At 40.5% G+C, this 143,577-nt stretch overlaps 13 protein-coding genes, 1 long non-coding RNA gene and 1 other non-coding gene across 17 annotated transcripts; 8 read left to right on the top strand and 7 right to left on the bottom strand.

Moving 5' to 3' along the window:
* The first annotated feature begins 33,023 nt into the window (after window positions 1–33,023).
* LOC102718137 (chitinase CLP-like) lies at window positions 33,024–33,464 on the top strand. The gene has a single exon (XM_006664539.2). The coding sequence runs from the start codon at window positions 33,024–33,026 to the stop codon at window positions 33,462–33,464; it is 441 nt and encodes a 146-aa protein (XP_006664602.2).
* Window positions 33,465–62,563: 29,099 nt separating this feature from the next.
* LOC102711487 (peroxidase 3-like) lies at window positions 62,564–69,276 on the top strand. The gene is made up of 4 exons (XM_040529513.1): window positions 62,564–62,982; window positions 63,067–63,258; window positions 63,371–63,536; window positions 68,740–69,276. The coding sequence occupies exons 1-4, from the start codon at window positions 62,740–62,742 to the stop codon at window positions 69,153–69,155; spliced, it is 1,017 nt and encodes a 338-aa protein (XP_040385447.1). The 5' UTR covers window positions 62,564–62,739; the 3' UTR covers window positions 69,156–69,276.
* Window positions 69,277–69,993: 717 nt separating this feature from the next.
* LOC102711210 (probable histone H2AXb) lies at window positions 69,994–70,867 on the top strand. The gene is made up of 2 exons (XM_006664008.2): window positions 69,994–70,272; window positions 70,389–70,867. Exons 1-2 carry the CDS (start codon window positions 70,081–70,083, stop codon window positions 70,608–70,610), a joined length of 414 nt encoding a protein of 137 aa, XP_006664071.1. The 5' UTR covers window positions 69,994–70,080; the 3' UTR covers window positions 70,611–70,867.
* A 1,459-nt stretch (window positions 70,868–72,326) lies between these two features.
* LOC102717860 (myosin-16-like) lies at window positions 72,327–74,042 on the bottom strand. Its single transcript, XM_006664538.3, has one exon. It carries the CDS (start codon window positions 74,021–74,023, stop codon window positions 72,479–72,481), a length of 1,545 nt encoding a protein of 514 aa, XP_006664601.2. The 5' UTR covers window positions 74,024–74,042; the 3' UTR covers window positions 72,327–72,478.
* Window positions 74,043–81,656: 7,614 nt separating this feature from the next.
* On the bottom strand, window positions 81,657–83,833 carry LOC102717580 (auxin-binding protein 4). Its single transcript, XM_006664537.3, has 5 exons — window positions 83,668–83,833; window positions 83,283–83,389; window positions 82,889–83,089; window positions 82,640–82,707; window positions 81,657–81,969 (listed from the first exon to the last, which is right to left on the bottom strand). Exons 1-5 carry the CDS (start codon window positions 83,786–83,788, stop codon window positions 81,867–81,869), a joined length of 600 nt encoding a protein of 199 aa, XP_006664600.1. The 5' UTR covers window positions 83,789–83,833; the 3' UTR covers window positions 81,657–81,866.
* Window positions 83,834–86,395: 2,562 nt separating this feature from the next.
* Window positions 86,396–91,084, bottom strand: LOC102710932 (glutathione synthetase, chloroplastic). Its single transcript, XM_006664007.3, has 12 exons — window positions 90,929–91,084; window positions 90,075–90,244; window positions 89,724–89,799; window positions 89,518–89,648; window positions 88,378–88,500; window positions 88,213–88,293; window positions 88,036–88,116; window positions 87,863–87,932; window positions 87,468–87,589; window positions 87,168–87,307; window positions 86,874–87,066; window positions 86,396–86,773 (listed from the first exon to the last, which is right to left on the bottom strand). The coding sequence occupies exons 1-12, from the start codon at window positions 91,049–91,051 to the stop codon at window positions 86,638–86,640; spliced, it is 1,446 nt and encodes a 481-aa protein (XP_006664070.1). The 5' UTR covers window positions 91,052–91,084; the 3' UTR covers window positions 86,396–86,637.
* Window positions 91,085–93,372: 2,288 nt separating this feature from the next.
* LOC102717309 (AP-5 complex subunit mu) lies at window positions 93,373–98,096 on the bottom strand. 2 transcript variants are annotated; one of them, XM_006664536.3, is made up of 8 exons: window positions 97,946–98,096; window positions 97,687–97,827; window positions 97,086–97,394; window positions 96,603–96,886; window positions 95,592–96,484; window positions 95,250–95,306; window positions 94,503–94,550; window positions 93,373–93,851 (listed from the first exon to the last, which is right to left on the bottom strand). In XM_006664536.3, the coding sequence occupies exons 1-8, from the start codon at window positions 98,014–98,016 to the stop codon at window positions 93,777–93,779; spliced, it is 1,878 nt and encodes a 625-aa protein (XP_006664599.1). In that variant the 5' UTR covers window positions 98,017–98,096; the 3' UTR covers window positions 93,373–93,776. The 2 variants fall into 2 exon arrangements, 1 of the variants encoding a protein (XP_006664599.1); XR_001551664.2 differs by having other exon boundaries at window positions 93,805–93,851; window positions 94,503–94,754.
* An 82-nt stretch (window positions 98,097–98,178) lies between these two features.
* Window positions 98,179–98,261, top strand: TRNAL-UAA. Its single transcript has one exon. It is a non-coding gene; the product is annotated as a tRNA-Leu (tRNA).
* Window positions 98,262–100,036: 1,775 nt separating this feature from the next.
* On the bottom strand, window positions 100,037–102,733 carry LOC121056026. Its single transcript, XM_040529713.1, has one exon. It carries the CDS (start codon window positions 102,712–102,714, stop codon window positions 100,255–100,257), a length of 2,460 nt encoding a protein of 819 aa, XP_040385647.1. The 5' UTR covers window positions 102,715–102,733; the 3' UTR covers window positions 100,037–100,254.
* A 7,430-nt stretch (window positions 102,734–110,163) lies between these two features.
* Window positions 110,164–114,874, top strand: LOC102710648. Of its 2 annotated transcripts, none has more exons than XM_015842948.2 (5): window positions 110,164–110,289; window positions 110,418–110,685; window positions 111,185–112,151; window positions 113,195–113,413; window positions 114,517–114,874. In XM_015842948.2, the coding sequence occupies exons 2-5, from the start codon at window positions 110,477–110,479 to the stop codon at window positions 114,571–114,573; spliced, it is 1,452 nt and encodes a 483-aa protein (XP_015698434.1). In that variant the 5' UTR covers window positions 110,164–110,289; window positions 110,418–110,476; the 3' UTR covers window positions 114,574–114,874. The 2 variants fall into 2 exon arrangements, with proteins under 2 accessions (XP_015698434.1, XP_006664069.1); XM_006664006.3 differs by having other exon boundaries at window positions 110,167–110,289; window positions 113,195–113,328.
* Window positions 114,875–115,482: 608 nt separating this feature from the next.
* LOC102710358 (pentatricopeptide repeat-containing protein At4g02820, mitochondrial) lies at window positions 115,483–117,426 on the bottom strand. Its single transcript, XM_006664005.2, has 2 exons — window positions 117,147–117,426; window positions 115,483–117,033 (listed from the first exon to the last, which is right to left on the bottom strand). The coding sequence occupies exons 1-2, from the start codon at window positions 117,420–117,422 to the stop codon at window positions 115,777–115,779; spliced, it is 1,533 nt and encodes a 510-aa protein (XP_006664068.1). The 5' UTR covers window positions 117,423–117,426; the 3' UTR covers window positions 115,483–115,776.
* Window positions 117,427–118,415: 989 nt separating this feature from the next.
* On the top strand, window positions 118,416–126,204 carry LOC102710077. The gene is made up of 12 exons (XM_006664004.3): window positions 118,416–118,635; window positions 118,747–119,065; window positions 120,749–120,932; window positions 121,016–121,065; window positions 121,388–121,480; window positions 121,558–121,646; window positions 121,755–121,833; window positions 122,120–122,202; window positions 122,375–122,453; window positions 122,529–123,252; window positions 124,472–125,081; window positions 125,449–126,204. The coding sequence occupies exons 1-12, from the start codon at window positions 118,604–118,606 to the stop codon at window positions 125,582–125,584; spliced, it is 2,478 nt and encodes an 825-aa protein (XP_006664067.2). The 5' UTR covers window positions 118,416–118,603; the 3' UTR covers window positions 125,585–126,204.
* Window positions 126,205–127,265: 1,061 nt separating this feature from the next.
* On the top strand, window positions 127,266–128,472 carry LOC107305406. The gene is made up of 3 exons (XR_001551556.2): window positions 127,266–127,528; window positions 127,616–127,654; window positions 128,273–128,472. It is a non-coding gene; the product is annotated as an uncharacterized LOC107305406 (long non-coding RNA).
* Window positions 128,473–128,804: 332 nt separating this feature from the next.
* LOC102717032 lies at window positions 128,805–131,620 on the bottom strand. The gene is made up of 3 exons (XM_015842832.2): window positions 130,444–131,620; window positions 130,186–130,350; window positions 128,805–129,383 (listed from the first exon to the last, which is right to left on the bottom strand). The coding sequence occupies exons 1-3, from the start codon at window positions 131,581–131,583 to the stop codon at window positions 129,039–129,041; spliced, it is 1,650 nt and encodes a 549-aa protein (XP_015698318.2). The 5' UTR covers window positions 131,584–131,620; the 3' UTR covers window positions 128,805–129,038.
* Window positions 131,621–137,055: 5,435 nt separating this feature from the next.
* Window positions 137,056–138,433, top strand: LOC107305447. Its single transcript, XM_015843127.1, has 3 exons — window positions 137,056–137,099; window positions 137,399–137,592; window positions 137,972–138,433. The coding sequence occupies exons 1-3, from the start codon at window positions 137,087–137,089 to the stop codon at window positions 138,281–138,283; spliced, it is 519 nt and encodes a 172-aa protein (XP_015698613.1). The 5' UTR covers window positions 137,056–137,086; the 3' UTR covers window positions 138,284–138,433.
* Window positions 138,434–143,577: the final 5,144 nt, after the last annotated feature.

The raw sequence follows: 143,577 nt of genomic DNA, 5'->3' as shown, positions 1-143,577 counted from the left end.
GTGATGCCTGTAATTACTGTCGTTATGGCATCACAAAATTGGCACGTACATACCACATTTTTCCCCCTATTGTTTCTTGAATCATTTTTTTCAATTCTTTGTTGAGTACCTACTGTGCAAAGCCCTCTTCACAATATAAATGTGATAGCTGCTTTCATCTAACTTTCGAATATATATCCATGCTTAAGCATTTATATATCTGGTCGAATATAGATGTAAAAGTATCAGAATGATATTCCATTGTAAAATTATATTATAGAGAAATATAATGAGCCCCATGATGGCCATGAAATTTAATCAACTGGGAAGGAAAATTCCATGACTTTTAGCTAGAGAACATACATGCATATAGGATTGGAAGGTATCGGGAGTATGATGTACTGGACTTGAGAAATTTATTGAGAATTCAATCGATCACCGAACCACACAAATGTTGATCAGTTCTGCAGCATGATGCAGAGTTTACACAGAATTAAAATAATTTTCTGTATTTGGGATTTGAATTACATGGACAAACAAACAATAAAGTAGATAGCATGTACTTTGATTTGGTGGAGTTTGAGAATGAAGATCAATTATGGTTGTATATTGTTATGGCATGACATTTGTTATCATGTTGTTATTTTTTAATTCCTAAATCATTATAGGTTGTGCATATCCTATCTATCTAGATGCGATGACGGAAGTGGTCTTAGAGTAATTATATCATCTTGATATAATAGTCTAAGATTAATAAAGCTTTCTTTATCTTAAAATTTCCTCATGGCTAAACAACCAAATAAAGGTATTACTAACAAATAAGATGTTTTATTTTACAAATAAAATATAAATGTATAGCATTCTATGTTGTGATTGTGCAGAATAATATAATAACATTTCTAACATACATGACAGGTATGAATGATGTAACCGCATAACGCACATATGGTCGGCGGCAAATGAACTATGAATTTCTTATCTTCTTGTTCCTCTCCTTTTAATTCAATCCAACGAACAAAAACATGATCAAATCATTGATATATGTGTGCTTGCGTTATTCTTCCAGGTAGTTTCTTCTAAAGCATCATCCCACAAGGATGAGCCATCCTATTGTTTCCACATTGCATCAACAAGCATGATTGTGACAACATAATTTTGAGCGATCAAGGATGGACAAGCATCATTGAACTCCAATACAATTACAGTTAGTTCCTTGGATAATTTTCATGTATACTAATAAATTTGGATGCAAGTGATAGATTCAACAAGAAGCAGATATAGCAGTTAGCAACATTCCCCTTCCAGTTGAGTTCGTCTGTTCATGTCATCAAGGAGACGATCCCATGGACACACCGCCATTGCAGCAGGAAGAGCTCGCATGCAGGCAATGGTCGTTCTACCGCATCCGTTTATCTCCAATTCAGAGGCATCAGAGTAGACGAATTGGTGAATGGACCAATCCTGAAACCTCCCACGCCAACAACCATGTTACACCAAAGCATGCATGTGTCTCCACTGATTAATTTCATCTGTATCGCAGCCTGTCAAATGTCTTGCTCCTTCGTCCGGTTTTTCATATATGTACAACATTTTCAGTTATTCATCTCGATCATCTCATGATATGTAGTTCAATGCATCACTTCTAAGGTGCAAAAACAAAATTCATACATGTTTTTTTTATCTGACCCAACAAAAAAGCATAGACTCAACATATATATAAGGGTAATCAAATACAAGGGCCAATCATATGGTGCAGTACTGGAGATATGTATATTTATGTGCTTAATTACTTGATCGGTTGTTCAGCTCAGTTAAATATATTCACTGGCGTCCAGTTAACCGCCATAGCTGTGTGACGGTTGTGGCCTCGCAAAGTGTCGCATATACCACAACTCTGCGTTCTTTCAATATTTCTCAACTGTTTAGGCTATGAAGTATGATAGACATAGCTCATAGACTTATCTCCAAGTTAATGTACATGGCCGCGTTCAGCAGTTGGCGTAGAAACCAGCGCGAAAGACGTAGCAGCATATTAATATATAATTATTTAATTTTTAGCTATAAACAACTTAAAAAATCAATTAATATGGTTTTTAAAACAACTACTGATTTTTATTAAAAAAAAACCTGGTTAGTACTTCAAAAGCACCACAAGTTCATGCTCCATTTAATAGTCAGAAAGGAAGATTGTGTGATTCTTGGAACTTGTATGCGCTTGAATCACTACAAGTTCATGCTCCATGATTGGTTGCGTTCTTTTTTCTAGCACGCTTCCTAAATTGCTAAATGATATATTTTTAAAAAAAATTATATATAGAAGATGATCATCTTATATTTCTAAAGTTATTTTTTTAAGAAAAAAATTGTACTGGTTTATTCCATCGTTTACACTGTAAAATAACTCTCATATAAATAATATAATCTTTCATCTAACAAAAGAATATAGTCATAATGGTCAAAAGAAAGAAATATAAAGAAATATCATGCCCAAATTTCAAAGCTAGCTATCAATATTCTCTTGTATAAAGAGTGTTCGACCAAACCACGAATAGAGGATGAAGTACATAAGAGTGAGTAGAGAGCTATCAATATTCTCTTGTACAATAGAGTGTTCGACCAAACCACGAATAGAGGATGAAGTACATAAGAGTGAGTAGAGAGATAGGAGAGTCTATGGATCTATTTCCATAGACATTCTGATACCAACTCATTTCTTGCCGTGTGTGCAGCGTAGGGGATGTGTATCGAAATCCAGTAAAACTGGCGGTGGTCGCTATGACACGGGTGTAGATTCTAGAGTTGAAGGTCAGGGTGGCGACAAAGAAGTCAAATGATAGCTCCTGATGCCTCCTAAGCCAACAACGTGACAATGCATAGCAAAATAATTAACAATCTTCTATGCATGATGTTGCATTGTTCATCTCTCTCTATCTAAACTTGTAGTGTTTCATGTTGCTTTGTCTTATCTCTTATTTATTGATCATTTTAAGCTCTGTGATCACAGCAACTCAATGCAGCACGCTCAGGATGCATGCTGTCACCCGTATATATGGACCAACTCAGTAAGGCCGCGTCCATTCCCTCTGGCTAATAAGCCAAATTACATTTTTTTTTTCGCGCACACACTTTTCAAACTGTTAAACGGTATGTTTTTTAAAGAAAATTTATATAAGAAAGTTGCTTAAAAAAATTATATTAATTTATTTTTAAGTTTTTTATGCATAATAATTAATTAATCATGTACTAATTTATTAGTGTGTTTCAGCGCGGGCTAACTATCCTGGCTGCTGAATGCAGCCTAATTAGAGGATCATACAGGGAAATTGCTAATTGTCTGACAATAGGAAATTCAGTGAAAACATACAATTCTTTGGAATTTCCTGTCGAACGTTGTGTAGATAATTCCCATAGACAATAATTATGCGGCTAAACATTAGTATCGCGGTTAATCAAAGGCATATATATCCTTCACCTTCAGCAATTCGAAAGTATTTTGTTTAGAAAACAAGAATAGCATTACCTAGCTATCAGTTACTCTTATTGAACGACCCTCTGCTTTGACTATAGCTACCAACAATAGCACGCGCAGTTCAAGGTTGGCCACTGTTTCGTTTTAGCTTCATTTTTCCCAAGTCAATTTTGAATTTTTAACCTTAAATTTGAATTTAATTTTAAGGTTTTTATCATAGTTTCATTTTTTTATCTGTGCTTTTAGGTCGCTAAAAACACATATATAAACGTCTTATTTATAACTTATTTTTTATTTGTAAATATGATGTTTTTCCTTTTCCTGAAAAAGTCAAACGATGACAGACTTTGTCTAAAGAGAAAATCTAACAAATGCCATTGACAAACATTTAACTATAAAAAATACCATCGACGAGTGTGACTTTTATAAAATGTCATACAAACGAATTTGTCTAAGAAATGCCATCGTTGTTAGGATACCGTTAACTTTTTCTGTTAAGTGCTATAGTATGAACAATGTATTTAATGGCAAAAAATATATGGAAACCTAATGGCAATGAAATTTCTCAGACAAATTCGTTTGTACGATGATATATTTACAACTCGTATTTGTCCCTAACATTTCTTATACTCAGACGTTCGTCAATAGCGTTTTTTAGATTTTCTGTTGTTTGAACCTCATCTTGATCTATCTTCTTCTCTGCAAGGATACTGATCTGTTTATAAACTAGTAGAAGCTCATTAGTTGTGCTACAAAGAATCAGCTAAATTAAATCAACTGCAGAACTCTAACTCTGAAATCGAGATACTGAATGCACGAGATTTATCCTGTCGTGTTCTTTATGACAGAAATTAAAGAGAGTTAGGGACTATATATCATTTTCTCTATCAGTCCAATTGATTATTTTCTTGCACGCTAAAAACTCGCACCAAGATTAAGACTGGATGGAGCTTGCAATCGCATGATCGGTTTTCTAGTACGGAGGGTATACAAAAGCTCAAATTCGCTAGAGGATTTGATCAAACTACATGACGTTAGTGTTTAGTGGTTCACAAACACTATGATACGATCTGCCAATAGTATTATGCTATCAGTAAAATTGATCTAGTTTGTCGGTCTATAAGGGTGTATTTGTGTTTTACTAATTTAGTGATCAACGGTAATGTTGGTATTATGATTTTATCAATTCATAAGTGGTTTTTATTCATTGATCGGATCAGGTTGCTACCATGTTTCACTCTACACTGACTTCCCTATGCTTCCCAAACCGAAGCATGAACCTTGTGACCATGTCACTGGACACAAACTGTCATGGTAACTTTCACCTATGGTACAATTTCGATTAATAGATCCTAGTCTATATATACTGGTTCTAACAAATAGATGTACAGTTAATATTTGAAGTTGATGTGGATTTCTTAATTTCGGTTCATTTCTCTAAATTTTCAGATTTACTAATGGTTCCCAATATGGAGTACTTATGGCTAAAGTAAAATTTTGAGTGTTTTTGGAATTAAATGAAATCTTTTTCATGGTGCTATAACTCACTGATACATCATCGAAAAGAAGATTTGGATCTAACAAAGTATGTTGTAAAGGCACACAAAATCCCTTTGAGATTTACAGCATGTGCACCAAGCACCACGGATCGTCGGATGGCACGAACCCGAGGCTTGGTTTGGTTAAATAGGTTTGCTTTGTATGCCGTTTGAGTTTCTGAGTTTGAGGACGAGAAAAAGAAAAATGCCCCAACACTGCAGTTTTATATGCACTCTGTTTTTGCTCTGTTTTTTCACAAAAATTCTGTTTTTCAGAATCTTGCCGGGCAACTACAGTACTTGTTCAGGGTTCATAACCAACACAGAGAATGGGTTGCGGTTGAGCTGTCGAAGACAGGAAGATCGGCAACTACCGCTGTCAGGCGTGCGGAAGCGGTCCAGTCAAAGAGATTTAGTCCCTCTAACTTAAATTCAGAGGATCTCGTTCCGTGTCAATCATCTGTGCTGGTTATATAGGAAGCTCTGGTTAACTAAAAATAGGTACTATGGCAACTCCTGATGCCTCCTAGGCCAACGACACACATGTATAACAAAACAACCCAATGCATTGTTAGATCAGTAACCTGATGCCCCGGTCTGCATCTATACATAATTGCATAAATGTTGTTGATAATGTCTGAACCTATTGAATTTCTTGCTCCTTCATCGGATCACTGATTTATATAGAACATATCACATGATGTAATATTGTAGCTCTGTCAATAATTACAGTTCAGTGCAGCGTATACCAGGCTAACACCGAAATAGGCCAACTCAGTTATTGGTCAGAAAAGAAAATAGGATGATTATCTTTTATAAGGTTGGACGAAAACCTCATACCTTATTAGCTTGCTCTACTCGTGACTGATTCGACTCGGATCTTATCTGTAACAAGCTGAGCTCACATTTGGTCTCGCTAGAGATAACTAACTAGCTCGAGCTAGCGAGCTACTCGTGGGCCAGAACGAATCAAGGCCACTAAACGCAGCCCAGCTCGTGGCCTGCAGGCAGCCAGGCCCAGCAAGGACTTCTCTATAATATCTACAAAGTCAAATGATTAAAATAGAAAAAGGCCAGCCTCAACGTTGGCGGTGCTCCCTGTGGCACCCAAGCCCCTCGGCCTCGGCACGGCGGCGGCAGCACTATTGCCGGCCTCGGTGTTTTCTCCCATCGATCGGCATGACGGCGGCCGGCGTTTCTCAACCATACCATTGTTGGCTGTCTCCAGTGCCAATGTCGTCATAAATATCTATGACATTAAAATCCAATATCATACAATTATAACATAAAACTATACTGTTGTCATATAATAAACTTGTGACGGTGATTTTTTGACGTTTGGATTTCGTTAACTAGATGTCACAAAGTTTATATTATGAGACAAATTTCATGTATTATGACATAAGTACGATGTCAAAAAACTATGCACGTGTTGTAGTGTTTCTATGCACGTTTCCTAAATTACTAAATGATATAGTTTTAAAGAAAATTTATATGTGAAAGTTGGTCATCTTATATTTCTAAAGTTGGGTTTTTAATTTTGCAGTAGTTTATTCTATCGTTTACACGGTAAAATAACTCTTACAAAAATAATATAATCTTCTATTTTTTATTTTCATCTAACAAAAGTACTTAGTAGTAATGGTCAAAAAAGTGAAGATTTAGACAAAATCACATGACTTTAGCCAGGCCAGTGAGACTTCAAGAGGAATGGAAAGAGCGTTTATAGTATTTCGAGCTGCTCCCTGAATCTACGACATGGTCACCAAATACGACCATCAACAAGAAGAGAACACTAGCACAGGCTGCAGCGGAACATACGTGGCACCACCGCCCTCCAGGAGCAATCTCCTTGGCGCATACCAATCCGAAAATTTGTTTTTCCTTGCAAATTTAGGTTCTACATATCCAATGCAAGAACTTACCATCCCACGTGCTGAAGAAAGAGTAAAAAACCGAAATTACTAATATATCCAAGAGGTCACTTTCAATCTTACCCTCACAATATTTCTACTCCCTACTACTAACACAAGAAGTATAAATAATCTTTTCTCTTGGATGAGGAGGATTGGACGGCTAATATTAAACCGGAGGTACAGTACTAAAAATATTCGAGTAATGAGATAGGGGAGTTTATTTCCACATACATTCCGATACTAACTCACTTCTTGCTGTGTGTGCGGCATAAAGCATCTGTATCGAAATCTATTGAATCCGGCGGTGGTCGCTATGTCACATGTGTAGATTTTAGAGTTGAAGATCAAGGTGGCGACTAAGCAGTCAAAAGATAGCTCCTGATGCGTCCTAAGCCAGCAACGTAAGGCGGAATAACCATCCTGTACATGCTGCTAGGTTATTTGGCCTAAGATATATACCGCTATGAATCATCTTGCATTGTTTATCTCTCTCTGTATCTAAACTTTTAGTGTTTCATGCTGCATCGTCTTATCTCTTATTTATAGACTAACATATTTTCTATGCGTTAGAACGAGATTTTATTAAAAATAATTTTAATAAGTTATTAAAGTAAAGTCAATAAAAATAATTATATATATGTCTAAGTTATTTTTTCTTTAAAAAATAAGAGCAAGTTGGTGGTGGGGGAGGTGCTCTGCCACCCACCACCGCTACTGGTTCTTTTTTATAGTACAAATCATTTCAAAGTCTGTGATTACAACCATTCAATGCAGCACGCCCACGACGCATGCTATCACCCGTATGTATGGACCAACTCAGTAATTAGAGGATCAGACCAGGAAATTGCTAATTGCTAATTGTCTGTCTATAGAAAATTCAGTGAAAACATTCATTTTTTTTCATATATTGTAGAGGAATTTCCTGTCGAACGTTGTGTACATAGTTTCCATAGACAATAATTATGCGGCCAAAGTACTATCTGCGGTTATTCAAAGGTGTATATGTATATGTGTGTCTATAAAATGGTTAGGCCCATTACCACCCCTAAATGCACGAGACGTATCCAATAGTGTTATTTATGATAATTGACAGAAATTAAAGAGAGTTAGGGACTATATATCATTTTTCCTATCAGTCCAATTGATTATTTTCTTGCACGCTAAACACTCACGCCAAGATTAAGACTGGATGGAGTTTGCAATCGGATGATCGGTTTTCTAGTACAGAGGGTGTACAAAAGCTCAATTCGCTAGAGGATTCGACCAAACTACATGACGATAGCGGTTCACAAATACTATGATAATAATATTATAGTACCACTAAAATTGATTTAGGCCGTCAGTCTATAAGAGTATATTTGTGCTTTTACTAAAAATTGATTTATAATCCGTTGGTTTTTCCATCGTAGGATATTTAGATCGCCAAGAAGATGTATATAAAAGTTTTACACTTAAATTATTTTTTTTTATAAATATATCGTTGTAAACAATCACCCCCTGGTCTATAGACCCTAATAACAATATGTGGCAGCCTTCTACCAACAGTTTCACCTTACATTGTATTAGTTCAAAGTTCCGTACATGTTTGAATTAACCCTTCACGGTCATCTTGATCAACCAATGATGAGACACTTATCAGTGCCAGTTCATGCCACAAATCGACACCGATTACCTCAACCATATTAAGATTGGTTTTGGGTACGAATGCACTAGCATTTTCATTTGAGCTTGGATGGACATACACTTTACATGAAAATTGTAGTTCTTGATAAGATCTACAATTTTTTATGAGTAGCTGAGATATTGTTTCTTTGAGGTCATTTATATGATTAAATATATGTTTTAAATCTCAGATATGAAGGTTCAAAAGGAAAAGAGAAAGGTCCTAGCGAAACATAATCAAACTATAGACTAGTAGGTAAGGATATGAGCACATGATGAAGAGTCTACGGTTAAAATTCCACCATAACAAGCTCTAAAGAAATCACGCTGAAAATTTTGACCAGACATGCTTAGAGGCTCGTCACACACAACACTCTTATCTAGATCATAGTAGATCGCCTCACCGTTGTAGAGCTTCCCTAGCATCGCCCAAATTGAACTATTTGGTACATAAGGTCAGGGCACAATTTGATACCCATAGAAAAGACACGTCGATTGCATGAGGCAAAGGAAGCGCTCATTACACTCCCCATGCTTCCTAAACCTAAGCATAAAAGCAACACAACTAGGTCTCCATGCATGCTTGAACAAATCAAGTAGAGGCTTTACAGTGCTAGTCATTTTTCACTGTAGATATCAAATATGCTAGCCTTATATATACACGTAGGGGTGATAATGGGCCTAACTATTTTGCCTATAAAATTTAAGGGTCTGATTTAAGACGGATTGAAAATAAAATTGTATAGAGTTTTGACCTAAAATATTTTTAAGAATTAAATAGTGTCGTGAAAGAACCCACGGGCTACTTCTTGTGGTACATTTTAAGATCTGGCAAGTACAGTTATGTGCCCTTAACTTTTTTATTATGCTTATGCTTATAAGTCAGTATTTGACTTTTCAACCTTAAATTTGCAATTGAATATTTTGGGGTTTTTCACCGAAGTTTATTTTCCAGCCTTGGCTTTTAGGTTGTTGAAAATACATATAAAAAATCTGTATTCGGTAAATTATTTTTTGTTTGCAAATATTTCATTTGGCTTTTTCGATGAAACACCCAAACAATCACCTCCACGATCAATAGATCCTTGTAAATATACTGCGTTGAAATCAGATGAAGCATTAATGCGAGCACTCGGAAGCAAAATAAATTAATAAACGCTAGCAATGTCGATGATTTAATCCATGATTTAAATCCACAAGGTATCATGCCCATACAACCAAAGAACAACTAATGAGTTCGGCATGTATTATGTCCAGTTACTCCCCTCCCCGTGCACATAAATATTTAATTTTTAGGATAAGATTTGCTACATCTTTTCACGCTTTACTATCAGAACATCTTGAATATAATTCTTAATTTCGTTGGTTTTAAAACAAAAAAAGGAACGCATATATTTTCCTTAAAAATACAATCGCAATATCACAAACTTATTAAAATACAAAATTGATAGTTAAAATTTAAAAGGGTTGAGCGGATCTTTTCATAAACATCACGTGTTTATAACTAGAGTAACCGAGTAAGTAATAAGATACTACCTCCGTCCCTAAATATTTGACGTCGTTGATTTTTTGATACACATTTGACCATTCGTCTTATTTAAAAAATTTAGATAATTACTAATTATTTTATATCATTTTATTTATTATTAAATATACTTTTATGCATATATATATATTTATTTACATATTTTATAAAATTTTTTGAATAAGACGAATAGTCAAACGTGTATAAAAAACTCAATAGCGTCAAACATTTAGAGACCGAGGGAGTATATATGTTAAACACCAGAATCGACTTCAAATGATGGGAAACAACCCAGATCAGCACAAATACAACAAGGCTTAGATTATTAATTGCTTTGGCAATGTCCGCAGGGCAATAAGTTAGACGAACACCATGCTGCTTCGCTCTACCATCCCAATTGAAATGTGATGCCTGTAATTACTGTCGTTGTGGCATCACAAAATTGGCACGTACATACCTCATTTTTCCCCATTGTTTCTTTGAATCATTTTTTTCCATTGTTTGTTGAGTACCTACTGTGCAAAGCCCTCTTCATAATACAAATGCGATAGTGATATTCATGATTAAGCATTGATATATTTGGTTGAATATTGATGTAAAAGTACTATAGTGATATTCCATTATAAAATTAAAGAGAAATATAGTGAGCCCCATGATGGCTATGAAATTTGACCATGCATGCATATAGGATTGGAAGGTATCGGGAGTATATGATGTAGTGGACTTGATGAATTTGTTGGGAATTCAATCGACCACCCAACCACAGAAATGTTGAGTGGTTCTGCAGCACGATGCAGAGTTTCTACATAATTAAAATAATTTTCTGGATTTGGGATTACAATTACATGAACAAACAAACGATATAGTAGATGGTATGTACTTTGATTTGGTTGAGTTTGATGGTTGTATTTTGTTATGGCATGATATTTGTCATCATGTTGTTATTTTTTAATTCCCGAATCATTACAAGTTGTGCATGTCCTATCTATCTATATGCGATGACAGAAGTGGTCTTAGAGTAATTATATTATCTTAGTATAATAGTCTAAGATTAAAGAGCTCATGGCTAAACAACCAAATAAAGGTATTACTAACAGATAAGATGTTTTATTTTACAAATAAAATATAAAATGTACAGCATTCTACATTGTGATTGTGCAGAACAAAATAATAACATTGCTAACTGACATGACATGTATGAATGATGTAACCGCATAACACACATATGCTCGGCGGCAATGAACTAAAAATATTTTATCTTCCTCTCCTTTTAATTCAATCAAACCAACAAAAACATGATCAAATCATTGCTATCTGTGTGCCTGCATTATTCTTCCTGGGAGTTTCTTCTGAAGCATTGTCCTACTGTTTCCACATTGCATCAACAAGCATGATTGTAAAAACATAATTTTGAGAGATCATGGATGGACAAGCATCATTAAACACCAATACAATTACAATTAGTTTCTTAGATAAATTTATTCATAAATGCGATGAGTCCAAGAGTCAAAACTATATAGAATCTCAAATGTTATTTGCTACTGAATCAAAGCTAGCGATGGTAAACTGACTAAGCGTTCAAGTTGCATCAGAGACAATGTCCTATTGTCTATGATTTCTAATACAAGAGCTCCTGGTGCATCCTATTCCTACAATTGTGACTCAATAGAGACAGGACTATAGGATAGGTCATCAGAGTATATCATCACTCTCCCACAGCTTGTAGAACTTGGGTTCACTCATTTTATACTATAGAAAACAAGGAAACACGATACCATATGGTCATCTCATATCTTTAGAGAACGTTGTTGGACCTTTATGTAGTTTGCAGCATTTATATATACTACATGTGACGAGGACCTTTATGGTATTTATTCAAGAGAATATGAAAAGTATTTATGCTACATGTGACGAGGAATTATTGATGTTGAATTTATTGGAGTGGCTTCCATGAAACCACATCTCCCCTTTTATTAAAAAAAAAGAGATCTTTTAGGGTGCTCCATCTTACCTTTAGATAGGTAAGAAAACTATGACAAATCCTTGCCATTCGATTTTGATAGATTATTTTTTCAAAAAATATTCTTTTCCTACCATAACTACATTAACCAACAAAGGAAAGTACCATGTAATCAATTAATTGATAACCAAATTTTCTATGTTATGTTTTAAACTAAACAATGAAACAAATATAATAAAAAAATATTATGAACATGTTATATTTTGGATAGTAACTAAAATTATATATATACATATATATATTGAAGTCATATGTTGTCGATATGTAAATAAAAATTGAATGCATTTCAAAAAAATATTTTGTGTTTTAAATTGAAGGCAAACGGTATAAAAGTTCATCATATTTCCTATTAAAATGTATTCAAAATCATGTAAAATGAGTTGTAAAAATCATTAGTTTAATTAACTAAATTTATTTTTGCACTATATTTTGAATTTCATAAAATTAAACAAGGAAACTTCCTTTCATCCCTCATTAGAAGGCCATAATTGGCTTTGATTGTCATTTAATAATAATAAATAATTCTTACCCCCTATAAGGTAATATAGTTATTAGCCATTGGATTAATATTGGATGAAGGGTCCATAATAACTTAGGTGTACTGTAAAAAGATCCTTAAAAAACATAGAAAACTGATGTTCCCCTGTTCTCACAATATTTGGCTGGGCAGCTATGTGGCCCAAGGATTGCTTGCACTTCACACCATATTCAATTTTTGTTCAGTTCGTTCATCATTTTGAGACTACTGTGAAGGAGTTGGTTGCCATTACATTGAGAAACCAAACGTATCAAGTAAACTGATATAATATAATCACTTACCGTCGCAATTATTTTAATTACCGTTTACTTAAAATTAACATATTACAACCAAACACCACCATGGCATCTTTGAAATCACCAAATAGAGCCATACAATTTTAAGAACAATATTATGTGTGACAAAGTAAAACAACAAAAAAAACTACCGTGTGTGCATGACCATAGTGTTCAATCTGCTTAAGGTGCTCCACCTTTTTCTTGGCAACAGTAGGAAGAAAGTACTGTGATGGAGAAGAACTGTACTAGTTCGTTAGGTAATGCTCCGGCTCATGTGTGTCTTTTAGCAGGGAAGGTCAGGGCAAGAACAGCTAGGTAAAATAACAACTCCTGATGCCTCCCAGGCTAAAAGCTATGCATAACAAAACAATTAATCCAATGCATTGTGTTTGTATCAGTGGTCTGATCCACCAATATGAACAGTGTATTGTTTATCTGTCTCTCGGCCTGCAGAATTTTGTGGGTGTTCATTCATCTGATCTTTGATATATGTAGTCTTTTCACCTGATGTAACTATTGCGGCTCTATCCTTAATTACAGTTTAATTTAGCAGCTACCAGGCTGATCCTCCATATATATGGGTCAACTTGTAAGATTATATAGTAATTATTAATATTTTTTGAGGAACAATTGGCTTGCAAATTGATTGATTAATATAAATTGGTTTGACAATATTTACGGTGTTGCTGTGAGTACATGTGAGTAATGTGGATCTGGTTGCAATATCTGTGTGCGAAAACGATTTGTTTATCTCTATGTTGTAGGTGACTCAAGGTCAACTATGGTCAACGATGAGGACTAGTACTAGGTTTAAAGAGAAACCGAGATCTAGATGCTCGGAATACCATGTGATATGGTTGGACTAGAGTCAGTATTTTTGGAGGTCAACATCGTTTAGCGATGAGATCAGGACTAGGCTCAGGGAGGAGCTATGGTCTAGACGATGAACGATGTTGGTTGACAATGTTAAATATAATGTGATACGTGGTGGAGGGACACCGTGTGGGGGTGGATACGTAATGTGCTTCGCAAGTTGTTTGTGTAAGCATCGGAGAAATTATAAAGAAATATAGATAAAAAGTTGAGAAAGAAAAATATGATTTGGATGGCAAAATTTAGAAGGGGAGAATTTAATTTGATAGATTAAAATCGGTTTTGAAAATTAAGGGGATGAGTCCTATTTGACAAGATATCATACTTCTACTAGGAAAAGGAGTTCTACTTCTAGTTGGTGATGAAATTTTTAGTATAAAAAGACGAGGGATTGGGGCCCTAGAGGGATAAACTTTGTATAACATTTGTGTAACTTTTGTAAGAGAGAAATTAGTATAAAATCTATATGCACTTTGTACCCACAACTTGACACAATAAAGTTAATCTACTTGTACCGTATCTTTTAATTGTATTATTGGCAATGAGGCGATTGGGACGACATCATCAAGTTATATGTTTCTTTTTTACTTTTGCTAAAAAAATTTAGTTGATTGGTTTTTCCTACCATTTAACCCCTATAGTAGGCTTGGTTCTCGTGTTTCGATCCTACACAACTCAGTTATAAAAATGCATGTAAGCCCACAAATACGTTCTGGAGAATACAAGACAAATCAATTCAGGAACTAATGATGCTATTTGAGATAAGTACATATTTTAGTCACTGTGCTGATCCGTATGATACGTAAGCCCTAAGCACTATAGTGGATGGGCTTTGGGACCACGGATGGCGAGAGATAGGGTTAGGTTTAGGATCACTTTAAGGCATGGGTAATTTCATCATATCATAATTACATTACTCCCTCCGTTTTATAATATATGTTTGAATTTTTCTTACAATGTTTAGCCATTTGTCTTATTCAAAAAATTATGAAAATATCATTTATTTTGCTTATGACTTACTTTATTATCAAAAGGACTTTAAACACGATTTGTCATTTTTTATATTTGTACTAAATTTTTAAATAAGACGAATGATCAAACATTACAACCATAAAAGTCAAATATCTTACATTATGAAACGGAGGTAGTATTATTTTTCTTAAATGAAACTCTAACGGTGTATGCAGAAGATGGGAAGATGGGCAGACAACCGTTTGGTTTTTTAAAAACAGGATCAAATAAGCAAGCCAAATAAATATGGTCATTTCAGTTGTTAGTATTCATAAAGGGACAAACGAGCAATTGTCTCTTAAACTATAGGAGGACTTCTTAGTAACATGAGAAAGCATGGAGTTTGAAAAGATAAATTAATGAATAGGTCTCAAGTTGAAACAGAACTGCTAAAGAGCTTATTGTGCTGCGCATGAACTGCAGAACTATCTAAATTAAACCAAGAGGAAGAGAATTAAAACTGAGCCAAACTGATTGACTACAGCTTTACTAGACCGATTTGGAAGGCAACTCCCACTCAACTTACATACTCAAGACGCACAAATGGACACAAGAACCGTGCAGTAGACACTGGACGCGGACACCCTCATCTTTTTGCTTCTAAAATTTAAATTTTCAACTTTAAACTTGGAGTTGATTTGGGCAATTTTTATCGTAGTTTATTTTTCAACATTTGTTTTAGATTACTAAAACACATATATAAAAATTTCATTCATAAATTACTTTTTGGTTACAAATATTCTTTTGTCTTTTTCGCTAATAAACCATGAAGGAGAAGCATGCTGCAACCATTTGTCGTTTGTCCCGGTGTTGTGCAACCATTTGTCGTTTGTCCCGGTGCTGTGTTAACACGCTGTTGTTGTTATCAGTGTCAACAGAAGGGAGAGTTTGAAGGAGAAGCAGCCACTCCAACCACCTCTTGAGGCATGCACAATACAAGCCACTCCCACCTCTTCCGCTTCAGGTGCCACGTAGGACGAAGACACATAACTCATAGGGTAGATCACTTGATGGTGGGACCATCATTATTTTATATTTTAGTCCCCCCTATTTATAAATACACCCTTTATTTCATTGTAAATAGGACAATACCAACATATATGCAATAGAAGACAGCAAAAGTGAAATGTTATAACACTATTGCCCTCTTTCCCCTCTCCCAAATCCAGAACACTCGCTAGATCTAGCGTGGGCGGTGGCAGCGGACACGGCTCGCCACAACGGCGGCGGATGGGCGTGGCAACAGTGGAAAGGGTGTGGCGACGGCACCTCCAGTGGAGTGCAGCAGTGGCGGATGGAGCCCGGCGACGATGGCTTTAGTCTGATCGGGGCGAGGTGGATCGATGACACGGCGGTCGGCGCTGGTCGGGGAGGCACGGCGCGACAAGGCGGCGGCTGACAATGGTCGAGGCGGTGCGGATCGATGGCGTGGCGGCCCGATAGTGGAGGGGTATCTCGATTCTCTTGGCACGTCCTTGGGCCGACGAGCTCCTCCATCATCCACTCCTAAAACTCTACGCAAGGAAGGAGGGGACCATACTAGAAGCTCCTCGCTCTCTGATAGGGCTCCCAGATCTGGTGGAGGATAAGAGTGGTTCTGCAGAGGTACGCGCCATGCCGAGATGGAGGTGTGAATCCTATATGACGGCGTAGGGCTCCTTGCCACATCCTTACACTGTGCATGCCCTCAGGTGATGCTCCTGTGTGCAGTTGGGCCAATGAAAAGCTAGGACAGTGAGACGAAGTGGAGGTGAATGAAGCGGCGACCGATCCACTGCTTGCGCTTCTTTTCACTCTCAAGGTTAGGATGACAGCTCTGAGCGGAATGGCAACTTCTGATGCTTCCTATGCCAACAACCAACCAGACTAATTTGCCTCCTTTTTTGCCTCCGTATTTCACACTTGTTTGTTCCACGCTTGACCTGGCATTGGTCCATCCATGGGTAATCAGTGAATGAGATCTAGTTCAATCTAAATAGTGTAAGTTTTATTTTTACTGCTAACTAAATTTATTTAAATAAACTAGAGCCGACTCATGCCCGTCATACCTGAAACTTGGATTGCCATTGTCTACATAGGTTTGGCGAAAGTAAGACAGGGCCGTGTTCTTTTTAGATGAAGAAAAAGAGAAAAACTTTTCTGATTTTTATGATATTTGTTTAATGATATACACAATAAAATTAATTAATATAATATTAAGAAATCAACTTTGAAAGATGAAATGATAAGCTTCTATATGGAAAATTGTTGCAAAAAATAAAACATATCGTTTAGCAGATAGGAAAGCACGTGCATAAAAACCGAGAAAAAACTAACAAGAAGCTAGGGAAAAGAACACAACTAACAAGCAGAATTACTGTTTAAATTGTTGCAAATATATCATTTGTCTTTTTCGATAAAAAACCACGAAAGAGAAGTATGCTGCAGCCATTGTCGTTTGTCCCGGTGCTGTGTTTACATGCTGCTACTGTTATCAGTGTTAACGGAAGAGATAGTTTGAAGGAGAAGCAGCCACTGCAGCCATTTCTTGACGTGAAGCTACTGTGCGCCGTTGGGCCAATGAAAAGTTGGGACAATGAGATGCAGTGGAGGCGACCAACTTGCTCCTCTTTTCGCACTCAAGGCCAGGATGACGGCTGATGAACGGAATGGCAACTCCTGATGCCTCCTAGGCCAACAACCAACCACGCAAAAGCATCTAGCTTCATGGCTTGATTGGACTGAGTTGCCTCCTTTTTTTTGCTTCTGTATTTCACACTTGAGAATCTATTGGGTCTCACTGGGGTGTTTGTTCCACGCATTCCATGCTTGAGAATCTATATATTGCGTCTCACTGTGGGTAATAAGTAAATGAGATCTAGTTCAGTCTAAATTGTGTAAGTTTCATTTTTACTGTTAACTAAATTCATTTAAATAAACTAGAGCCGACTCATGCCCGTCGTACCTGAAACTTGGACTACCATTGTCTTCATAGGTTTGGTAAAAGTAAGACAGAGCCGTGTTCTTTTTAGATGAAGAAAAAGATAAAAACTTTTCAGATTTCTATGATATTTATTTAATTATATACACAATAAAATTAATTAATATAATGTTAAAAATCAACTTTGAAAGATGAAATGATAAGCTTCTATATAGAATATTGTTGCAAAAAATAAAACATATCATTTAGCAGATAGGAAAGCACGTGCATAAAAACTGAGAAAAAACTAACAAGAAGCTAGGGACAAGAACACAACTACCTAGCAGAATTACTAGTTTAATTGTTGCAAATATATCGTTTGTCTTTTTCGCTACAAAACCACGAAGGAGAAGTATGCTGCAACCATTTGTTGTTTGTCCCGGTGCTGTGTTGACATGCTGTTGTTCTCAATGTTAACAGAAGAAATAGTTTGAAGGAGAAGCAGCCACTGCAACCATGTTTTGATGTGATGCTACTATGCGCAGTTGGGCCGATGAAAAGCTGGGACAATGAGATACAGTGGAGGCGACCAACTTGTGTCTCTTTTGGCACTCAAGGCCAGTATGACTTTGATGAACGGAATGGCAACTCCTGATGCCTCCTAGGCCAACAACCAACCACGCAAAAGCATCCAGCTTCATGGCTTGATTGGACTAATTAATTTGCCTGCTTTTTTTGCTTCTCTATTTCACACTTGAGAATCTATTGTGTCTCACTGGGGTGTTTGTTCCACGCGTTCCACACTTGAGAATCTATATATTGCGTCTCACTGTGGGTAATAAGTGAATGAAATCTAGTTCAGTCTAAATAGTGTAAGTTTTATTTTTAGCTAAGTAAATTCATTTAGGTAAACTGGAGCTGGCTCACGCCCATCATACCTGAAACTTGGACGGGCATTGTTTGCACAGCTTTGGTGAAAGTGAGACACGACTCTGTTATTTTTAGATGAAGAAAAAGATGGAAACTTTTCTGATTTTTATTACAGTTGTTTAATGGTATAAACAATAAAATTTGTTAATATAAATGTTGAAAATCTACTTTAAAAGGTGGGATGATCGACATCTATTTAAAAACCTTTACAAAAAGACAAATTTTAGCCATTAGGAAATAGCGTGCGCAAAAAACAAGAAAGAAACTGAGAAGTACCCAGCAGAATTACCGGTTTATGTTATTTCCGATTGTAACTAGTAAAACAGACTTATAATGCCAGTCATAGGCCGCATTCGGCTAGAGTGATAGTAAGTTAACTTACCCGGCGTGGAAAACGTAGTAATATATTAGTACATAATTAATTAATTATTAATTATTAAAAATATAAAATAGATTAATATGATTTTCTAAAACAACTTCCCTATGAAAATTTTTGCAAAAAAATATATATGCCGTTTAGCAGTTCTGAAAGCGTGCGCGTGAAAAACGATCGATGTAAGTTAACTTAACAGTGGTGCCGAACGCGGCCCTAGTTCTAGATATAAATCCTTGTTGTTGGAGCTGAACAGTGGAAGCCACAAAAAGATAACAGAAGCTAGAAATCACCTTGACACAGGCCACGTTCGTTTAAGAGAAAATGGGTGTTTGTTATCCGATATGAAAAACGTAGAAATAGATTAATACATAATTAATTATTAAAAAATGTAATATAGATTAATATGATTTTTCAAAGCACCATCCCTATAGAATTTTTTTAAAAAAATACATCATTTAGCAGTGTAGAAAGTGTGTACGTGAAAAACGAGAAAATAATTTAGGGTTAAAAAAAGGGGGGGCGAACGCAGCCACATACCAATATGTAACAAAATTGGGCTTGATTTCTCATAGAAAAACGTCATGTGAAAACATGAATTCGTACTGCCCTGGTCTCTGCTGCGTGCATGCATGAAGTGCTGTCCAGAACTATTTTCACCTCTCTCTTTCCATCTTAATTACGCACACAAAAGAACAAGATTATTCATCTCTAGATCGGATGAGGATAATCTGCAGTAGTAATCTCTGGAGGTGGCTAGCTAGTTAGTTCTCTCATTGACTCATTATCTGAACATGGGTGAACTATCTGATTCCCCAATGCTAACCACTTTAATTTGTCCGTTTCATCACGTCAGACATCTCTAATATCATCACTCTGTCAGAACGGAGCCATAGAAACCTAAGATGTGTTATCATAGTTAATACGAAATATGCGTGCCAAATATCATTAATGAACTTCAGTTTTTACCATGTTCTTGACAATGATATAATGAAATTCCTCAATATTTAGCATCTTCCAATTGTTACTGAAGTTCCACGACTGCTCTGGCTCAGTAACTAAACAGATGAAAGAAAGTACAAGTATTAAAAGATTCATGTATCATATCCTAGGCCTACCATGCCATGGTGATCAACCAGCAACCGGAGGAAGAAGATTAGGCTAAACTTGGTTTTGTCGACAGCAGCGTCAGAAAGACAATTTGCTGCTAATGTCTGTATAATCACGTAATCTACTTTATCTGAAGCTACGAAAACTACAACACTGGAAACTAGATGAGTAACTACAACAGTAGTCAGGTTGAATGGAATTATCTTAAGACTATTATATATGCACAAGTTTGGTTTCCAAGGGAATCAGCTAGTGAAGAAAGCTAGGAGAATGACTTGAGTGCTCAGAGTGATCGCAACGAGCCCTCTTCAGGAACAGCAGTGATAATGGATTTATGTGTGGAATGACAACTCCTGATGACTCCTACGCCAAGGAACCATGCATAGCATGGCAGGAACAGTGTTGACCTTTTAATTTGCTCCATCTAATCTTCGATATGTACAACATACTCTATAATTCAGCGCAGCTATAAATTATTTAACTCTATATATGAAGTGTGATATACATATATATGCACACAAATTCTCTCCATATTTTAATAGATGACGATGTTGACTTTTTTTACTATTTGTCTTATTAAATTTATGAAAATATACAAAAATCTAAGCCATAATTAAAATATACCCATCTGGTTTCAAATAATCGTCATTATTTTTTATTTGTTAATTTTGACCGCTCGTCTTTTTTGAAAAAATGTTACGTGTCTAAAAGTATATTATATTAGCTACGTGTGATGTACAAATATACAATCATATAACTTTCACTCATCATTAACTAATAGTTTAATGGTTATTAATAGTCAAAGCTAGAACAATATTAATTTAGTAATAAATCTAACCAAAACAAAAAAATAATAATTAAATATGTTTTTCAGTAAGACGAACAGTTAAACGTGTGACAAAAAATAATGAATGACTCATTTTAAACAACAGTCAGTGGAGCCTCCGACTGTTCTGAGTCCGTCGGAGGTAAGCCACCTCCGCACTCTGAGTCCGCCTAACACCACACCACATGTGACAAACCATTTTGAACAACCGTCTGTGGTGAGCCTCCGACTGTTCTGAATCCATCGGAGATAAGCCACCTCCGCACTCTGAGCCCGGCTAACACCACACCACGTGTGACATCCCTATATTTGGACCCATCAGAGATGAGTAGGCTATGACGGACCGCTGTAAGACCGTCACAGATGGATCGTTAGGTTTGAAGTAATCTGGTATAGTGACGTTCACTTCCCAGAGAAACACATCCATATCATCCTTTATTCTAAGTGCGCACTTCCACAGGAGCTTCCGATGCTTCTCATGCCTACCATGGTAACCTCATCAACACCAGGATCAGTCCTCAACTCCTCCTTGTAACTCTCCATTTCTCACTTCTGCAGCTTGTAGCACTTGGGCTCACTCGCTTATATCTCCATCTTTTACGAAGAAAATGTGCAGTACGATACCACAATGTTTGATTCCCTGCAGTAACTCAAGACCTGCAGTTGAGTTAATTCAATGTGCACCTATACAACTGCTCGTTTAATCAACTCTTCAGCACATCAATACAATTCCCATACAATTGAACCAAGTAGCTGGAGCTGGATTGTGCATCTTTCCGTTTCGTGAAAAGAATAAAACATTCATATATCATATCACACCTCAATTTGAATTACTGGTCACGGGATTAAGGACTAACAAAATTTAAAGATATGAACCATCTGGTCACAGGATTCAAGAAAAACAAAGCACTGAAATCAACTCAACGATTTACTCAAACCCCATCTTTTCTCTTATACTTATGCGTATATGCCAAAATTTAAATTTTTAACTTTAAATTTGGAGTTGATCTTGAGCTTCCAGTATATTAAGAATACGTATACAAAATTTTTATTCATAAATTATTTTTTAAAAATATATCGTTTGGATCACTTTCTCCGTTGGAAGAGCTAGCACACCGGTTGCGAAATTCGGGCTGCAGGCATCTATATTTACACATATTTTTATAGCTTAGACTGATTTATATATTTACACAAATCTAATAAGACGAATAGTCAAACATATAATAAAGCTCAACGTGGCATCTATTAAAATTGAAGAGAGTATACATACGTAAATTTAAATAATTTATAACTGCACTGAATGATGGAGTATGTAGTATGTCGTATATATCGAAGATTAGATGGAGGAGCAAATTAAAAGGTCAACACTTTTCTATGTTTGCATGGCGTAGGAGGCATCGGGAGTCGGGAGTTGTCATTCCACACAAATCCACTATCACAACTTCTCCCGAAGACGGCCCATTTTCATTGTTGCAATCACTCTGAGCACTTCATTTTCCCAGCTTTCTTCACTAGCTGCTTCCCATGGAAAAAGCTTGTGCATATATAATAGTCTTGAGATAATTCCATTCAACCTGACTATTGTTCCAATTATTCATCTAGTTTTCAGTCTCGTTGTTTTCATGGCTTTAGGTAAGGTAGATTACGTAGCCATGTAGACATTAGCGTCAAATTGTCTTTCTGACGCCGCTGCTGACAAAACCAAGTTTAGCCTAGTCTACTTCCTCCAGATGCTGGTTGATCACCGTGGCATGGCAAGCCCAGGATATGATACATGAATCTTTTAATACTTGTGCTTTCTTTCATCTGTTTAGTTACTGAGCCAGAGCAGTCGAGGAACTTTAGTATCATTTGGAAGATGCTAAAGATTGAGGAATTTCATTATATCATTGTCAAGAATATGATAAAAACTAAAGTTCATTAATGATATCATCATCAACAGAGGTAAGCCATCTCCGTACTCTGAGTCTGTCTAACACCACACCACATGTGACAACCCTATATTTAGACCTATCAGAGATGAGCAGGCTGTGACATATTACTATAAGGCCATCATAAATGGATCGTCAGGGTTAAGGGGATCTGGCATAGTAACGTTCACTTGTTAGAAAAACACATCCATATCATCCTTTTTTTTTTCAAGTGCACACTTCCACAGGAGCTTCTGATGCTTCTCAGGCCTATCATAGTCACCTCATCAACACCAGTCCTCAACTCCTGAGTGTAATTCTCCATTTCTCTTCGGCAGCTTGTAGCACTTGGGCTCACTCGCTTATATCTCCATCTTTTATTACTAAGAAAATATGCAGTACGATACCACAATGTTTGATTCCCTGCAGTAACTCAGGACCTGCAGTTGAGTTAATTCAATGTGTACCTACAACTGCACATTTAATCAACTCTTTAGCTCATCAGTACAATTCCCACACAATTAAGCCAAGTAGCTGGATGGTGCATCTTTCCATTTCCTGAAAAGAATAAAACATTCATCATCATTCATGTATCATATGACACTTATCGGAGACCTCAATTTGAATTACTGGTCGCAGGATTAAGGACTAACAAAAGGTAAAGATCTGAACCATCTGGCCACAGGATTCAAGAAGAAGAAAGCATTGAAAATCAACTCAATGGTTTACTCAGCTCTATCTTTTCGCTTATATTTATGCTTACACTTATATGTTAAAATTTAAATTTTTAACCTTAAATTTGAAGTTGGTCTTGAGGTTTTTCCACTAAAGTTTATTTTCCAGCACCGGACTTTTAAATCGCTAGGAATACATACATAAAAGTTTTATTTATAAATTATTTTCTATTTATCAATAGGTCGTCTTGAGGGTCCTACTTAATTTATATCGGCTTCGGAATAGTAGAATAATTCTGTTAGTTTTTTTGTAAAAAATGCCAACCAATCACCCCGGACCAAGGATGTGTGCTGGTTCCTTTGTGCTTTCATATCATACCACTTGGTCACCTTACTCCTGCTTCCACTGGCGACACCATTGACTTGATTTTATACAGGAATTTTTGAATCCCACTACTGCCATCAGGAAAAATCACTGATGACAGTAGAAGAATACAAAGCCGAACTTGGTTTTCTACTAGGGACGTCAGCAAATGATCGGAGTGATGCTGATCTTGCATGCCAAGTTTTGCCAACGCCACGCAGCTCCAATTCCTGCGAAAGGACGGCCAAGGACTCCCAAGACTCATCCGACGTTTGTAGGTTCCTATGTTAAGCGTGACAAGGGGATTGTTTGAGGAAGCTTATGATAGTTGTAATTTCTCACAGAATCTTTAGAAATCAGAAGCTCTCCCAAACAGCACTCAGCTTATAAGAATTTAGAGTGGTAGAATTTAAAGAAATGAACTATAAGCCAGAAGCTGAAAAACATACTTGGCTTTCCACCAGCTACTTATCAAAATTTTAAGCTCCCTAAACCGGCTCAAGGGTAAGCTCGTAAGCTGGCTTAAGCTCAAGGGAACCCCATCACCATCGGTTCAAGATTTCCTCGCACATAAGAACAATATCCTAAAATATAAACATTTTTATAATTTAAATATTATGCTAGAGTATAAGGGTACTATTTATAATATAATCTTATCGATCACTATTTATTCAAAATTCTTTCTATTTTCTTGCTACAGATCTTCTTTATCTTCATTCATTACTCATTTTCGTGGGAAAACATCATCTTTTCTTTATAACCTTAATTCTTAGTAAAAAACATAGAATGCAAACATTCTTTCTAGCTCTAGCTTATGGTGAAGGCGACAGCTATCTGACCAAACTATAAGAGAGATCCTTGGATTTTGTCCTATGGCATGCACTTTGTATAACTGATAAGCTTTCGGTACCTCACATGCCTACCATGCCAACCTATTTGCCTGGCCCTGATACCACATCAACTCATAGTAGAGAGCTCCATGATTGCATCTTTTATAGAGAAAAGGAGAATGTGTGATCTAACATTTGTATTTTAAGTGGCTGGTACCATGCGATGTCTCCCCAACCACTATTTCTACTTCCTCGCGACCTCACTCTATTATAGACAATGACTTCTTCGGTGGAATAGTCGAGATAGATAGGAAGAAATTCCTCATCCTCAACAAATGCCCAGTAATTATGTGATGTAAATTAATTGAAGGTTAATTCCATATATATATATATATATATTTGTTTTGTGTTTTAGTGAAGTGCCATAAACAACTTGGCAATACCGTATTATGCAGATATTATGTGTGGCACTGTCTCAAAGGAAATGGATGATACTACAACAATATCAAGATGAAAGTGTGTATATATGAACATAAACACCATGTACAACAAAATATTTTATCGACTAATTTGGATGAAATTCATGTATTCACGTGCCGAGAATTGACGATTGTGAGAAACCGCTCGATGATAAGGAGATTGAGAATATGATTCGAGACTTATATTATTTTATTCACCATGAAATTTGCCAACGTCAACAACAGATTATTCGATAAGAAATGGTACATGACAGAGGATGAGAAGTACATTTGAATTATCAATTGGGACATTCCAATGTTCTCTTAAATTTGAATGTTGAATAGAACATTTTATATGAAATATTTATGTTTTGAAGTATTATGCTTGTATTTAATGAATTATGAATTTAATTAGTGTGTTGTATTCATCTGCAAATATATAATTGTCTTTCCAAACTAATTTCATCTTTATTTTGAATCTCTTGTTATTATTTCAATTCGGTTGATATTACATAAGTACTACCTACAATGAAAAAAATGTATTTATGATATACAAAATCAAAATATGTATTAATTTATATAGTATTAAACCTAAATATAAAAAAATTAGTTAGATTGTCATGCATTTCTGGGTGTGCATTTTGACAGACCGCGCATACACCTTCTGCAAACCATTAGTTAGCATCGATTGGGGGAAGCATGCCATCTACACAAATGCATCTTCTTAGCCAGCTCATGGGGTGCATCACCTGTGAAGACTATGTTCGCACGTGGCTGCCAAGCCACTTGCGAAGATACTCTATTTTCACGGATGATCTATTTCATTTGGTTTTCACCCTCACACGTAAAGATATGCTTAATCCAACCGTAAAAATGGTTTTCTGAGAAGTGAGCTATCAAGTAGAATCACATCGGCGGCGAGCGCTCCACTCCACGCGTGTCTTCGTCTTCACGTGGCCAGGATGAAGGTGGATTGGTGAAAAGACAACTCCTGATGCCTCCTAAGTCCAAGCAAAGCAACGCCATCAGCATCATGGCTGGATCAGTGTCCTGCTCTGACTCTAGCCACAAAGTGTTGTTCATCTCTATCAGTGGCCAGTAACCATCAATCTCTAGGGGCAGAGGATTTCTCAGTGCTTGAGTAGCCATATAATCTTCAGTTCAGTTCAGAAAGTTGAGACGAAAAAAAACCGATGGCTACATCAGTGACTTATTCCAGAGCCATCCACTGCGATGGGTATTTGTATGGCTTATTCAAAAAAAAAATATCAAACGGCATATTTCTAAATAAAAAATAATTTGTGAATAAAACTTTTATATACGTGTCCTTTGTAATCTAAAATCAATTATTGACCAAACTATAAGAGAGATCCTTGGATTTTGTTCTATGGCGTGCACTTGGTATAACTGATGAGTTCCCGGTACCTCCCACACCTACCATGCCAACCTATTAGCTTGGCCCTGATACCACATCAGCTGGTAGCAAAAAGCTCCCTGATCGCATCTATTATAGACAAAGGGAGGAAATGTGATATAACATTGGATAGTTATTTCTGCAGTTTTGTGTTTAATATGTGGGGATTGTCTGCAGTAACCATAGAGGCAAACGCTAACATGTGCTATCGGACGCACCTATCAATCCTTATCACAAATACCGTCACACAAATACCGTCACTGCAGTACTACAGAGGATCAATGTCCCGCACAGGTTCACATACAAGTTTGTCCTTCATTTGTGACCAAGAGGTAGCAAGATGACTGAATGACAGTATATTGAGTGACCTGACAAAAAAAATCCTTGAAACTCAGCACAAAGCCATAAAAACCTGAGATTAATTTAGGTGGTCAAATCAGAAAAAAAACATGTCATAGAAAAGTTATGTTCCTACATAATATTAGCTCCTCGATGAGTTAGCGTCTTGTAGCCTGTAGGGGTAGTTCTTTTCCAATAACTATTTCCGGATATCAATGAATAAATTAAGTATTATAAATTTAAAAAAGATTAAACAATTTCTAAGATATTCCTATATGTAAAGTTCTTTTAAACTGCACTGTTTTGGTCACCTGTAGAAACGATTTCCGGTATAGTGTTTGAAAAAATAATTTGTATAGAATTTCATCTTTGAGTGCACATTCAAAATAAAATAGCATATGATTTGCTCACTAGTGGTTAGATGTACATTACCCTGAAGGAAAATGTTATACAGCGGGATACCGTGCATCCACTGGCAACAGATTAACACAACATCACACTCAGGGCAATGTGCGGTGCCTCCTCCACATTGGTAAGGCATCTAGATATGTTCCTGCATAATCGTGTGCTCCTGCTGCTTATCTGACACCGTGCTTATACCTTGGATGTGCACACTATAATAGGTGAGGCAATCATTTTAAGTATTTGGCCATGTGTTTTAGTTGGAACCTAAAGATATATATGCATACATGACCTAGTGTGTGATGTCTATAAGAGGGTTAAGTCGCAAGGAAAAGAGCAACGCTCAAGTAGATCATCTCATTATAATACCCCGCAAAGCCCTAGACAAAAAGAAAAATAAAAATGCTAAAATATGGTGTACCATGCATGTTGTTAGGGACGGGACATTTTTTCACTACTAGCAACTATTCAATCCGTTAATTCGGTTAGATGTTTTCATGCTTTTATCATTTTTCAATTTTTATTATAATTGAGATATTTTAGTGTATCATTTATATTTTAGAGTATTATTCTCATACCGATAAATATTGCTAGTACAATCATGGTATCAGTCGTTACCGATAGGATATTAGCTGATATCACCCTAGTATCAATTGATACCAACCAAGTATCAGCTGGTACAATATCAGTTGGTATCAGAGCGATACCAAATTTGATACACGTAAAGTATCATATTTGATACCTCATAGGAATTATCCCGTTCCGAAATGGAGGATCGTACGATAGCTGTCCCCTAACCTGAAAGCTACAGGATATTCAGTTTATCACCCAGTATGGGAGATGCACATGAAAAACATGCCTAAAGCCGCTTCTTGGTTCATGTCACAGAAGCATCCGCAAGACGGTCGAGCAGGTATCCTGGGCTCCTGGCTGCCATTGCAGCCGGCACGCGGTAGACACCATGATCGGTGGACATATATTGAAGAGCATTTCTCTCATCCTTAAAGAGCTAGTAGTATCATTATTTTTTACATAAAATTTGGTACCTATTTAGTATCTAAGATATCAAAAGGTACTAAATTTTACATAGAAAACAGTAGTACCTACTGTTATCTCCTCAAGGATGAAAAAATGCTCTATATTGAAGTCTCTTGATAGTCTTCCTTTTCCATGCGTATCATATCGTCCGCAAAGCAGCCAAAGCTCGGCGTTGGTTGCAGCGTCGAGGAGCAACCACTATACTAGAAATCATTTTCGTAGGCAAAGTAAAAAAATTAGGATTTTTTAGGTACCCTCGAATGATCATAAGTCGTACCGTGTTTTAGATCCAATGGATATGATTGAATGATCATAAGTCGTTCCGTGTTTTAGATCCAATGGATATGATTTTATTATACTATATCGTTAGTATGTGTAGTAGAAATTATATAAAGGTAAAATTGAAACTAAAATATATAATTTCGGGATAAATTTGTGTGTTATATATTATTTAAAATAAATAAATTAATAAATATATCTTACCAAAGTTTCAAATAAAATACTTATAAAACTACATAGATACATCTGGAATTTACTACACTACTACCGATACTAGGTAAAGGTATTGTACACTACTGCCGATACTAGTAAAAGGTATCGTAATAGTGCCCAAAAAGTAGATTGCAGGTGTCTTCCTTCTCGGTAGCCTGATCACCCAGCGCACAAAGACAGATTTTCGCAAGTGGTGCTTGCAAGTGACTTAAGTCACATTTTGCAAACGGATTTTCGTAGGTGGCCGATGGCGTTAGCCGCCTGTAAAAATGCAAATTTTCAAGCGGCTGACACCATGTGCCGCCTGCAATGTCCCCTAACTACTATTTCTACTTTCTCCCGACCTCACTCTATTCTGGACCTTCGTCCTTCGGTGAAATAGTCGAGATAGATAGGAAGAAATTCCTCATCCTCAACAAAATCGCCAATAATTATGATAAAAAATAATTGAATGTTAATTGCAATTCTTTGTAAATAATATTTATGTATATATGTTTATTTTGTGTTTTAGTGAAGTGCCACAGGCAACCTAGCAATACCGTGTTATGCGGATATTATGTGTAGCACTGCCTCAAAGGAAATGGATGATACTACAGCAATCATGAAACGAAAGTGTATATATATGAACATAAACACCATCTACAACTAACTATTTTATCGACTAATTTGGATGAAATTCATGTATTCACATGCCGAGAATTGACGATTATGAGAAACCACTCGACGGTAAGGAGATTGAGAATATCATTCGATACTTCTGTTATTTTGTTCACTACGAAATCTGCCAACGTCAACCACAGATTATTCGATAAGAAATGGTACATGACAGAGGATGAGAAGTACATTGGAATTATCAATTGGGACATTCCAATGTTCTCTTAAATTTGAATGTTGAATAGGACATTTCATATGAATGATTTATGTTTTGAAGTATTATGCTTGTATGTAATGAATTATGAATTTAATTCGTGTGGTGTATTCGTCTGTAAATATATAATTGTCTTTCCAAACTAATTTCATCTTTTTATCAAATCTCTTGTTATTATTTCAATTCGGTTGATATTACATATATACTACCTCCAATGAAAAAATGTATTTGTGATATACAAAATCAAAATATGTATTAATTTATATAGTATTAACATAAATATAAAAAAATAATTAGTTTGTCTTGTATTTCAGGGTGTGCATTTTGACAAGCGATACATAATACCACTGTCTGCAAACCAGTAGGCAGCACCGATTGGGGGAAACATGCCATCTGCGCAAATGCATCTTCTTAGGCAGTTCATGACGTGCACCACCTACAAAGACTATGTTCGCACGTGGCTGCCAAGAGCCACTTGTGAAGATACTCCATTTCCACAGATGATATGTTTAATTGGTTTTCACCCTCACATGTAAAGATATGCTTTGGCCAACCCTAAAAACAGTTTTTAGAGAAGTGGACTATCAAGAAGAATCACATCGGCGGCGAGCGCTGCTTCACCCGCACGTTCGTCTTCACGTGGCAGGGACGAAGGTGGATCGGTGAAAAGACAACTCCTGATGCCTCCTAAGGCCAAGCAAAGCAACGCCATCAGCATCATGGCTGGATCAGTATCCTGTTGTGACTCTAGCCACAAAGTGTTGTTCATCTCTATCAGTGGCCAGTAATCATCGATCGCTGTGAGCAGAGGATTTCTCAGTGCTTGAGTAGTCATATAAATATATAATGCTCTGCTCAGTTCAGTTCAGAAAGTTGAGACAAAAAAAAAACTAATGGCTACATCAGTGCCTTATTCCAGAGCCATCCACTGCAAATGGGGTATTTGTTTGGCTTATCCAAGAAAAAAGTTGAATGGCATATTTTTATATAAAAAATAATTTATAAATAAAACTTTTATATATGTGTTCTTTACAATCTAAATGTCAATATTGAAAAATAAACTATGATAAAAAAAACTCCAAACTCTAATCCAAAATTTAAGGCTAAACTTTTAAATTTTAGCTTATAAATATAAATAGAAATAAAAAGATGAGATTGCAAGTCCAGTCGAGCGACATAAAGATGCCACAATTAATTATTTGTCATCACTGAAAAGTCCAGTTACACACTGACCCTCTTCACCTACCAGAAATGTACCACCAATGTCAAATTCACCATTTCAAGGTGAAACTGTTCGGGTCATCAGTTGAATGTTGAAGCCTTGATTTTTGAGTTAGGTAAATATAGTTCTTCTGTCGAACTAGCTTGGCAGAGATTCTGATTTTTGAACAATTATTTGGGGAAGATAAATCTGGTGCCATGCATGTTTCCATCTTCGAACTACTGCCTTCGTCCCTAAATGTTTGACGCCGTTGGCATTTTCATACACGTTTGACTATTCATCTTATTCAATTTTTTTTGCAAAATATGTAAAGCTATATGTATGCATAAAAGTATATGATTATTCAAAATTTCAAACATCTTTAAAACCATAAGAGTAAGTATAACACGTAGTAGTAGACATATATAGAGGAGGGATAAAAAAAGGTTAGGTTAGCTTCTATATAAGATATAATTCTACACGTATATCAAGATAAATACATTAAATATACAAACGAGAGAAAGATATAGAAGAAAGATAGTAGAGCTAATCTTATGGTTAATCATATTATACCTGTTAGATTTAATAAGACTTTACAGCTAGCAGTTAGCTCTACTATTCAAATTGCTCTAACTCCGTCGTAATATAAACATAGAAACTGACTATCAGATTAGGTGGTCAAATCAAAAAAAAAAATTACAAGAACTATATAGTCCACATATGAATCCCTCACTCAACTTTTAGCATCTTCTGACGGATAATCAACTTCCTCAATTTTTAGCATCTTCTGGATGTTACTGACAAGTTCCACGCAGATGAAAGAAACCATAGGGTTGAAACATTTATCTACCAAACCAGACTCGGTGGAAACATCAATTCGAACAAATGGTCACGTACAGGGAAAGAACAAACTGCTAGTGTATATATATACACTATATAGGACATGAACAATCTGAACAACGAAAGGGGAATTTGTGCCAATCTGCAAAGGGATTCAAGAAGCAGCAGAAATCACAACCAGCCCGATGGCTTCTTCAGTTTGTGTTCATGTCATCAGACTAGGAGACCAAAGACAAATACACTATATTGCTCAAGAGAAGCCACCGCGTCAGTCTCAGCTAAATTCAGTCCGAGTTCTGAAGATTCAGAGGAAGAGTACTGAAGAAGAAGGAAAGGCAAACGTTATTTCGAGAATACATTACGGCTGAGATCAGAGCAATTCGCTGGATTATGAAGATCTGACGGCAGCACGTTGATGCAGTACTGTTGACGGCATGCCAGTAATTGTTTTTCTCATTATTTTCAGGCTTAAGCTGTGCTAGCTTAATTAATATTCAGTCTGTAATCCAGGGATTAAACAAACTATCTCATTATTTAGTCTTGTTCTTACAGAGTAGTTAGTAGAGATGGGAATGGCCCGAACCCTAAAACCCGATGGGTAAAACATCTATTAGGAGACAATACAAACCCCCGTGAGGTTGTTAACGGGCAAAAAGGCCACCCGTCGGGTGGGCCTGTTGCGAGGGCGTCCCTCAGGCCCACGTCCCCAAATCTCCGTGGGGCCTTAATACCCGTAGCATACATATAGGCTACAGCCTATATAAAAAAAGGAAAAAATATACCTAAGGTCCCTCGTCTTATCACCTGGTTACAAAATCGTCACTGAACCGAAAAACCAGATATAACATAACCTTCAACTTCCAAAACGGGTGAAAACGAGGTCCCTTGGTGATTTTGTCCCCAGTTTTGGCTAATGTGGAGCCTACGTGGCTCCTTCGACTACATTATCATCCTATGTAACACTCGTGGCGCATACGTGGAAATTCGATAAAAAAAACATTTGATGGCCTATGTGGGGCCATATGTCATTCTCCTCTCGTCCTTGCATCTTCCTCTCCTCCTTTCTTCTCGGTGACCTCGCCCACCGCTTCGTCCGTCTCTTGCCTCGAACCTCCCCACCCCGCGCTCCTCCCTCGCCAGACATCGGCGCGCCCACCGCGCCAGCACTCCTCCCCTGCCGGTTGTGCTCCTCGGGAGGACTAGAGGAGAGGGTTCTCCTCCGGCCGCCGTCGCCACCGTCTTCGACATGCTTGTCTGGTCGACGTGCCCGTCGGCGGCGACACACAGCACCGTGCCATGCCAGTCCGACACGTGTGGCACGGTCAACCAGCAGCAGGCGCGCCGCTGCCGATACGTCGACGGCGGCTGGTTCTGGTCCGGCCGTCAGCCGGGGTCGCGTTGCGCATCCACCGCGTACCCGTACAACCCGGTCACCAGCGAGTGCTCCACTGGCGACCTGACGAACTTCCACATGTCGGCCAACGCCACCAGCAACGACACCAACCTGCTGTATCTAGAAGCGTTCACCGCCGTCGACGCGTGCACGCCGCAGCAGCTTCTGGCGTCGCTCCACGCCGGCGCCACCGGAGTCGCCGGGTTCTCTCAGCGGCCGCTCTCGCTGCCGTCGCAGCTCGCCGTGCAGCGCATGTCAGCAAAAATCCCTCTCAATCACTCAATCTGTGGCTAAAGTCTGAATCTGAAGAAATTCAGATGATGAACAGTAAACTAACGAACAGATATAATATTCAGAGAAACATAACAAGAGCGACAAAGAAGTTTTCCGCTGCATAATGCCGTGCAGCCTTTTCTGATTTTTCTTCTTCTTATTCTCCTTCAAACAAATATTTAGTTACATGCAAATTACACTGAATACAACGTGAGATCAGTTCTCAAGCTCGGTCACAACAACTACATGAAGAAACAGTAAAAATGCACACTGAATCAAACTCCTATTCTTCAGTCTACTCTACATGCAGACATCATCCAATCTAACTACTCAACTGAAAGAAAAAATATGCAAAGACAAAAAAATTCTCTTCCCGCGCAAGATTACTCCAGCTCCAGCTTCGGCAACAAGTTCGATCGCTCTGTGTCTCCCCGGATTCTCCGTCTTCGGCACGCCGATGTACATCGGGATACAGGATCGGGGCTTCCTCAACTACACAGAAGCCATCCCTGATCTTGACGAACCCAAGGAGCCTCGGCTACTACCTCCCTGTCAAAGGCATCTCCGTGTGGTGGAGCGCGCTCAAAGTACCGGTGTCCCTGCCCGCCGGCGCGCCCAGGAACGACGGCCTACTCCGCATCGCAACCACCGCCGCCACCGCCTCGTCGCCGGCCGCTGGACCTCCTCCTCTCCCGCCTCGCACCCGGTGACCTCCTCCCCATCCGCCGGCTGGCTTGCCTAGAGGAGAAAAGTGAGAGAGAGAGATAGGGGGAAGGGAGAGGGTGATGCCGTGGAATCCTGATATATGGGGCCTACGCTGACTTAGGTCGTAAAGTGAACAGTTTTATAATTTCAGAGATGTCATGTGTGGTTTGAGGACGATTTTGTAACTCGATGATAAGACGAGAAAATTTAGATGTACTTTTTTCTTAAAAAAAATAGGTCATACGCTGGAGAAATCCCCTCATCTTTTCACTTTCTTCCAGATCCAGCCACCACAAGCACACGCCAGATCCAGCCGCCACAAGCGCACCCGCCAGTGGCGAGCTTCCACACTGGCGGCCGGCGGGCCAACCTCATCCTCTCCCCCTTCTACTCCAGTCCGTGCTGCCCCTATCTTCTCCTGTCCACGACCCCGCTCGCCGGAAGGAGATGGTATGCATGACCGCACGGCAAGCAGCGACTGAAAAAGCAAAACAGAGCTGCAAGCTACAGCCAGCGAGAATCCATAGCCGCGCCGTTCTCCCTTGCTGATCTTGTAGATTGCAGCTGCAGCCACAGTGGCATCTAGGACGCTTCTTTCTTTTTCATTGATTATTTTTGTATTTGTGATTTTTTTTCGTTCGTGTGTTTTGCTTATTTATTTTAAAAATAGAGTTCATGAACATCAGTGCATGTGTGTTTTTATATACATATCAATCGTTTCATTTCTCTAAATTCTATGTACATCGAAATATTGTTTATGTTCTGTCTATTTATAAATTTTTATGGTCATACCCCATGCGGGTATTATCATCCTGCAGGTGCCCCGTACCCACATGGGGACAGGAATGGGGCAAAATTGTTCCCCGTGTACGGGGATGGGGCTGGCGACGGAAGAATATTTGCACGTTGGGGACGGGGACGGGAGAACAAAACCCGGTGGGTGCAGCCCTGTTGCTATCCCTAGTAGTTAGGAGTAGCGTAGTTGTCTTGCGGCGGCCACGAAAATCCCTGAAAAACTACCATGCCGCGCAGAACTGTTGATCCCTCGAGGGTTTGTTTTGACCATCAGGCTAGGTTCTTTTACACATGTTTTTCCTCAGCTTTTGTGTGTTTTTCGAACTACAAAATGATATGTTTTTTAAAAAATGTTATATATAGTTTTATTGTTTTAAATTTCTAAAGTAGATTGTTTTAAAGTAGTGTTGACGTCAAAATGTGAATGTTGACGTGTCACACACGAAGGCATATGAGTCAATCTTAGACAGCTCCAGTGTAGGACCTAAATTCTTAGAATAATGCGCGGGCGTGCCAGTCAGTTTAATCCTGCAACTGACAAGATAAACAGTAAAACAAACCGATCAGCTATCGAGCCGATAGGTAACAAAATATCCAACCGATCAGATGTTGATGCTGTAACGGTTAGCCAATAGGATGAACGATTGACTGTAAAAAGCATAGATCGGCTAGAAACACCACTAGAAAAAGACTTGAAATAAATATTAGACCAACGTAATCCGCCATACTTATTAATCTTAGTCGATCGAACCAGCCCCTATGACCAGGTCGAGCTAGACGTACAGAGATTGGACTTAACCAAGACAGTATGCAGTCGAGCACGATATGATTATAGGAAACATGAAGATCGATAAGGCTAATAAATAAACCGACGAATTAGTTGGAATAAACAATGAATCATGTATTACAATCGGCTAAAACCAATTTGCATATAATTCTCATAAGCCGGTGCAACATAAATAACTGCTGACCTAAATCAATCAAGCCGATTGGTATAGAAATAATGCAGTAAAACAATCGGCTACTCTATTAATTTAAATTTGATAAGCATGTAGATCGGTACAAATCATCGGCTATAGACGGCGGACAAACAACCAAGATCTATAAAATACCTAGCCTAGATTGCTAAGAATAATTATAGAAGATCGGACCCAACCGAGATAGTTCAAGATTAAACCTAGCAATGTCAGGATACATACTAAACAGATCTAGATTACTATCAAGCCAATGAGTCGATGACAAGTAACTTATTGGCTGGTGTTCCGATAAAACAATGAACAAAATACATCGATCTAATATAAACCATCTGACAAACACAATCTACTAGATCGGACCAAACCGAGACAGTACTAGATTGAATATGTCAAGCAGCAAATATCAAACCCACGTAGATCGCCCAAAGTGGTCGACCAGATCAACTCAAAACATGAAAGTGATCTAAGTTGAAACTGATACGATAACTAGCAATAGTGCAACTAGATTAGAAGATCAGACCGAACTGAGACAGTTCTAATCTAGCTGAACGATTACCGTGGCCCGGCGGAATGTAGGACTTACCCCTTCGTCAGAGATCGAGACGATGCAGCCCCACGTCAGGTGCCAAGTTCCACTGGAGTTAAAACCTCGGTTAGGAGGGTGGCGATGCGCCGAAAGTATTTGATCTAATTGATATGTAGATCAAAAACAATGACCCCGGACATACATATTTATACCCTCGGGTTGAGGCTAGGACATGTTGGATACGACATATAACTCCTAATAGATAAAAAGAAATAACAAACTAGTCTTATGCGGACTCTTATCTCTAACTCCTACTAAATAAAACACACACAAGTCCCGATCGGACTCTAATCTCTTAGAGATAAAATAAAATCCTAACTAAAATTAACAGATAAATTTACACCGCCAAGCCTTGGTCTTCACGATTCCCTATCGGATTCGAACTCTTCCAGATAAAATTTTTATCAGCGATTACACCTTTCCTTATCCGAATCCAATACGGAAATTTACTAAATTTTAGTGTTAACAAGTAGATTGTTTTATATACTCATCTGTCAAAAAGAACACACCCTATATCATAAGTGTTTCTGAGTGACCACTATTGTGAGATCTTTGCTTCCTTTTAGTGAAGTATCTATTGCCCCTCACATGTAGAGTTATATCACTACTGCTCGCTACAAATACTACCTACCACCCAGAGCCCATATTTCACGTAACACAACTTTATTCTGCCAATTCAATTCGTACTAACTTATCCAAACAAATAAAATGAAGTTAGTCCTTCTTTCGTCAATCCGACGTGGCTAGCTCGACTCGACACTAATTTCCTATAGCGGAAATTAAGGAGCTACGATACGCGCACCATCTTCCCGTCCAACGGCGAAGCCATCCTCTTGATGTGCTCCCATGCTCGAGCTGCATGGAGCAAGGAAAACGAGCCCTTGTTCAAACATATTGGCGGCGAGTGCTCAGCCTCCTACGAGATTTGTGGACACGATGGCCGTGGCATACACGGATGGCTGCAATGGCGACTCCTAATGCCTCCTAGTCCCAACAGTAACAATGCGCGAAACAGCTTACTCTACATGCATGGTTGGTGTGACCTGGTTGATCTGCCTTTATGCATAAAGTGTTGTTCATATATCTCTATCTACATCCGTAGAATTTATGCCCTTGATCTTAGATTGAGACAACTTTTTTTGTCATTGTAGTGGAATGTATTCCAACCTAGCTATGACCTGGCACCTGTATGGCCAATCATCCAATGTGCAGGGACTGGAGATATATATACCTTCGGTGCCTAAATTAATTGGATTCTCAGGCTCAGCTCAGTTAAAAGGTTCAGACAAGAAAATGATGAAGGTTAGGGCTCACTGACAATGTCTGCATAGTATTTTTAGGGCACATAATATCCCCTTCAGCTTTGTCCACAAATTATTCCTCGGATATATGGTCTATTTGGGGAGCTTTAGATCCTGAGAAGCAACTGCTTGGTAGTTAGCTTTTGAGAATCTGGAAAAGCTCCTAAACCTAGCTTCTCCAGCTTCTGAATTCTTAATTCATTTTTTAGAATTTGTAACTAAAGATTCTCAAAAGTTGTGGACCGTTTGAGACAACTTCTGGCAAAAACAGCTTTTAGTAAAAGTTGTAGCAAGGAGAAGCTCCCTAAACAGGCCCATAATGCAAGACCACTGCCTTCACCTACTCTCAGAATAGTCATCCACATTTTTTTAAATCTAGATTCACATAATTAACGGGAAACTAACTTCAAAGCCTGGTCATGCCTTTGGTAATTACATCAGGCCATCAGGCAGATGTAAAATACACCGGCATGTTATCTCATTACACATGCTTAATTTTAGGGTCCAAATAGAGCCATAAATCTGAACATTGGGAAGGAAAATCCATTATTTTACGAACACAGCAGAGACGAACCTGAACATGGCAGCGTCGGTTAGCGGCTAGCTAATTCCCGCTTTATAAATTCTAGAACTTTGGTGATATTCCAAAATTATGATTAATTGTTACCATATAGTCCGCATAAAAAATTAATTTTAAGAGGGAATATATATCATGGTTACCATATAATTCGCACAAGGAAACTTTAATTTCAAAGAGACTATAATTCTGACTTCTTAGTCATAATTGTTGCGGTGTGAAATATATGGAAAGGAATGTAACAAAAGATATAAATATCTTTGATTCATTTCCCGTATGCACATCCGCAAGACAACACGCTGCTAGCCTATGTAAGATCGAATTAAAGTTTAACAAAACTATCAGATGGGAAGATGAATTGTGGTTATATCACGGATCCAAATCTTTTACGATATTAAAAGATTTACCTCAAACTAAGAGCTCGATGAAGTCTATCAGCCGATCTGACCACCTTGCCACCCCGGTCTGAAAAGTTGAAAATTAGTTAAGTTAAAAAAAACTATTTTAAAATATGAGATGATGCACTTTAATATATTAACATATTTTAAATATATATATATATATATATATATATATTAGCAGTTAAAAAAATGCATGTAAAGGACGAGGAAAATCTGAGAATAATCAGATAAAAGAAATATAGCCTATGTGCACCGTTGCATCATCGAGGACACTAACGCGCGATGCAACTGTTAGCTACTGGACGGAGCAAGATTAAGCGGCCTAAGTAAAAGTACTCCATCTTCCATCTGAAAGGCGATCACAAAATCCTAATTGTTGATTGTTTTATGACTCATTATTAAAAAAAATATATTATCTCATTGCCCTAAATCTCAAACATAAAATTATTATTTACGTTTCATATCATAAGATTTCTAATCGTGTCTAGATTTATCGATTATATATATATATATATAGACACACACTAATTAGCATCCATAGACGCAAGGCTAGCTAATTGTCCTTCCTAATTTAACATACACCACTGGACAACACGCGCGTTTCACACAGGACCTGTCGTAGCGGTGCTCTAATTTGTGATTAAAGGCTCAATCGAGTCGTAGCGTGGAGATGACACGTCAGCATGTGCCGGCATCCACGACAGGCCAAAATGAGCGTTGCACATGCGATTTTCCAGAGCTTTAAAGTATTTTAATGCATATATCCGTGGTTGCATGCCATACATGTAATGAATGCTCAAAACCATTAAAATTTAGAATTTTAAAAATTCTAGAACTTTTGTGATAATCCAAATATATTATTGTTACTGTATAATTAGCTTAAAAATTTTAATTTTAAGATAATATATACATCATGGTTAGCATATATATAATTCACACCAGAAAACTAATACTTTCAAAGTGACTATAATTCTGAGTCATAATTGTTACTATGTGAAATATATAAAAAAGAAATATAACGAAAGATATGAATTTTTTTAGTTTATTTCACGTGTGAATTTGAAGATGGGAAACAACAGGAATAAAATTATTTACAATTATACTAACATTTTGTGCATTTTTTCTTACTTCATCACATGAGTAAGAGAAAATAACGAGCTCTCTCTGGTCACGCCGCCATGTGCACCAGCCTCCCAACTATGACGGCCAACGGTAGATGGCAAGAATCACTAGAACTAGTTAACTCATGTACGTTGGATGACTAATGAAAACCTCACCGGCGGATTGAGCTTCCTGCATTTGGCCATGATGTTAACACTGATGCGTTGTTTCCTTCCGTTTGTAGCAGATAGCTCCTGAAGCCTCCTATGCCTACCAAAGCAGCACACTAGCGATGTCATGTTGCTACTCATCGCTCTCTGTTAGCTTGTGTGGAAGTTAGGCTCAGACGGGCCACTTTTATGGAGCAAAAATGTTGCACGATAAATGCAACTCTGGGGGACGCCCTGTTGTTTGTCATTGCCTTAACCTTTTCTACCGACTAATTTTTACGGTGTAATATACTGGCAATATATATTACCGGCATAAATAAAGGCAAAAGTTTAATTTAGCAATATGTTGATTTATGACTATGCAGTATATATGATGTTGAAAGTGGTAGCTTAGTTATATGCTTATTTAGCTTGAAGCCAATCATTTAATAGTAGTGATTTATATGACCCAACATAGGTGGCAGTGGAGCAATTTGTTTCCTACTTATGTGTCGCCAGCATCTCAGTGCCCTACCTTTCATCCATACGTCAGTAAAATAGAAAGATTAATTTATCATTTTTAGTTTTATGTTACATAATATAAAAAAGGATGGATATATCAATTTACATTGTTCGATTATTCATACTGATAGTATATTTTCCCGGAAAAGTTCTCATCTAGGGGTTAGAACCAATAAAGCAAAATACTAAGCTCTGGCGTCTGTCCAAAATCCTTCTCTTACTTTTCTTTCAGAGAAACATTTGTCCAAAAGGCATCAGAAATAATTTTTAAGAGAATAGGTAAATTCATTATCCGGCTTTAGGAGAAAGCCCATATCAGTCAAACAAAGTTCTTACATGAAACTAAACAAAAACAAAGAAACAGACGGGTTTCCAGCCACGTTGCAGGATTCAGCATAGAGATCACTCTATACCAAACTAACCATTCAAAACTAAGACTACGGACTAAATCATCCCGGGTATAAGGAACCCATATGATTACATCTGTCAGCTTAATTAGTGTCGCCTTGAAGAAAAGAAGCAAACCAGGGGCGTCACAATTCTTCTGGCAAGGCATTTTATTCATTAGGGGCTTAGGGCTTCATGCCACTTCTTTAGGAGTGAAGCCTAGCCGAAAATATCGTTGTGGTCAGCTCTATTACATATTGTGGTGGACCACGCTTTGTTTATCAACTTCAATATAACGCCAAAGGAATTAGAAAAAGTAAATTTTAGAAACGGTAAACATCAGTAAATTTATTTTTATTATTATATTAGTATTTAGAAAAAGCACGATTAGGAAATTTCCGTACCGTTTTAGGAAGCCAGAGTTTGTAATCCCGATACAAAATAAAATCCACTCACTAATGGTACCTTTGGATCTTTTCGATCGAAATAAATAATGATTAACATATATTGTTTCAACAGGGACAACGCTTTGTAGCCAACATGCAAATGAGTTTTTTAGGCACTTGTCACATCGGATGTTTAGATGTTAATTAGGAGTATTAAATAGACCGATAACAAAACTAATTGCATAGATCAAGGCTATTTCAGTAGATAAATTTTTCAAGGCTAATTAATTCATGATTAGCAAATATTTACTATTGCATCACATTCGCTAATTATAGACTAATTAGGCTCAATAGATTTGTCTCGCAAAATAGTTCAAAGTATAAGGTGGATTTTATTAATAGTCTATATTTAATACATTTAATTATTGTCTAAACATTCAATGTGAATGAGACTAAAAAAATTTTGGAGGATCCAAACACCCCCTAAGAATTTCTCTCTATTTGCACGGATGAGTTGGTGCACGCGCTATCCTGGCCACCCAAGTCTGCGTTGAGATTTGTGCAGCTGTTAATGCAGGTTCAAAGAAAAAGAGAACACTCATGGAACTATGTACTTTGAGAATGTGGGTTATCTGTGTGAAATATGTGCTACATTTGATGGCCTTTCTTGTGAAAAAAAAATGAAACCGAATTATTAAACCCATTAGACACACCAGCGCAACCAACTACTCTCTCCGTACATAACTTCGAAGGGAGATGTGTCTCATCACAACATCAACATAGACTCACAAAAAATCTAAAATAAGTATAGTGGTCAAATCTTAAAAGAGAAAATATTAATCCATGTCTAAACTTCTAACGCATATTCTGAATCTACCAAATTTAACTAATTTCTAGCGGCTGGAATGTTACTAAAGCTCCCACTGCAGCTGGACAGGGTCCCCTGCCAGACGAGCAACTCAATTTTGTTGCAGCTGACCGATGTATGAAAGATAAGTTGCCGGTAACCATCCCGTCCTGCTGGCTGAAGCACACTCGCCGGCGTCTTCTCGTCCCACATCATCAGCGGTTTCTCTGCAGGACGTCGGTGATGCACGCACCAACAGAGGGTGTGCACACCCAGTGATGGCTAGCTAAACTCCTGATGCCTCCTACGCAAACTGAAGATTAACCGGTGCATGCATAGAAAATCAATATGAGCCTATGTATAAGGCTCTAGGATTTCTTGCTCATAGCATTTCGTTTCAAATTATTAGGATGGTTGTTCGATACTGCTATATTGGATGTTGTTTGTAATAGAGGAGCTCCCGATGACGTCCTAGGCTATAACAGAGTAAGTATTGTTGGTACCATGTCATAGGTTCTAAGCTAGACATCCAAAAGATAGAACGAGATGCTAGAATTGTAGTGTGGGACTTAGTATATATATATATGAGAAATAATTTATAACAAAATCTCAAAAAGACACCTCATAAAAAGGTATGCATGTGAACTTTAATTTCATCTTGCTTATTTTAGTAGATGAAGATCTCCTTATAAGGGAAAGTGATATCCTAGCTATTTGAGAACTGGTCTGTGAGAGAACTAGAGAACCACATACGTTCGTCTAGTCTAGCCTGGCCGGGCATGGGTTGCGCGCGTAGGCAACATGCATATGAATAGTTCAGCAAAATGTGCTCCTCATGCTTGCATATATGATGTTTTCTTTTAAAGTTTTATTTTGCTACAAATCTTACCGGATTTATCTAAAGATTGTTTTGGAATTATTGTTTATCTGGTTTGCGTGGAGTCCAGATAGGTTACCCGTGAATTATCTGGCTTAGTTACAAGTTGTAGAGACAATTCAAACATAATGATCACATGCCTTGATCTCTCTATAAATACCGAGTCAACGCCTAGACGTAGCATACCTAAAAAACAACAAGGGTTTGCTACCTCCTCTGTAATGCGTTGTCACAAGTCATCTACTCCGTATCACTCTTCGGCATGCACAAGCATATCAGAGAGTATGTCTCTATAGCATCCTCTTCGATGTCTTATACCGGGAGAGGATGAATAATGTTTCTGAGAAGCTCTATGAGTGCATGTTCACTGTTCATCCGGCACAACATGTCTTCCTTCTTCGGCTACAGCACGACGTCATCAATTGTGTGCTGCTGCACAAGGTTCATGTGACAGCTACTGCGAATACTCCAATTTAGAACCCGATTCTGAATCATTTGTACATTTCAGAGATGTTTCTTATATTCAATCTATTCATGTGTAATGCCTTAATTTATTTGTATAGATCGCATCAGATGGTTCTAGATGGTTCTGTTACCTTTTCTATTCAATGTTATGATTTATTTATGAATTAAATTAAATCTACGCCAGCTTATATGTTCAATACGAGATAGAGAAATCCAGCCATGCATCTATTTCTTGCAAAGCAACCCCATAGCATGACTAGATATATATATGTTGCCCTATTTGCCAATATGAATAGAACATTTTTCTTCTGCCTCTCAACCTGTCGAATTTCTTGATCCTTTACATGGTCTTCGATCAAAAAAGCATTTCATTTTATGGTACTAATGAACCCTTCCATTGCACCGGATCGCAGAACCTACCACCTGGTTTAACTGTATGGGGCCAATTATCCGATGGACTGATGGGGGATCAGAGGATATCTCCGTGCTTAAATGCTCAGATAACTTTCAATGTAACTTAAGTTAAAATTGATGTTGATGGCCCAATAATTGGCATTGTCTGCACAACATTGATTTGGACGTCATTACCAAATCATTCTTTCGAACTAATGCAAGATCGTTAATTTGCTTTCAGTTCACTTATTTCCACAATAGTCGTCCATATTATTCTGTGAAGCCTCGATTTGCATGAGACAACCCCAAAGTCTGCTCATGCCACTGGTGACTACAAGTTGTCGTGCTCAGGAGCGGAGCTACGTACAAAGTATGTCTGGATATGCCCTGGCATATCCTCTAGATTTAGGAAGTTAACAGGTATATATATGTATTTTCAAAAATAAAAAAACTCACGTAATATATTGAATCATGCTATCAATTTTATAATTATTTTTGAATTACTAAAATGGATATATTAAATTGTATACGATAATTTTTTGATGACCGTGCTCTTAGCTAAAATATTAAATTTGCCAGTGCCTAACTTATACCAGCCCCAACTTCAGATGTAGTAAAATACATTGGTATGAAATCTCACTATGCCTAGCACTCATGGTTAAAAACACAGGGCCAAAAGCCTACAAGAGAACGTAATTTCCGATGAGAGATTTCAAGAGGAACCTGTGGATACTTCTTTCTATCATGCTATAACTGTTCTTGGCAAGCTTTATTTGATAAGCAGTAATTAAGTCCATTATATTAAAGGTAGAACTTATGAAGCAAAGGCAAAGTTACACCAGAGTCTAGGATTAGCAACGATTATTTCAGTCACCCCTGTTGTTGTGCAGCAATGAGAATATATAAAGCGCGGTCGAGGCCGAGTCTCCTTTGAAGGCTTGCAGCGAGCCAGCGACTGCTCGGCTCGCCAGGAGGAGGACGGATTAGTCGAATAATTAATCCATAGGCGGAGTCTCCCGATGCCTCCTAGACCAACAACAATTAATCCATAGCAAAACAATAATTAACCCGCTGCATGGCTGGAGACTGGCCTGCTGTGCCTCCCTGCATGTCGCACACTCTCTACCTCTGATATGATATATATATATACACACACGACATTGCATTTGATACAATTCTTACAAGTATATTATTAGAACTAGCTCAATGCAGCATGTACAATGATGAGACAACAGTCGTCTATATACATCCACATCAGATTAGCTATCCTAGGTGGTATCATTAACTCAAGAAAAACTAGATTGTCCTCTCTTCGTTGGTCTACTGTTTGGACACATGCTCCCAAATTGCATGCAATCTTTTACTAGAGAAATACTTCATGCATTAGTTGGAGCAACAAATACCAACATAAAAAATAAAGTATTAAATATGCTACAAACAACCAAATAGACAATCTATTGAAAAACAAGTTGTCTATTTAGTTGTCTCTATATACCAAATAGACATCAGTCGTCTATACTGTTATACTGTTGTACATTCTCTTTCATTTTTTATAGTATTTGTTAAGATACTATAGCTCTGCCCACTTCTTATCACTTTTTTTAGATAATGGATAACCCGGTCTTAACTTCAAAAGAAACTACAGACAATTATTACATAGTTTATAGTTTGACACACTAAAAAATTCAATGAGCTTAAACATGACATAAAAATAAGAAAAAACATACAAGTGATGGATAAGCATACATAGATTGACATTGTTAGAGTTATGAGATTAAGAAATTAAGAAATTCATTGAGCCAGCAAACATAGGGCTCTTGTAACTAATTCTTGATGGCTACTGTTATGACTTGGATGATACTATTCAAGATGGAATTCCTGTATAAACAGGACCCTTGAGTACTATCCTTCTAGCAAACACTAAGCATGTGTTTGTTTGGAGGGTTTTGGTGGGTTGGACTGAGGTCATCCTATTTTTATTGGTGTTTAGTTGAAGAATTAAGTGAGTTGTGTTGGGTCAAGAAGAAAAATGCTCTCAATATTCAGGTTGGCTCGGCCCATGAAAAAAGTGGCGGATCATTCCGTCGCACCTCCGGAGTCGCACATTGGAGAAGGTAACCCTATCTCTATTTGTTGTTCACTTCACCGTATCGTGACAAAAAAAAAGTGGGTGGCGGCATCGCAATTAGCAGCAGCAAGCCAGCAACGACGTGCAGCCGGCGGGGCCAGCGGCACCCAGGCGGCCATCCTCTCTTCTCCGCCCTCCGCTCTCTCGCTACTCTCCCTCGGCATCTCACATCTGGCAGCGACGACAGGAAGGGAAGACGGTGGCGGTGGCAATAAGCAAAAATCCTCGTCTGCTGCTGCTGCTCGCATCCTCCGTCAGCCTCCATAGCCAAGATAAGGAACCATAGCACTGTGGATGATTTTTTTTATTTTGTTTCTAATTCCAGATCTACGTGATTCAGTTTGCATGAGATGAATGTACGTTGTTGTCAATAACATATGTTCAAGCACAATGCAATATTTTTTTTCTTTCATCAATTTTTACACCGTATAGACAACATCATGATGTTAACAAGAATTACTATGTGATGTGGCCGTATGTTTTGATGAGATGATTTACGCCTAAGCATGATATGGCAACCTGTTTATTTTTTTTCTTTAATTATTGTATTGTAGATGGATAAGAGGACCAAGCCTTTTATTTCTTTGCTACTACTGTCAATCTTTTATTGTCAATGATGGCCATGATGATTCAGTCTAGGAAAAGAAAGAGAGGTGCTAGGAGAGCCAAGCTTGTATTGTAGATGACTCTGTCAATAATGGACAATCTTTTGTTTTGTAACACAGTAGCTTCCGGTGCCTCCCAGGCCTAAACCATACCAACTTAACACACGTGGAGATCACTGAATTGGTCACTGTCAGCCTTCATATCTCTCGTCATAAACCTGTGGCACTTGGGTTCACTGATCGATCACTATCTTTTATAGAGCAAAAGGGTAGCGTGATACCATGTATGAATGCACAATATCATATATTTCCCTGCAATAGTATTCAAGTTCTGCAGTTGAATTAAATTCAATGTGCAATTCATGCGTAATTGACTGTTTAGCTTATTAATTATCGGTACATTTGACCAGCTTGTAGGTAGCGCTGGAATCTTCGTTCTATTTTGGTTAACTGTAATTCAGTTTGACATATATACACCCACTGGGTTACCACACTCCTGCTTGGTTCATCATTTCAGGCATCTTTGGAATTACCATAACTTCATCAGAATATAAATATAGAAATATAATTAAGATCATTTTAGGTGGTCGAATTAACATGAAAAGGAAACGTATTACTCGAATTATATCTTCCGATTAAAATATTAATCCATCGCTCTATTTTAGCATTTTCTAAAATGCAGTAATGAAGTTTCCTACATTTTTAGCATCAACTGAATGCTAATCACGTTCCTCAATTCTTAGCATCTTCTCAATCACTAATTCACTACTATAAAATGGTTTTCATGGGCGACTCCCTCGCCAACTTCTAGGCGGGCCATTTAGAGAACCAATTTCTGATGTGGTCAATCATAAAGGGTGGACTCAACCCGTCTGCGAAAACTTATTATCGCAGGCAGACCAATATGAGAACCACCTAGAAAAATAAGAGCATTATTACAGGCGGGTCATAAAAATATGCCCATATGAAAAAACTTATTATTGCAAATAGATATTTTTGTGGTCCGCCTGTAATAATGGAAATTTCAAAATAATACATATTTGTACCTAATTTTTTCATATGAAATATGATAAATATAAATTTTATATAAGAATTGTTGGTCTTTATGAGATATAAAGCTTTGTAATTGTTAATTTTTTCCATTTCAAATGACATCAACGAGTATGAGTTATACAAAATGTCATCGTGCAAACAACTTTGTCCGAGAAATAACATCACCATTATGTTTCTGTCTATCTTGGTTGTTAAATGCATTCTTCATAATATAGCACTTAACGGAGAAATAGCAACGTAACCCTAACGGCGATGGTATTTCTTAGATAAATTCATTTTTACAATAGCATTTTGTAAAACTTGCACTTGTCGATGTCATTTCTTAGAATTAAGTGTTTATCAATGGTATTTGTTAGATTATCTCTCATCCTAATGTTTAGTCTTGTATGATACAGGAATATTTTTCATCTATTAGATTTTTGAGCATGCTAAAAAATTGGTGGGGAGCTAATATTTTAGTAAAACTTTCTTTTCCGAATTTGACCATCTAAGTTGATTTCTCATGTTTCTATGGTTTTATAATGATGCTTCCTTGTCCGAAATGTTGTACTTGAATACAAAACTAGTATTAGCAAAGGAGAGTTTTTAACAAGAAAAATTTTACCATTCTTGAGACGGAGGTACCAAATTTGAACCGTTAATTGAACTCAATCCTGATATCAATTGATAAGTTGGTGATCGATACTGCGGTGGTTTCCGTGCAGTACCATCGGTGAAGTTTTTGCATATAACATTGCGGTTTCATGCACTGCCATCGGTCAAGTTTGTTTGGGAACTTTTGTGGCTGGGAATCCCAGATTTTGTTGATGTCATATTTGTTGGTTTTCTTTATATGCAAAGTACTCCCATATGAGGTCGCATTCGGCTCTCATCTTCCTAGCCCTAAATTTTCTCGTTTTTCACAAGCACGCTTTCCAAACTGCTATTTTTATAAAAATTTTCTATAGAAAAATTATTTTAAAAAACATATAAATCTAGTTTATATTTTTTATAATTAATAATTAATTAATCATATATTAATTTATTACTATATTTTCCATCCGGATAACTAGCCCTTATTCCACTCATGCCGAAGGAGGCCTAAGTATTGGCTAGAATCCAAAGCAGAGAACAGCCTACCAACTGATTTGAGATGAGTATTGTCGAAGCTCTTAGCTGGATTGGATATTGTGCGGATGCTACCTCGGACGAATGAAAAATCCTACGTCCGCCCTGTGCAGGCACTAGTAATGTTCCAGGGCGGATGGATGCAGGGTATTTTAACATCCTACGGTATAAGCGCAACTGCTTCGTCATCGACAAGTATATCATCGACCACTAACACAAATAATAATTAACAATAAATATGAACATATGTATGCGCTAAGTGTGGGACTTGAACATAGATGGTATGTTCCACCGCGGCGAACCTAACCTAGAAACTGGCACATGGTTTACTATTTTGGTTGCACAAATCTAACCGGAGGTTGAAATTCAGTAAATTTTTAAATTTCAGTAAAGTTTAACAAAGTTCAGCTACTAACACTGCTCGACAATTAATTTATCATTGATCATACAAGTGATGGATAAGCATGCATAGATTGATATTGTTAAGGGTCATGAGATTAACTCTTGACTACATGTTATGACTTGGATGAAGCTATTCAGGACGTAGGATGGAATTGCCCAACACAAATAGAAACATGACCTTTGAGTACCATCCCTTCTAACAAACACTAAATGTTTTGTAACACAGTAGCTTCCGGTGCTTCCCAGGCCTTACCATAGCAACACACTTGGAGATCACTGTATTGGTCCTCACTGGAAGACTCCATCTCTCTTCATAAGCTTGTGGCACTTGGGCTCACTGATCACCACTATCTTTTATAGAGCAAAAGGGCAGCATGATGCCATATATATGAATGCACAATATCATATCATATATATATATATATATATATATATATATATATATATATATATATATATACTCCGTATATCCATGCAATAATATTCAAGTTCTGCTGTTGAATTCAATGTGCAATAATTCTTGCTTAATCGACTGTACAACATGTACAGCTCATTTCTCCAGCTTGTAGGTAGCGCTGGAATCTTCTTTCTATTCTGGTTAACTGTAATTCAGTTTGACATATATACACCCACTGGGTTACCACCCTCCTGCCTGGTTCATCACTTCAGGCATCTTTGGAATTACCATAACTCCATCAGAATATAAACATAGAAACCTAATTAAGATCAATTTAGATGGTCGAACCTGAAAAGGAAAGTATTATATGAATTATACCTTCAAATTGATGGCCCAGCTCACCTTCTCTCACAATCTCAGTGGTGTATACACGAACACAAGCTCGCTAGGTTCTCTCGGTGGATGGAAACACACAGATGCACAAGAACAAAAGAAGTAGCACACACAGAAGTTATTCGGTACTGCACACCAGCACCAGCACTTGCACTTATATTCAGCTCACTGCATAATCACACCACTGATTACATAGCTTAAATAAGCACACACACGCACTGATTCAGCCACGTTTGGCCGCACGACTCGGCCAAACTCTCCCGTGGCCACACACTAATCACCTTTCTACATGCAAAGCACATTTCTCTACATGCAGATCACACCACTAACCACTACATGCACGAGCTATTTGATCCACTCTTGTCGCCATGACTGATTCACTTGGCTTGGCCCCAACTCTACGCCGACGTGCGCATGCATGACTGACCAAACTAACTAACACATGCAACAAGCATTCCCACCATGGCTGCCTCTCTTAGCCACTAAGCCACGTGAGATACTAAGCACGTACACAACTCACACAAAATATATAAAACAACAAGATTAATTCTAACACAAATATTAATTCATCGTTCTATTTTAGCATTTTCTAAAATGTACTATATCCGTTTCACGATGTAAGACTTTCTAGCATTAACCAGATTTATATGAATGCTAATAAATTTAGACATATATAAATTATATACATTCATCAATAAATGAATTTAGACAAAGTTAGAAAATCTTACAATACAAAACGGAGGTAGTAGTAATGAAGTTCCAACCTTTTTAGCATCATCTAAATGCTCGTAACCTTCCTCAATTCTTAGCATCTTCTCAATCACTATCAAATTCTAAGTGAATAGTTAGAGACGAACCAATTTGCGATGTGGTCAATCATGAGAAGAGAACATAATCCGTCTACGAAAACTTATTATTGCAGGCTGGCCTATGTATCCAGCTTCAAAACAAGCAAGGTCGTCACTTTCCATCCCCTCTCTAATCAGCTCGCCGCTAGGCTGCATCGGTGTGAATGGGTATAACCTTTAGTCCGTAAAAATACAAACAAGGGCTAAGATGGATAGTAAAACAATCCATAGGTCTTAATTCATTATCACCCTTAGGCCTTGTTCGGTTATTTTCTAAGAGGGGGAATCGAAGAGGATTAAAGAATAATAATTTCACATCACAATAGGTATGGAATAAATCACTTACTAATCCTCTTGAATCCACGATAGTAATTAACCGAATAAGGCCTTAGAGATTGATAAACACGCCAGCTCAAGCCATTTTGCCATAGTCCGAGCAAAAGTAAAAAAAGATTTAAGAGGCTCGCATCACCCCTAGCGAGGAAACTGTTACACAATTCAAATGAGGCCGCCATGCTCCTGTCAGTTCTCTTGAGAAAAGACTTTGCACGGAAGGAGATAAATTTGATTGGAGCAAAGGATCAAAGTTACTTCACAAGCTAATCTTTATTTCCACACAATCACACATCATGTCTACACATGGATGGCAGAACTTTTACTTGTTTCTTGTATTATGCAGCAGCTAGGAGTACGTCGGCCGCGTTTAGTTTCGGGGTAAGTTATCCGGCGTGAGAAACAGTGATAGATTATTAATTAATAATTAATTATAAGAATTAAAAATTAGATTAATGAAGTATTTTAAAGTAACTTTCCTATAAAAATTTTGACAAAATTCATACTATTTAACAGTTTGAGAAGCATACGCACGAAAAACGAGAAAATATGGGTAAATAAAAGGGACGTCCAAGCGCGGCCTTCATCAGCCAACCATACTCCTGCATCTAACCGCTTATTTATAGGCTCTACTGCAACTGATATTACATGAAAATTTTAGTACTACGTTTATGTTGGGTTGTGTTCTCAAAAAAAAAAAAATACTACTACTGTACTGTTATTGCTGCCATTGCTGCTATTACTGCTACAAAATTATCCAAAGCAAAATAGCAAATCTATGAATAAATCCATCTAGAAATATGTATTTGAACTAGAATAAGTTTAAGTTATGCAGTTCATTGGCGCCTCATATGAAGCCATGTGAACAACATTGTTGTTGATTATGCTTCTCTGTACCTGCCTTTCTACGTCTTCTTCGGTTGCGTTCGTATGGTGAGGAAGATGGGTTAGTTATCCGACATGAAAAACATAGTAATAGATTATTACATGATTAATTAATTATTAATTATTAGAAAAATATAAAATAGATTAATATGATTTTTTAAAACAACTTTTCTATAGAAAATTTTCGTAAAAAATACATCGTTTAGCAGTTCGGGAAGCGTGCATATAAAAAAAGAGTTAGATATCTAACTGAGCATGACCGAACACGGCCTTCTTCATTAAAATTAGTTCGATTTTCTCCTTCCAATATATCAGATTTGACGATATCCTACTATACATATAAAACATAACACAAACCACTTCGCTGCCAGCTTGAACATGACGAAGCCCGCTGCTTTCTATGGCTCTTATTCTCTTATCACCAGCGGTCTGATCAAACTATCATTGGGTGCACAGGTTGGTGCATGTAACATGTTAGTTCCCGGTGCCTCTCATGCCTACCATAGCAAAACTACACGATCCGTGTAGCTCTTAATTTTCTCTATAAGCTTGCAGCACTTTGGCCTCACTCATCTCTATCTTTTATGGAGCAAAGAACAGCATGACCCAACTCCATAAGTAAATGCAAGATATGGTTCCCTGAATTTACTCAAATTCTGCATTTAAGTTCGCTTGCCGACTGATCAGAGAGGTCAGCAACCCACCCAGCCATCGGTTTTACTTTCCACGACAAAGCGGAGGATGCTATGTATCATCAGGATTTTGGTACCTCCAAGAAAATAAACGTAGGTAACAGAATTTTTACGTTAAAAATTTTGGTGCCTAGTATTTAGATGTATCGAAATTTTGCACTATAAATTACGATAACTCCTGGTATCCTCTTAAGGGGCTATAAAAATTACTCTATCCGCTTCACAGCGTAAGACTTTTTAGCCCTACCTAAATTTATATGTATGCTAATGAATCTAGGCATATATATAAATTATATAGGTTCATTAATTGATAAATTTAGACAAAGCTAAAAAGTCTTACAATATTAAACAGAGTTAATATTAAACAGAGTTAGTATATTTTAAAAACGGTGGCTAATTGTCAAGTGTGTATCGTCTTACTGCAGAAGATGCTTACTTTGTGGCCCAAGAAGCATTCAACCACATATCAATACCGAAATCTCCTTCTGAAAATGATCTCCTCTTTCTCCGCCCATTCCATGTACCAGTACTTGGGTCCGCATAGTGATCAAACGTTTGAAAATTTTAAATTCATCGATCAAATCTATTTATGTTGTTGGATGATAATCTGAAGACATGTACGCAAGTCAAAAATCTCATACCCGCCCTCCTCCTCCAGTCCCCCATGCATTACGCATGTGTTTGACATAAGAACAAAAAATCAAACGTTTGATCAATAGCAAAAGTGTCAGCACTTAGTTAAAAGGTATGCGTATTCTAGTAGTAGACGAATGTGAACTGAAGATTTGATTAAGCATACAGTTGCACTATTGCATATTAGTTGAACAATCGGCCGCCGAAATTGATTACCTGAACGCAATCAGATCGTGCATTTACGTATGGTATTGGTGCCCGGAGCTTTTGTGTTACCAATTTCAGTCAAGCGTGGGCACTTTCGTGTACACCCAATGGTCATTTGGTCAGGTTGCCATTACAATTTCATAGTAGTTAACATAATATATTGTCATCAAATTGAACCGTAAAAAGTTCTCTAGATCTAAACAAAGAATTGTTATCGACAAATGTGATACCTATGCTTTGCTAATGACTATAATTTTTAGAAAGTGTACCTTGGACATATCTAAGTAATACCATCGTCGCCACTCGCCAGGGCTTCGTTGATTTTTTTTCTCTAAATATCCAAAAATACTCTGGCTAACCAGAGCTGCTCATGTATTATCCAACAACATAGCAAGTTACTGCAGAAACTACAAGTATAGATTGGTTCGTTCACAGTGGCTTTACGGGCCAAAGCGCCAACGTGTATTCTTCTTCCTAGATCTATACACAAGAAGGGATGAGAGTGAAACAACCATGGCAGAACATGCTAGGAAACGGGTAGCCATTGCTTGTGCAGAGGAATCACTACGTCTACGTGCATGGGATGAACACCTCCGTGACATCAAGAAAAGCGGAGGTGCTCGTCAAGCACGCAGAGACACAGCTGGCCGGCCGGACAGGCTCGTCGTCGTCGGGAATCAACTTTCGAGGAATGTGCCCATGACGGCGATGCGGCTTCCCGCCCCTCGTGCAGGGCCGCGGCCGCCGCCGCAGAGGCTAGTTGCACACGAGCCTCCGATACCTCCCATTTCACGTGCGTCGTGTGAGGGGGAGCGGTTGCTTTTTTTCTTTGGGTGGGAGTGCTACGCGTGAAGAGGAGAGGTTATTTTTTTTTCCGGTTTTCTCCGGGTGAAAAGGAATAGAGGACTGACCATCTCCAATAGGAGACTAAAAATTAGCTCGTAAAAATTATGGATTGGTGGTTAGCCAATAAATTTTTGGCTTAAAAAACATCCTCATCTCTAAGAGATGCCTAAAAATATAATCCCAAAAATTTTAAATATGCCTGGAGACTTCTAATCTGATGTGAAGACTAGAGATCAATCTGTTTCCGTGAAAAAAAATTCACGTGTTGCTGCCTTGCTAGATCGATCAAGTAGCTGGTTGCTCCTGTTCTTCCTCGATCCACACGCAAGTGAAACAGCAGCAGCCAAGAAACACGCGGACGGCAGGAGCTGCACACGCCTGCGCATGGCAGGAAGCCAGGAACTTCCCCTACACGTCTGCCCGCACACGGTGAGGGAGCCGCGCACACCTGTGCCGTCAATGCGCCGACGGAGTCTGCTGCGGCGGCGGGGAGTAGACCAGATGGCGGCGGGGCCAAGGAGGAGGCCGAAGGACGACGGGGCCAGCGAGGACGCCGCAGCGCGCGGCAGAGCTGGGGAGGAGGCCGGAGGGGACGGAGAGGAGGCCAGCGAGGATTCCAGAGCACGCCGTCTTGGAGGAGGCCGCAGCACACTGCGACGGGGTACCGGCCGGCGGGGGCGGCGCTAGGGAACTGGCCGGCGGGCACGGCAGCGGGGAGGAGGCCCGAGGCCGGCGTGATCTGGCCAGCTCAAAACATTGGTGTGAAAGTGCGATTGGCACTCCCAACAGGAGACCAAAATTTACGTCAAAACAGATCGGTGTTTGAAGCTACTAAAAATTTGGGAGCTAATTTGGATAAATATTGGAGGAATGCTTTTAGCCTATAATACCAAAATTTATGTTTTGGACTTATATTAGGCATCTCTTAAAGATACTCTAAATAGTACCGGCGTTCCTTGCCTAGCGAAAACGGGAAGCACAATACATGAATGCACGGTCAGATTCCCTGCCAGTTGCTCAAGTTCAATGTGCACCAACCACAACTGTGCGCTTCATAAATTGTTCAAATCATTGGTTAGTGGCCTCCATGGAGTATTCAGCTCTCATAATCTGCTGCTCTATGGCAGAGTCAGTTCCCGGCAATTTGTGAAGAACTTGCTCTTGAATTTGACATAATTGAATGCACTCATCATTTCATACTGGAGTTCTTTCACAGAAGGGGAAAAAACACAATCATTTGAAGCCATTCAACATCTTTGAAGCCACCAGAATTCAGGTGGTAATATCTTAAAAGGAGGATATGACAAAAAATAAATATAACATCCAAATATTACCTCTCTCACCCAACTTTCAGCATCTTCTGAAATGTCACTGAAGTTCCTAAGTTCAAATTGCTAACAGATAAAAAAAAGCACAGGTTTTAAAACACTACTTCACAACATATAAACCTTGATAATTTTTTTTAGCTACACAAGTCAGTGTATCACATGGGCAATATCTGGCAAGCTACCTGTAGAATATTTGCTTGCACCATTATAAAAAGACCTGAAAAATTCTGAATAAAAGAGGGTGAAATTTGCACCATTATGCAAGAGGGCAACCGATTCAAGAAAAACAGTCATAGGCTCTGGACCATCTAACAACTTAGAGACGGCCCAACCAACATGGGCCTAAAATCCGCGGATCTCCGGCCCAAAGGAAGCTTTCCGTCTTTCCGTCATGGGCCTAAAATCCATGGAACTGCGGCCCACCTAATTGGGCCACGCGGTATGTGGCCCATATACGAGAGCAGAGGCGCCGTTCTGGCCCATCAACCTGCTGCAGGTGCTGTTCCCACGCGCGAGCCGCCACGTAAGCCTCACGCTCCCTGCCCACGTGGACGGACACGTGGCGCGGGTAGACGCAACCAGCCGCCAGTGCCTGACACCTCGAGCTTCTTCTCGACGGAGGCAAAAGGCTACTGTGCAGTGCGCTCTCTCGTGCGACATGGAGGAGGCGCCGGAAAACCTCGGCGGCGGCCGCACACGCGAGCCTTCCAACGGCGGCGGCAATGTTGGGGCATCGGCGGTGACGAAGGAGGAGGAGGAGAAGAAGAAGAAGCGAGAAGAGGGACAAGCAAGGCAGCGTGGCGGCGAGGACGACGTAGCCGCGCCGCCGGCAAAGCGGGAGGAGGAAGCGTCAGCGGCGGCGGCGGTGATGACGGTGAAGCGGCTGCCGCACGAGCAGGTGCCGCAGCCCGCCGACGTGTACAACCCGCAGCTGGAGAGGATGTGAACTGAGCTCTGATCGCTCGATCGATCGATCGAGCCGGCCAGCTGATGATTACCGGAGTTAGCTACTGCTACCTTGTTTCTCGCAGTTAATTAATCCGTGTTTAATCTCTGGTCATTAATCTTCTCTAAGCAAGTACTAGTTCGTTTCCCTGGTTAATTACAATCATTAGCATGTACGCCTTGTTGTGCAAATTGTTTTACTTTTCTGTCACATATGCATGTGTAACCCACTTTGTTGTAATATCTGTTCACAGTCCTCTTTTCGCATATCGCTTATATTTATATGTATAATTTTAAATTTTAAATTTTCTATCTTAAATTAGCTTAAATTTAAAGCTAATTTTAAAATACTTTTACCAAAGTTTATTTTTCAACGTTGCTTTTGCTTTTAGATACTAGGAATATGTATTTTAATTTTTATTTATAAATTATTTCTGTTCGTAAATATGCTAGCAAACCAGCATCCCTTGTAGTTTAATTAGAGCACGTAATTTCAGAACAACATCTACCACAAACTTGAAAAGAAAATACAAAATAAAGTCGACAGATTACGATCATCCATCCATGGGTGCTCACAAAAATGATTGCAGACGTACGTCCTACAGACTTATATTAGTATACAGTACGGTTATACTGTTGAACCATCAAGGTGACCTCGTCGTTGCAACTACAGAATTAAATCAAAGAGAAGATAACACTCACTTATCCGTAATTAAGTGGTCGACGCTGATAGGCTGACGCCGACTAATACGCAATCAGACAGAAACCATAGTACAGAAAACAGTCAGGCAGTTGCTCTCATGCCCCCTAAATCGTCTCCCTTAATCTCTCTCTAATTATGGTATACTGAACTGTTACCTGACCTTAATTAATGGCTCCATTTTTGGAGAACTGATCTCAGATTATTTATCTGCATGGTTTGGATGGAGGAGAGGATGAGCTGACAGATTGCTTGACAGAGCAATTATTCAGTGTACTGGTTTTGGGAGCTAATGGGCAGAATTTTTGTCAGTGCATTTGTAGTAGTTTGTTTTTTGAATAGTCATTTGTAGTAGTTTATTGTTGCACTGTTTTTATTATGTTGTTAATTATCTTATTTTTCAGTTGTTGCCTACCCACACATGCAGCTCAGTAGGAAAAAGGAGGAGGAGAATAACAAAATGTAGGTGGCCTCAATTAATTAGCATAATTTTGTGTTTGAATAATTGATGGTAGGTAAATACCTCTGAACCATCTTTTCAGCGTGCAGAAAGCAATGGCCCCTCAACCTCCTTACCCCATACAGCCTTGATCGACAGTCAAGCCTATCTTGCAGTTGTATGAATTGAATCTCAATTTGATTTTGCAGAAGCTTAATTTGTATAACTTTATAGTAATCGCGAAATATTATAGGAATTTGAAACACGTGGATTACATTTTTTTTGGGCCATTCAAAGAAAATATACATGATTCTGTGAAAAGAGGGCACTAAGGAATTTACATGGGTTTTCTATAGGAATTTCGAAGGATTCAAATCCTCAAAAAAAATATATCTTGTTGTTTGGAACATAGGATTGTAGGTGAGTAAATTCCTCTCTAGGGCCACGTTCGCCGGGGGCAACGAGTTAACTTACCCTCTTGTTTTTCAGACACACTTCCCGAACGGTTAAACGGTGTATTTTTTGTAAAAAAAATTCCGTAGAAAAGTCGATTTTAAAAATCATTTTAATCTATTTTATATTTTTTAATAATTAATTAATTAATTATGTACTAATCTATTATAACTTATTCCCTTACCGAAGGTGGCCTAGATCACAATCATATGCCCCAATTCCATAGGTAATTCACACACGAGCCCGAATCTCTTTTTTTTTTCTTTAGTAAGTCCCATGCATCTTCTTTGCCTCTCCTCTCAATAGAATCCATCAAGTTTCATGTTTTTTTTCCTGTAAGTAGTCTAACCAGATTAAACTAGCCTTGCTTCAACATTAGATTTAAAGTTGATTTTGGGTTTTTTATCATGTCTTATTTTTCAATCAATGTTTTTACGGTGCTATAAGCGCGCGCATATATATATATATATATATTCGTTTACAAACATATCGTTTCATTTTATCCCTCAAAAAACCAAATCATCACCAAGATTCCCTTTTCAAATTCCGGTGCTTTAAAATTCTGTATTTTTACATTAATGCGTTTTGTACCCTTAGCCTATATTGTGCAGCACAGCATTTTCCTCCAAAATAAACACATATGATTTTTTTAGGATTTTAATTCAATTAAAACTACCATATGTTTTATCCTGCAAAGCTTTTTTCTTCGCTTCCTTCTTTTTTCCCAAGCACTTAGTACGTGTGGTAGCAAGTCCACTTCCATGCATTAGCTTGATGGGTGCCAAGACCCGAAACAACTGCATCACATTCATCAGAGCCCTGTGGAAGCATCTGCATTTCTGTATCAGCCAGTGAGCAAGAAAATGACCCTGATTTGACCCAACTAATATAATTGATCCATCACCAAACTGCAACAGTCGACTAACATCCAACCTAGTAATGTCTAATCCTGCTCTTGCAAATCATCCATACATAAACCCTCTTTTTCACGACCCTGAGTTTAGTGATTACAACTCACTATCACCATCATCCAAAAGGGCAATTAGTCCATCATATTAACTGATAATCACACGTTGATGCTGTCATAGAGGATTAATCCATAATCATACGCTGATGTTAATGGTTTACTTTAAGATTAGTTTTGCATGGAAAAGGATAAGAGAGCTGCATGGTCGTTGACGGATGAGATGACTCTGTCCCTCTCCAGAAAAATGGTCAGCGGATTGTCAAAGAGATTATTAACGTCGTTACATCGAACAGCAGTGGCATGCACAATTTTATATTGGCATCCATAAAGGGGAGAAATTGACGAGGTTTTATGATGATAAATTAATGGATATCTAAAAGCCTCAAAAATATCAATGGAAAATTAATCATGCCGAAATTTTGAAAATGAAAAGTTTTTTTCGAGGAAGGCGGCAGGAGTTCTGCCAAATTCATATTAGAGAGAAGAAAGCAAGTCCTGATACAACCACACTACCATGCCGACGAACGCGTCAAGCACAGGAGAATTTACTCTACAAAACTAAGGAAACAAACTGACTACTACTCTCGCGTCCAAGCTCTCTCCCTCTCTTGGTACAAATTGATGGCCTCGTCAACCACATCCTGCACCGTTTTGTAGATACTATCGAAAATCCTATCATTTCTCTGTAACCAAATACTCCAAAGCATAAAAACTATTATTCCGTCAAACTGTCATATGTGATCTTTAATAATTTTCTTCCTTGTCATAGTCCACCAAGCTAGAAAGTCTCCCCTGAAATTTTGCATCAGTGGTAGCACGAGCCCTGCACGCTGGAAAGTCTTGGCCCATACCTGTTTCGCGAACGCACGGTCCATGATTAAATGTTGAGCCATCTCTTCCGCTAGGCCGCACATTGGACAAACATTATTGTTCGGCAATCCTCTCAGCTGTAGCCTGTCCGCTGTGAGCACTTTTTTCTGAACTACCAGCCACGCGAAGAATTTGCATTTGTTTTCCGCCTGCGCTCGCCAAATATTGTTATATCTGTCATCGATGATACCCCTCATGAACTGTATTTTGTATGTCGAGTTCGCTGTATACGATTCTGTTGTCCATTTTCATGTGATTCTATCGCTGGTCTGTTCATCGAGATGTAGCTATTGAATTTGAAGCCAGAGACCAACGTATTCCTGCGCTGCTGAAAGGTGTTTATTCTTCGCATTTGTCGAAGCCAATTGCCTTCCTTTATCTCCTGTGCCACTGATTTGTTTTTTCTAGGAACCAGGCTGAAAAGGTTTAGTGCTAATATCTTTGGTGCAAAACCATTTAGCCAACGGTCATGTCAGAATTTAGCTTTCTGTCCATCTCCCATGGTGATCACCGTCGATGCTTGGAAGAGTGCTTTGTCTATGTCATCACATGGCAGTTCAGAACCCTTCCAAGATGTATGATCTCTTGTCCAATCAAACCATAACCATCGGGGTCTTATGTAGAGGGAAAAATTATCGAAATTGCAAACACCTATCTTGTTTGTAGCATTGAGTCTTATGTATGACCCATCCCTTCTCTGTTCCAACACAAAGCTAGGCTCGTATGATTGGGGTACAACTGGGATAATGGATGGAGAATAATATATTTGATCACTTTTGCTATTGATCAAACATTTGATTTTTTGTTCTTCTGTCAAACACGCGCGTAATGTATGAGGGCTGGGGGAGGACGTGTATGAGTTTTTTGACTTGCGTGTACATCTTCAGATTATCATCAAGCGACAAACCCAGATTTGATTGATGGAATTAAAATTTTTAAACATGTGATCACTGGGCAGACCCATATTTGATTGTTTCTACTATGGCTAAGGATGCTATTTGCTATATGTGCTATGCGCATGGTGGATGAGAGGACACTATGTGGGAACGCGCTGTGCACATGGTTAGGGGTAGGGGACTGGAGGATGGATGACTGCGTTTTTCGGTAGAAAATACATGGTTTAAATTATAATTGTTTCAGTATTTTTTATTGTGGAGAAGGTAAATTGCAAATGTTCTGCCTATTGGGATTGCCACGTCGGTAGTTAGCCTAGGTCAAATGAGGTTTGGACCCGCTATGAATTATTAAACCAAGATTGTGGACCTAGATATGCAATTTTCAAGTTATTGGACCTAAGTGATACTCGCTCTCAAGTTTAAGGACCATCCATGTATTTTACCCTTTAGATAATTACTTATGGATTTTTGCTATACACCACTCTCGTGATTTAGATGAGAAATCACTTGAATTCTTGAACTTCATATGGAATTATTGGAGTTCATATCAAATTCTTGAACTTCATATCATTTTTAAAATCTTGATTCAACTTCGTCTCTGGTGACCTTAGCCGATCTTTAGCCAGCCTAGACTAATAAATAACGATTTTAGGGTTTTGGGGTTAGGGGTCAGAGGGAGGCAAAGTGGGGGCTCTCAGCTTATAGGGATGGCCAAAGCAGCGGTGAGTGGGTCGTGGTGAAGTGACAAGACGATAACAATTGCATCACACAAACATGTCTTTTTACCAAATTTACATATAAACTACGTTATAATTATACTTAGGTTACTTACATGCTAAATATGTCATATTTATTATACGGTGAAAAATTACCAATTAATATATACATAATCTCTTAATTGTACCTTAATTATTTACTATTATTGTTGCATTATCATCCTAACTATACTTGCTCTCCTCTTTTTGACCATATCCATACATGGACAGACAACAAATCCATACATGGTACATTTGATCGTAGCACTACACACAACCCAAAATCCTCTGACGAAGAGCCAAAGAGTGAGAGTACACTCCCTACGAATCTTAAAGCGCATCCGACGACATAAGCGAGAGCAACACAAGCGACTCACATTCACCTTTCATTTTTTTCTCCACGACTATAGCCACACCACTTGACATGGCACCCCTACCCCTACATAGAGGTGGTAATGGACTAACCTCCTTGCGTCCTTTTACAATCCTACCGAATCTTTAAAAATTTTCAATTCAAAAATCTACAAAATTTCAGCCCACATTATTTTTAACTTAGCTTTTAAATTTTGTAAGCAAGTAGTTAATTTGGGCCATTACCACCCCTGCCCCCACACGGCCACACCCCCCACAAAATTCCACACATGACAAAGATGCCTGTCTGCCCTACGTTTAGAGACGACGCACGCACGCACGTACGTACGCTCACCGTGGCCCTTTAATAAGGCTCGAGCCCTCCACCATTAGCCATTCCTCATTATCGTTAGCTACTCTACACTACCACTACTGTTTCAGATTCCATTATCTGAGCTAGCTACCTCAGCTGCTCGATCACTCGCTTCTCTGCTGCTGCTGAACGAGTCACGGGCCACTCGCAACCACCAGCCTAGCCTAGCCTAGCCTAGCTAGCAGCGAGCTTTGCTGCTGCTCCGAGTGAGGTACGGTGGTGCAATGGCGGCGATGACGATGAGACGGCGGCCGGCGATGGAGGTGGTGGTGGTTGTGGTGGCGGTGGTGATGATGCTTGGGGGAGGGGCGAGGGCGGGGGGGCCGCTGAAGGCGCACTACTACCGGCACGCCTGCCCGGAGGCGGAGGTGGTGGTGCGGGAGATCGTGACGGCCCGCGTCGCCGCCGACCCCGCCGCGCTGCCTGCCCGCCTGCTCCGACTCTTCTTCCACGACTGCTTCGTCCGGGTACGTGCGTGCGTTCATGGCATTGGCCGCGGCGGCGTCGTTCGCTCCGACGACGGTGGCTGACGGGGATGCGTACGTGTGCAGGGGTGCGACGCGTCGGTGCTGATCGACTCGACGTCGGGGAGCTCGGCGGAGAAGGACGCGGCGCCGAACGGCTCGCTGGCGGGGTACGACGTCATCGACTCCGCCAAGGCCGTCCTCGAGGCCGTCTGCCCCGGCGTCGTCTCCTGCGCCGACATCGTCGCGCTCGCCGCCAGGGACGCCGTCTCCTTCCAGGTCACCCTCTCTCTCTCTCCCCTCATTCATCCCTATCAGCTCCGGCCTCCGCCGTCGCCGGCGGCGAGCGATAGCACTGCCACTGACACGACGCGCCCATTGCACCGAGCAGTTCGGGAGAGACCTGTGGGACGTGCAGCTGGGGCGGCGCGACGGCGTGGTGTCGCTGGCGTCGGAGGCGCTGTCGAACCTCCCGGCGCCGACGGACAACTTCACGACGCTGCGGAGTAACTTCGCCGGCAAGGGCCTCGACGTCAAGGACCTCGTCATCCTCTCTGGTAAGCTAAGCACTAACACTTAATAACCAACACGCCTTGTGCAATTAAGCCACAACACACAATTTAATTGATATATATTTTATAATGTTTTTAGGGGGAATATTTTATAAATAGTTGAGTTACAGCTTCTAAAAGTGCAATTTTAGTTTATACTCCCTCCGTCCCACAGAAAACCAACTTTTCAATTTTGTATCGAGCGTTTGATCATCCGTCTTATTTAAAAAAAAATTAAAAATTTAAAAAAATTAGTCACACAATACTATTTATATTTTATTATCTAATAAAAATAAAATTATTAATGGTAAAAAACTTTTAACAAGACAAAGAGTCAGAACTAAAAAGTTGACGGAGGGAGTATTCACTACGTGTGTTTAGTCGACTGATTGCTCAGAAAAGTCAGAGTATCATGCTGACAAAACAAAGAAAACTAAGGCAGTTTCTAAATTTTTTTTCCAAAAATATCATATCAAAATTTTGGACATCTAAATAAAGCATTAAACATCGGTGAACCAAAACACTAACCGCACAGTTACAGAAAAAATTAATTACACAGTTACGGAAGAAATATTGAGATGAATCTTTTGAGCCTAATTAGTCCATAATTAGTCATAAATGCTACAGTAACCAACATGTGCTAATGACGGATTAATTAAGCTCAAAAGATTCGTCTCGCGGTTTTCAGGCTAGCCGTGAAATTCGTTTTTTCATTCGTGTCCGAAAACCCCTTCTGACATTCGGTCAAATATTTGACGTGATACTTATCTCAAAAATTTTCTCAACCCCCTAAACAAATTATCCAATAACACGGACTAGTATAGCTGATATATAAGTGAGAGCCGGTAAAATAACAAGCTATAAGCCAGCTATAAACATATTTTAAGATGATAAGAGAGAAAAGAGAAGAGCAATGAGCTATAGATTTATAGCCAGCTAAAACACGAACTCCAAACACAATATGTGTATGATAAGTGGGACATGGTAGCGTATATTTGGTAGGTAGTTATTGTATGAATTGACTATTAGATTGACTAAAGATGAATTAGAGCCAGTAGTTGATCAGACTGTTGAACATGCTCTCAGTTGCACTGCACAAAGTACTCTAGAGAATCTGAATTTATTTGGACAAAGTACGGTAGAGTAACTGGTTTTAAACATTTCCAAAAGAAAAAAACTAAGTGACTGGTTTGATGAAAAGATTGGGCCCACCTGTCAGATGGAATTGAAAGAAAGAAGAGTCCAAGAAATCGTACATCCAGGCTTTATTTTATTCCAGATGGGGCCAAGTTAGTACAATGAGTGATCCAATTCTATACATGTGGTGCACCCTTTTTCTGGTTGGTATATCTATGGTGGGTCCTATCTTCAGAAAAAAAAACTCTCTAAGTTTTTTTTTCCAAATATTAATATTTTTATTTGGTTTTTCAAATGTATGTAGACATCCTTTTATCCAAATACATTTAAAAACACAAAATTCTTATATTATTTGACAGTGTAGTTTTTTTAGTAGAAACGACATTCGCTGATGGAGGAGGGTATTGAACAGTTAATTGCACTGCATAAGAAAAGCTTATTATTATTATTTTGTTTTCCACTTAGGTATATACATGCGATTGAACAGTTATGAAAAAATCCCAAATAAATACTATTTTGTTAGTTGGGATTTAATCCCAAAGAGGAATCTATCCCGGGGATTGGGTGAACTCATACTATGTCCCTCAATGGACGTGGGGTTTGAATCTCTAACTTTCCCATATTCCCTTCCGTAAAAACATTCGTTCGTTTTAGCAGAGATTTATAAAAAGTAGCAGATTATGATTTTTACACATTATCACACAAGATACATGATTTTTTCATCCCTGGCCAAGACAATAGAAAAATCTCAAGATAAGCCGGGCTAGAACCCCGACTGGAATTAACCGAACGGCGATTTTTCTGTGGGCTAGAATTCATTCTGCGGGAAAGAAATCTACGGTGATTATGGCCCAATCCCCCTCCAACCAAACGATGCATTAACGAGAAACAATCCACTTCAAACCCGCACCATATAATTAGCCAGAAAATGCAATATTTAGATAAGTTACTTGTAGCGAAATGAATGGGTGAATGAATCAATTAGGCGCGTGCGCGTGGCCGGGTGGATGGTACGTATTGGTGTGGTGGTCGGTCGGTCGACATGTTTGTTGCGAGCACATGCACGGCCGTGTGCCCGTATGTATAGAGGCATGCATACGCGTTCGCTCGTTCTGTTGGTGCGTGACACGTTCGCAGCATGCGTGCGTGCGTAGCTAGCAGACGGTGCCATGGACGAGACGAGACCGACCAGCACGGATGGATGGATTGGATGGAGCGGAGGCGGAGGCAGAGGCAGAGGCAGGAGAAGCGACGCGAGGCAAGTGTGGGTGTGGCAGCGAAAGTGACGGAGCAACCAACCGCCCACCACGACGCACGCGTATGCATGCGTCCATCCATGCATATGCATATTTGGAGATGCAAGATAGATAGATGTTGAGATGTGTACTACGCACCGCACGCGTCGGTGCAACGAACGAACGACCGGTCGCCCTTGATTATCGCCCGTGTCCCCTGCTCCTGGCCCTCCGTTTCTGATAACCCCGGCAAGCTTGCTTATATATTTAAATAAAGCAAATATTTTTTTCCTTTACTTGGAATGCACGTGCGTGTGCGCGCGTACGTTGTGGCATTACCGTAGTGTTAGTTTGTTTGTGTCCTGTTTGTATTTTTGAAAAATAAAAAAAGTACTTTTCAAGGTAAATTTATTTTTTAAAAAAGATTGCACTTTGTATAGCAAGAAAAACACTGAATAATACAGTCATACACATCATGATAACTAACTTTCATTTAGATTGTTACGTGATTTTCGTAGATTATATATACTTGATTATAGCATAAATTAATTAGTTTGGTAGGTAAACTTAACAATTAGCTATACAAAGTATCCAAGCTAGTATAGTGTGATAGATAAACTTAACAATTAGCTATACAAAGTATCCAATCTAGTATAAGAAAGCCTGAGAAAACATAAGCCGTTTCATAAACCGTCATAAGGATTAGTCCAAGCAAGGTTGAAGCAACTAGCATAGTAGCATAAATAAAACTCGACGAAAATTTCCCCCTCATCCCATGACATGCTCTGATTTGTCACTTGATGAATCGAACCATAATGGAACACCGGATGATACGATCCATCGCATCATCAGACAATTCAACATGCATGGATCATGCCTGCCATGTGCCATGCTTAACCAATCAGGCTGCCACTAATTATGGAAGTGGCTCATGTCTAACCAGGCATCAAGACATGCATCCAACCATATATCCTTCTGTACAAATCAAAGTACTAGCAACCAAATCAGATGGTCCTGCCAGTTTCTTCAGCAGCTTGCAGTGTGCATTACAGTTGTGCAGTACCACTGCCAACTTAACCATGCCAAAGCTTACATCTGTAGCTAGTGGTTGTTAGAAACTTATATACATACATACATGTATCTGACAACTAACAACCACCACTGAACAGTAGCTAGCTGCAAGCTGCCACTTCTAACTAACATCCATATCCAAGAGTATCCAAACACCTGTAGTTGCATACATGCAAGAAGAGAGATTGCACAAAATTGGGTTTGTTCCATCTGTGGTGTGCTGTTCAATCAGTGGTGACCATCAGGTCAGGTCAGTTCATCATTTGAGGCCCATGCATTATGCATTTTCAGTTAAGTGCTGAACAGTTTGTGTGTACTCCCAAATGCCAGAAAATTCCAAAATGCCAGCTTTGATTAAGTTAGTTAGAGTAGGATCTCACTGGTTTTGGCGTGTACTTTGATGTGAATGTTGGATGATAGATGAACAGCTAGCTGAATTAAGTGTGGACCCTCCGAAAATGTGCGATGTTGGTTTCAATAATCATGGCTATTTGGACTTGCTTAATTTTAGTTGCTGGCACTATACTATGATCAAATGCAGCATCCTCAACAGCTCATCTAAATTTGGTCATATTTGGATGATCATCTAAACTAGTTTCATCCTTCATATCTTTATGTACTTCACTAGATCATCCATATATGATATTCTCTATATTTTTTTGGAGTACGGAGAGAGATCATCTAAATATAAAGGTTCTCTCCTAATATGGATGATATCTAAAAATAGATGATAGGATAGTCATTCTGTTGGAGTTCAATTTATAGTCTTTATCCTTTATTTTCAGTATAGAGGATGAGATAGATTAGCAGTTGGGAATGCTCTAAGCATGATCAGGAGTACTAACTAATTAGTGGCACCCAGGGGCCTAGTGGCGCCCCATCTACCGGACCTTCACTGTTCCTGCGAAATTAGTAAATGAATCCTACAACTACAAACATGCTTCATGGTACCTTGTAAATGTACTGTATTTATATACAAAACACGGTGAACATTTTTGTGTAAACACTACTGGGAATAAATATGGTATAAACGATAATTACACCTAGTTTATTTGTACCTAGACATCAATAAAAAATAGGGAAAAAAAAGGTAAACTCCGCTAAATTAAACCACTTATTATGGCCTAAACTCGTTCGGCAGAGTCAACTGGTTAACTAAACCTCCTCGTTTTCATGCGCATGGTTCTCAAACTGCTAAACGGTGTATTTTTTGTAAAAATTTTCTATAGTAAAGTTGCTTTAAGAAATCATATTAATATATATTATATTTTTAAATAATTAATAATTAATTAATCATGTACTAATCTGTTACTATGTTTTTCGCGTCAGGCAAGTTAACTTACTACCCCCATCGACGAACGCGGTTTATGTTATATACGATTATATATTATTAGGCTACGTTTGGGAGGAGGGGTTGAGAGCTTCTCACTTACACATGTAAAATAAAAGACGTATTAGCACATAATTAGTTAAGTTAAAAACATAAAAAATTAAATAATATAATTTTAAAATCAACTTTTCTACAGATTTTTTTGCAAAAAGATAATTTATCATTCTGGGAAGCCTGCTGATGAAAAATGAGGGAGCAGATGATGAGAAATGGGATATTTCGAACGCTTGCATTTGTCTTAGCCATAAAAAAATACAGAAAAAACAAAATGTTTTTTTGGCAATCCAAAAATTAAGGAAAAAATAATTCTTTTTAATTGATATGATAAACAGTTAGTAGTAGTTAATTAACTGACCGCACGCATGCATGGCTGCAGGGGCGCACACCATCGGCGTGGGTCATTGCAACCTCTTCGGCGCCAGGCTCTTCAACTTCACTGGCGCCGCCGCGCCGTCGGCCGACCCGACCCTGAACGCCGCCTACGCCGCGCAGCTGCGGGCCACGTGCGGGTCGGCGTCGAACAACGTCACCGCGGTGCCCATGGACCCTGGCAGCGCCGCCCGGTTCGACGCCCACTACTTCGTCAACCTCAAGCTCGGCCGGGGCCTCTTCGCCTCTGACGCCGCGCTGCTCGACGACCGCCACGCCGCCGCGCTCATCCACGACCTCACCGGCCAGGACCGCTTCCTTGCGGAGTTCAAGAACGCCATCCGCAAGATGGGCCGCGTCGGCGTGCTCACCGGCGACCAGGGCGAGATCAGGAGGAACTGCAGGATCGTCAACTCAAAATGATCATCAATCAATTAATTAATTAATTAATTTGTTGTTCATGAAACTTCAGTGCAAAGTTCTGGATGGATGGATTGCGTTTTTCATTTTTATTTACTTATTTATTTATTGTGCGTTTGGTATAGTGAACATTTAAAAGTAAGTGTTATATATATATATATATATATATAGTGTTTTGTAATTTTATTTTACTGGATTTAGCATTTGTTTACATGTGGAGTACTGTGTTTTTTCTCCTTACATTTTTTGGCTTGAGAAAAAACTGTAACTTTTAAGCAATAAATGGCTGTTTTTTTCCGTCATTCTTATTGGTTCGATGGAATGCGAATTATCCCAATACTTAGGCCCATAAAGGCCCAACTTAGCCCAACATAAAGACCGGGCTCACTACCTAGCCCATCCAATTCCGTGTATGGTGGGCCGCCTGACACGTAGGGCCAAGCAGCACACACATCCCCTCTCTCTGACAGATGGATCCCACTAGCCGACTCGTCGGAGAAACCTGAAATGGGCCCACATGTCAGCGACAAGGGCGGGACGACACGAGGCGCGCGGGGAGCGAATCCCCTTCCCCCCCCCCCCCCCCCCCCCCCCCCCCCCCGCTAATCTCCTCTCCGAAATTCCGTCTCCCTCCAAATTCCCCCCGCCCGCGCGAACCCCAAATTTTTCGCCTACTCCCGCGCGATCCGGGCCGTCCGTGCCCTCCCCGCACCGCGCGGATCCGGCGGCTCGGCGGGCCTCCACGTCACCGATCCGCGGCGCCGAGCCTTCCACCAATCACGCGCCGCCTCGGGCTCTATATAACCCGCGCCGCGCCGCCTCCACTCCTCTCCTCATCGTATCGAACACCAACCACCACCGTGACCGTGACTGCTCCGGCGATCTCTCCGGCGAACGAGCGAGCGAGCGAGCGATCTAGTGGGCAGAGATGAGTTCCGCGGGCGGCGGCGGGAGGGGGAAGTCGAAGGGGACCAAGTCGGTGTCGCGGTCGTCCAAGGCCGGGCTGCAGTTCCCCGTCGGCCGCATCGCCAGGTACCTCAAGGCCGGCAAGTACGCCGAGAGGGTCGGCGCCGGCGCCCCCGTCTACCTCTCCGCCGTTCTCGAGTACCTCGCCGCCGAGGTAACCCAATCCATCCCCCCGTCGATCCCTCCTCCTCTTCCCCTGCCGCCGCCGCGGCCGCGCGGGGTTTCTGGGCTTCATTCTCATGGCGGCGATTCGTGATTTGATTGGCGCAGGTGCTGGAGCTGGCGGGGAACGCGGCGAGGGACAACAAGAAGAACCGGATCGTGCCGCGGCACATCCAGCTGGCGGTGCGCAACGACGAGGAGCTGAGCCGGCTGCTCGGCGCCGTCACCATCGCCGCCGGCGGCGTGCTGCCCAACATCCACCAGACGCTGCTGCCCAAGAAGTCCGGCAAGGACAAGGCCGACATCGGGTCCGCCTCCCAGGAGTTCTAGGGTTCATCTTTGTCGATTCGGATCAAGAACCCCTTGGCCTGTTCTTCGATCCGATGATTCCTCCATCTAGTAATATCCTTTTTAGTTGATTAGGTTAGGTTTTGGTGGATGGTTGGTGTCATGGATTTGCCACTGAGAAATCTTGTTGGAATGAAATACATGAATGCTTGTCTCTACTCCCTGAGCCATCTTCCCTTGTATTGTGATTTATCTGAAACTCTGGTTGCTGTTGATATTGCAATTGTGCATTGTGAATATTTTTTATTTTTGCCTGAAAACTGTAATCTTTGGGTTGCTTTTAATGTGAATCAAGGCGACTACTTAGTAATGTTTAGCGGTTATCACAACATGAATTCTGTGACTGTTCTTACAACTGGAGATGCAGAACAGCGTATTTATGTGCTGAAGAGTAAGCTGAGACAATGTGCTTTACTGAAGTACTTGCAGCAAATATGAAATTCAGAGTTTCAGATCAATAGAGTAATTCAGAACATTGGCTCCGTGACAAATAATATTGAGGTCCAGGTGAAATCAGTTTGTTCTGAAATCCGAAACTTCTGTAATTTTCTGAATGTCCTTGTTAAGGAATACTGAACTGATGAATCTGAAATTTAATGTTTGCAGAAAACAATGCAGGTCTGAAATGTGGAAACAACACCTGAGTACCTGACTTGATGAATATGCCTGACTGTAGTGCAATTGCTGCTTTGTTCTACTACTGCTACTAGTACCATAAGCATCACCAACAATACAACTTGGCGATGTGAATTTCATAGTTCAAGCACCAGTGCAGATCACTCCTGATTAAACGAGTGCTGAAGATTCTTTGGAGCTAGCTTGAGGACTTCGATGAACTTCTAGTCTACAGCAATACAACCGATAGCACTAATTATATACTAATTACAATACATGGAATCCAAGAACTTAGCACAAGCCCCACCTAAAAACCTTGTAACAGATTATTTTTCTGAATGTCCTTGATAAGCAGATACTCAACAATATAGAGATCAATTCATACCATATAATCTTAGAGATAGATGACGAACGCAACAAATAGCAGAGTGTAATCACGAGCTCAGTCCAATACACAATGCATCATAGCAAAGTGAATTTTGTTCTGGGGGCTCAACATCCAAGTACAATCGCAATTTGCGATTTGTTAGGTTTTGAATTGTTTTTATCTGTACAGTTCAATTATTGAAGTTCAATTCCTTACTAGTAGAATCAAACCAATAATTTATCTAATGCGAGTAATCAAAATGGTAACCCACAATGCAAAGAGTTGCTCTCTACCTAAATACCTATTAGGCCAATTACTTAGTACCTGCTTGACTTATCTGTATGAATGGGCAACATTCAAACAATAGACCCAAAGCTTAATTCAGTAAGCAGTACATAAGTGATGATAAAAGATGTCAACAGAAAGAAGCAGTCTGTTATATTATTTTAAAGCAGCGAGATACTAACTTGTACTGTACCATTCAGCATTCTTTACAACCCATATGCAGTTTACCTAATGAGAAACAAAACCAACTTCGATCACACCAGGACAATTCTACCATTTGGACAGGTATGGACAACGGTATTAACTGATAATAATTTGCAATTCAGTAAACTACAGATCGAATCACGTCACTGTCAAAATTGGCATCCATATGAACAGGCAAAATTAACAAAATTGGCATCCATATGAACAGGAAAAATGAACAGAGGACATATCAGAACATAAGCAAAAGTTTCCATTTCATTGCATAGTGCCAGCTGATCACCATCATAGAGCAATACAGCGAGATAGCAACCTTATCATTGAGTTGATAAGCATGTAAAACAGAAAAGGTAACATAGCAAAAAAGCAAAGTGCAGTTCCTTCACCGGGACCGGGTGGCATAGATGAAGGAGATGGCGGCCACCATGGTTGTCGTGGCAGCGTACAGCCAAGCCCAAATGCCACCCTTCCTCCTCTTCTGTGCCTCAGCCACTGCGAGATTCAGCAGCTCAATGTTATTGCTTAGGACATCGATCTTCTCCTTCTTTTCCTCCAGCGCCACCTTCAGCTTCCCAATCTCACCATCCTTCTCACCATTGCAGTTCTCGAGCACCTCGATTCTCGACTTCAGCTTGCGCGCTTCGGCCTTCTCAGCATCCAGTGCTTCCTGGACAGAATTCTTCTCATCATTCAGGCGCACGCGCCTCGTGTCGAGCTCATCACAGGATGCTTGGAGCTCCGACATGGAAGCATGGAGCTCCTTCAATTCAGCCCTCAGCTTAACAGCTTGGGCATCCTTCTCGCGCCCTGCCTTCTCGGTCGCCGCCTTGCTGGCCTGGACTTCATCCACCTTCCTCTTGAGCTCCTCCAATTCCCTCATGATACCCGCCTTCTCGGCATCGAATGCCTTGGCAGCTGCCTCCTTCTCCTTCGTCAACACACCCAATTCTGCCCAGAGCCTCTCAACCTCCGCTTCGGATGCGCGGTGTTTCTTCTCTGCTGTTGCAACCTCCAAATGGAGCCTGTCGTTCTCACCCTTCACCATATCAAATTCCCTCTTCTTCGCTGTCAGATCAGCCTCCAATTCCCCTCTCTTAGCCACTGCAGCCTTGAGCTCCGCCTCCAATGACACCACCCTCGCATCCATCTCCGCCTTCTTGGCACCCATCGCCTTCAATTCCTCCACCTTCGCCTTTACCTTCTCCTCCATTTCAATCTGGTGAACCTGGGATGTGTTCTTGAGCTCGTTCAAACTCATCAACACCGCCAACTTCTGGTCAGACGCCATCCGAACCGCCTCCTTCGTTGCCTCCAATTGCATCGCCACTTCGTCCTTCGCACAGAACATCTCGGAATTCTTCATCTCCAAATCCGCCACCATGGCCTCCAATTTCGAGACCTTGTGGGATACCGACGCGACCTCCGCCTCCTTCACCTGGATAAGCTTCAGGAACCGGGCCTTCTCCTCGGCGACGGCCTCGACGCGCGCGTTGGCCGCGTCCTTGGCGGCCGCCTCGGACGCCCCCCTCGACTCCGCGGACCGGAGGGACTCCTCGACGGCGGCGAGGCGGGCACGGAGCGCGGAGACCTCGTCGGCGGCGGCGCGGAGGGGCGCGGCGAGCGCGGCCTGCGCCACGGTGCGCTCGGCGGCGGCGAGCGCCGCGTCGTCCGCGGAGAGCTCGTCGAGGCGGCTGGTGAGCGCCGCCACCTGGCCCCGCCGGTCCGCGGCCTCCTTGAGGAGGATGGAGTTGAGCGCCTTGAGCTTCTCCGCCTTCTGGTCCCGCTTCTCCTCCCGCACCACCACCACCGCCTCATCCGCGCCTGGCGGCGGCGCCGCCCCGGCGTGGAACCCGTTGCCGTTCACCGCATCAGCGGCGTGGTGACCGTTGCCGGCGGCGGCGGCGGCGGCGGACTTCTTCTTGGCCATGGCTTTTTTCTCACTAGGGTTTTCGAGTGGCCTGAAATGGTGCGGGTTTCCGCGGCGGATTTATGCAGCGAGGCGTGGCACTGACTGGTGGGTCCACCGCCCGCGGGGCCCGCACGTCAATGGGTATTTAAGGCGGGTGCAGCGCACTGGGCCGTGACCGTTGGTAGGAGCGAGAATTTGAAATGGCATCGGATGGACGGCCCGGATGCGCCGGAGGCTTATCGCGTTCCGCGCCGCATTAAATTAGGGGGACGTGGAATTTTTTTATTTTGTTTCTTTTACAATTGGATACTTGAGCCAATGGTCGCGCGCCACCTGGCACGTACAGCCAAATGCAATCTGCAACGGAAAAAATTGAGACTTCAGAAATTCTCAGCTGAATTTTTTTTGGGATCAGTGGATGTGATAAATCGGAAGGCAGGTACAGACCATAACCATGGTTTAAAGAGATGAGGGAAAAGAGAGAAAAGAGATGTGCTATTAATTTATAGTCAGCTGCACACAGACTCCAAAATAAAAATATATGTATGGTACGTGGGACCATGTATTGATGTTTTATAGGTAATTGGTTATTACATTAACTATAAATAAATTGGAGCCAGTAGTTGGCTACACTATTGAACTTGCTCTAACTTCGTCACATAACATTCTTATGAAATATATGGAGAAAATAATTAAAAATACCTAATTATGCTACGGAAGGTATTTTTTTATTGGAAAAACTGGACACTTTTAATGCATGCTCTTCTTGATCATAGCTCGAAGCTGGCTAAAATTTATAGGAATTTTATTCCTATATAAACTTTTACTACAAAGCTCTTTGAATTAAAATAATAAACCCTATGAAATTCCTATGAAATGTCTCTTTCAATACAAGTTTTAGAGGAAATTTAGCAAAAGATAATAACCTCATGAAAGATCCTCTGAGTCTTTATCTCTCCTTAAATTTCTGTGTTTTATGTGGTCCAATCAAATCGTCATTCCTATGTTTTTACTATATTTTACAATACTCTGTTTTACATTTATATTCCTGTCAGAATTCTATGTTCTATTTTCTCTGTTTTTTTATTCTTGTGATTTAAAGGGGCTCTTAATGTGTGCGTACAAAGAAAGTGGTAACATTAGGCTATAAGCATAGGCTGGGAATGGATGGTTCAAATTTCATCGAGAGGATACATACCTTTCAAAATTAACTAAGCACCCTATTTCTTTTGGGCTCAAATGTTATTTCTAGATTAAGTAGAGACAATGAAGAAAGTTAGTGATAACTGCAAGATATGTTCTCTTTTTAAAATTAGAAGGCAAGACTATAACCAAACGCCTTTTTTTTTTGGGCTTATGGGGAAAAAACACTCTAGAGGCTAATATTTGAACCGACGGTTTGAGTGCAAACAAACTCTAGAGGTTGAAGGTTGAAATAGAAAACCTAAAATCGGTGACATATACGTCTCAATCAGTTTGCTCTAACCGAGCCATCTCGAACAACATGTGCACCGAAAGTTAGGGGAGGCATGTAAAAATGGATAGAGGGCAGAGGTTTGATCTTTGGTGGGTGGAATTGAACTCCCTCTAGATAACCACAAAGCAGCCATATACTTGTCGTATGATATTAATATTAAATATGTTAAGCCGTTAAATCGGTCAAACTATTAACTAGGAGTGCCACCAGTTCTACCACTCGACGAATTTTTTTTATTATGCTCTAGAGCACAGGGTTGGCCACATATGGGTTGATTTGATCATAAAGCGACATTTCTCGCTAATTTAGGCTTGTAGGATTATAATTTAGACTCGACAAACATTCAAGGCACTTACATGGTGTAAATTGTGTCAAAGACACTAACATGGTAAATTATGTTTCAAAGAGACTTAAATGGAACTCTTCTCCGCCCTATTGCGGGATATGTGAACCCACTTTTTGGTATGAATGTAGGGGTAAAAAATGGAAGCTATTGCAAGAGAATAATATGATACTAGTATACTGAACAAATGACGCATATATACAATCCATGGAGTTACATTCCAAATGAACATGTGGGAAATCAAGTTTCGGTATATGTTGCTCATTGTTAGAGTGTGTCTTCACAAGACACAAGAGTTGTTCTATACAATCCTCCGCTACAGTTTCTCCAATACCCAAAATTAATTTTATATATGTGTTCTTAGCGATCTAAATGAACTTTTATATATGTGTTCTTAGCGATATAAAAGACCAGACTAAAAAAATACTATGATAAAAAACCCAAAATCAATTTAAATTTAAGATTAAACATTTAAATTCTGGCTTATAAGCATAAGCATAAGAGATGAAGATAAAAGATGATTTGATTTTTGACATATATTTAATAGTATAAACGATAAAAAATAACCAATTAAAAATTTACTTTACAAATATGAGATATTAAACTTTGATATAGAATTTTTTAAGTAAAAACATACCATTTAGTAGCTCAAAAAACATACGCAGAAAAATCAAGGAACAATGTGACGCAAAAGAACGCCGCCCTCGGTAGTAAGCCAAAATTTTTTTATTAAATAAACCTTTTTAGCAAGTAATTTTATTACTAAATCACCAGGCAATTTTTTTCCAAAACCGAACCTTTTGGCCACGTCAGTGCTGGTGACATGGCAAGACATCGCTGCCACGCTAATGTCCGTGGCGTGACAAGACAGTGCTACCACACCAGCCATTTTGCCACGCTAATGTTGATGGTGTGTTAAAAAGGTTCATGCGGTGGAGATATTTTCCCCATAGGTTTAGTAATAAAATTATTGTTAAAAAGGTTTAAAAAATAAAAAAGGTTTCTAGTAAGCCTGCTGTGAGATACGTACTGGACAGGTATCGTGTGGGGGAACAAAAGTCCCTCGGATGAGGGTAGGGCATAATTTTCTTCCGTAAAGGCAATAGGATAGCTGTTGTTTACAGATTAGGCCATAGATTCTATCGGGAGATTGTGCAGTTCACCCTTTGTTAATGCTGAGATGTGACAGCACTGAATTTATCAGAACAGTCATATTATCTGCATTCAAATTTCATACTGCATTTATCAAACTAATCAAACACATGTGTAATGCTAAAGAGTAGTGGAATGTTAAGTTTCAAAAAAAAAAACAGAGAGAGAGTAGTGGAATGTTGTTATGCTGCAGAAACTCTCAAGTACACAAGTCATGACACTCCTCACTAGGCAACAAAGCACATTACAGAACTACATAACAGGGAGATAATAGAAGTGTTAAAGCAAGTCAGGAGAAGTTCAGAAACTTGAACAAATCCAGCAGTATCTTGAATTAAGCTTATACACCGCAATAGGCCGTTTGGAACCTAGACTTCATCTTTAGGTTCTGGAATGCAGTCTTTAGCAGGACCTCTGTCTGAAATTTTTCTCTGAAACTCTAATCCATTAACATTCTTTTCATAAAAATAAAAATGCATTTGCAAAAAAAGGGAAAAAAAACATGTGACATGCGCTGCCTCGATCTGATGTTGCCATAGATGGTAGCTCAGAGAAGACTCCATTTTGGCTCACCAAGTTAGTACTTATTGACACGGGTTTTGGCTCGGGATTAAATATAATTAAATATATACTCCTCAGTATACTACGAAATTAATATTTAAATAATAATCCAGACTACGTGATAGAAATAATCTAGAGGTTATATGAAATAAAAAAACATGGTTAATAATATTTCTAGCGTAGATAAAAATATTCACGGCGCGGATAAAAATATTCGCGACGTGGATAAAAATATTCATGACGTGGATAAAAATATTTCTGGCGTGGATGAAAAATATTCAATATATATAGTTAAAAATATTCACGGCGTGGATAATAATATTCGCGTCATGGACAAAAATATTCATTATGCGTGTGAAAAAATATTCACGGGAAGAGATATTCATGGCATGGATAAAATATTCGCGACGTGGATAAAAATATTCGTGATGTGTGGTAAAAATATATATGTATATATAGGCATATCTCGCTGGCTCACAAAATCATTATATTCAACCGTGGGTGATATCATATACTCAATAGGCAATAAAGAAAGAGAAAAATACATGGACCGTATAATATTTATTTCCAGCGGTGACTAAAATAAATAAGATATTTTATATACGTGCAGGTTAGCTGTTGCGAAATAAAGAAATGCCCCATATGTTTGTCAGCACTAAACAAAATATGTGAGAGGTAGACTTTAATATCATGCACGCGCGTGTCCTCGTAAATAAATAAATTAGCACGTACAAAATAAATCGACTCTTCATTCACACACACGTTCACCACCATGCACGCATGAGTAGCAAAATATTCACTAATAAACCATTCAAATTAAAAGGGGCCTACTTGTCACCCAAACAAACTCACAAGCAATTCAACCCCACTCTCTCCACTTATTGCATGCATGCAGTCAACCCCACTCTCTCCACTTATTGTATGCATGCAGTCAAACCCACTATGCCACGATGCTACCCACGCACACATAAAAAAAATCTAAGTGCTCTCCTCCCTTGCCCCCTATAAATAGAGGTTCATGTAAGATCATAAGCATGATTAATATTTTCTGATGAACAATTGGCTTGCGATTTGGTTTATAAATTGAATTTGGTCTGGAAACAATTAAGGTGTTGGTGCGAGTGTGTGTAACTAATGTGAGTCAGGTTGCGATATCTGTGCTCGGAAACGGTTGGTTTGTCTCTAGTTGTGCAGGTGACTTGAGGTCAATATCGGTCAATAGTGGTGGGATCGTGACTAGGCTCAGGGAGGAGCTGAGGTCCGGACGATCGAGGATGCCAGGTGACGATATTGAATACGAGTTGGCACATGGTGGAGCAACACCGTGTGGGATAGAATCGTAACGGGCTTCACATGTTGTGTGTGTAAGCGCCGGAAAAATCGGGAAGTAAATCGGATCAAAACTGGATGAGAAAAGGAAAGGAATTTGCTACAGGTTCGGACACTGTAGCAGCGCCGGATAATGTAGTGCACGGTACTGTAGCAACTGGATTACTGTAGCGCGTGGCACTGTAGCAACCGGATCGGATTACTGTAGCGCGGTGGGTACTGTAGCAGTCGGACTACTGTAGCACGGCTGGTTTTGGCACGTTGGATTTGATTAGGAAAATTAAGAGATGAGCCATATTAGTATAAGGAGTCCTACTCCTATTTGGTGATAGACTTTTCGATATAAATAGAGACCGAGGGGTATGCCCCCGGTGTGCTTTTGTGAGACTTAGTTGTTGATTCTAGATCGACGATTTTGATAGGAGTGCTGTTGGTGCACTTTGTAAATACCAGTTGATACAATAAAGTCAAGATTATTCAATCTACGTTTTCGACTTTCATCTACTGATGATTTTTTGGATTCCAACGATCCGATCGACGTCATAGGAGTGGCGCGATTCGATGATCTGCTCGGCGGCACATGAGCGGCGCGATCAAGATAGCGGCGACACAGGAGCGACGCGATCAAGGTAGCAAGCCTGCGTCAATTTCTTCGACAGAGGTAATCTTTTATTCCGCGAAAGATTTTTGGGTTTTGTTTTTCCCTACCATTCACCCCCCTCTGGTAGGTTTGTTTGATCTTGTTCGATCCTACAGTTCAAAGTGAGAAAAGAGAAGAAGGCCGGGAGGGAGGGGGGGCTAGGCACACTGTTTTCTTTTTCTCTTGCAGGATACGATAGAACGCTGCTGCAAGCTTGCCATTTTGCCTCCTTGCTCCACCGTTCCAAATAGGAGGGAAGCACCGGTGATTCCACCGGCAACGAGGTAGTGAACAGGTAAAGTGCCAATGCCTTCTCGATGCTCCATGAAAACCAAGCAGCCTGCCATCCTCTTGGTTCCTGCCTCCTCCTAATTGCTGTCTCTTACAAAACAAGAGCATATCAAGGCCCCGTTCGTAGATTTGGTCTTTTGATACAAATCACAATGGGATGTACGAAGACCCCAATCTTTGGCTTGGTCTTTTGATACAACGTGAGGGTGGGATGAGTCTTGTTCTTCGACTTGGTCCAGTGATACGAGATTAAGAGCAAGTGTTGAAATCATGCTTCCTAAAACTAACGAAATCGCTGGACTCCGCGCACAGTTTCTCTCATCACGAATACCTGCCATGAGTCATAATAAAAAGAAACAACACCAAAAAACATGTTTAAGTGATATAAAAAATCGCTGGACTCAGCGCATGGGTTCGCTCATCACGAATACCTACCATGAGTTATAATGAAGAAGCAACACCAAAAATCAAGTTAAAAAAATAATAAAATACATAATCACCTTACTCCGCGCATGGGTTCGCTCGTTACGAATACCTACCATGAGTTACAATGAAAAGAAAGAATACCAAAATCATGTCAAAATAAGCTAACAGAATATATGATTGCCGCACTCCGCGTATGGGTTCGATCACTATGAATACATGCCTTGAGTTGTGAAAAATTATTCATAAATTGATCACTTCATTATATAATAGGAATGGAGTGATGGATAAAATTAATCAACTTAAACATTTCCCATTTATGAGAAATAAAGACATATACGTAGCATAAATAATTTTACTTCTACATTTTTATACTTCACATCCATCTGTTTGGAGGGTCAGATTGGCAACCACACATGCCGTAGTAAAAATAAAAGTGAGATATTATAAATTCAGAACAATGTCACGATAATCGACTATCGGAATAGGCGAAAATCCATTTCGCTTACACGCCACGATGACGTGGCGTGTTGTTAATTAATAGATGTGATAAATCACTGTCCAATTCTGTGATATGCTCCATACGGCGTGTCTTGGTTATCTCACCGCCAAAATAAGTCTGCGCATATAACTTAAAGAATATATATATATATATAACCGACCATGCTATCTACAGGTGCTGCCAGCGTAGACCCTACAAATAAAAAATACTGCCATACACATGCATGCTTGGTTCAACAAACGTTAGGAGCTCTAGGATAAATTTCCCTTTATAGCTTTGTAGCATCCATGTAATCTTTATTTATTTATGTTAGAATTTTTAATCAGGGGTTTTTTCTCGGAGATGTAATTAACAGGGGTTTTCTTCTCGGAGATGTAATTAACAGGATTTCTATGTATGAATTCTAAAAGTAATGGACTCACATTTCTGATTTTTATTTATTTATTTCTCGAATTTTTAAATCAAATTAAATTGTCTCAAACGATTGGCGAAAAATAGATCCTACCGTAGGACTGTTCTGATTTTCCCGCCATCAGTACTAAGAGCAAGTTTAATAGTAAAGCCAACTTACTAGCTATATATATATAGCTTATATTATAGTCAACAGATATAATAGATTGGTTATATTTTTTATCTCTTATCTCTTTCTCTTATCTTTGTATTTAATATATTTTTTAGAGTTGGTGTATAGCTGGCTCTTGCATGAGAGCCAACCCCACTTCTTTTTTATTACCTCTTTTCTCCACATCAGCTTATAGCCTACTATTATACTTGCTCTAACTAGAATAGCTAATTATTTGGTATGCTTCGGATAGTTTTTTTAGGGGAAGGCCATAGCCCTGCTATTTATAGAAAGCATAAGAGTATTCCATATTTAATCAAGTTAGTGGCTTGCTCAGAAGTCCAAAATGAAGGATTGGTAATCTAAGAATCTATCAACCTTAAATCAGCTGGGTGTGCATTTATATACACAATAATGCTCCAGAAGTAGTGTACAGTGGACCTTACTGCAGAGCAAGTACATAAACCATCACATTAGGCAATATAACACATACAGGACTGCACATTAGGGAGCAGACAGAAGTCTCACAGAAAGCGTGGATCGCAAGCTATGCTGACAAAGTGCAATAGGCCGTGTAAAACCTAGAGTTCATCTTTAGGTGCCGGTAAACAGTCTTCATCCCAGAAGTAGGGAAACTTCAGTTTCGCTGCTGTATGAGGCACACTCCAATCGTCATATGTAAAACTGCAACAATCAAACAATGTCATGAAAGGCTAGAGCATTGTTTACTAGTATTCGCATACTGGTTCTGTATCTGCTCAAGATGTAAATATATAATTAGCATATCAGGTCCAAGAAAGGATATTTAGTAGACCCATGAACCATGTAATATACATTCTAAGAGGAGCAAAGGCAACAAAGGTATCCCAATCTTTTGCCCACTCTGTTAATCAAGTTTAGAGTAAAATTGAAAACACACGAACAACTCATAAAAGTTTCACAGGATATACATGTGCATCCAGGGTGCGTAAAAGCCCAAGAGGCTTAAGCAACCACTGTTTTTTAAGTCAAAACAACCTGGACAAGTTTTTATAGGTCATTAGGCCTTAAATAATATTCTGGCTACCATTTTACATGGAGTATACATGTTAGTGCTTCTCATACATAATCCATGGCACAAATATGGATTTGGAAAATTTTCCAAACAAGCAGGACCCTTTTTATGCAAATCAGGCAATGGTATGAGTAAAAAAAATATCTTGAGGACCCTGTGCCTACCTCATTTGACACAGGTTACTATAAAGTGGTTAGTACGGCCTAGCAAATATAAGTGATTAGTATGAACAAATCAATCCACAGTTTACATTCCTAACCATATAACACAACATTCAAGTTAGTTATTCTAACAACTTACATCTTGATAGGTGGACGCGAAATGATCACAAGAACCTGCAAATCCTCATGCTCATCAGAATTCCAAACCTGCCACCAAGAGAAAGAAGTCACAAACACTAACACATCAATTGCCCACATCTAAATAAATCAAACATATTAATGAAATTCCCTTGAGCTTTATGACATAATTTCAGCAGAGCTGTGCAGACTAGGATCAGGAGGTATTGCATTCAGTAAATAATAATATAATCACAATCCTCCCATTTACCTGGTGCGGATCATTTACAGGCACAGAAAATGTGCTATTCTGAAAGACGGGAATCTCCTGAGGTTGCCCTGGATACTTCATTGCGCTTGACCCCAGCAACAGCGTTCCTTTCCCTTTCAAGACAACAAAAACTTCCTCACATGAGTGCCTGTGGATCGGTGTCCGTTGGCCTGGTCCAAATGTCTGAAGCCACACTTCCACCTAAAGGAAAATATATCAGATAGACGCAATAGAAAAAAAAAATCATCCATCATGGCGGTATCATCTATATTGGCATTTATAAATACAGGAACTATGACTATACAAGCGTAAATACGGAAAAAGAATCTTTACAAGTTCATATCAACTCTGAATGAGAAAAAAATACAAGTGGGTTCTTGAGCTCATCCCTCACCTCCTTCATCCCATGAGCTAGTGCACCAGCGATGGTTATATGTGAGAACCCTTCCCTTCCATAGTTGCTTTGGTACATTTTGCTAATGTCTTTCACGAGCGAATTGTCTGGAATACACTAGATACAGTTCAGAACTAGCAAGAACCGAAGTATTTACCTAAATCCCTAAACTTGCTAGATAGTAAAAAAAAAAAGAAGTAAAATTCCAGTGATAAATTTGCATACAAGCATATCAAATACTTCCCATATACCAAAAATTAGGGACCTACGACCTTCCTGTTCTACGATTTGCATATTATTGCGAAGTGTTGAGCCTGGAAGGTTTCAAGAAACCAAGAAATGGATACGAGGAGGAGAGAAGAGCCACGGCGGAAAGAGGGACGACCTCGCGGGCACGACGATTCGGCGACAGGGACGAAGGCGGCGGCCGCGAGGAGAGCGAGAAGGATGAGACCCCCGCGGCCGGCGCCGGCGAGGTCGGGGCCATGGGCGGCGGCAGTCCTCATCTCTCTTCTTCTGGAGCTCTCGGAAATTGAAAAATAAAAACTAAAACTTTCCCTTCCTCCTCCAAAATAAATCCATGCCGGTGGGCCCACACGAGCAGAGAGATGTGAACTCTACACCTCCAAAATTAAAATCTTTCACTGCTTTCTGGTGTTGTTTTTCTACTGCAGCATTATTCCCTGCTGCTCCCTGAATGTTTCTGTTAAACATTCAATCATGTTAACTGTAAGCCGTGTAACAAGCTCATAATTAAACTCTCGTGGTAAAGAATGACAAAAGTTTAAAAGCCCCGGGTGTTTAGCATGAAGAATTGAGAATTTTGATCAATGATAAAAGCAGAACTGTTGCAACCAGTAATGTCGTTAACATGGAAAAACTGTACAGTGCCCTTATTGCATAAGCTACCAAGTATGGACATTACGAGTAGGGCCAGAGCTAAAAAATTGGTTTGCTGTATCACGGATGCCACAAAATACTAATCTTATTTAACTTTTAGTATAATCTTTACTGTAATTTTATAATGATGTTTGTCGGAGGTAAGACAACTCTGACAGAACACTGTAGCTCCACCCATCTGTACATCAGGCAGCACCTGGAACAAAGATGACACGGTAATAAGCAGTTTATAGCCTAGAGTTCATCTTTAGGTGCAGGTAAGCATTCCTCATCCCAGGAGATGGGGAATTGCAGTTTTGCAGCTGTGTGAGGCATGCTCGAGTCATCATAGAAAAACCTGTAAACAAGAAACCAAGGTTCAGAAACGGGAGATTTGTAAAAATAGGTCTTCAAACATGTGGTGTTTGTAAAAATGCATAATACTCTTCATGCATGTTTAGGATTCAAATGTGGAATAAGTGCAATCAGGTGTAGAAGTAGACAGCATTCCTAACAGTCTTCTGAAGATCAATTCTAACCAAAAATAAGAAAAATTACACAATTGGTACTACTGTCTACTAGGACACTTTCCAATTACCGTATGATACAACCTAAGTAGCCTTTGTAATAAGTGTATCACAATACTCAGTACTCACACTTTGACAGGTGGGCGCGATATGACCACAATCACCTGCAAATCCTCATGTTCATCAGAATTCCAAACCTGCAATCAAGAGAAACGTTGTGAATGTGAATTGCCCATACCACCAAAATAAACTTGACATGTTCCTGAAATCCAGAAAATGTTTCATGTCACTAGCATATTGGTTGTATGTTGCAACAGGATCTTATTAAAGGAAGGTTATCATTAATATGTTATTACAAATTATTTTCTACATGAACTTGTTGCATATATTTTTTTACTGACAAGTAAGCCAATTGTTCCTACAATTTATTTTTCTTCTCACAAAAAGTAGAATTTTAATGAGAGTGGTTGACAATGGTCGGGTGGATGGGAGATTCACCACATAGACGTGGCAGGTGGCTCTAGCCCACCACATCGGAGCCGGCCTGCCACATCATCATGCATCGCACCCCCGCATCGCAGAGTCCACAGCTGTCTTGTCAGAAAGCAGGAGACAGAGAAAGGCACCGTCGCCCGCCGAGGTCGCCCCGTCACCGCCTTCGGCGCAACCCACTCGCTCTGTTGCCACCTGACCTTCCTCCGCCGCCGCCCGACCTCGATTCGGCGCCGTCTGGCTTCCCTCCGCCGTCGCGCCGCGACCTCCGCCATCGGAATCGCACTCGGCCGATCTCCGCCGTCGGGACTCGCCCGTCGCCGATCTCTGCCGCCTGGACTCGCCTGACGCCGATCTCCGCCGTCGGGCGCGTGTCATTGGCGCGCCGGTGAAGAGGGAGAGAGCGAAGAGACGTTAGAGAGGGCGCCAAGGAAAGTAATTTTTGTGGGACCCACGTTAAGCAACCATCTCTGTGAGAGGAGTGGCTTTATCCTATGTGGCATATGCTTTTTCTCTAAAACCATTCCGTCAAAGAGCCTGCATAGTGCATGCCCTAACGGGCCTCGTGGCTCTAGATCTGGTTGTGGCTGTGCTGGACACCGATCACTCCTATCGTCAAGGGCGTTAGGATTCATTGCACCGCTGGCCGTTACCGGTCATCGATGTGCCACGCGCCGCTCTCATCGCATGTGTCCATATAGCATCTCCAAAAGGTGTCTAAAATTGATCCATAAACCTGAATTTTGTGAATTATGCTAAAAAATCATATCTCTAATATGTTCCTAAGTCTAATTCCAATATTACGCATCCAAAAACCAACTCTCTTTTATCCTAGATTTAGTGCGTACAAATGTGTTTTCAATACTCTAATATGTTCCTAAGTCTAATTCCAATATTACGCATCCAAAAACCAACTCTCTTGTATCCTAGAAGGATACATTTAGTGTGTACAAATGTGTTTTCAATACACATTATTCGGTTTTGTGCTTCTTTTGGAGGAGGAGAGCGTGATTTTTATGCTCAATATCTTTTTGGATGAACCCAACACATAATTTTAGAGAGTAAAGTATTGGCATTCTCTTGGAGATGCTCTTAGCATATGAAAGTATAGGGTGAAAAACAAACTACGATAAAATAAACCAAAAATTAACTTCAAATTTAAGTTTTAAAATTCAATTTCTTTCTTAGAATAAGCATAAAAGAAAAGATTGGGGCATCAATTAGTGTCCTTACTTTTTCGTTAATTTTAAACTTCACAAATTTATAATGTATAATGCTCACCAATTTTGACCGACCTACTTCAATAATTACCCCCAGGGAAATAATAAGATGGGAAGTAATAATGCTGCTCGTCTTTAAGCATATACACTTGAAACATGATACAATTTGTTGTTGTTTTGGGATATGTTATCCATCAAAAATAAGCGGAGTAATCTGAAAAGATGTTGACCTCATGTCTATATCAACTTGTCAGTTAAGTACAGACTATCCAAAACAGCAAATCCTGCAGCAACACCACCTTCATCTGACGACGAAACTTTTGTCCGCATCAAGTAACCACTCTGTTCATTCATGACCACCTTACCTTTGTTCCTGGAATTACAGGTAGAGCAATGAACTCTTTGTCAGAACAAAAGCATTGATATTACCACAAGTATGTGAGATTGGGCTTCGAAGCATTCATTGATCTTACCGCAAGTAAGCACCATAAATTCCAAGCTCAGATATTGCGAGGGCTTCATGGCAAACGCCACCACGAACCAGATTGGCGAGAGAAGCTTTTGGAAAGATCCTTTGCATCAGTATGTAGGCTGCAAGTGCATCGCCTCCTTCCTTCTGGAGTCTGGCCAAGGTCTCTCTCACATCAAGACCGTATATGTTGTTCCCTGAATATAAATAGACAATTATTGAGAAAAGTAGTGTAGGGTTTTGCTGTTAGGACTTTGGGGTAAGTTCTAATGTTCTAGACTATATTGTAGAAACTAACCTCCGCCTTCACGTTGAGGCTTCAAGACAAACAGCTCAGGTTTTTGGATTGCAGATTTGACAATCTCTTCATCATCCAAGCTCCATAGCCCTGCAAAGCATTTACGGATCTTTGCGATTTCCTCCTTGTTTTCAAGAAATCTATAGAAGAACAGATAATGGTTAGGAAAAAAAACATGATGTCCAAACATCTACATAGCGAAACTAATGGAATTACATTCTTCCTCTAACAAAGAGCTGATGTATCCAAGACAGCAAATTCAAGTGCACTTTATCATTTGGTACTGAAAAATCGAATCACCTTTCAAGAACATTAGGTTTTGCTAGTTCTTGTTGAATCTTCTTGGTCCCCACTAAATGGTATGATATTGAAGGGCACTTTACAGCAGATGATTGTTCCATCAATAGCCTTGCAGTCCATTCCTAGAATAAAAGAAACTTGTCATTGCCATCAAATAACAAAAGCTATTAGTACATGCCCATATAACATGCAAACATTTTGCATTCGGTGTTTGACCCCTTTTACAAAAACAGAAAACAAAATCAACAATAATAAGGGCACATAGAAGCATTTTGACATGTTAACAGTAACATATAGGTCAAAGAAAATCCTTCGTTTTCCACTAACTGGTCTTTATAAGGAGTAGGACCAAATAGTGTATTTTAAAATAAAAAACAATTGCACTATGTACATACTGCTTCTGAAGGATAATCATTTGGTGTATAACCAGCTCTGAAGTACACCACAGAGACTGTCCTGCCATCTCTGTGTTTTTCAAAACAAAACAGCAGATATCAATGAACATTGAACAAACCGCAAGGTTGCAGCTATCCTGCAAGCCGTTTGTTTTACATATTTGAACACACACACGACAAGTGTTCCATCTGGGAGAACGTGGCCTTCAGCCTCCACCTCTGACAAAGTTTTCCTGATAGTCGTTATGCCATGTGTAATGAACTGTTAAGGGAGTAAAAAATTGAATTTGTGTAGTAACCACCACCCCCCCCCCCCCCAAAAAAAAAAACTGCAATTTATAAAAGGATATGATTCCTTCAAATGTTTGGCAAGCCAGTACTGGTCATACATATTTCTTTCTTCAGGCTGAACAATCATCATAACTACAGCACTGAGCAATTTGTGAAAAGATGATGTCAGATAATGTTCAGCGACAACTGTATAATATGCATGATCCAAGTAGAACATGCCAAACCTGTCAACATTAAACTCATCCCATGCCCTGGCCAATGCTTTAGCAAATCGGCAGCTTGCCGCATTTTCAGGAACCTTCTTGGAGTCCAGACAAAATAAGTTTCCATACCGATCAATTAAAGACCTGCATGGCAATTCGTGAAAGCTCAGTTGGTATTCATCGTATGGATGACCCAATAGTAGTTCGGCACAAATGAATTGATAAGGAGAAAATATTCACAGGTAACAAATGAAAGTTATTCCTAGTTATGTAAGATACTAGGAACGCAGGGTCTTCAATTTCTTTCACTGGCATAGAAATTGAAGAACTTCAGTATTTGAAGAAAATTTTGTTTGCCGTTCTTTCCTAAGAAAATTGCATACTAGAGCGGAATGCAGAAGATGCATTATATAGTTATAATGTATGATTTCGTTACTTTAAAAATTTTGAAACTGCACACTAATGTCAGTGATACGGCTGCAATCAGCAGTCAGCTAAGCATTCCAATTGACTAAACCAGGTCATTCATTTTGAATACCGAAGCATAATTAAATATCAGGCTAGCAGAAAAAGGTCTACTGCTCTGCCATGTGAAAATCTACAAATTTAGCAATTCCTAGACATCTGTATTTAAATAGATACTAATCCATTTTTAACAGTGTACAATTTGAAGTTCTTTTAAAACATCATAGAAAACATATTTTTAAACATAGAAACCACGTGTATGACACCTTCCATTTTATCTAAAGGCAGAGTTTCTCATAACATGTACAACACCAGCACATTAAAAAATAGAAGTATAGCCTGGAATTTTGACATTTTGGTCCTTTTGAAAAATTTATTTTACAAATAAACCCCTAAGAAAACTTATTGCACAAATGGACCTTTTTGACCGCGCCAACGTCATTGGCGTCGTCGTTATATAGGACGGCATCCTCCAAGTGATAATGTTGTGTTCATGTGGCAGGAGGACGGCGACAATGTCGTTGGCGCCGTCCTATACAACAACGATGTCAATAACGTTGGCACGGTCAAAAAGGTCTATTTGTATAATAAGTTTTTTCAGGGGTCTATTGTAAAATAAGTTTTTTCAAAATGACCAAAATGTCAAAACTGCAGCTAAATATAGCTCTACAAAAGACATTGATTATTCAACTTTACCTGTGAAGCTCACTTACTAAGGAGCCAAGCCCAGGGAAAGATGCTGAAATAGTGTTGAGCTCTATCTGAAGAAGAGAATCGGTTTCTGAATCAAGCATATAGTCTGATCGATGCAAGCCCAACCGAATATTCTGATATAGCAATCGTTAGCATCAGAGTAGAAGGACAGTGCCAAAAAATAAAGGTAAATAGCTCAGGTTAAGCACCTCTTCCTTATTTATTTCCATCATCTTCCTGTGAATATCTAACAGCCTAGAAGTGAAGTCGTCAACCTGCTTTGTTCTGGAATTACAGTTGATCAAATGTCAATAATAGCGAGTGCAGCGGATCCTTGGAAATTCAGAATTTTTGCATGGGTGGTCAATTTGCACTAACTATGAGACATTCCATTTGAACTTCTCACTAACCTGATTGATCGTGACAAGAACAAGGAGTCTTTACTAGAAGACCTAGTGCTTTAGCAGGAATTGATTAACTAGGGGCTTCATTTACCTTAGTTCAAGTTGAAGCAGACACTGAATGAAAATATGAAGAGACTAGCATGGAAAGAAACTTACTTAGACAAAGAGTCTTGCAAGAAGTCCCCGTCCAAGCTAACACGATCCACAAGCTCATTGAAAATAGGAGCCAACTCGCACGCCTGCCTCCAACAAGAGACTGGAAGATGTGTTGGGAGCAGAGAGAATGGAGCGTGAACCAAACCAACACCTGGGACTGTCCCAGATCGCTGCAAGAGGTCAGTGACAATGTTTGGTCAGGACAAATCCTTTGCAAGCACCTGAGTTAAGTTTATTGCACAAGGTTTACTGGGAAATTTTGCTATATTACTCAACAGCTGATTCTGAAGCAACCGTCCTTTTTCTATCTACTTCTGGCAAAAGACATTAAGAACAAGCAAGCCAGCAGTGTATTAAAAAAATGCACTGCCTAAATATAAACAATGTAACATAAGAACTAAGAAGTCCAGGAAACAAAAGTTGTGGTTTTACTCCACAAACTAGGTGGCATAAACAACTTGGATGACAAAACTATGCAAGTTGCCAGCAGTCCAGCGCGACGTGATCAGGTAATTTCTTCCACATAGGTGAAACCATGAGGTTTTAGTTGAAGCTAACATCTCATTTACATTTCCTCACTGGTCACTCTCTTCTGAAACAAAACTACAGTATACATTTTTTTTCGTTTTGCCCTACATCATCTGTGTCAGGACTCAACAAGTAAGAAATCATAAAACGAAAGTTACTCAGCCAGTCACTCGTAGCTCAATCTGGTTGGTGCGCCTACCGTTAGATGATTTCCAAGAGCAGATTCCAACCTAATACTGCGCTAGGTTAACGTGACCTGTCTACCAGACCCTCGAGGAGATGCTGCGATTTACGACCAAAAGGGGAGAGGGCTCAGTCGAAAGTACCGGGTCGGCGCGGTCGCCGACGACGAGCCCGTGCAGCGCGCACCACGCCGTGGCCTCCCGCACCATCTCCCCCACCGCCTCGGGTCCCGCCGCCGGCGGCATCCCCTCCGCCGCGGCGCTCATCGTGGGAACCGAAGTGCGCGAAGAAATTTCTGCGTCTCCCGAGGGGTTATTTGAAGCTTTTGTAGCTCACAACTTCAGCAAGACCCCCACCACACACACATACACGGATACACCGATACTACACGTCTTTACCTATGTTTTATTTTAGAGACAATGTAAGAAATGTTACGAATAAACGCTTAATTCTAAAAAAATTATCTATAAATACAAGTTCTACGAAATATCATCATCATACAGATTATCTAATAAATAACGACGTGGGATAGACGAGACCCTAGCGACTATAGTATTTCTTAAATAAAATCATTTGTAAGATAACATTTCTTCGACTTAGATATTTATTAATGGTATTTATTAGACTTCAATGTTTGTCAATATTATAACACTATCTTTTCGCTTATGTGTATATTTATGAGCCAAAAGTTAAAATTTAAATTTGGAGCTGCTTTAGAGTTTTTCTTATTGTAGTTTATTTTTCCGTATTTGCTTTTATTTCATTAAAATCACGTATGTAAAATATTTACCCACATATTATTTGTTAATCATTAATAAATAGTTTCGCTTATGCTTCCTAAAAGCAAATTGACAAGGTCTTGTGATTTTTTTTATCATCCTTAAATTTATATGGAAGCTAATAAATTTAAACATATATATAAGATATATTTATTTATTCACGGCAAGTTTAGATAGGACTAAAATATCTTATTATATGAAAAAAATGGAAGTACATTAAAAATGTTTTCAAGCTACCAAACCATTTGTTTTTTAAAACACTTAATACATTTGCAGCAAATTAAATAGTTTTCATATTGATAACAATTGATAATTCACCGTGACTTCAGTGCCATAACCATAATCAACCCATGCTCCATTGACCCGTGATTAATATAGGGCAAATGTCAGTGAAATTTAGTGTCATTTAATCAAAACCAAAATCTTAAGAGTATCAAAATGTAGAAGACATATCTTTGGATTGTTACTATAGCAATTTTCTTTTCTCCCAGGGTCGTAGTTGTGGAGGCTGATGAAATCTTAAGGAAAGATGAGGGGGCTGCGCTAAAAAGTGGAGTGGTCAACTTTGGCCTTTTCTCGGTGTCTCTGCATCTTAGTAGCACCTAAGGTTCTGGGTTCGATTTCTGTTCGAGCGAATTTTTTAGGATTTTCTAACGGCTTTGTGCTTTTAGGGGTAGACGTCGTTCCCGTTCATCAGGCTTCGGAAATGCTCATAGGGATTGGTTCGAGCGAATTTTTTAGGATTTTCTAACGGCTTTATGCTTTTAGGGGTAGACGTCGTTCCTGTTCATCAGACTTCGGAGATGCTCATAGGGATAGGGTTTGCGTGCGTACGTTCTTAGGGAAGAAAGAGAAGAATGTGCGTGCGTTGTACTGCGTACTCTCAAAAAAAATAGCCAATAAACAAATTATTTATTTTTTTAGTATAAATCCATGAAGTGTCCACTTTTATAAAGTGGACGTGCGTTTAAAAGTAAACTGAAATGAATTCGTACCTATTTGGAATTAGTAAAATGGTCCAATTTTGGTAGGAACAAAAAATATCACCCAATTCTAGTTTCGCCACTGAAATCCTAAAAAATACTCCCTCCATTATGTTTGAGTCTTTGACCATTTATCTTATTCAAAGAATTATAAAAATATTATTTATTTTGCTTGTGACTTACTTTACTATAAAAAAAACTTTAAACATGACTTATCATTTTTTATATTTGTATAAAATTTTTAAATAAGACGAATGATCACGTTGAAAGAAAAGGATCAAACATCTTATATTACAAAAAACGGAGGTAGTATGGGTTTTTTTTCGATATTAGCTTCAAAGAGAGAAAAGAAGAACTTTGCCCCTGAATTTCCGTCTTTTTGAAGAAAATGTTGCCCTATGTTGTTCCTGTCGATGTTCCCATTCTGTTCTTTTGGGACCATGAAAAGCTTCTAATCTTATATGTAGGTGAGCCTGTCAATGCAATTCGAATATTCCATCATCTATCTCAATGGCATAATGCATGACATTAGCAAAAGAAGATGTCTCCATTCAATGGACCTGCAGCATGACACTGTGACAGTCATATCATAGTACTGACAAAAACATAAAGGAGGTCTTTGGGAAAAAAGCTAAACGCATATTTACAAACTAAAAATATTTTATAAATAAAAACTTTATAGACATGTTTTTAACTATAAAAGCAAAGGTCAGAAAAATAAACTACGATAAAAAAACGCAAAATTAACTCTAAATTTAAGGTTGAAAAAATTTAAATTTTGATTTATAAGCAGCAAAAAAACGAGAGCAAACGTTTAAACTTCTCTGTCAAACAACCACCTTCTGGGCTCAATCAGCAGTAATCATACAGAGGTATTATGCCAAGTCTAATGTAGAGTACCAAATGGTCTGACTTGTTTCTATCAAAGATGCTGCTTAAGTCCTATGAAATGATAATTTAATTGGACAAATAAGCCTAAGGCCATGGCTTCAAGATTGCACCCAGTCATTAACTCTACGTCTGGGATATCCGTCAGATAAAAGATATCCAGAATTGTTGGGCTCTCTTTCCCTTGAAAAAGAACTCCTGAATATGGATCAAAAACTTCCAGCACAGGTCTGGTGATGTGAAGAGAAATCAAACGGGGGAAAATCATGCTCTAAGGTTCTGTACAGCAAAGAACAGGTACCAAAACATGACTATGTCCGGTGAAGAACATCCATTGACAATCATAGTTCTTTAGGCAAAGCAGCAGAAGGACATTTTCCTAAAGTGTTCCATAATATGTAATCTCCAGATGAAGCCTGTAAAAGAAAATGTCAAGAGTTATCAGTTAATATCAAAGTTCAATACCTTATTACATCTCAAAGTCGGACCTGACAACAGGTTACTATGACATGAAATATAGCACGTTGTGAATATCTGGTTGCATAGACCAAGCTACTTACTTCATTCAGAAGAATCAACTAAGCCACTATCAAGGGGCAAACCCGCAGTAGTAATAGGAGCATAAGCGTCAAATTGCCATTTGGAGAACGAGCAGAGCAAATTCAAGTGTTGTTTGTACCTTTCCTAGCATAATTAATGATTTAATATCCACAGAAGCAAAGGTTTTTCCCCTTGCCATGTAGCTATCAATTGTTCTCAGATCCTTCTTCGAATAAGGATTGAAAAACAATCTTCCCCATAATGTACATGGAAATTTACTTTATAAACAGCTGATTTTGTAAGTAAACTGGGAAACTGTTAACTGCTTCATATGAGATCAAAATGTGCATTGTTTTGCAGGTGGTAATAAAACAGAGTCATTTATTTAACCGTGTGCACTATTGTCCTGCAGGTACTTTTTCTCTATTGCTAACTTCTCAAATATTGTAAAAGCAGCTACCTTATAGTGATGAATATTTAGAAGAACAAAAGTCATATCTAATCTGCTAAAAAGATCAAAGGATCACCTGCACTGAATATTCAACTGGGGCTTTGACAGAAGGATAAATGGTTACCTGCAGAAGGCCGTTAAACTTTAAAGTAGCAAAAAAGAAACGTATTATACATATATGATCATGGTTCATTTATTTGAATTTAAGAAAGAATAGGAGATTTCCCTTTATAAGAACAAACAAGTAGTCTGATGATGCAACACAGACAAAGTGGAGAGGACAATAACTTTACTATTATCAAAAAGGCAGCAGTACCAAATCACCACTCTGTAAAGAACAATTTAAGAATAGAAATCAAGACATCGGATGGAGAAATTTTATAGTAGTCATCTTAAGCATGGAGGTAATGAAACATTAGCATTATTGTTAGCACCATACGTTATGAGTATACCATCAGCCTGCTACGTTTCCTCAAGACCTAAACCCATGGACGCATGGACATATTCTGCCTTTCTATAGCTAAAAATATGGCGATAAAAAAACGAGCAAGCATCACAACATCTCAGTGTGCAGGGACTGAATGCACTCTGTTTAATATTGGCAATTTGGCATGGTAATTTTCCATTTATGTTCACCAGATGAAAATTTAATCGCCAGCAATAATTCTCTCATTATTCAGTCACTCAATTATCAGCATAGTTTGTGAATCAGATTTGTAGATCAACCATTGAATAATAACACATAGATACTCAGTTCATCGATTGGAGGTCAAATAAATCATAAACCATCGTAATTGAACAAGAAAGGTAACGAATAACTTACAGATTTTGGATCGATTGTTAGACCAGACAGTGTGCCCCCAACAATCTTAAAAGAAACCTGCAAAAAATGTGTCATAACCAGTTAAGTGATGACACAATGCTAAACACGAATCAACATCCAGGAGTGTGCTGCGTTAATACTAACAGACTTCACTACAGGATCATATATGAAATATCAAAATAAGTGAAAAAGTTAAGGTGAAAGCAAAATGGCCCTGAGTGATTAAGCATCTCAATAATACATGACCAGAAATGGTCCCTCAATGATCTGATATTTGAAAAAGAAGTACAAGATGGATTATCAAACTGTGCCAGTACAAATCCTGGTTTGCTAGAGACTGACCTTGGCATAATTATAAGCTTGCCAGGACAAGGGCTCTTCCAAGTCAACTGCTTGAAGGTCCTTATTCATTTTTGCCATGAGGTAGTCATCCAAGTTGGCACCATTCTTAGTATTATCCTCACTATCACTATCCTCAACAAATGCAGAGCTTGAAAGTGATCGAAATGATGAGTTTACTCGCTGGGTAGTTATAGGATGAAATCTGACAGTACCAGAGAAGGTAGCCTCAATGCTTCTACCACTGAGGCCCCGGCCACTTGAAACAATTCTCCATTCAATTGAATGTTCTGTCATTGAAACTGTCCCAACTGATGGATTTCCATCGTATGATGCAACTCGTCTTCGAGGAAAAGGCATTGTAACCATGCAAAATTCCATAATAAAGGGAGATTTGTAACCCTCCATCAATCTCAGTTTAAATAAAAAGGCACCTTCATTTTCTGATACCATAGACAATTGGTAGAACCCTTTAACAGGTGGATCCATGTTGCATGAAGCTTGATAGTGCATCAAAACAAAATTTCCTAGTGGTGGTTGAAATATTAGAGTTTGCTTATCATCAGTAGGTTCTGAAGTTTGCACACAGTGATGGAATGATGAAACCTCCACACAGGCAGCTTTTAACCCAGATAATGGCAAAGAAACATCAGGTAAACCTTCTAGCTCAGCCCTACACGTCACTTGTCCTGAAACTGTAAGGAAATCTTGCACATCATCACGGTCATATAGCGCAGCATTTAAAGTCTCCAAGCTTGAGAAGAGAGTCCTTTGCCTCCCCTTGTACAGAAAAGGCTTCCAGGCAGGCTGTTTCTGGTCTGTAGGTAGAGGGTCAGCAGAAAACCCCGTTGTTCTTATCGAAGTAACGTTGGCATAATTAAGATCCTGAGGTGTTCCTGTCAAATTCTATTGTTAGCTAAGTTGGCTAATGCATAAACAGATTCATGAAGTAGCTAGATGAGCATTAAAAAGTTGGCTCCATGAAAGAAGGCTCTGTTAATACTTAATACTAACCAAAAGGCATTGCACCAAGGATGAAGTTCCGCAGTAAATCCTTGTCAAAAGGTCTCACACCACCTTTAAGAGACTCCAGCTGAGGAGCACCAACAGGTGAGGAAACTGATGCTGTTGGGGCTGCAACTGGTGCAGCAATAGGTTTTGGTCGGGATGAAATACCTATACTTCCTGTCAATGAATCTAACAGACCACCAACAGAGGGGCCAGTACTAACGATCACTTCAGTCTCAGCAGTGTCACCGGTAATTATGTCCCCAATAACCTGTGCAACCATTAATGCCCTACCATGGAACATGAGGAGTAAGAGTGTGACATGAACATAAATGAGACATCATCATAAATTAGTTGATGATTATACAAGCATAGCACTGGCAAAAGCATTTCAATGAAATCTTGAAGTGATGATGAGATGCTACAGTGGAAGGTGAAACTGAAACCAAATTAATATGCATTCATGATAGGCAGGTAAACTTACATTACCCTGTTATGCATGGAAGATTGAGCAGAATGGAAGAAAGATTGCCCTTCTCCTTGGCAGAACTCCCACAGTCAGACCTTTTCAAGAGGCTTTCATATGCTTTAAATGATTGCGGATCCACCAGAGGCAGAACAAGGATATAATAGCTTCCACGCTTCTGAAGAACCACAGGCCACAGCATAAACCCCTCTCCTTCCTCTTTATCGATATGAAGCGATATAATATGGCGGGTGATCGGATCATCAACCCACGAATCCGACCCGACAGATGATATGCTTGTACGGATTCCAGAACCGCGGGCGGTGCCTTCCCTGCACAATGCCATATTCAAAGGCTTGTCATGACTGTTTCTAACATGAGTTTATACAGCTATGCCTCTAAATCATCAAAACTCAACAAAATGAACTATATAACACCAGTATAGTTGAAATTTCTAGTTTGTTGCGCTCGATGTATTATTCCGCTGTGAATCATCAGATGGTTTGGTCAGTAAACATTGTTGTATCGAAAAAATCTCTAACTACTAAACCAAATTCAGTAACATCCATGCTAATTCACCAGATCATAATGCAGGAGAGAGGGTGGACAAAATTAGGGCAAAACCTTCTCCGGCGCTCAGCAAAGGCAGCGGCGACCTCGTAGTCAGCCGGCAGCGGCATCTCCGCGCCCGTCACGTCCCCATCCCCGCCGCCGCCCTCCGTCTCCCACGCGGTCCGCCACCGCTTCTCCACCACCGCGAATCTCCTAACAGTAGGAGGGGGAAAAAAAAGGAACGTGAGCTAGCTACTGGGATCAGGAGCGCCAAATCTCGCCGCGACGGAGCTCGAGCGTCCTCTCCTTCAGGGTTTGAAGGGGGGTGTACCTGGAGAAGGCGACGGCGTCGTGCGGCGTGAGGATCCAGATTGCGCGGACGCTGCAGCCGCCGCCGGACATGGCTGGCTCGCCGGAGAGTGGCGACTGCGGCGGCGAAACTGATTTGTGCGTGCGGGGTCCGTGGTGGAGAAGAGACGAGGAGAAAAATACGCCTTCTCACATTAGATTAAGTATGCGTGTAATTAAGTTGATGTAAAGAGGTGGGAAAGAAAAAACTAAATAGCTGGTTTGCCCGAGTGGTTAAGGGGGAAGACTTAAGATCTTCTGCACTGAAGTGCGCGTGGGTTCGAACCCCACAGCCAGCAAATATTTTTTTACTTATTTGAATTCATAAACTTTTTAAACCTTAAATTTGTAGCTTTGGTTTCTCGTGTATTTGTCAAAAAATCTTGAATCTGTTTCTTTTTTTTCCATACTTGTCATGATTTTGTCATAGACACATTTTTTTTCAAAATATTTTTTATTCATAAACTTTTCAAACTTATTTGAAAATTTGATTTATACCTTTGATGTCTCGTATACCTGCTTTTTTTGGGATTTTCACTTTGCTTAAATTTGTAGCTTTGGTTTCTCGTGTACTTGTCAAAAAATTTTGAAATCTTGAATCTGTTTCTTTTTTTTTCCATACTTGTCATGTATTTGTTTAAATTTTTTTTATTTCAGTATACTTGTCAGTTTTGATTCTTTTTTATTACTTGTCACAAAATTTTGATTTTTCGTATACTTGTCAAGGTTGGTCGTTCTTTGTAATTTTGACTTCTCGTGCATTTGTATCTAGATTGATCATTTCTTTGTTTAAATTTTAGAATTTTTATTATTATACATTTGTCACTGGGTTGATCCTCGTTTTGTTTAAAGAGTATATTTAATTTCTGACATCCTTCCCAGCAAAAGGAATATTTTAAATTTGATCTTTTATCATTTTAAAAGATTTTATTTCTAATATATTATATCCATTCCAAGATGTAAGTAATTTCTAATGTTCAAAACGGCATTTATAGCAATTGCTAGTATTACTTATGCCATCGACCATTCTCCGTTCAAATGTATTCCTATCGTACCCTTAACTAATCTCCATGGCACCACTCCAACCATGAGACACCAATGTCTTTTTTTTTAAAAAAAATATCTCTATTAAATAATATATAAATACATATATTTTATAGCGGACGGAGTACTTGCCCCTGGATTGGTTCTCTTTTGTTTCCTCACATACCCACCACTAGGTTGTCTCTCTCTGTTTTTAAAATTGGTACTACCACTCCGGTGTGTAAAAATCAGGCGGAATTCCGTTGACATATCTAAAAATTGGTTTATTGCAAGGGGATACCATTAGCTGTCTGGGCTTGTTGGCTCTGTCACTGACGTTCTCAGCCTCCCAAACCATACAAAGCTTTATGATCGTACATAAATTATATAATTATCAACTTGGCAGTTTAATAAAAATATTTTTAAGGGCTCAATAATTCCAATGAAAAGAAAAAAAACAACTGTGCACTTGCAACATAATTGCATTGCCAGGGCACGTATATACGTGCATACGTGCTCTAAGCTAATTAAGAAAACAAAGAGCTAGTGCTGCAGTGCGTGTGGCACGACACAAAACACACGTAATTTTCTGGCGTTTTTGTAAAGGAAAAGTTGCCAAAAATCGAAGCAAAATCCATCAACTCCAGACGACCAAAATGTCCCTATCCCGAAAATACTTAAAAAGGAACAGGCATGCGTCGTGTGCTTCCCACTCCTCCATGTTCCTTGCACGTCTTGGAACTTAATTCATTAAGCAATAATAAATACTACTCCATCTATCACCGCTATCTTTTTATACTTATAAACTAAAATTTAAATTTTTAATATTAAATTTAAAATTAATTTTAGGGTTTTTCTTATCAAATTTTATTTTACGGTCTTGACTTTTAAATCATTAAGAATACATATATAAAATTTTATTTATAAATTATTTTTTGTTTACAAATATATCGATCACCTCTATATACACTACACATATATACACATATAGAGAAATCTATACATTTTTAAACTATACATTTTCAAACAAAAGAACAGATCATTGGTAATCCGATCATTCATCATTCTCATTGATGTTGAAACCTTCGGTGATTATTACTGCTACAAATCTGAAATCTCCAAAGAATCATTGAAAGAATTAATTTAATTCAATAAACTCGCGTGGTTTTTTCTGTTGTTGTTGTTGTTAAAAAAAAACTAAAAATGGCATGTACACACGACGAATTAAAGGCCGTGACGGCTTGGTGACTTCTCACACGTGGCGGGCTGCTATTGGTCGTCCGTGGCACGCGTGGCCATGAGCTCGAGCGCGGTGTCGACGAGGGCGGAGAGGGAGACGGCGTGGCGGCTCAGCCCGGCGCTGCCGGAGAACACGTGGAAGCACTCCAGCTCCGACGTGGTCTCCGCCACGCGCCGCAGCTCCGGCGCCATCCCGGCCGCCGCCATCATCACCGCCGCCGCCCCGCGCCGCCGCCTCCCTTCCGTCATCATCGCGATGGCCAGCTCCACCGTGAACCGTCGGATCCGTGGCACGCTGATCGAAGGGCTCCTGTACCTCGACAGGACGCTGACCAGCCGGTTGACCAGCTCCTCCTCGCCGCCGGGGACGCCGGCGCCGGCGAGGTGGTGGGAGAGCTCGTGTGGGCCCATGAACCGCGTCATCTGGGCCACCAGCCCGAGGGAGACCTCGAGGAGCCTCGACTTCTTGGTCATCACGTTGCGCAGCGCCGCGGCGGCGCCGGCGGTCACGAGGTGGAGGTCGGAGAACCACTCGCCGCCCGCGTACGCGCAGAGGTTGGTCAGGATCCGGGCGGCGCCGACGCCGGCCGCGTCGTCGGTGAGCGCGTCGACGAGGCGGGCGACGGTGGCGGCGCCGTCTCCGCCGGCGCGGAGTATGCGGTCGCAGTTGCGGCGGCTCTCGAGGGCCAGCATGGCGAGCGCCTCGCCGGCCTCGACGCGCGCGGCGTCGCCCTCGTCGGTGATGCTCGGCTGCAGGAACATGGCGAGGAGGAGGGAGACGACCCCGCCGGTGCCGCCGATCTTCTCGCGCGCGTCCGCGTCCATGGCGAGGCGGGTGAGCACCTCGGCGCCGAGCCGTTGCAGATCGAGGTGGCCGGCGCCGTGCTGGAGCACCGCGCGGATGTTGCTCACCGTGAACACAATCTCGGCGACCTCACGCCGGAGCAGCTTCCCGGTGCTCCCCGTCGTCTCGGCGAGCATCTTGACCACCTGCAGCGACCGCTTCACGGCCTTGGCGCGCGACGGCGTTATCACTGGGCCGGCGCCGGCGGCGCCGATGGCGGAGAAGTCGATGATCTTGTCCAGCAGGCCGCGGGCGTTGCCGATCTTGCTGCAGTTGTCGTGGTCGCGAGCCAGCTTCTTGATGATGAGGAGGCCGAGGAGATTGCACTCTTCGTCGGCGGCGTAGAGCAGCGACGACACCGACTCGATGGCGCCGGGGACGCTGGCGACGCGGAGCGCGTTCCGTTTCTTGCTGGCGAGCTTGGACACGACGAGCGCCGCGGACGCCCGGGCGGCGGCCTCGGCGGGGCCGCTCCAGGTGAGCATCTCCACCAGGCGGTCCACGACGGCGGCCGACGTGCCGACCCGCCGCAGCGCAGCCTCCCCGAGCCGCGGGTTCGCCGCGACGTTGACGAGGATCCCGACGCCGATGCGCTGCTCGTCGTGCGACCCGCCGACGATGAGCTCCTCGGCGAAGGAGACGAGGTCCATCCGGAGGCCGTCGAAGATGCTCCCGTCGACGCAGCGGGAGTAGGCGTCGTAGAAGAAGCGGCGGACGGCGACCAGCCCAGGCTCGCCGGGGAGGTGGTACTCGCCGGCGACGCGCTCGAGGAGGCGGCCGTAGCTCACCTCCCACTCCCACATCGCCTTCTCCATCAAGAACAGCAGCGCCTCGGCGAGCGCGAGGCCGTAGAAGATGTCGAGCGCCGACCGCCGGTTGGTCCGCGCGTCCTCCGCCTCGCCGAAGTCCTGCCTGGCGAGCCGCACCGCCGACAGCGTGACGCACGCCGTCGCCGACGCCAGCTGCAGCCAGTAGAACACCCGCCCGACTTGCCGTGACAGGAAGCTCCAGGTGAACCACCCAGTCCATCTGCTCAGCCGTCGGCTTCGTCTCATCCTAGGCGCGACGGCGGCGGAGGCGGGGACCTTGCCGTCGTCGTCGAGGCCAAAGACGAAGCGGAAGGAGCGGGCGACGAGGCGGAAGCTGGAGCGGCCGGCGGCGGTGAGCGACCACGTGGCCTGGTGCTGCCACTCCAGCTCATGGCTGCGGCTGAATATGCGGGCGCCCTCGATGAGGAGGATGACGGTGACCGACCAGAAATCCACCCTCCCGAGCGTGATGGCGAAGCCGCCGAGGAGCACGACGGTGGCCCAGATGAACCCGAGCGCGCCCAGCCCGCTCGCCGCCTTCTCCAGTATCGCCAGCCGCAGCGCCAGCATCGTCAGCCTCCGCTCCGGCCCCACCGCCGCCACCACCACCGCCTCCTCCTCCCGCCTCCCTCCTCCTCCTCCTCCCGCCGCCTCCACCTCACGCGCTTGGCCATCGCCGTCGTCGTCAACCCCACCGCCACCGCCCAGGCTCTGCATGCTCGACCTCGGCGGCGAGCCGTCCGACAGCTGCGGCTCGAACGGCGTTGCCAACCCCGCCGGATCACTCGCCTGGGCCTCTATATTCACCCGCACCGACCTCTCTCCGCCGCCGTCCATGATCGACCGACCTTCACTTCCCAGCTGTGATCGATCTCTGTATGAGAACACGTACACGTAGCTAGGGCATATATATACCTAACCTACTACGAGCTGGAGAGCTGGATGGATCGCCATAGATAGGGGTGGTTGCGTGCGACGTGAGAGCGCGGGAGACGCATGCAGTTGTCCGGAAGGCAAGGGAGGGAGAAGGCGCGTGGGCGTGGCGGGAAGATGGGCGGATGGGATTTTCGCGTGGGGGTGGATCGGACGGTGGAGAGTCACTGGGGGTGGTGTGTAAGCAAGGAGAAGCGAGTGGACGGGATGCTGCTAGCTGTGGGCTGTGGCACGGCTGATTGCTTGGAGTGACGCCCAGCTTGATTGCTGTGTTCATCCTGTGTGTGGATGGATATTAACCACTTATCACTGGGGGTTGCTTCAATTAGCAAGCCAAAATAGTGGTATCTTAAGCCCTATTTGGTTTAGGTGACTGATTCATTAGTCCCTCCATTTTAGTCTCCTTTAGTTCTTAAAAATCCAAACAGGAGGGATTAAAAGAGAGAAGATTGTATTAGTCCGTTAGTCCCTTCCATAGGTATTTATTGGGACTAAAACTTTCTTTCACACCTATCCCTTAACCAAAATTTCTATATATGATGTATTTTTAGTCTCTTTTAATCTCTCTAACCAAACAGTAGAGACTAATGATTTTAGTCCAGTGACTAATTTTTAGTCATAGGACTAAAGAACCAAACACCACTTTAAGAACTTTTTTTTTCTTTCCAAGAACTCGTCGTCTGTTCTTTTGCTTTGCAAAACATAGCATAAACGCAGTCATAAACGATTATAATATAGGCACATTCGTCTCTACGAATGCACATCATATGTTTACAGGCAACTCATCGGAGTGAGCCAACATATGTTGAGATTGACAAAATCACCATAAACATGTCGATGTTGATCGCCAAGTACAATAGCTATTACTAAACACAATTAGTGGTAAATGCATGCATCAGTATGAAGTCGAATTTGAACCTGGATAGATAGATTCCACCAAAAGAATCCTAACTATGAATTTTTCGTAATTATCATGACAGGTGGTGTTGTAATTAATTTATTGATGAATTATGGAACTACATTTGAACTGAGAATTAGAAACCATAGATAAGGATAATAAACTTGTGTCGTCGATCAAACGCTAGTGGATAAAGGCTAATGTTTATGAGTTGTAACTATCCGAAGTTCTTGATTCGAGGAGTCTGAACTTTTTTAACGTGTACTAAGTGATATTAGAAGCTGGACCATCGATCATTTACATTTTAGAGGATAAAGATCTTTCCTGAAGCAACTGACATCACATCCTCATCTTTTGGCTTTTGCCAATAGCCAAAATTTGAATTTTTAATCTTAAATTCATAGTTGATTTTGAGGTTTTCGTTGCAATTTATTATCAAGCTTTGACATTTAGATCGTTATAAACATGTATATACAAATTTTATTCATAAATTATTTTATATTTATAAATATGTTATTTAACCTTTTCTTTTTAAAACCCAAAAGATGACCACATGCATGCTGATTCAAAACATTAATGTATTGTGCTTTAATTAATATTTCATACGTACAGTATTTTCCTAAATAATAAATCAACCTATAATATATATATTTCAATTTCTCTTCTCACATATATCTTGACCCATCGTACACATCATCATGTGTACATATCCACCTGTTGCTGGCCGTAAAATTAACTATGAAAAATACATAAATTATACCAGTGGACTTGGAAGCTAAGCTGTTGCTTGCACGCCTAATCAGTGTACGAAATTAGTACGGTCGAGCTAACTAATTAACGACATGAAACTTATTTTTTCTTCAGAAGACAAACTAGATAGGAACCAATCCAGTCAGAGCCAACACCCCTTGTGAGACGAACATAAATCCTATCTCTATCGCTAAATATATATAGGAGATTTTGATTAATTATGTATCTAGACAAGTTCATGTCATGAGTCATAGCAAACAAAAAAATCCTTGTATTTTAGAATGAAGATAACAGTTTAATTAGTTAGTCATGACAAACAAATTACTTACTTTTGTTTACCTGGTTTAGTTACTCGTCTGATAGTTACTTTTAATAGATTTTTTTTATAGATTTACAATTCCATAGGGCTACTCTTTATTTTGATTTTAATAGTTTGCCTAGATTTCAAGCATCCAGATTTTTCAAAAAAAATCAGTTACTATTATACCATTATTAAGTGGTCCATTACTCTCCTATTACGTAATCTAACGAATTCGGTTCATTAGATGAAGAAAATTGAACAACAAATTACTATAACCTACAAAAGTTAAAAATTTACATGAAATAAATTACTACATCCATCCATAATATAATAGATTTTAGCTACCTCAAAATCCCTTATATTATAAGACGGATGTAGTAACTAATAGCTTATTAAAATTTACATGTAAAATACTAATTGAGATTAAAACTACAGTAAAAACAAACCAAAACTGTATGTTGCATAACACTGTAATTTTAGGCTTAACAACATGCATTTTTAAGTGAGTGAAAAAATACAAATTTTCAGCCTTTCGAAATCTTGCAAATCCCTAATTATAAATATTACTCCCTCTATTTCTTTAGGTAAGGCTTTGTAGTTTTCTGAGATTCATATGAATGTTACTATGCTTAGGAATATAAGCAAAATATATACATTGATCAATAATAAATCTAAACAAGGCTTAAAATATCTTACGAGGACTACCACATTAGGGCTGGCTTATATTTACACGTGTTAGAAAAATAGATGCACATCGAAGATATATTTAACGTGAAAAAACCACAGATGCCAATAAGCAATAATAAGAAGATGATTACAATTACGCATTTAACATATTTGACATATAACTTACAGGAGATATATAACTAGAAATTCTAGAGTCATAACAGTAAAAGACTATGAGTCTTATTACAGAATAAATTAATAGCATAAACCAAATAGATTGCATATTATAACTCGAATCATACCTAACAGCGTGTACGTGCTTAATGATAATTTGGCACACGTGTCTACTATGTGGTCGCATAAAAATATTTAGAATCGGACAAACCATACCAATTTCATATCGGCACCCGTGTTTCCACCGGTTTCCTCGGAAGCAAATCTTCACACCGACCAGATTCCCCAAATCTAGTCTTCGCCGAACCATGTTCTTTGGAGACTTGTGCTTGCTTTAATTTGATTGCTTGCGTGCAAGCAGATTAATTAGCAGATAATAATAATAGAACGGTGGATGCCTGGTCTTGGAAGCGACCGATTGGCGAGCTGTCTAAGCATGTATTCCATGTTGTTGCAGTTGCAGAGGTCACCAAGTAATCAGGATTACTGGGATGGGCCAGCAAAATCTCTGTTGATTCAGTGAAAGAATTAAGCAATGTACGTCCCTTTTCTCTAGAACATGCTAGAAATTTCTAGGCTAGTAGCCTTGCTACTTACAGAGTGCGCTCACTTAATCTTTCACACTCGTATCTTCACTTATGCTTATAAGTTAAATTTTAAATTTAGTATTGATTTTAAGATTTTCTTGTCATAGTTTATTTTTCAGCATTTTACTTTTACATCGGCATAAAAACACTTATCTAAAAGTTTTACTTACAAGTTACTATTAATCATTAATAAACCGTTCCACTTAAGTTTAGTATAAATCAAGATAGGGCTCTTCGATTACCTGAGATACTTACATCTTGTCCTACTCTGTTTATATCTGTCCTTGCACACCGGCTATATCTGGAGTGTGCAATTTTTTCTAGAATCCTCGATGTTGTTTTTATTTGTGGTCTAAATCGGTGTTATCATATTTGGTAATTCTAATAGTGTTTAGTGTCCTTTTGGATTGAAGCCAACATTTAGCAAAGAAACAAGCATGTCGTTTCAACAGTAACTTAGGCTATTTTGTCTCCAATACAAACCTAATTTTACATTACCAAAATTGGTCATGCAAAAATTTGACAGGCAAAATTTGGTAATATCACTTGTGTGTCCAAACCAAACCAGCTCTCAATTCCCTCAAATAGCTAAAATTTTAGAATGTACAGTCATAAAATTTATAAAATAAATTATAAACTGGAAGACGAAAACATAGTTTTTTTTATATATATTTACATTGTTTGCTTATTAAAATCTTGAACTCCATGGATAAAGCTATTATAATATAACATCCTTTCTCACTTTTTTTTTGTTACAGGCTTTCACGCATAGTAATTTCATGGAGGCTACAAACCACTTTGTGTAGGTAAGGTCATTTTACATCTCAACGTTACATTTGGTGAACAGTATGATACATTTGCTACATTTTCGCACTGTTTGATCTAAAAATAGACTGATCAGGGCATGGTGTGACTGCATGGCTATAGTATTTGCCAGTGAACAGCAAAGGCTAGTTAATTACCCTTGCTACAGTATGTTGATATTTGGATTAGATTGTTGTAGCAGGCTCATTTTACTGTTAGTCTTTGATGCAATGCAGATGACCTGAACAAAATGGTATATGTTGGTGCATGCTCTTGGGTAATGAAAATTCACCTTCTTCTGTCTTAGGAAATATGCCACCACCTTGTTAAACCTATTCCATTATCCCCACTCGCATCTCTGACTTATGTTTGTTAGTTGTTACCATATGTATTTTTAGGTTTAGTTTGAGGGTGAGTGAGGAAGAAATGTGAAGATAACATAAAACGAACCAGCTTATTAGAATGTTTAATTGAGTATTAGCTATTAAAAATAAATTAATATTATTTTTAAAGAGACTTTTATAATTTTTTTGAAACATATAGTTTAGCAGCTTAGGAAGCTTGCTAATGAAAAACAAGAGAAAATTTCACCTCAACCCCATCTCGGTTGGTGCCTTAGCCACTAGTGCCTAGGGCTGTCAACGAGTCGAGCTCGAGCGAGCCTGCCTGTCTAGGCTCGAGCTCGACATAAGCTCGAGCCGAGCTCGAATCGAGCGTACTAAACTTCGAGTCCTCAGGCAGGCTCGGCTCGAGCTCAATTTGAGTATAAGATATAATTATTTTAATGATTATTTTTTTAAAAAACAATAATTACAAGTCAATCATATTAAATAAATTATAAATAGATTTAAAATCAATATATAATACCAATACAAATTAATTTATCATTTAAATATATATATTATTATAACTTAATATACTATCATATCAAATAAAAAAATAAAAATAACATATATGGGCAAGCTCGTGAGAAGCTCGAGCTCGGCTCGAGAAAACGAGCTTCGGATCAGGCTCGAGCTCGGCTCGTTAGGAGCTCGAGCCGAGCTCGAACCGAGCCTGGGGCGAGCCGAGCTTGAGCAGCTCATGAGCTTCGAGCTTTTTTAACAGTCCTACTAGTGCCATATTAATACATATTCATGCGCGGATGTTGCACCATAACCCATAGCGCATAATGAGGCAATGCCTCTTATCATTCTTATCTGCTAATTCTCATGCCTTGTCGGGGAAGTTTGAGTTCCCCTCATAGGGGAAATTCTATCTTGGGTTTAAGATCCAGAGTTTGAAAAAGTATGTCATTATTGTCATGTCATTTGTTATGTTAAGACAGAGAATGTTTACTATATTCTCAAAATACATCTATTGCCATAAAAAATGATCACGAATGTATCTATTGTCGTGTAAAAAGGGTCTTAAACAATATTTTTTTAGTTTATTGTTTTTCCCCAAAAACGCTGTACAAGCTATACAAGAACCATCCCACCTTTAAAAGACTCATAGATGAGTTGTTTTTACGTATCAATACATCCACTAGTATTAAAGTTAAAGTTAGGTTTCATTTTATATATGTGACATAGATATTACAAATCAACTAACATTATTGTAATGTCCTCACAACATTTCACCCCCATAAAGTCTCTTTTTATTTGGATGTACACCAAAAATAACTGTGTTACGTACACGTATTAGTTACAACTATCAATAACCTCTATCCTTAGTACTACATTAGTTATTAATAGACGACGTTTTGAACAAGACAACAAACTATATTTTGCCTAAGTTATTTGTCCCAACGGCAAGTATAAAACTTTAGAGAGATTATTTCATTTTCCACCCACAACTATCTCGCTTGTACAACTGCTAGCACACGATAGAAAAGAAAATTCATACGGTATAACCAATACATTAAAATTGCCGTGGAACAATTTGTTGCCAAGAATTTCCTGTAAAATCAATTCATTTATGCCACTAAAGATTGAATTAAGTAAGAAAATAAAATAAAATAAAAGAAAAGACTAGAAGAGAAAAGAAAAGAACCCAGGACCTCATCTATACTAATATAAAAAGGAGGAGTTATAATTTTTTTATGGCCACACTAACAAATGTACACAAAATTTACTCGATTCATTTTCCACCGTTAGATTTACGTATCCAATAGTTCAGGACAATCTGAATCAACTCTCTCTTGCAATCCTACATATGACACACCCCCTGACTACTCCACCAAAATCGCCCTTGACTCCTCCTCTGACTCTTCCACCAAAATCGCCCCCGACTCCTCCACAAAAATCACGACGCTCTCCCAAACGCCAACAAGCCGCCTAGTGCAAGCCGCCATCGTAGCCCGGCGCAAACTGCCACTGGCCCGCTCTTCCCGCCGGCCCCGGTACTGCCACCTGCCCCCCCATCGATTGGCGACTGCCCCAACCTCCGACTAGTCGGCGCCCACCTCCGGCGCCCCAACGCAGGTCGCCGCCACCGCTTCCCGCTATCGTCCGCCCCACTCCGACCGGCTGGCGCACACCTTCAGTGTCCCAACGCAGGCCGTCGCCGCCGTGCCCTCTCTCTCGACCGGCGCCGACACCAAAAATTTCTTTGTTTTGGTTGGATCTCTTCTCCTTCCACTTTACTATTTGATTTTGTCTTAAACAATTAGCAACAAGTTCTTATTTGATTGTAGATTCGCTATATATATATATATAGTAGGTTCATAGATATGAAATGTTTAAGGATAAATATTGTGGAACGTACATTGCATGTGCATGATTACTAGTGTGCTACTAAGACCTTAGGTAGCCACTAGGCTACAGGCCCGTTCGCTAATTGGGACGAATTTTCTAGGATTCTGCCGGCTTTGTTCTTCCTCGTTAGAGCGAATTTTTCAGAATTCTACCGGTTTGTGCTTTTAGTGGGAGACGACGTGCCCGTCGACAATGAGGCGCCCGTGGCGACTTCGGGGTTTCTCTAGATTTGTTGGCCAGTCTTCGGAGGTGCTCATAGGAAAATTTACGCGCGTATGTTCTTAAGGAAGAGTGTGCGCGTTATGAGCATCTGCGTGGTACTATGTTATCATAAAGAAAAAGAAGAGAAAAGAAAACAAAACAAAAATTTTTGTATGACGGAGAAAACCTAGGATGGAAGGGGTCCCTTGAAAACAGCAGATGAGCCCCTCCGCCGCTTCCCAAAACCCCAATCTTGTCGCCTTCACCATTTCCCACCCGCCTTCACCATCGTCCGTCTCCATCCCGCGCCCGCGCCCGCGCCCTAGGCCCGCCGCCGTCGCTGCTTCTCGCGTGCCGGCGGTGCGTGTCGCCGTCTCGTGTTCCTTCCTCCCCCACTTCCCCATTGCAGCGCCTGGGGCTGCGGCGTCCCGCCCGTCTCGCTATCTGCTGCTGCAATTTTCACCGTGTGTTTTGGTTTGCTGCTGCAGGTGGTGGTGGTGGTGGTGGTCTGTGAGGGGTGTATGCGGTTCGAGTGACCCACCCCAGGATGCAGGCTACCGGGAGCGTCTCTTGGGTGGCGCACGCGTCCGTCCTCGGCGGCGGAGGCGGCGGCTGCCGGGTGGTGCGGCGGCCGTCGTGGGACGGCGGTAGGCTGACGGGGTTTGGGGTGGTGCGGTGCTGCGTGCAGGAGAAGAAGCCCCGGGTGAGGAAGACCAAGGAGGAGAGGAGGGAGATGGTGGAGTCCTTCGTCAACACGTACTGCACCTCTCTCCTCCTTCTTCGTCGTCCTGTCGCTGAAGCTAATCCATTTCAGAAGCTATCTGTATCCTGTTCTGCAGTGCATCTAATTAGCGTGTTCCAGTCTTGCTGCTACTGAAATTTAGTGGAGCTTACTGCTTCTGGATTTCGCAACATAGTTAGACCTACTTGTTCAATCCTAGAAGCTGTACTTGGTGGATTTTGCAGTTGGAGCCATTTGTTTGTTTCATGATACTTATGTTTTCCCTATCTCACCGCCTGTATGTACAGGGGTTAATGGGCTTAACCATTTTGCCTACAAAATTTAAGTGCCGAATTCAAAACGGGTTGAAAATAAAATTGTATAGAGTTTTGAGCTAAATTATTTTGAACAATTAAATAGGTTGTGAAAGAACCCACGATCCTTGGCCCATTCCCACCCATATATGTACTACACTGTGCGCGAAATGTTCTTTCCTGGTAGCAGTCTAATTGGTGTTGCTTTGTTGCTTTTCAGTTATCGGGTTTCAAATGATGGAAAATTCCCTTCAGTGAATCTCACACATAAGGAAGTTGGAGGATCCTACTACATAGTTCGTGAAATTGTGAGAGATATCATCCAAGAAAACAGGGTTCTGGGTCCGGGTGGCTTGAATGCCAAGGCTCTGAGTTTTGAAGACTGCCCTGATACTGTGGAGTCACCTGTTACACATGAACTGGGCCAAGAAAGTGTTGAGATAGTAGATATGTTGGATGACGACCAAGCTGACAAGGGTACTGCAATGGACAGTCAGGAGGTTGGGTCATCTCAAAACAATGGTCATCTCTTCGAGGCTGCTGTACTGAATAGTTCAGTTCAAAATGGGAACGTAGAAGAGACAACATGCTTAGAGACAAACAGTGAGAAACAAGATGAAGTTCCATGCGGGCAAGCGATAGAAATTGACCCCCGTAGTTCTGAAAAACAATCTCCTTCCTTTTCTCATACTCCTCATTCAGAAAATGAAATTGAGATGGACAGTACAGTGGATGCTCATGAGACCACCAGTAGTTTTACTACTGGAGTTATTTCTTTCTCAGAACACAGTGCCGTTTCTATGAATGGGTCACTTGTACAAGATCATGGGACATTATCTGATGATTATCATGGTGCCGCAACTGATAATGCTGCCGATGAAGCTGATAGTTTCTTACAAACTAATGGAGTTCTTCAAGCAAATCAGACCCTTTTGCAGGAGCATGAGACAAGATCTGAAAGTGTCATGGGCAATGATGTTCAAACTGTTGATGGCCAACTCAATTCTACACCGGATGCTTTCAACTCAAATACAAGTTATCCAGAAACAGAACACACAGCCAAGTCCATTGAAGTGTCTGAAGTAAAGAGTTTGCAAGATGAGTGTGAGCAATCAACAACTGTTGCAAATGCTGATGAGGAAGAAAATGCAGAAAGTGTTGTTTCTCATTCAGAATTGGATACAAAGGTCAGTGAAGGCATCTCAAGAAAACACTATCAATACCATATGGAGAATCTTATTGTTGAAATGTCATGCTCTCCTTTTCTTGACTTATCATTTTCATTATTATGGGACTCAAAATTACATAGTTACTTTGCATAGACTGGCAGATAGCTTCTACATGTACTGTTCTTTTGGGAGAATACATTAGTTGGTGTGCAGCGAGCTATTTTTTTTCAACCTGGTGGATTAGACTGGGTTCCTTCCATTCCTTAAGTTGGTAGCTTCTATTCCTTAACACATGGTATTCATTGTTGATTGATTAGTAATGCATGAATGCATCTATGGCAAGAATTGGGTAAGAGGATTAGAGACTTTGATTTGGTAAACTCACATATTATTTATCACATGCAACATGGTCTAATTGACAGGGTATGGAATCTTTGTTCTCTCAAATTGTCTGTAAGCTCTATTAGAATGGCAATTCATTAGCATCAAATTCCCTTTTTGCCCTCTACAGTTTGCCAGGAGTAGTGGAATATTCAAAGAAATAGGAAATTGCAGGATATGTATTCCCAACTTATACCACATGTTTTTTGGGTACGCCTGACTGAGGTGATGAAAATCTGGCATGGCCACTAACTTTGAAAGATTAGCAAAGTTCTTGCTATTAAGCTGAAACTTGGCAGGGAATTTTCAATTTTATCTGCTACCCCCCCCCCCCCCCCCCCCCCCCCCCTTTTTTTCTTTCATGTGAGATTTTGTATTTGTGTGACAATTGAGTTGTAGATTGGCTAGTCAGACTTTTACTCTCTTTTGGTTTACGTTCAAATTAATTATTTTATATTAGGACCAAATTTTAGTTAGTCCATCTGGGGATTCTCAAACCACTAACTGTACACCTTCTATTGTTTCTATTGTTCCACTTTAATATGATAACTTTATAAGCCTAAACATAGGATACTGTTTATATAGCATGTATTTGTGTGAGATAATTGTAGATCTCCTTTGACAGTAGCATAATTTATTCACTTAACATGTCGAACTCATTTTATTCTGCTTCTGCATAGGTGCCGTCACACATCAAAGGCAAAAACTTGGAGGAAGATAGCAGTGAACTCAAGCAATCTGTATCTGTCATGACAAAGGAAGAGGATGACAGCAAGCCTGAACACGGAGACAGCACCACAACTGCGATCAGCAGGCATGCACTTTGCCTTCTAACTTTGCGTTGCATGCTTACTGTTTATAATTTTCTTCATGCGTCGCAAATGGCCACTTCATATTTGGTAAGTCATTGTTTCCTCATGTTTCTTTTGTTGTGCATATAAATTAAGCTAGATCCATCCCCTATTCACCATTACATCTTTTTGATGTATTGGGTGAATCCTTCATTGGATAGAATCTGAATTAGTAGTAATGCTACGGTTCATTCATTGGACAGAAACTGCAACTCATTCTAGAGCAATCCATCATATTGCCTATTCTTACTTGAGGCAGCAGTGAAACATCAGAGAAGCTATGCAACAATACTATCACTTTTTTTTTACCAATATGTGGTTTGCGAAGGAGACCAACACTCTTATCCCTGACAACTAACAAAATTGACCACTTATAACCACGAATTTGATGGTGAGGAGATATTCAGTATGGCAAGACGGGAAAATGCACACTGGACAATCGAGTGACAGTTACTTGTAGTTGTGAACAAATAAAGTGGTCAAAATGACATATTTTTATATACAGAGGAAGTGTTGAATGCTATGCTACTAGAGATACATCCTGTATGATTAACTCTGACACCACACTTCCATTTAGGTCATAGGATTGAAACTACCATTGATACCATGAAATAGATGATCTGTTTCCATTAAAAAGAAATGCTAATTTACCACTTCCGTTGTGCAAAATGCATCCATGTTTAGAGTAGACATGGTAGACACATGTGAAGATACAAGCCACCTTGTGGCCTTGTACCCAGCTGCAGTCCTAATTACTATTTTTCTTTGCGCACTGCATGTGCTGCTACTTAATGATGTTAGCAACAGGCAACTGAATGCATTACTGAAATATTACTCAGGTTACGTTTTTGTTGTCTGGGCCCCTAATATTCTATTTGCCATATAATACTAGTTTAAACCATTTTTAGCAGAGTTAGATCAAACAAGCTACCTTTCATCATACAACAATTTGTTACATAAACCAGTTGTGCCTTGTTGATCCTGCCCTACTTTTGTGTTATTTGTCTCATGGGTATGTGATTAACTGTGCTGGATGTTTCGTACCTTGCATTCTAAGAGTTGTTATGTCCTCGTTTATCTGCGATTCAGTAGAGCACAGATGGCATGTTATTAATGTTTTAACATTGGTCCTCTGTATGTATGTTCTGCAGGAAAACTGGGAAGGTGCAGGCGAAGAAAGAGACCAACCTATTTTGGCTAATCATTAGGGCATTTGTTGTTGCCATGTCCAAGATATGGGCCAAATGAGATGATGTGCGGAAGGCACCTTCATCTTGCGCTGCAGCCTGGGATGTCCTCTGCCTATCGGCCAGCGAGCGAAGTGTTCTGTGAAGCTCCATTCTGACACGATGCATATACATATTTTTGCTGCGCCACATTTTAGGTTGGATGTTAGACATCAACTGTTGGTTTTAGGCTCTAGTTTCTAGGAGTAGCATTTTGGTGAACTTGTTCAGCTGTGTCAACTCAAAATCTAATAGCTGTAATTGCACTTTTTTGTGTGTAGAAGGGGTGAGATATGTGCTCTCTTATCTGAAACATCAGTATCCACAGATTTCACTTGCAAATGGGCATTGCATTCTGGTGGAAAGTTTGCAAATTTGATAGTTTAGCTCTAGCTAGCCTCCAGATTGGCAGCTGGCAGCAGTTCAGTTTTTAATCCCTCTACCTGAAAGACTGAAACGCGATGAGCAATGTAACAGATTTAATTGTGGTGAAATCAGAATGATAAAACGCTAAGAGTTGATGCTACACAGATAAAACAACACGATGCCAGCCAGTTAGGGGTGTAAGTGGACAGCTTGCGAACCTACTTATAGGCTAATTTTACTTATAGGCTAATTAAGTAAATAAACTAGTGAGCTTTCCGTTTGGCTTATAAGTGGATTGATAGGTTAGCCCACTTCTAATTCTTACAAATTGTTACCCTACGTCTGCAAACATTTTGCTCGGTTTGCTTCCTGTATCTATTTCAAATACACGAGCAACAATTAATCTTAAATTTTAAGTTAATTTTAAGACTTTTTTGACAGAAGTTTATTTGATTTTAGAGTTTTTTTTACCGAAGTTCATTTTCTAGCCTTGTTTTTTAAGTCACTAAGAATATGTAAATCGCTAAGTTTATTTATAAATTATTTTTCATTTGCAAATATGCTACTCTCTCCTAACTTTTTGGTTTGATGTTAGCTAGTTCATCAAACATTTCTATATGGAGGGTGTATAAGAGTATTTGACTTTTTCCATGAAACACCCAAACAATCACTCCCATCTATCAGTCTAGGACCACTATTCTGCATTCTACTTCAAAACTGCAAAAGTGCAAATACACGAGAGCAATAACTTAGTGACAGCCATAAACACATTGCATTCCGTAGACTTGGAGATTCCTTGACAATACTTGCAGCTGCGCCTCAAGACATCAATGTTGAAACTTCACCAATCGGGTATTTGCTTGTCAATCTCAGTAATCTCCTCGTTTCATCGTCCATTGCGACCTTGTCCTGATCCATGCGTTCATCAACTATCAGCGGCATCAGCTCAGCCTTCGCGTAAGTGCGCAGGACTGAGTTATACATCTCAGTTGTGACATATCCTGCTTCTCTGAACATGACAAGGAGCTTCTCTGCAGCTTCAATGTCAGCTTTCTCCTCAATCCGAGAGTATATCGCCGTTGCGAGTTGAGGATTTGGATCCCATTTCTCCAAACTTGACAGAGCTTTCTTCAGGCATTCAAGAACATTGTCCATTCTGTCATTGCTCAGATAGCCCCAAACAAACAATTCCCAAGTGCTATAGCTAGGCTTGACACCCTTTTGCACAATGTGATTGAGGAAACTCTCAGCTTTCTCCATCATGCCATTCTTGATGTAGAATGAGAGGATCGTGTTCGGGATCCTCGAATCACATGTTCCTGAAGTGGACTCCCATTCACTGTAAACGCTCTCTGCTTCTGCGATATCACCAAACCTTGTAAGCGAAGTAAGCATGCACTTGTACTCGGTGTCACTGAACTTCCTGAATAATTGTCTCATCTTGCTCCACAACCTGTCCAAGTTGCCCCTGTCTGACAAGCTTGCATACAGCGTGAGCAACGAGGAGTACGCGGCTCTCTCCTTCCGAGAAGCTCTCTTCTCCATCTCTACCAGAGCGTCCCGCCCTTTGACATGTAGGCCGGCATTGATGTAAATGCTTCCCAGCAAGCTGAAGGTCATCCAGTCAGGAGCCACCTTCTCATCCTTCATCAGATCATAGACCTTCTCCGCGCTTTTCACGCTGTTCTTCTTCGAGCAGTAGGTGAGCCAAATGTTGTAGGTCACCAGGTCCGGGGTGGTGTACCTCCTGAGCTCCTTGATCATCTCCGGCACCTTCTCAAGCTCGCCGGTTGACATGTAGAGCGACATCATGTGGTTGAAGGGGAGCGCGCAGGTGAGGTACCCTGCCTTGGCCATCTCCCCCAGCATGGCCTCGGCCTTGTCACGCCGGCCGTGCTGCACGTAGGTGTGCAGGAGCGCGCTGCAGGTGGACGGGCCCTTGGCGCGCTCCGGCATGTCCTCGAAGAACTTCTCCGCGCTCGGGAGGCCCCGGACCTTGGCCACAAGGTCGAGGTGCACGGCGTGGTCGCCCGGCAGCAGCCTCATCTCCGGCTGCGTCCTCATCCACTCGCATATCTGCGACCAGGACCAGCCGGCAATACATCAAACAGGTGGCGTGCGCCGCCGCCGTGGCGGCACGGCGAGAGAGAGCGAGCTGGGAGAGAGAGAGAGGGAGTGGTTCGGCTGACCTCGAGGGCGTGCTTGAAGCGGCGGTACTTGCGGAGCTCGCGGACGACGCGGTTGAGCTGGTACTTCTGCACCGTCCGGCCCTCCTCCGACCACCGCCGCAGCACCACCGCCGCGCTCCGCTTCGGGTAGATCAGCTTCAGCAGCCTCCTTCCCAGCGTGTCCCCCCTCCCACCCTCCCCACCTCCGCCTTCCGCAGCCACCTCCGCCGCCGACGTCACCATCCTCGCGGCTCCACCGCCGGCGGCGAGGGGCACGAGCCGCCGCGACACCAGCATGGCTCCCCACCTACACTGCCTCGCCGCCCCGGGCCTCAAAATAGGCCGCGGCCCATCAGCCCAAATCCCTTCACACGCAGACCCACATCTCCCCAAGGACCCAAACGCAAACCCCCCCCCCCCCTCTCTCCAAACAGAAATTCCAGATCCATCCTCCTGGCCCCACACGTCAGCGTGAAACAAAAGGCCAAATCCTCGATTTTTCACATACAGGTCTACCGAACAGACTTTCATTCGGACGAGAGTCCTTACGCTGCTTTAACACCGACGCCGGATTTCTCCCGCGCTGCTCTTCACGCTTTGGCACCTGTCTTTTCCTGCTTGCTTCCTTTTCGTCGGTTTCTTGCTCCGACACGAGCCTCTCCTGCACTTCACCGTCTCTCCGTGCTGTCTTGCTGCACATCGTCTATGATATTAGATGATATCGACCAATTGTTACGTCTAGAACTTTTACGGAAATTTATAGGAGAAGGAAGACGAAATTGAAAGAAGAGGAAGAAAGAACAGAGAAGGATGAGACAAAGATTGTAGAGAGAGGATTCAAATTGAGTTATGAAATGCCATACATGCCCTCTCTCTGTTCTCTATTGGCCTTATATAACAATATACCATTAGGCCTCCCTCGCGGCCCTCACTCTCATGGACCAAACAATTATCGAGCCCATGTTAGATCATTGTATCGTTCATTGGGCTGACATACTCTATTGGATCTCCTGGGCTATGATAGTTTAGGGCTCTTCCCTGTATCCATAACACCCGTATCGTCTACTTCATAATTTATTCCATTCGAACGAAATTACGTGCTCCAGTTGACCTATTTCACATTACATGAGGGGCTACATGATAAATCACCGCCTCTACCTCACTCACACACAATGACACAAAAGTAAATACCAAATTCTGGGAGGGACCCCCGCGCAAAAAGCCCTCCACCCCGCCCCCCCTTCTCCCCCGCCGCGCTCCTCGCCGCCGCCTCCAACCCCAAAACTCAAATCACGGAGGGAATCCGAAACTGAAAAAAAATTAAAATCCAAATCGATCCCTCTCCGCACACGCAGCGGAAGTGGAAAAACCCGCTCCAAATCCTCCCCGAATTTCAAATCCGGCCTCGCGAATTCGCCTCAAACTTGGGCCTCTCCGTCCCGGACCCAAACCTCCGCCTCCCCCTCCCCCCCTCGCCCATGGCGTTTCACGTCGCGTGCCCCATCACATGGTATCACTCTCCCTCTCCCTCCCTCCCTCTCTCTCTAAAAGTGTTTCTCTCTCTCTCTCTCTCTCGCTCGCGCTCGCGCGGGAGCGCTAACAGGCGAGCTCTGCCTTGCAGCCGGAGGGTGTGCGACTGCGAGCTAGGGTTTGGGGCGGCGGGGAGGAAGGGGGGAGGGGGATGGGCGGAGGCGGCGGCGGCGCTGGAGGGGTTCCTGGCGGATCCGTGGCTGCTGAGGCCGGCGGCGGGGGAGGAGGATGGGGTTCGGGTGGGGGCGGGGGCGGAGGAGGTGGCGACGGTGCAGGTGGAGGTGCCGCCGCTGGAGCCGCCCGACGAGGGGGACGACGAGGCGTGCAGGGCGGCCGTGCAGCGCCAGGCGGCCGCCGCGGAGGACTACGCGCGGAGGCTGGAGGGCGGCGCCGGAGCGTATGGGTCTCAGGTGAGGATGGATGATCTCGTCGGTGTTTTTTCTTTCCTCTCCCCTCTTGTGGTTGGTTGTTTGTGGGGTGGTTGATTGGAAGAGCTAGGGTTTGCGATGGGGTGTTCGTGTGGTCGCATTCTGGATTCTCTGCGCTGGGGGTGCTTGACTTGCCTAAAAGCGTGTGAGTTGTGCAAAATTCGTGAGGTTTGGACTTCGATTCGTGTGGAATTCTGAATTGTGAGGAGTAATTGTGTACCTAGAGTATGTTCTAGTGGTCAAGGTTGGATCTTTTTGGTTGGATGTTTATGAGATTTATGTGAGATTTCAGAGATGGGCAATTTTTTTTTGGTATGAAGCAACCCATCAATATTTGTGACTGTGCCCAATGGTTAATTTGGTGTTTAGCTCTGGAAACGTGGAAATGGGGATTATGGATGTCCGTGTAAATTACAAGGGTTATGCCGAATGGATTTTCAGCGCTTCTGCTGCTGCTGCTTACTTTCTATTTGGGGTGTAGAAACTAGATATGCATGACTGTACCATAGTGTTGTTAATTGGTAGGGTCTTGGGTTTAATGGGGCAGTGACAAATGATGATTTTTTGTTTTTGGTTCCTGCCGTACTTTCTGGTTTTGTACTGTTATAGATGGTTTCTTATGTCTTTTGTAAATGCAAATTAGTGCTGTTAAATATGTTGTTTGTAGTCATATAGGATTGTCCTGTGCATGTGGATATGCTTGTGTTTGACGCTGCTGTAACACAACATGCATGGAAAGAACGGCGCATAAACCTTGGGTGGAGCCCTGCAATAACATAGCCATACATGACTATATGATAGAAAGAAAATCATCTTTGAACCTATCAATAAGTAACAATCTTTCACAACTACCTTCTGTGTTGCCAGAGCTTTGTCATGCTCATGAATTTCACTCATGCTCTAATCTTTCTTTAATTTTCTCACTAACAGGAATAGCTTATCCAGTGAGATAGAGAACTTAATTTATAGATGTGTTTGTTATCTTCTAGTCTGTACTTATCTAGGTCTCTATAGATTTCTAACTAAGGTTAGTTCAGCAATAGTGAAGCTATATGCTGTCAGGATTATGTGTTTACATGGTGTGGCATTTATCTTGTTTTCCAATTTTAATCATCAAACAATGCATCAGTGTTTAATACGAATGATTTGCACAGCTTCTTGACAGCTATACGTAGCACATAACATTAGTAACTAATAAGGTTGCATAGGTTATTCTGGGAGATTATTATTGCTGCAGAATAAGAGTGCATTGATATATTTAGATGATATTCCATATTTGTAATAAAACGAACCAGTTGCAGATCTGACATGCTATCAATATCCCAGATTGTCTGAAATTATTCCCTGTGCAGATTGAGGTCATCCCAGTATCGTACACATGCAATTGTTAACATGATAGCTCATAAGCATAAGCTCTTTATTCCTTCTCGAATAATCATATTATGTATTAATAGTGCTCATGAAAGCAAGCTTGTAATATGATCGTGCTCACATTATATTTTCAGTTGATGCCAATAGGTGTAACTTTTTTCCATATTTCTGTATGGTTCAATTACTTTTTCATTTTGGATTATTGTTTCATTTTCAATTTTTCACATAGTTGGACTATTTAAATCGGCACACATTTACATATTCTAATATGGAAATGTTTTTGATATTTTCCAGGAGGAAGGAGACGAGGAGGACTGGGGCCAAGAAGATCCGGGCAATGCTGCTGTCAAGGTTATGTGCCGTTTATGCTTCTCAGGAGAAAATGAGGGTAGTACAAAAGCTGCCAAAATGCTTCCATGCAAGCTCTGCAACAAAAAGTATCATAGAAATTGTTTGAAAAACTGGGGGGAACATAGAGGTAACTAAAAAATGTCTCCTTTAATTGCCTCTTTAATGTATACTGTTATTTATGAACCTTTGACAAGTTTATATTTGATCTAGATCTTTTCCATTGGAGCTCATGGGTCTGCCCCTCTTGCCGCAGCTGCGAGGTCAGTTGTCTGTCAATTCAAACTTTGTGTTTCATACCGATTTGATGTTTTTGACTCCAGAAGTATCCTGTCCAGTACACTTAAACTTTGTTTGTGGTTTATAATGTTACTTATGTAAACTTGGCCATGTATTGTTCTTGAGGGATCCAGTACCTTTATATACGTGCCAGCTGTCACGGTGGTCATGTATTCATGTTAATGTTGAAGTACACCCCCATAGCCCCCCAAAAATCTGTGTAGATTTTTGTTTGTTTTTCACAACATAATTCTGTGCTGGTATCTTGTGTGTCTGTTATACCAAAGCTACTTGTCGTATATATAGGTATGTCGACGACCTGGTGACCCCAACAAGTTAATGTTCTGTAAAAGGTGTGATGCTGCATATCACTGCTTCTGTCAGCAACCATCGCACAAGGTACACCTTCATCCATCCTTTCCTATTATTTGATCTATGACTCATCTCTTAGCAGTTGACAACATATAATGTTGCAGAATGTTACCCATGGACCATACTTATGTCCAAAACATACAAGGTGCCACAGTTGTGGATCTGGTGTACCTGGGAGTGGCCATAGCACAAGGTAACTAATCCAAGCAATTGAGAAATTTATTTATCCTGATGTTTATAGCAATTCATTATCACCTGTTGTCTACTGCCTTTCTGCAACATTTTCAACATGGATATACAGGTGGTTTCTGGGGTACACATGCTGTGATGCTTGTGGACGATTGTTTGTGAAAGGGAACTACTGTCCAGTTTGCTTGAAGGTAGCCCCTTTTGGATTTTTTTTGTTGTTGACATAATTGCGTCTATGATGTCTTAGGCAGTGACATAATTTACTTTTATCTTGCGTCATTTTTTATGTCCTGTTCAATTTCAGGAATTCTATATTTCTTTTTTCTGTCTATAATCTATAGTTTAAAGTTGCTTGATTGATACTTCATTTCTGTGGCTATGTTGAAGAGTGTATAATTTAAACTGTAATGTGCCGTCCCATTTTTACTAACTTCTATTTATATGCCTTTTCTGCTCTTTATTTTTCCTCCTTTTCAGGTTTATAGAGATTCTGAAGTGATACCGATGGTTTGTTGTGATGTTTGTGAAAAGTGGGTACATATTGAATGTGATGGCATCAGGTCTGCATGATCGTCAAACCCCAATTTTTTTTGTTTGAATAAATGTTCACACGTTTTCCCTTCTTTATATGTACTAGTTGCCTTGATACTTTGATTCTCCATATGTATCCACCATTTTCTGTGGGCTGTGGTGCATAAGCTAACCATCACATCATCTCATTTATTTATGCAGCGACGAAAAATACCAACAGTTTCAATCTGACCAAAACCTTCATTATACATGTGCATCATGCCGTGGCGAATGCTCCCAGGTTTTATTTACTTCTGCCATATTCTCTTTTATATAGGATTGTTGTTTTTGTAACACTTATTTTTACAATCTTCAGATCAGAGACGCAGAAGATGCTGTTAGGGAGCTTTGGAAGAGGCGGGACATTGTTGATCAGGACCTTATGGCTAGTTTAAGGGCAGCTGCTTCATTGCCTTCTTTGGAAGCTGTCTCACCATCTTATCCTAATTCAGATGATGAAAAACTCGGGGCATACGTAACGAAAAATGATGGTAGAAATACATTAAAGTTCTCTTTCAAAAGCAACAGTAGTAAGCCTGCATTAGATTCATCTGAACAAGAAAAGAGCACTATCAAGAGCTCAGGGTCAAATAAGAAGCATTCCAAGAAGAAAGGGAATCAAAATAATAAAACAGTTGCCGATCAGGATGAGATATTTTTGGAGAAAAGGAATGAAGCTAAATCACTGGTTAGTTTGGGAGATCAATCTGCAGATGTTACTCATGATAGGAGTTCATTTAAAAATGATGCTGATGCGCATGTGCTATCTTCAGCTCACAGTATAGAGAAGGCTTTGAAATCCTCATCTGTCAAAGTTCCAGCACATAATGCTGATATGATACCCAAAGTCAAGATTAAAGGAAGTAAGGTTCCGAGTTTGCATTTCAAGGATGTAGGTGAGGATAGTGCTGCCAAGAGTGACACAGGGAAAGGTACCAAGTTGGTTATTCATCTCGGTTCACGACATAAAACTAGGAGTGGCTCTCCCAAGTCTGAAATGTCTAATTCTCAAAAAGAGCAAGAGCTGAGTTCAATACATGGTATGCACCCCTATGTAGTAGTAGTTCCACATTTACCATTTGATTTGCGTGCTATAATATATACTCCCTCTGTCCCAAAAAAAACCAATTCTCCGGTTTCCGTGTCCAAGGTTTGACCATCCGTTTTATTTGAAAAATTTTCAGGAAATTAGAAAAAAATTAGTCACATGTAAAGTACTATTCATGATTTATCATCTAATAAAAACAAAAATATCAATCGCAAAATTTTTTTGAATAAGACGAAGAGTCAAAAAATGTAGGTAACAAATGAAAAATTGGTTTATTTTGGGGAGTATTTGGTATGTGTGTATGGTGTTTTTAAAAACAAGAAATTTTGAGCTGTCATTAGGGTTTTTATATTTGCAGGTATAACATTATAATAGCAACTGGGTGATATTTCTATTGTTGTATAATATGTCTCCCCCCCCCCTGTATAAATGCATTGCCACATGGCTTATATTTCTTAGTATCTCTGTTCCTTTTATTTGCTGTTTCGCTCATTGGCACAGTTTTGATAGACCCCTTTAGCCATCACATTTCCGATTACATTATTGGAAACAACGCTACACAACATTTCATGAAGAATCGGCTTGTATATTTGTCACATGAAATTTCTAAACAGCTCCACGTATATCTGTATTTATTTTAAAAACAAGTTAAAAGAAAAGCAGCAGATAGATTGATTCTTCTTAATGATTACTGATTCTCTAGAAAGCTTAATGGTGGCTATGACACCAAAAAATATTAGCTATTCTATCATTTAAATTTTTTGTACCCGTGTCTGAGCAGGTGCTCCTACCATTTGCCCTATGTAGTTTAAACTTGGGGTTTATCCACCACCTCATGTCATCTCTTTATGACAACCAGAGTTCTTTGATTTGTCATCCCTGAAGCAGCAATGCCGCTGTAACGCTGTTGGTCAATGCATGTTTTATGCCTTGTATGTACTAAGTTTTAATCAGCTTTGCTGTTTCCCCTTTATTCTCATTGTTTCTTTTCCTGTTTTATTTGCCATCTTAATGCTCCTGCACTTGGTTCATTGTTTGCTGGTGCCAATGGCCATGATTCTTTGATGATGCTTTTGTTATAATAAATAAATTGCTTAAATCCCTTTCGTAGTGGTTAACACTTAACAGTGCAAGATCTCTCAGGTCATGTTTGTCCCCTTGATAATTGATCTTGTCGTGAAAATTAAAACAATTTGATCTTTACTTTTCAGGAGGAAAAGTTGATGTGACAAGCCAGTTCAAAAGCTCGAGAAGTGAAATAAAAGAAAAAAGCGTAATGAAGTTAGTTAGAGAGACCGGAGTACAACAAAATAGCCTTTTGGGAGATCTAGGTGCTACAAAAAAGCATGCAACCGGAAAAAGAAGCAATGCTACAGTTTCTGGAATGGAAAATGCAAGTGAAAGTGGTACCAGAAGCAGATCATTTGGACATAAACAGTTTGTTAATCATATGACTGAGAACCAGGGGAATGCTTCATTTTCTCTGAACAATTCTCCTGACAGCTTGAAGCCATCATTGCTCAAGCTTAAATTTAAACGTCCAATTTTTGAGCAGCCAAGCACTCAGTCTTCTCAACCAGAGGAGCCAGGCTCCTGGGCTTCACCACAGGAGGAGTTAAGTGTTGCTAAAGGTCAGAGATCGAAGAGGAAGAGACCTTCATTGGACAAGATTGATGGTTTGGAAGGTAAGACTCCAGCCTCCAAGAGGCATGAGCAGAACACAGGAGATGAAGCAATGGATGCAAACTGGATCCTGCGTAAGTTGGGCAAGGATGCGATCGGGAAGAGGATTGAGGTCCAGCTAGCTTCTGATGGCAAATGGTGAGCTGACCGAAATTTTTGATACTGCTTTGTTACTACACTGTGGTGTTAAGTATATGATCACTTTTATTCCTATTAAGTACTAATTCTTAACCTTCTACTCAGCTTAGGAACTAAAATGGCAAATATTGGCACCCGAACTGTTTGATGAACTTGGTTAATAGCATGTGAAATGGATTTGGTATTTTTCTCTGTACATCGTTTTGTTCCATGGGCATTAACACAACTAATTTGTGTTCATTATAGTATGCTCAAACAGCCTTTCCATTTGTATCCATGCATTCTATTGAGAGCTAAAGGGTTCATTGGACTTGGTTAACTTTCATGGCATTAAGAACTGATGACTGAAACAACTCCTTTTTGGCAGGCATCAGGGGGTGGTCTCAAATGTAATAAATGGCACTCTGTGCCTTCAGTTCGATAATGGTAGGTCTGAGAATGTAGAGCTGGGAAAGCGGGCAATCCGCTTGGTAGCCCAAAGATCAAAGGGTGGAAAGCGATGAAACCTTTTGCACCTGACCCCCCAGCTCTTGCTCTCAATCAACTTCCTGCCACCAGCACAGCAAGCAGGCTTCTCCAGAGGTTCCATCACCTGAATTGCCGTGGTCTCTTTTCATGCGAGGTGTTGAGTTTTTGCTGTCCTTACTGCAGCTGATTGGATGAGAGAAACGCAACATCATCTGTTGCGCAGTGTCTTGCTAGCCTAGCATGTAATAGACTAGTTTTTTTTTTCCCATTTGGCTTTTTTTTTTTTGTTTGCCCTGCTGCATGAAGCGCATTGGCTTCATTTTGACTTGTGGTAGTGTAGGAACAAACAACCGGGGAAGGCTTTTAGGGCACCCCTGGATGTAGAAGAAATGCCAGACGATGGCCGTGTACATGTAGTTGCTGAATGAGGTTTACCCAAAATTCCCTGTGATATGTGGCGTTATTGCTCATGATCTGTTTGTCTGTCTGGGATACTGGTGCTATGGTGCATTTAGGACATGTTGCACAGGATGGTGGCATGCACGGTCACTCTCTTGATGTGCATACATTGTGCTGCAGTAAGTCTCTTGATGTGCATCAAGATTGACTGATTGAACCACCTGACTACGGAGATCCATGGGTACTTATTGAGCTTCAAAAAAAAAAAACTACAGTTTTGTTCTTGAGAAATAAGTTTTATCTTTGCTATAACTGACCAAGTGTCATCTACATGTATGGCCTGACAACATAAATTTGACAGTATTTCTTGCCACTGGATACGTTGATACAGAAAAGAACTAGTGCACAATCGTAATTATTTGTTCTTTCATTAAGCAAATTATAATTGTGAACGAGAACATGGCTATGAAAACATAATTATGAAGCACCGATGGCACATAACTTGATGAAAAATCATGAAAGCACCTAGTTACACAAACAAATTTTAGTGGCAGGCGCCTCTGCCAGCATCACAAGAGATCGGGGAGCTTTTCGACAACATGTTCCATGTTGGGCCGCCTCCTCCTCGACGCAGGCGACGGCGAGCTCCACCATTGCCGCCGCTTGCAACCGGCAGAAGCTGCCACTCAGCCTCGAGCCACGAGCGATCTCCGGTTCTTGATCAGCCTCTCTTCCAGCATCCCAATACTTATAGGCCTCTCGTATATATTGGTGTCACCTCATCGCCTCAATGGCGTCCACTCTTCTTCCACGACGTTTTTGAGCTTTAAGCAATTACTTATTAATGATAAAATATACTAATTTTCATTAAAGAATCACTAATTTGTTCGGATACACCCATCCAACATATTTATGAATATTAAACCAAAAACATAAAAAAACATAAGAATCAACAAAGGAAAAAAAAACATAGTCATAAAAATATTTTGTTTTTATGAAAATTTGAAAATAAATAAAAAATAGTAAAGATACAGATTCGATTGGATGGTACTAATGATGATGCTTATTTATTGTGTGGTTTAATCTACCAGGGACTTTTGAGTGCAATCAGCGACTGATCGTAGTGAGAATTTTCATCACCGATTTCGAAATGCCACGAACGTATCCTTTCTTTTTCGAGCTGAGTTTTTAGGAAGCCACGTCATCGCTTAATTGTAGCCGTCCGATCCAACCGATCAAGCTGCAATCGGTTGACACGTGTAGAAGGAAGGAGGAAATTTCAGCCCAACCCTACAGCAGCACATCCACCAGACCAGATGCAGCACCTCTCTCTCCGCCGCTTTGTCTCCTGCGCGGGCCCTGGTCCTCCCCTCGCCCGCCGGCGTAGCGCTCCTCTCCTCGCTGCTCAACGACGTGCTGCCATGATGCCTGTATTGATCCTGGGCTACGGCATCCGCGCATGGCAGGCACTGCCGGCCTGACCCCGCTTTCCCTCCCCTGCACCGGTGCAGCGCTCTTTTTCCTCACCCGAAAACCATCGCTCGATTAATTTTCTGTCTTTCCCTCTCCTGGAATCAGAGGTATATTGAACCTTTTTTTTCTTCATGTATTGGCGTCTTCTTTTAAGTCACACGTGGTTAGATTCATTCTTGATTGATTTGTTCCAGTTTTCGATCGGTTTAATTTGTTCGTCATCGGTTCTCCAGGTTTCTACCATTCTTCTTCTTCAACTGTATTAAAATTTATTTGGATATCGCTTTGTTAAAGGAGACAGTTCATGGTATGAGATCTATTAAAATTTATTTGGATATCACTTTATTAAAGGAGACAGTTCATGGTATGAGATCTCTGGTATCTGCTAGCAGCGTACTATTTGTTTATTAATTTGACAGTACCTTGAGCGTTCTAATCATCATAGATCAGTCAATCCCGTAATTCTATTTGTTTATTTTAAGTCATATTTAAAATAGATCATCTTTTTTTTTTAGTTTTTCAGGTTGCCGATTAAGACACATTTATCAGTTGAATTTCTTTATTTATGTGACAGCCGAGAACCTTTTTTCCTTAGAGAGATTGACATGCATTTGCTCTAGAAATTCTATTTTTCCCCTTGCCAATTAAGTAACCCATTAACCATTTTTCGATGTTTTACAAATTTGTCCATTAGTATATAATATATGTTCAAATAATGAGAGTTGACGTTTTTACTTCTTCCTGAACTGTTGTTCGGATTGAATCAGCCTTTGATTCTGCTGACCTCCATCTGCAAAGTGTTTTTGTGTTTTCTTTATCATTTAACACTCATCCCATTTCTATCTATTCAGCCTTATCGCTGACAGTTGGATATAAAGGATATTAAGGAGTCAAGCATGATCATCTTCTGCACACTTTAAATTAGTAATACCTGTTTACTCAATAATTATTTTACATTTTTTTAGAGTTCAGATCCAGCAAGACTTTTACATATCTTTTTCTACGGTTCAATTCTATTGTTGTACTCACATGTCGTGCGTGTTATACTTAATATATACCTATTTGAATATTTACAATTATGTACTATAATATTATAATACAAATTAGTTTACAATCTTTTACAATTCAGATCTAGCAAGACCTCCGCATATCTTTCTATGGTTCAGTTCTACTTTTGCACTTAGATGTCCCGTGACAATGCGCATGGTTTCATCTAGTTCTATATACAAGAAACCCTCTAAACGTTCTATACAACCAAGCAAACATCTCATGTTATCTAGGTTAAACTTATAGATAAGCATAAAATATCTACAGTTAGAGATAATAGAGTCTAATAGAATATTTAGAGATAAATAGAGATAAAGATAGAATACTAGATAGAGATACAGTAGAATATTTGATTCAAAAGTCAATGACGTAAAGCTAAGAAAACTCAGAGGGAGTATGCGATAACGGTCCACAAGCCGAGTTCAAATCTGATCTAATTAAATAACTTAGAATTAAACAGTTTAATCGACATAATTTGATGAGACCAACAAAAAACACACTTCATACTGATCAATACTAGCTTGGAACACAATAAAACCTTTCAGACCTTCCCATCCAGTTGCTCTCATCTCATAGCCTCAATGGTGTCCACTCGTATTGAGTAAAGCTACCAAATCCTCTTGCACGGCGATTTCGAGCACAAGGCGTCCAGCGACCACCACAGTACGGGACGCTGAGGAACACCCTCTCGCCGTCTTGCCGCTCCCTCTCCTCCACATACGGCAGTGGCAATGCCACGGTCATCTTCTCCAGCGCCGGCGAGCTCGAAATCAGAGCGCACACGAGTTCGATCTGGTCGTCGAATGCCGCGAAGTCATGGATCTCCGCGGTCCGGAGGCGCTCCAGTGAAATCACCTCGTTCTGCCACCCCGTGTTGTGGCCACATTTGCAGCCCAAAAGTATACAATCGCCAGCCTACAAGATAGCATATATCAATAGCTTTTAGCACAAATGCATGAGGAAATAATGTTTAAAATTTTTGCCATCAAACATTGTACTGCTCCGTTGAATATTCTCACATTGATTATGAAAGGGCAAAAGATCTAAGATATAAGCGGAGGAGGCTCTTATCTTAACGATTAGCTTTTGGGATGGAAAAGACCTTTTACGATCCTACAAGTTGTATCAGAGCCTGACTAGTTTAACATTTCTGACCCGATAGACACAATATGTGAAGACCTGATGGACCGTGGTGTACCTGCAGGACCCGTATACTTGATGGACCGTGTGCATGTGGGGCTCGTATACAAGCAAGGGATGGTGAAGAGCTAAAGGACACCAACGTATGTGAAGGAGAAGATTATTGAATAGTACTATATTGGTTGCGGATGACAAAGGGCCTAACATATAAGTGATGGAGCCTCTCACCTCAATGTCTAGTTTTTATGATGAGAAAGACCTTTTACGATCCTACATTGTTGACTTTTGCATCAATGTTTGACCACATGTTTTATTAAAAAAATTATACAATTATTGATTATTTTGTTATGATTTGATTAATTTATTATTAAAGTAACTTTAACTATGATTTGAATAAGACGATATGACTTGAATAAGACGAGTGATCGAATATATATCTAAAAATCAACGGTGTCATTTTTTTTTAAATAAGAGGGAGTACTTTGTTTCAGGAGCTAATGCATGAATTGTATACATTGAAACGAAGTTGTGTAGAAGAATTTGCGAGATGGTTAATCATCATGTTGATCGATCTCACCTTCTCGTCGATGTCAATGGCGAGGTGTTCAATTCTGCTGCACTTTGCAATCAGCTTGGACACGCTTGCTCCAATGGAATGTGTACCTGTGGTGTCCGGGGAGATGGACACTCTTATTCTCAAGTCGATTATGTGTGCAAGATTTGGTATGTCATCCAGTTTGCCCTGCAAATTCAGTTGAGTTTGAGAACGAAATTAAATTCAGTTGAGTTCAAAGTTTTTGCAAGATTTGGACGAGTTTGTTAGTTGGTTGGTTACCTTGTCGAAATCCATCTCCAATCCCACGTCGAGGCGATCCGCGGCGCCGGCGAAATGCCGAAGGAACCACGCGGCGGCGCGGTTGTTGTCGGTGCCGGGGACGCCATGGGACAAGACGCGCAGCCTCGCGGCGCCGTTGCCGTCGAGCACCATCTGGTGGCGAACGCCGCCGCGGCGGTGGTCGTCGTACTCGTACGTCACCTCCTGCAGCCTCGGCGCGGAGACCGTCGCCGCCGTCGCCAGGTGGAGGCGGGTGTTCACGACGGCGAGCTTCCGGAGGCCGGGCGCGTCGACCTGCATCCAGTTCAGGCCGAGGTTGATGAGCCGGAGCTCCTCGAGCGTGCCGGCGGCGTCGAGGCGCAGGTAGACCAGGCCGGCGAGGTCCATGAGCTGCAGCCTCCGCAGGTGAGGGCAGCAGGAGGAGGAGAGGAGCTGGCCGAGGCGGAGGTCATCGCCCTTGTGGTGGAGGAGATGGGCGTGGCCGAGCAGGACGTCCGTGAGAGAGCTGAAGGCGCCGTCGGCGGCGGCGTCCGGGAGCCTGAGGACCTGGCCGGCGAGCACGAGGCGGATCGCCTCGAGCCTCTCCGAGCGAGGAATCTCGACGCGGAGACGACTCGCGACGGCCATGGGCGTCAGCTCGAGCGCGAACGTCCCCGTGACGCGGCGCCCGGCGAAGCCGAGCCACGCGTCGACCCGCGCCTGCGTGACCGCATCCCCCTTGCATTTGTACAAGATCCAGAACCCGCGGAAGGAGTCGCCGTCGTACCGGAAGGCGTCGGCCCCGCCGCCGCCGCCGCCGACGGCGCGGTAGACAAAGGAGATCTCCAGGTCCTTCACGTCGGGCTCGTCGCAGCGGTCGCGCCGCGAGAGGACGCTGTCCACGGCTGAGGCGAGGCGGCGGGCGTCGGCGATGGCGGCGCCCATGGCACTGATCATGTCGTACGGGCAGATCACGCTCGGACAGACGGCGAAACGGAGCGCGGGGGCGAGGCCCGGGAGGTGGCGCCACCGCCTCGACAGCGCGGACGTCCGCGCCACGTCCCTGGCCGTCGGCAGGAAGCCGAGGATTAGCAGCAGCACGTCGTCGGTGAGGCCGTTGATCATGTCGACGACCGCCGCCGCCGCCGGCGAAGTCGCCATCGTTTCGATCTTTGATCTGGTAATTCGATTTGGCGTGTTTAATTTGGATTTTCAGTTCGAACTTGTAATATATATATATATATATATATATATATATATATATATATATATATATATATATATATATATATATATATATATATATATATATATATATATATATGCAGGTTCTGATCTGATTAGGCAACTCTATCTCTACAGTTATCTATACCTATTTTTTCGGTGCCACTGCATGGTCGTCTTTTGCGCCAGTTCGAAGCAAGTTGTTTTATTTACTTATTTTGTTGTTGAAAATTTTATAAAACCTAAAATTTGTTATTATTAATTCTAATAATAAATTATTATTATTATTATTGTGATTTTAAGATAGATTATTTTGATTGTTGTACAAAGTTAACGAGGAAAAAGTATTTCGACAATAAAGATTTTATTTCTTCAGGTAACGATTTACCAAAAATTGTCATACGTCTACACTGACGTCAGCAGCAGCAACCTGGCGCGCGCCATGCTGAGTCCGTCGGATAGATGGGCCGCCCTTTGCCTAAGCGGGCCAGGTTCGCGCGCCAGGCGGAGTCTGTCGGATAAATGGGCCGCGTTTTTCCTAAGCGGGCCAGGTTTGCGTTGGCCCGAGCTATCACGCGCACCAGGCCGAGTGCCGGAGTCTACCGCGCGGTTGGTTGACGCAAATGGGGAAAAACAGATCGACACAGCTGGTTCGAACTTGCGTGGGTGGAGCCAAACAGACTACAGACTACAGGTATGCTTTCTTAACCACGAATACATATCAACCTTTCATACCCTAATACACTAAATTATGCTAGGACCTAAACAAAATATCTCCAGGCAGAATTTTTATTTCTTTACCCATTCTCGTTCTTTTTATTTTTTTACCTTTTCTTTTTTTTACCCAATCTCAATTTTTTTTGCGTGTGTATTCTCTACATAAAATGATTTGTGTAGAAACTTTTTATCTTTTCTACACATTCTCATTTTTTGTGTGTTTTGTACACATTCCAAAACTTATTTATTTATTTTTCTAGCCAATCTCAAATTTATTTGTGTTTTTCTCTACACACAATGTTTAGATTTAATTTTATTACATTAGATAAAAAAAAATAAAGGGACTAGGGCTTAGAGAAATTGGTTGAAAATGACATAACGGGGTTTAGCGTACGCCTCTCAAATCAATTATACATTAACCATTATTTACTATTTCTAGCTAAACACATAATTTATTTTCAAAATTTATTTAAATTTGGATAATTAAAATTAGCTTGACCCGTGCAACGCACGAGCATTTTTCTTTTATATATATATATAATTTTTATATTTGTAGATTTATTAGTATCCATATTAATCTAGCCTTTTTTGATTGCGAAACAAAGTGAGTAGTTCAGATTAGTTGTATGACAATTCTCATTGTGACTTTTTGACACGAATCTAATTAATTATAATTTTTTTATAAATATGCGAAATATAAGTTATAATTAAAATTTATTTGGTACTCCCTCCATATTTTTTTATATGACGCCGTTGACTTTGAGGTCAACGTTTGACCATTTGTCTTATTCAAAAAAATTATATAATTATTTTGTTATAATATGATTTATTATGATAGAAACTTTAATTATGCATTATAATTTTGCATATTTGGATATAAATTTTAAATAAGACGAATGGTCAAACATGATTCTAAGAGTCAACGGTGTCATACATACAAATATGGAGGGAGTACAAAATAAACAATAGTTATGTAAATTTTTAATAAAATGAATAGTTAAACACGAGCTAAAATATTAACGCTATTATTTATTAAAATACATATTTTTATCAGACTTGACTGTATATTAAATTATGTACACATGAAGCATATATATGCTTTAATATAATTTTGTATGGAATTATTCTTTTTAATCCTGTGGTGAAGCACGGGGGCACCGTGCTGGTAAAAAAAATAACTATTCTGCCACGAATTTGGTCCGTTTTCCGTCCGCTGCGCCGCCACAATAAGTATGAAGCTCGCGCCCAGTTTGATAATGAAACGAGTTGACGGTCCAGTGTTAAGTCTCTCCACAATAAACAGAGGTCCGGGGTTCAATCCCCGGTTTATGCCACTATATTAATTTTGCCTCTTTTTCTAAAAAAGCAAAATAAGGAGATCTGTGAAAAAAATAAAAATTAATATTTTCAAATAAAAAATTATTTTTATTAAATAAAAAACAAATGGTGTAGAACCAGAGAACTTGGTTGAAAATTCTTAGTAGGGTTTAGTGTGCCTCCGTCTTTCGTTATAGCCAAATATACATATCTTATTTATTTTTAATGATGTTAAACACAATTTAATATTCTCAAATATAAGCTTTTTGGTAATAGCCAAATATACATATCTTATTTATTTTTAATGATGTTAAACACAATTTAATATTCTCAAATATAAGCTTTTTGGTAACGAATACTTCTCAAATTAATTATATATTGACCATAATTTACTATTTTGACCTGATGCGTAATTTATTTTCAAAACTTATTTTATAATTTATTTTAATTTGTACAATTAAAATTAACTTGACCGGTGCAATTTACATGTATTTTTTGCTACATCTACTAATATAAAAATTGATCTTTCCTTTAGTACTTATGTACCATTGCAATTATTTTTACCCATACCAACGCACGGGCTATTTCCGGTAAAAGAAATATGAGCAACTCCAATGGTTTGTCATCCCTCATTTCCTTCCTTGATTTTTTTTGGCAATTTAAGAAAAAAAATCTTCAAAGGTTTGCCATCCCTCATACATCTTTATCAAGTTCGCATAATCCTCTCCTCAGTGCTGATATATGAGCGCTTATGATCTGTGCACATCTAGTTACACGGATATATGGCAAACTATTTGAATTATTTTTTTTCTTTGCCATAATATTTGGGGAGTTGCCAAACTACCAGATTTGGGAAACAAAAAAAATCCCAAACTTTTGGAGTTTCTCTTTAACTAATATGAATATGGCTAAATTTATTTTTTTTTGAAAATATCGATCATCTAACCATCAATAACGCGGAAAGTATCCTATTTAAACGCTCCATATCCATCTCGGGTTCAGTTAGGTTTGTTAATTGTTTTTTCCTACTTTCTCTCTGGTGAGTTTGTTTCAGCATTGTTTAGTTCCATTTTTTTTCTCTTTCAGTTAGTCTCACAACGGATGCTACTTCATGCAAGAGCATGCATGTTTTTGTCCTAAGTCAACAGCGTCGTGTAGGACTTTCATATGAACATGGAACTTATTTATAAATTTGGAAGCAATATATGATCAAAAGAGTGGCTTGGCTTGGTCCTTGGTCAGCAAGAAACCATTCTAGATCATCTTCCACGTACTAATCATGGCGAACTACATCTAACAGCATGAATCCCAGCTAAATAGCATCAAAAAATATATCTATGAATAAATAATAGTGCCATTAGATAGATTTCATTTTTCGAAAAATTCTAGAGGTTGAACCGAGTTGATCAGACTTAAGCTTGTCTTGGGTTGGGACTGAAATCAAAATTAGATATGAATTTCACATCTATTAGACGAAATTTCGCATCCTATAAAAAATATAGAAACGGAATCTTAACGTTCTTGTGATTTTATTTTTATTGTTTTTTTGAGTCTGCTTACACAGAATATGACAGAGAATCTCAAGCAAAATCACTCATTTTTAAATTGATAGTCAAAACATTAAACATAGTGGGCTAATAAATCCAATTAGAAGTTAATAATAGGCTAATTAACATATCCAATTACAACTCACCTTTATAATAATTACATAAATAAAATTGTGATAATTTTCTAATAAAATTTATGTAATTACATATTATATGAATTATTTCAACTAATAGTGGAGCTAACAGTCCAATTACAATTTATCTTTATAATAATTACATAAATAAAATTGTTATAAATTTTTAATAAAATTCATTTAATTACATATTATATGAATTTTTTTAACAAGTCCAGTAATGGATAGATACCTATGTTGCAGAGCCTACAAGGCTACAACAAAATCCAGCACTAATCTTAAATCTTAAAGCATATCCGAAGGCCACATATTTGACAATAAGCATAGCAAAAAATCTGACGTCTATTGTTGTTGAGTGCGAGGCATATTAATAATAGAAATAGATTAGGAGCATAACAGATTTCTTCTTCGTCCGAAAGCAAATTATTAGTGGGTTTAGACGACTAACCTCTTCTTAATCCGAACGGTACCAATTAAGAACTCTTGGTCACGTCACACATTGCTACTATTTAATCCTTTAACAAATCGAACTCACAACCTGATCAGGTCATAGAAACACACACGTATTCGTGCCAGATTGCCAACTCGGAAATATTACTGCATCACCCTATTTAATTGCCTGCCCTACGTACGTGTCCACCACTAATCGTATCGGTGAATTCCGACGAGATGTCGCCGCCGGCTGCTGTCGATCGGATCAGCGAGCTCTGCGACGACGTGCTTCTGCACATCCTCCGCTTCTTGCCGTCGGCGAGGGACGCCGCGCGCACGTCCGTGCTGTCGCGTAGGTGGCGCCACCTCTGGAGCATCGCGCCCCGCCTCCGCTTCGACATCGGGGACGGTGTCGAGGTGCGCGGCGACGCCCGGCGGCTCGTCGCCGCCATCGACGCCACCCTCTCACGTCGCGCCTGCGAGGGCGCCGCCGTCGACGTCCTGGAGATCTCCTTCGTGTACGTCCCGCCGCCCCGGTCGTGGCAGCTCTACCGGCATCCCGGCCCCGCCGCCGGCGTCCTGTCGTCGCACTCGCGCGCCGCCGCGTGGCTGCGCTTCGCGGAGCTCCACGTGGCGAGGAGCCTCGCCGTCGACCTGCCCACGTCGGGGCGGCCGCAAGACGTGGTGGCGGTGGCGGGTGATCCTGCCAGGCTGCCTCTCTCGGCGAGACTGGAGACGGTGAGGCTTCACCTAGGGCGCTTGGCGCTGACGCTTCCGGCCGCCGCCCCCGGCGCCTACCGCGCGCTCGCCGACTTCCAGCTCCACAACGCGAGGCTCGCCGCCGACGACGCCGACGTCCTCGGCGACCTGCTCTCCGCCTCGTGCAGCCCACGGCTGCGGAGGCTGAGCCTCCAGTACGTGGACGGCCTCGTCGAGCTCCGCCTCCACGCGGCCGCCACGCTCGAGGAGCTCGAGCTGGTGGAGCTCGCCGACCTGGAGTCGCTCGACGTCGATGCGCCCGGCCTCCGGCGGCTGCACGTCGACATCTACGGCCACCCCCCTCTCGATGACGCCGCGGCGAGGATCTCGGCGCCGGCGCTGGAGGTGCTGGAGTGCTGCAACCACCTGCCGCGGCCGCCACGGCTGCAGTTCGTCGGCGCGGCGGCCGTCCGCCAAGTCAGCGAGCTTACCTTCTTCTACCCGGAGGATGCTCTGGAGATCAACGAGACCACCGTGTGGTTCCTCAAGAACTGCTCCGCCATGGATCACCTCGAACTGGAACTTGTCGTCCATATGCCAGTTGAAGGTAACTAATTCGATCTTGACTTATATATTTTAGCGAAAATTCTACCTCTTTCTCAATTTTGATAAAACAAAAGGCTAATGTTTTTTAGTGTTACATAACATCATATGTGATATTTTTTTTCTATTTCGCGTCGTAAAATTTTTCAACCATATCTAAATTTATCTATTAATAAATAAATATTGTTTTTATATATATCTGAATTTTCTAGCGTTGAAATGAATTATGGTATGAAACAGTGGTGGCAAATTTTTTTTTGTTAATTCACACTGATTCATAATCGAATTAAGTTGGGATTACAGGAATGAAATGGCCTATTGGTGATCTCATGAATGACATAACTGAACTTCCCAACGTTACCAACTTGGAACTTACTGTGGATTTAATGTCGGGAGGGCACGCCATAGGAGCCACTCTCGCCAAGCTCATATCCAGGTGCAAGAAACTCCAACACCTCTCCATTGACATTGACATCAACGACGACTACGATGAAGAGGTACGTAAGATACAGCTGATCTCTTCTCGCTTAGTTATATTTTTACCAAATGCAAAGTACTCCCTCCGTGTTTTTTTATATGATGCTATTAACTTTTATATTTACGTTTTTGACCATTAGTCTTATTAAAAAATATATAATAATTATTATTTTGTTATAATTTGATTTATCGTTATAGGAACTTTAAATATGGCTTATAATTCTGTATATTTGAATAAAATTTTTAAATAACACGAATGGTCAAATATAGACGTCAGTTATATATGAAAGAACACAGAGGAAATTTGTTTCCAATTAAAACCCTAGCTAGCCAGACTGATCATATCTATCGACAGACATAAACTAATAATGTTTTTGCATCGCTATATATGACCTGCAGGAATACGAAGGCATGGAATATTGTTCGGATTCGTCGTGCTTCTGTCGCCAGCCCATGGGCTGGGAGGACAAGGCGATCTCGCTGGAGCACCTTACGGTGGCCGCTATCTGTGGCTCGGCGTCGGTCGGTGACCTGGCGAAGCTTGTGCATCTGTTGGTCGCTAACTCGCCGGCGCTGGTGACAGTGAAGGACGAACGCGGCACACACAGCTACGGCGGCGTGCGGCGGCGAACTTCGGCCCAAGAAAATGAAGAGGAAGGCCAAGACAATGGAAGAGAAAGGAAGAGGAGGAAGACGATGGACGGCATTTAATTAGACACTAGACGACTTTTAATCATTATTTTCTATGTAAATTTTAGTTGTACATCTTGGTAATTAATTTGGACATACTGGATACAATAGACGTATTCGCGGCCTTTTGGGTCCAACTATTTAAATGATTTTATTTTGCTATTGCTGGCATGTCGCTCAGGTAATTAGTTACTAGCAAACCCAATTCCTAACTTAATATTTGATACAACAATCGGTACTAGAGCTACTAACATTCTCATGGCAAGATGTCGCTCCTCGTGCACAATCATTGTTTGACCTAGGGATGTCTATGCTACCATTACCCTAATGGGAGTGGCGCACTTAATTTAGAGTCTCTAGAAATTGATGGATATTTTTAGAGAGAAGCAATTTGTGGTGGATTTTGAGAGAACTTAGTTTTGGAAAGGAGGAGGATTTTTTAAGGGAATTTGACTTTCAAAATTAAAAATTTAGGATTTGAATTTTGGTGAAATCTTTTTGTGCGCCTCCGGTTTTGATGGATGCAAAAGAACCAATCCGGCGAAAGCCATCAACCGCCGCAGCAGGCTGAGTCGATGGACTCCAGGAAGGCCGCGCAGGCGGCGACGCGGCGGAAGAAGATGGACGAAGCAGCTGAGCTGACGGGGAAGCGGGACGACACGGCGCTGCACGGGGCGGCGCGCGCGGGGCAGCTCGTCGCCGTGCAGCAGACGCTGTCCGGCGCGCCGCCGGACGAGACGCCGCTGTTCGTCGCCGCCGAGTACGGGTACGTGGCCCTGGTGAGCGAGATGATCAAGTACTACGACGTCGCCACTGCCTGCATCAAGGCCCGGAGCGGCTACGACGCCCTCCATTGCCGCTAAGCAAGGGGATGTAGGTACTGATATGCTCGACTTGAGTTGCTGGGAGCGCTGCCGGAGCTGTCGATGACGGTGGACGCGTCGAAGACGACGGCGCCGGCTGAACACGGCGAATTAGATTTACGTAACCGATCGGCTTTGACGGACGACGGAAACCTTATTCTCTTTTACTTAAAAAAATACCCGTACGAGCACTGGGTCAAGTTAATTTTAATTGTGCAAATTAAATAAATTTTAAAATAAGTTTTAAAAAATACACCGGGTCAGGTTAATTTTAATTGTGTAAATTAAATAAATTTTAAAAATAAGTTTTGAAAAATGAGTTAATTAGGAATAGTAAAGTATGGTCAATATATAATTATGTTCTCATTTTACTGATTGCAGATTTATATTAGATATAAAAGGCAAAAAAAATCAAAACTGTACGGGCAGATAAAAAAAAAAGAAATTAAATATGACTTCGCTATGATTTGAACCTAGCAACATTATGTTAATATCTAATGCCTTAGACCATTGAGCTACAGAACTTTTATTTTATTTACTAAGGTAGAGTTTGAATTATGTTCGAAACAACGGTTATAGATAGACGACTACAAACACAAGGTCTGTGCAACACATGCAACGTGTGACACGGCTCGACCGGCCCACTCGGAAAAGGCGGATAAATGACGAACGAAAAAGACTTTATCAATTTTTTACAATAGCAGAGACAATAGAGATTTAGATTATAAAACATATATGAATAAAAAATATTAAATGTCCGTGCATTGCACTTGGTTAAGTCAATTTTAGTTGCAAATTAAAATAATTTTTAAAAATAAATTACGCGTCGTGTACGTTACATCGTGATAATTATAGTTCAGAATATTAATTTGTACTCAACATCATAAACAAATTAAATAAAGTGGACAATCTTTCACAACAAAATACTTCCATTCATAGACATGATACGTGAATAAAACATTTTCATTCATAAAATTTTTACTCAAATATAGCTAAACTTTAAACACAAATAAAATATTTTCGTTCATAAACTTTGTACATAAATATAATTTTGTATGTAGAAATATTTTTGCTCGTCAACTTTGAACAACTATCAAAATAATCTACCCTAAAATCATAATAATAACGATTTAATTTGAAATTTTGTTTAGTTGATAAAATTTTGGTGTTAAATTTACAATCTATTGTGATATTGTTTAATATATTTATATGATAAAAAATAACAAACAAACGGACTAAAATCAAAAAAAGATTTGCCGGGCCAGCTCGCTGCCAAAAAAAACAAATGCATACTTCTCCGGGAGTGTTCAGAATCGAACTTGGCACCTGCATAGTGCCTTTTTCACTGCGACGACGAATCAATCTCCTTTGTAATTTGAGCGCAAGCAACATAAATAAAGCTTAATGCAATTCCGAACAACGGACGATCGAAACGTTGTTACTTTTCATAATATAATAGGTAAGATAGATAGATTTATGTAATTATATATTATATATATTTTTTCTTATCTGTTGATAATTATACTAGTCTCACAATAGATAGATACGTGTGTTGGGGGAGTACTAACAAAATACAACGCTAGTCTTGAAGCATTTCCGTTACAGCCTAATCAGGTCACGTTTGCAGTTGCAGTTACAGAGTAGTATAATAACCTTAAAAAGTCATAATTAAATCATAGTTGAAACCTCTCTTCGGTACGTGTTGCAGTAGAAACACACCCGCGTATTCGTAAATGTTACTATATCAGCCTATATAATTAAACCAGATTAGCGCCTGTACAAGTACGTGTCCAACCGCTAATTGTATCCGCGAATTCTAACAAGATGTCGCGGCCGGTGGCAGCGGTCGATCGGATCAGCGAGCTCGGCGACGACGTGCTCCTCCACATCATCCGCTTCTTGCCGTCGGTGCCGCGCGCACCTCCGTGCTGTCACGGCGGTGGCGCCACCTCTGCAGCATTGCGCCCTGCCTCCGCTTCGCCATCAGGGACGGCGATGACGCCCGGCGGCTCGTCGCCGCCACCGACGCCACCCTCGCACGTCGCGCGGCGAGGGCACCGCCGCCCTCGACGTCCTGGAGATCTCCTTCGTGTACAGGCCGCCCCGGTCGTGGCAGTTCTACTGGCATGCCGGCGCCGCCGGCGTCCTGTCGTCGCACTCGCGCGCCGCCGCGTGGCTGCGCTTCGCGGAGCTCCACGTGGCGAGGAGCCTCGCCGTCGACCTGCCCACGTCGGGGCGGCCGCAAGACGTGGTGGCGGTGGCGGGTGATCCTGCCAGGCTGCCTCTCTCGGCGAGACTGGAGACGGTGAGGCTTCACCTAGGGCGCTTGGCGCTGACGCTTCCGGCCGCCGCCCCCGGCGCCTACCGCGCGCTCGCCGACTTCCAGCTCCACAACGCGAGCCTCGCCGGCGGCGGCGCCGACGTCCTCGGCCACCTGCTCTCCGCCTCGTGCGGCCCGCAGCTGCGGAGGCTGAGCCTCGAGCACGTCGACGGCCTCGTCGAGCTCCGCCTCCACGCTCCAGGAGCTCGAGCTGGTGGCGCTCGCTCACCTGCGGTCGCTCGACGTCGACGCACCCGGCCTCCGGCGGCTGCACGTCGACATCTACGGCAACCCCCCTTTCGATGACGCCGCGGCGAGGATCTCGGCGCCGGCGCTGGAGGTGCTGGAATGCGGCAGCTACCTGCCGCAGCCGCCACGGCTGCAGTTCGTCGGCGCGGCGGCCGTACGCCACGTCCGCAACCTTGCCTTCTACTACCCGGAGGATGATGAGGATCAGGAGGAGATTAAGGACACCACCGTGTGGATCCTCGAGAACTGCACCGCCATGGATCACCTCGAACTGGAACTCGTCGTCGATATGCCATTTAGCGGTAACTAATTTGATCTTGACTTATACCTATCGTAGAACTTTTAGCCTTGGTTAAATTTATTTATCGATGGATATATATAATTTATATTTATGTCTAGATTCATTAGCATATATATGAATCTAGACAATGCTAAGGAGGGAGTCTTACATTAGGGAATATATTTTAGCGAAATTCTTACCATTCTTGCAAGCACTTACCTCTAGGTACTTTCTTAATTTTGATAAACAAAAAGCTAATGTTTTTTAGTGTGGTCTTGGATGAAAATTAACACCATATAGGCTCCATCTGTTCCAAAATAGAATTACATGACATTATATATGATTTTTTTCTATTTCACATTATAAAACTTTTCAACCATATCTAAATTTACCTATTAATAAATAAATATTGTTTATATATATATATATATTGATTCATTAGCATTAAAATAAATTTAGTCAATGCTAAAAAAACCTTACGATATGAAACAGTGACGACATATTTTCTTTTGTTAATTCACACTGATTCGTAATCGAAGTTGGGATTACAGAAATCGAATGGCCTATGGCTATTGGTGAAGACAATGACATACCTGAACTTCCCAACGTTACCAACTTGGAACTTACTGTGGATTTTATGTCGGGAGGGCACGCCATAGGAGCCACTCTAGCCAAGCTTATCTCCAAGTGCAAGAAACTCCAAAACCTCTCCATTACCATTGACATCAACGACGACTACGAGGAGGTACAGCTGATCTCTTCTCACTTATATTTTACCAAATGTAAACTTGTAAAGTACCCCTGTCAGTTCCACGTTGCAAGACTTTCTGGCTTGACTAGATTTATCTATTTATTAATGTATATATTTTCACTTTTGCTATTGATTAAACTTTTGATTTTTTGTTCTTCTGCTAAACATGCGTGCAATGCATGGGGGCTAGGAAGAAAACGTGTATGAGATTTTTGACTTGCGTAGATGCCTTCAGATTATCATCCGGCAGCAGTGATCGGATTTGATTGATGAAATTAAAATTTTCAAACATTTGATCACTAGGTGGACTCATGTGTTTTGTATATGCGTCTAAATTTATTAGTAAAAAATAAATTAGAAAATGTCAGAACGTCTTATAAAGTGGAACGAATGGAACATTTGTTTTCGATTAAAACCCTAGCTAGTTAGTCAGACTGATCTATCGACAGACACAGAGTAAGAATGTTTTTTTTTTTGCATCACTATATATAATCTGCAGGAATACGGCGACATTGAAAATTGCTCAAATTCGTCGTGCTTCTGTCGCCGGCCGGAGGGTTGGGAGGACATGGTGGCGATCTCGCTGGGGCACCTTAGGGTGGTCGTCATCCCCGGCTCCACGTCGGTTGGCGACCTGACAAAGCTCGTGCAGCTGTTGGTCGCGAGCTCGCCGGCGCTGGTGACGATGATGGACGAATATGGCACACACATCTACGGCGGCGAACAGCGGCAGCCCGCCGCCGTGTGCGAAAGCCGAACTTCAGCCCAAGAAAATGAAGAGGACGAAGCTGAAGACTATGGAAGAGAAAGGAAAAGGAGCAAAACGATGGACGGCATTTAATTAAACTTTAG

The sequence above is a fragment of the Oryza brachyantha genome, chromosome 12, assembly GCF_000231095.2.
Source record: "Oryza brachyantha chromosome 12, ObraRS2, whole genome shotgun sequence".
In the NCBI taxonomy this organism is placed as follows: Eukaryota; Viridiplantae; Streptophyta; class Magnoliopsida; order Poales; family Poaceae; genus Oryza; species Oryza brachyantha.
The sequence above is the reverse complement of the archived record's forward strand: the minus strand, read 5'-3'. Positions and strand labels throughout refer to the sequence as shown.

Bases quoted from the DNA above. Each gene is read 5' to 3' on its own strand.
- LOC102718137 (XM_006664539.2), top strand. From the start codon at position 33,024: ATGCTTGTCTGGTCGACGTGCCCGTCGGCGGCGACACACAGCACCGTG.
- LOC102711487 (XM_040529513.1), top strand. From the start codon at position 62,740: ATGGCGGCGATGACGATGAGACGGCGGCCGGCGATGGAGGTGGTGGTG. The intron at 63,259-63,370 runs GTCACCCTCTCT...TGCACCGAGCAG, and splicing joins GGGACGCCGTCTCCTTCCAG to TTCGGGAGAGACCTGTGGGA. The intron at 63,537-68,739 runs GTAAGCTAAGCA...GCATGGCTGCAG, and splicing joins GGACCTCGTCATCCTCTCTG to GGGCGCACACCATCGGCGTG.
- LOC102711210 (XM_006664008.2), top strand. From the start codon at position 70,081: ATGAGTTCCGCGGGCGGCGGCGGGAGGGGGAAGTCGAAGGGGACCAAG. The intron at 70,273-70,388 runs GTAACCCAATCC...TGATTGGCGCAG, and splicing joins TCGAGTACCTCGCCGCCGAG to GTGCTGGAGCTGGCGGGGAA.
- LOC102717860 (XM_006664538.3), bottom strand. From the start codon at position 74,023: ATGGCCAAGAAGAAGTCCGCCGCCGCCGCCGCCGCCGGCAACGGTCAC.
- LOC102717580 (XM_006664537.3), bottom strand. From the start codon at position 83,788: ATGAGGACTGCCGCCGCCCATGGCCCCGACCTCGCCGGCGCCGGCCGC. The intron at 83,390-83,667 runs GTCGTCCCTCTT...AGTGTATTCCAG, and splicing joins CGAATCGTCGTGCCCGCGAG to ACAATTCGCTCGTGAAAGAC. The intron at 82,708-82,888 runs GTAAATGGGAGG...TCTTGGTGGCAG, and splicing joins CTGTAAATGATCCGCACCAG to GTTTGGAATTCTGATGAGCA.
- LOC102710932 (XM_006664007.3), bottom strand. From the start codon at position 91,051: ATGAGCGCCGCGGCGGAGGGGATGCCGCCGGCGGCGGGACCCGAGGCG. The intron at 90,245-90,928 runs GTACTTTCGACT...GACCTCTTGCAG, and splicing joins TCGGCGACCGCGCCGACCCG to CGATCTGGGACAGTCCCAGG. The intron at 89,649-89,723 runs GTGCTTAACCTG...TTGCTATATCAG, and splicing joins TGGAAATAAATAAGGAAGAG to AATATTCGGTTGGGCTTGCA.
- LOC102717309 (XM_006664536.3), bottom strand. From the start codon at position 98,016: ATGTCCGGCGGCGGCTGCAGCGTCCGCGCAATCTGGATCCTCACGCCG. The intron at 96,887-97,085 runs GTAATGTAAGTT...GTTCCATGGTAG, and splicing joins AATCTTCCATGCATAACAGG to GGCATTAATGGTTGCACAGG. The intron at 95,307-95,591 runs GTCAGTCTCTAG...CATTTTTTGCAG, and splicing joins AAGCTTATAATTATGCCAAG to GTTTCTTTTAAGATTGTTGG.
- LOC121056026 (XM_040529713.1), bottom strand. From the start codon at position 102,714: ATGGACGGCGGCGGAGAGAGGTCGGTGCGGGTGAATATAGAGGCCCAG.
- LOC102710648 (XM_015842948.2), top strand. From the start codon at position 110,477: ATGCAGGCTACCGGGAGCGTCTCTTGGGTGGCGCACGCGTCCGTCCTC. The intron at 112,152-113,194 runs GTCAGTGAAGGC...GCTTCTGCATAG, and splicing joins ATTCAGAATTGGATACAAAG to GTGCCGTCACACATCAAAGG. The intron at 113,414-114,516 runs GTAAGTCATTGT...TATGTTCTGCAG, and splicing joins AAATGGCCACTTCATATTTG to GAAAACTGGGAAGGTGCAGG.
- LOC102710358 (XM_006664005.2), bottom strand. From the start codon at position 117,422: ATGCTGGTGTCGCGGCGGCTCGTGCCCCTCGCCGCCGGCGGTGGAGCC. The intron at 117,034-117,146 runs GTCAGCCGAACC...TCCTGGTCGCAG, and splicing joins GCTTCAAGCACGCCCTCGAG to ATATGCGAGTGGATGAGGAC.
- LOC102710077 (XM_006664004.3), top strand. From the start codon at position 118,604: ATGGCGTTTCACGTCGCGTGCCCCATCACATG. The intron at 121,481-121,557 runs GTACACCTTCAT...ATAATGTTGCAG, and splicing joins GTCAGCAACCATCGCACAAG to AATGTTACCCATGGACCATA. The intron at 122,203-122,374 runs GTCTGCATGATC...TTATTTATGCAG, and splicing joins ATTGAATGTGATGGCATCAG to CGACGAAAAATACCAACAGT.
- LOC102717032 (XM_015842832.2), bottom strand. From the start codon at position 131,583: ATGGCGACTTCGCCGGCGGCGGCGGCGGTCGTCGACATGATCAACGGC. The intron at 130,351-130,443 runs GTAACCAACCAA...CTGAATTTGCAG, and splicing joins TGGAGATGGATTTCGACAAG to GGCAAACTGGATGACATACC. The intron at 129,384-130,185 runs GTGAGATCGATC...GCTATCTTGTAG, and splicing joins CCATTGACATCGACGAGAAG to GCTGGCGATTGTATACTTTT.
- LOC107305447 (XM_015843127.1), top strand. The intron at 137,593-137,971 runs GTACGTAAGATA...TATGACCTGCAG, and splicing joins ACGACGACTACGATGAAGAG to GAATACGAAGGCATGGAATA.